Source organism: Epinephelus fuscoguttatus, linkage group LG2, assembly GCF_011397635.1.
Source record: "Epinephelus fuscoguttatus linkage group LG2, E.fuscoguttatus.final_Chr_v1".
NCBI classification, from domain to species: Eukaryota; Metazoa; Chordata; class Actinopteri; order Perciformes; family Serranidae; genus Epinephelus; species Epinephelus fuscoguttatus.
In genome coordinates, this window is record NC_064753.1 from 41,544,359 (window position 1) to 41,688,537 (window position 144,179).

At 41.4% G+C, this 144,179-nt stretch overlaps 1 protein-coding gene across 3 annotated transcripts; it reads left to right on the forward strand.

Annotated features, from left to right (window-relative positions):
• The first annotated feature begins 15,584 nt into the window (after window positions 1-15,584).
• Window positions 15,585-103,212, forward strand: mpped2a (metallophosphoesterase domain containing 2a). Of its 3 annotated transcripts, none has more exons than XM_049595471.1 (8): window positions 15,585-16,018; window positions 17,211-17,429; window positions 18,405-18,695; window positions 42,523-42,704; window positions 56,711-56,936; window positions 97,526-97,641; window positions 99,589-99,702; window positions 101,080-103,212. In XM_049595471.1, the coding sequence occupies exons 3-8, from the start codon at window positions 18,583-18,585 to the stop codon at window positions 101,196-101,198; spliced, it is 870 nt and encodes a 289-aa protein (XP_049451428.1). In that variant the 5' UTR covers window positions 15,585-16,018; window positions 17,211-17,429; window positions 18,405-18,582; the 3' UTR covers window positions 101,199-103,212. The 3 variants fall into 3 exon arrangements, with proteins under 3 accessions (XP_049451428.1, XP_049451420.1, XP_049451411.1); XM_049595463.1 differs by having other exon boundaries at window positions 17,318-17,429; XM_049595454.1 differs by lacking the exon at window positions 17,211-17,429.
• Window positions 103,213-144,179: the final 40,967 nt, after the last annotated feature.

Genomic DNA, 144,179 nt, shown 5'->3' on the forward strand with positions numbered 1-144,179 from the left:
ATTAATAAATAATGATGGAATATTAAAAGTGAAGACAAGACTTTATTGAGTGAGAAGGGACATATTGGTAAAAAAAAAAAAAAAAGACGCTGAAATTTACTAACTTTGACATCAAAGTGATAATATTTTTAATATTTTGAAATGGACTATTTTGCATAATACTTTTGCTTGTGGTACAATCAGTATATGTTGCATATATTAGGTCAGTGTTTCATAATTAGATTTGATTTCTAGTTGTCGTGACAGGGTGTGTAACTGGTGAACCAGGTTAGAGTGGACTCAAACGCAAGACTCTGGAGACAGTCCGGATAAAAGAACTCAGTCTTTACTGGTCAAAAGGTGGGTTCAGTACACAGAGGGACTATCAGTGAAGGCAAGCAAGTAGGGATGAGGAAGAGTCAGAGTTAATCAAGAGGCTAAATCCAAAAACTAAGAAAAGGACACTGGGAAACAAAAGGCTGGAATGCTACACACAAGGAGCTAAGAGGAACTGGCACTGAGAGGAAACAAGACACACACTAAATACTGTGGTGAGGGGAAGGATAAAGATCAGGGCGGGACAGACAATCAGACACAGGTGAGGTCATCAGAAGGGAGGGAAAACACACAGGAGGTTTCAAAGTAAATCAGGAAACAACATGAATGAATGAAATAAAAAAAACATACAAACCTACCAAATGAAAAAATTGGAATTCTGATGTTATCTATCTGGCTGCTGCCCAACTACAGCCTACATACTGTCAGGCTGAACCCGGGGTTATACTTAAGTTAACTTTTTAATGCATGATCTTTATTTGTGCTCTATAGAATTACTCTTTTACTTAAGCGCTTCTTTCACCACTAAAGGATGAGTTTGGTGACAGGCACACAAAACACAGGGCTTTGACTCCACGTACCGAAGTTAGCTTCCTCTGTCCTCGCTGTGGTTAGGTCAAAGCAATGAAGCGCTTTCGTTCAAAAAGATCAAGGTTCCTGTTAAATGTTTATAATCACTTTGTGTTTTGTGATTCAAGTCGCTTTGTCTGTATCAAAGAAAGACCGTGATCTTTCCCTGACCTCAGCCCAGCACTGCAACTACGTTAAAAGTTAAGCAATACTGAAGTCACTGTGAGTGGATATTGTATTGGTACTCTGGCAAATAACAAATGAAATACATTGTGAATGAAGCTTTCACTGATTCATTGAGTTTCAACATTTTTGCTGCATGTCATATACTGTATGTTAACTGACAGCATTTCTTCATTATACGTTACAGTGGCTTTTGTGTCAGTCAGGGCCGTCAGTGGAGAAAACAGGATAAATCAAAGTGGGGAAAGTGAAAACACTCTGCTGGTCCCTCCCTCATTAACACTGCTGAGGTGCTTTTGACCAAAGCACTTATCCCCCAGCTGCTTCGACGGATCTGCTCAGTGGTGAACAGGTTTGTATAAATGTGTGAGTGTAAACAGATTGATCCTGACAAAGAACACACTGCTCTCAATGAAACTTTCCTGAACACACAAAGGTTTGGATGAACGTCTTGGTGGATGAAATCTCAATCTCTTATTTGCTACATCGCGCACTAAATCGACTTCACTTTAAGTACCACTTCTTTGTGATGCTGATGCACAACACGTAACCTTCAAAAATTCTCACATCAAATGAAAGACTCCATAGAACGCACATTAACTTTTGCTCAAAACCCCACCCTGCAACATTTTGCCTTTGTCGGATATAAAAATTAAAGTTATAATGTCCGAGGTCTCGATTCATTATAGAGCAAACTATTGAGTATTTATCATGCAGGGGTGAATGAGTAACCATGGGGCTGATTTGAGACACAGTACATCATACATCCACGCTCCAAACACAACTCTTTAGTGATCTCAAGGCTGTATTACATTCATCTTTGGGGAAAAACAGCAAAATGGAAGCTGTGAATGTTTGGTGGCAGTGACACCGAAATGTGATCTTTACTGTTGAAAAGAGCACTGAAGATGATGCTGCTATCAAAGTCTGCAGCAGCTGCACAAAAGATTGTTTGCATTTCATTTATCCACGAAAAACACACCAAACAACAACAACAACAAGTGAAATGCACAGGGCATGCCACCATCTGGTTTAACAGTGTGTCAGGGTGTGTTTATCTTTATCCTTTATCTATCCAGTCTGTTATTTATCCGCTTCTGCCTTTTTTTCTTTTCTCCCCTCTCCTCTCTCTGCTCTTGTTGGGTTCATTGTTTTTTATCCGATGTCTCTGCCCTCTTTCTGTCGCTCTGTTTTCTGGGTGAGTCTCAGTGTTTGGAAGTTCAGCCCTCACGGCGTGACCAGCTGACCTCCTGACATGCTTTTATCCTGTAGTTATCCTCTGCTCTTCCTTCGCACTCTTACTGCCTGACTATCAGAAACACCTGTAACACTGAACCAAGACCCCCCCCCACACACACTCACACACACACACAGACACACACACTCACACACAGGGCCATACTTTGAAAGACAGCATTCTACTGAGAGGCATTTTTAATATTTTGTTCACCTCATACCTCAATACATAAAACAAACAGAACATTATACAGTTATAGAACGTTATACAGTTCAAGAATAACAACCAAAAAATTTTTATTCAAGGTCCAGTGTGTAGGGTTTAGGGGGATATATTGGCAGAAATGTGATATACTGTAATATGTATGCTTTCTTTAGTGTATAATCACCTGAAATAAGAGTCCTTGTGTTTTCATTACCTTAGAATGAGCTGTTTATATCTGCATAGGGAGGAGGTCCTCGTGTATGGAGATCGTCATGTTGCACCACCATGTTTCTACAGTAGCCCGGAACAAACAAACTAAACACTGCCTCTTGATAGCGACATTTGTGATTAAGCATCCCACTAAAAACCTCCTGAATGTCTGGATCAGAAAAATGATGACAGCACATTAAACACATCAAAGGTAAGCACACATTGGCAGGTGCTTGATGCAGACAGGCCAAACAACACTGAAACAACTGGGCCATTTGTTTTAAAGAGGAGGAGGCCTCTGCGGATAATTCAGCTCCAGTGCAAACCTGAACAATGAATACTGAAGGAATTATAAGAGGGAGAAGATTCAGCTGGGTGTAATCTGCAGACCTCATAGCCTGATGCCACAAAATCCCCCTTAATTTTACAAACTGCTCCTTTATGTACTATTATCAGATTTTAACATTATGCCTTCATGGAGTATTATTGAACATGTGACCATTAAGGTCCATATATAGATGTTAAACTCAGAGATATTAGTTCCATAATAATCACGGGGGCATAATCAAAGGTTTAAAATAAAGTTTTGATGTCATGTTAATAATACACATGATATGGTAAATATTCTGGCCCTTCATCTTTCTTTCCATTCTCGCGTGTAATTGATCTGTAATTAATGTTAATTGTAATTAATTTTTGTACACTTTTGTACAGATACAGTTACAGAATCTCACTCCATCTCCATACACTTGTATTTTCAGTGAAAATAATTTGCCAAAAAGAGAAAAGGTGCACAGTTAACAAAGTAAAGATGAATTTGACTGATAGTATTGTTATTGTGAACTTTTTTAACTATGATAATCATATAGTAAAAATCAGATACATTGCCATCTGAATATAGTGGGGAAGTAATCCTACACATCCTGTAGATCTCAGACTACTGTATACTGAGTCAAATATTCTCCTCTAAAACGTGAACAAATCCCCGCGGATACTTGGGATGTATTTGTGCATTTTTGGGGGGATGAATCTGCCCAAGTGTAACCAGTTCTGGATATTTGTGTGTGTGCAGCAAGAATGTGGATGAGCTGTATTTTCATTTTAAAAGAAGGGGAACTCGTCAGCACACTGAATGAATGTTGAAATGCAGTATAAGTACTATGGGAATTCATTTGTCGTGTATGCTGTCCCCACCTGGATTGGAAGTGCAAACAGTATCATTTGAATATAACCAGTTCCTCTGAACTATACTCTCTGCTGTAGAAATTAAGCACCTAGCTCATATGTGTGTGCATACAAATACTATAAGTATACTATATATTTTTTATGCTTTTTAAGCCAGTCAGCAACCAACCTTTATTCAGTCCCTGGTGCTCTTTTTAATGTAGATTAGTGTCTTTATATAGATGCGTTTTAATGCGTCCTGTCCGGATGTGATATGATGTGTTTTAAAGTACCTTTTTAAATAGCAGATATAGCACATAAACACAAAAAATACAATCTACAGCATTTTGCATGTACAAAAGAAGACCATTAAGTATTTTCTCCTGTATACCCGTGATACTCAACTTATGGCCCACGGGCCAAGTCTGGCCTGCGACTGGTTGGCGGATGGCCCACCAACCATTTTCTAATTCACGATGAAACTGGGACTGTACTTTGGATGTAAATAAGGTTCCAGAGTGCATAAAAAGGCATCCAAAATAAAGCTTACCATGGGAGGATCCCCCAAACCCCTTGACAGATGTCCAGGCTAAGCCCCAAATATCCTCAAATCCTCAAAATGCCCCAGCATACACCTGAGCTGTTTGGGGCTAATGCGACTGGATTTGCCTCTTGTCACATCAGAAGGTTGAAAACAGGCAATTCATTTGTGATTTGTGCTGTTAATGTTATTAATGTTTGGCCCCTGGCCTCCTGTCATTTTGCAGTAGTGGCCTCTAAGTAAAGCACGCTAAGCATCACTCCTGTTTACGAATCTTCATAGTGCAGTTTTTGCGGGTAGTATATAAGAAATGAGCACACTCTTTGAATTGAAGGAAATGTGCCAATATACATCAGTACAATGCCCTGATGAAGGCCAGTGAGCATGGCCAAAACGTGTTGGTGATTTTAATGTTCATCATGAACTAGCCATTTAATAAAGGCCTTTTAACTTTTGCACCAGAGAAGAGTCACCTTGGATTTTGTTTTTTCAAGACATCTGTAACTGTTTTGCTTTGTGAACATTTGATAATGCTTGCTGCCGAAACATGGTCCACAATTTATTAATTTTACATCAAAAGCACATTAAAAAATCAAGCACATTTAGCCAACTATGCTGACATCCTCTGTGTACACCTAACAAAACTTTACTGTGGAATTGGGATACAGCATTAATATACATTTAGGCTGTGAGCAGCACAGGGGGGTTCTTGGCAAACACAAGCAGAGCATGGAGACAGTTACCACTGTGATAAAATGCATCAACGGTGGATTAATTGCGAGTGTAGGTGTTCAGGTCGTCACCTGAAAAGAGAAGGAGCCACTTCAACGGAGCAGCTGAGGACTGAGTGCAATCCAGTGTTGTCCTCCTCTGAACTTCAGCTAATCAATTAGCGTGATTTAATACACAGTCACTCCACATGGAAGCCAGCGTGGCTCAGTGTTCTCCTAATTTATACTGTATCGACCGTTTCACACACATGCAGAGGGAGAGGGAGACAGAGAAAGAAGGAGAAGCGGAGGCAGGCAGATTGTGTTGAATGGTTGCGGGTAAATCTGGATCTCAGGGGAAACTTAAATGATTGTTTTATTTGTACAGTTTCACATTGCTGAAGTTTAAAGGGCTGGAAAGAAAGAGACGGAGAGCAAGCGAGGCAGAGAGAGAGAGAGAGAGACTGACTCAGAGAGTCCTCTCCTGTGAGCCTTCGTCTAGCCTTTGGCATAGAAAGTGAGCCTGCATATTACTCAGTCTATCACAACACAGCAGGAGAATGGGAGGAGAATTAATACACTTGGCTTTCATGCCAGTGTGCTCTCTCTTTGCCTTTCTTCTCTCCTACCCTCCTGCTCCCTCTTTCTCTTCAAGCTCCACTGGACAAAAGCACTTTGTGTGCTAATAAAATTAACTTGTATATTGCTTTGATTTTTTTTCCTAGCTGATAACAACCAGGCAGAGCAAAAAAAAGTAAGAAAAAAAACCTCCTTGAATCTTGAGATTGTATTCAATTTTCTGTTCATTTGTAAACACACGCCTGGTGCCGGTGGCAGCTCTGTCTTCAGAGTGCTGCGGAGGCTCAGGGGCAAACATTTTTGTCTGTGTGCATTTCAATGACATAAACAGTATCTAGCCTGCCATACCCTCAGCAACCATCTATCTGCCTCCCATAAATCTGAATGACATTAACATTTAAAAAACCCAACTCCTGCCTGTCTGTGAATGGGGCGCTCAGACAGACAGGCCTCCATTTTATTTATCCACATGGCGGGCAGGGAAGACAGGCACCGCCACAGACAGGCATAAATCTGTGCAGGTTAGAGCCGTTGAACCGCCTCAGCCGGCAGGTTAAGTGAATATCACCCTCTGCCTCCTGAAAAACTCACACTCCTATTTCCCATTGCCATTAAATATGTGTTTCATTTCTGCCTTATTTGGATGGAAAGTCATTTTACCCCTTTTATAGAAGGTCATAAAATATATAGTGTTTTTTTTAACACTCTGCATAACATTTACATTTTCTATTGTATGAATGTGATCGCCGCGACACGGGGCTGAATAAAACATTCATGGCAAAAGCCATTTCTTCAGTGACATTTGGTCCCCTATCTATCATCAGTTTTCTATATGCAGCCAGGAGAACAAACGCTGGTCAAATGTTTAAATGTGGCCTCTCCACATAAAATTCAAACCCTGCTTTCACATTAACACCCGCCGGCTAGTAGATGGAAAATGCTTTTTTTTTTCGCAGATAAGAGAAAAGTCAAATGGAAATGACTTGCAGGGCTGTTGTGGCAGTGGGGAGCGGGCTGATGGGCCTGGGAAATTGAAGCATGTCAGTAAAATTAGAAAAAGCCAGCCCTGCCTCAACTGGCAGACATGTAAATGTGGCAGAGCCCCTCAGATGAGTCCATTACGGACCGTCCCACGCAGCCTTTTCTCATCAGAAATCCCATCAGTATATTAAAAGGTATAGCCTCGGCACTGACAAATTAAATCTTTTTTTTTCCCTGAGTGATTTGAATCATTGCTGAACTCAGTGATGGGCAGCGATTCAATACCATCATTCATCTTCCTTTAGCAGGAAATATCCTAAAGAAAAATGGAAATTACTTATTGTTATACACCTGTGTTTTCTAAATCTGATATTAACAAATACTGAACTGATAAGATCTGAAAATAACAGAACAATATTTGAAAATATCAGTTTTATCATACTTTAGTCAGTGAGACTGGGACATGGAAGATGTGGCACAGGACTAAAACATGTTTATGCCTCTGCTCCTCACTGAGTCTTCTGTCAGCTCCTATATTATGTAAAGCACCACTATTCTTTCTTTGTGTAATGTGATTTATACCTTGTACACAGGAAATTTAATATGGCCGTTTTGAGGTAAAAACTAATTTGTTTTCCTGTTTAATCAGAAACGGTTGCATGAAGAAATATTCAGTAAAGGGGTTTTAGAGGATTAAAGGATTACAGCAGAGTGGAGTGAAATGAGCACCGCATGTATGAACTAATAAGTTTACGGCAAGTATGTGATAATCCATGATGAATTGTCCTGATATAAGAAAATAATGGGGCACGAGGAGCAGATGAAGAACGCCTGATGAGAAGAGGAGTTGTTTTCTGTATCTGGGCTGCTTGGAGTCCAACATCACACTCTGCAAAGGGGGGAAAAGGCAGCATTTGAGTTAGTATTTTCCATTATTTAACGTACAAGACAACTTGTCATACAAAGCTTAAAGGGTTGCTTACTAGTTTTCTGATCTTTCAACCTCCTTCCAACCTTTTAAGCTTCTGTGGGTCAGTGGGTCACACTGAAATATCTCAACAACAACTAAATGAATTGCTGTGAAATTTAGTCCAGAAATTCATGGTCCCCAGAGGGCGAATCCTACTGGCTATGGTGAGTCCCTGGTCTCCACCACCATGACACTAGTCTCGCTCACCAGACCATTCTCAAGAAAAGACAGGTCTGGCTGGGCCGACTCTCACTTTAAGATCGGAGAAAAAAACGCCCCGGCTGCTTGTATTTCTGTCAACCAATCACAATCGTTGTTGGTGGTGCCACAGCAACGGTGCGCTTGCAAAAATATTGCCGGGGGGGAAACAGGTTTTGGTGTAACACGCCCACAAAAATATCGCCTACAGGACGCGAACCATGGCAGAAAAATGGCTATATCCCCGCAAGATCAAACACCGCAAAAGTTAGTAAAGGACGTGTTGAAAACTGCAACTGGAGGTGGTAGGGCGGGACTTTCAGCGGGTGGCTCGTTCCGCCCAATGAGAGGCTGATCTTTGCAGCGAACTTCCCACCCACTCAGGCTACCATGACACTGACATTATTGGGTGTCGTGAATGTATTGACATCTCTTAGATGGACTGCTGTGAGATTTGGTATAGATATGCATGGTTCCCAGATGATGAATCCTGATGACTTTGGTGAATTGCTGACTTTTCATTTAGCATCACCAAGGTTTTCTCTTATTTAGCGAAATATCTCAAAATCTACAAGATATTCATGTTTCCGAAAAGATAATTCACAGTGACTTTATAGATCACTATACTCTCCTTACATGAGGTTCACATTTGTGATCCAAAGCAAGAAGTCTTGACAACTCTTGGACTGGTTATGATGCAGTTTGGAGCAGACGTTCATGGTCTGATGATGTTGCTTTTCATGTAGCGATATCATCAAGTCTAAATTTGTCCAGTACTTTGGTTTATTCACAGGGGTGTAACAATACATCGATCCACATCGATACATCGATTCATTGATTAACGATCCAATTACATCGATGCAAAATGAAAACATCGATCCATATCGTCATCTTAAAGATACACCTTTATTTTGAAATTCACATAGCGCGTCTGTGTCACCATTTTAGTGAACAGGTCTATTTTTATTATTTTTTTGTTACAGAAGAATACTGTTTTTCATTTAAATGCCTGATACCTGGAAGAGCTCAGAAATAAAATGGTCAAATCATATTCTAGTTGTTTTTGTGGGTTGATGTAAATGATGATGTTTGATGGGCATATGATATTACATCATATCGATCGCAGGCTCATGAACTGAACTGAATCGAAATCGAATCGTGACAGACTTTGTGATATCGGCAAACATCGTATCGTCATCCAAACAAATTGATATAATATCGTATCGTGATGAAGCTGGTGATTTACACCCCTATTTATTCATACAACAGTTAACATTGCAGCCTCACATAGGCGCTAGCATGTCCGTAGACTCATGGGGTCTCATTCATGAAACGTGAGCAGAAGGAATTTGTGTGTCCACATTCATCAATATTTTAGTAGCTCCAATCTTTTCGTAGCTACTAACAAAATCTACTCCTGCCTGTGTAAATTTAGTAAAGCACATAAATATTGCTTTTCACTATTGGAAATTACAATTTTAATTCGTATTGCGCTCTGTTATGTACACAATACACAGATGCCTTTGAAACACGTAATCTAAACATGACAAAATATTAGAAATATAACACATTTAGTTAAATTAGTTGGCAGTTAGCAGGTTTAAGATCCAGATTAGATTCATGATTGTGAATTATCTATGTAAATCGACTCAGTAGATGACACGTTCTTTCTACATGTCGAATGTTAATAATAATAATAAAATTTTCCATAAGGACAGCCGGATCACAGCCTCTTCGGCCTCGGTGCCTGGGTTCAGCATGGGCAGCAGGAGCAGCAGGTGGTGGAGCCACGAAGGAGCACGCGCCAGCTGAAAGAATTATTTGAGACAACACGTTTTCTTTTTTTTTCTTTTTTTTGTGGCTTTTTGATCATTTGAATGAATAAATCTGATTTGAAAAATGTTTAATTTACGTTATAAAACAGAGCTTTAGGCTATTAAGATTCAAATAATTTGAAGACGATGCATACAGACTGCTGCAGGCTATATGTTATCCGTATCATTTGCTAAAATAAATGTTAAATAGCTCTACATTCCGACAGCAATCACTGATTTAGAGTTTATCCATTACGCACAAAACATCTCTGGTTTCCCGTTCCCACTTCATTCAAAACCCCACAAATGAATCTTCTGTTTGTTTGGTGACCGCTGTATTTTTTTGTGTGTGTGCTTATGCGTTTCTTTGCCTCCAGTTTCATATCAAACCATTTACATTTCACCTCTGACATGGTTCTTTGTACTATGGAGACAACATTAACAGCATCTGTTACCTCCCTCCAGGCCTTCGCTTTGCCTGTCCCTCTCACACCACTACTAACTGAAGAAAATAAAATGTTTTTTCTTAAGTCCACTTCACCCAAAATTATTTCGATCTCCGCTTCGGAAAAATTCTTTTTTCTTTCTCTCTCTTTCTTTCTTTGCGCCATGACTGACAGGTCGACTGGATGCACCTACACCTCCTTATATGGTGGTCATTGGCTATTCATGGGCAGGAATTTATGCTAATTGCTGATTACCGGGAGCGCGCTGTCACTTTAGGATGGATTGACATTCATGATCATACACACGTGTTAACGATCAAATCTGAGTTTCCCGCGGCGTTCCTGAATCCAGAGTAGGTTTTTAGTAGCGTAGGCTTTTATGTGCAAATCTACACACAGATTTACTCACTTTTCATGAATGAGACCCTAGGTCTTGTACCATCTAAGGTGTCGACTCCAAACTACTTTCAAACATTACGCCCTACTTCTTCCTACTTAGACTGTTGGTGCCGTGATCATCCATACCTATCATGGGTTCACTGTCTTAGTGACTATTTTCATGCTGTTCACCTGCCTGATCACTAACTCTCCTGCCATTGCAGATCCTGCCACACCCATCTGCCCTGCAATCACCTCATTCCCCTCACCTGAATTTTCCCCGCCCATCTCCTCACCTGGATCCCATTATGCTCATCAGTCACTCCTCATATACTGGCCCAGATTGTCTCGTGTGTTTGCCTAGCTTTCCAGCATTCTTTGTCGATCTGTCAGCTCGCCTGTTACCTGTTACCTTGCCTGTTTCCCGGTCTGAAGATTTTGGCCTAGTCCCTTGGTTTTGTCTGCCTGATCTGCCTGCCTGGTTTGTGATCCCTGCTTGTTTTTGGACTTATTAAAGAATATTGGACTCTGCTCCTGTCTCTGAGTTCGTGCTTTTGGGTTCCTTGGTTCTGAGTCATTACAATACCATTACAGTAAATAAGGCAACATATCTACAAGACATTGACAACTGTACTCCATCAAGCAGCAAATGAAGCAAATGAGAAAGTGCCAAAAACTGCAGTTCATCGACTGGCCACTTGACGCTGGCTCCAAAACAGAGTAAATCCTCGTAGACACCCATGTTAACATGCCCAGCTTTACAACTGAAATAAACATGTTTAGAGCCTGGTACAAAAAGATTTTGGTTTCTTTTGTTAATTTCAACATTCAAGACAACTGTTCAGAGGGTAAATTATTTTGTAACTCACCCGTTTAAATTTGATCAAGGTCCAAATTCACGCATGTTAAAGGGCGAGGCCGCTTGACTGACAGGCTGTCTGTGAGGCGTCACTGCACTTTGTGAGTAAGAACCACTCCTCGCTTCTCCACAGCTCCACCTTCTCACCCAAATAGTTCACTTCTGGCTCCAAAAAAACAAGATGGCAAGGGCTTAAAAGCTGAAATCGAGGCTTCAAAATGGCAGGTCACAAACCAATGGGTGACGTCATAGTAGCTACATCCATTATTTAAACAGTGTATGTGCTCCACATGTGCATCTCATATGCATAGAAATAAGACAAACGGCTTTGAATTTATGGACACACTGTACATGATGACAGAACAAAAGTTGGCTTTCTCAGGAGCTAATATTCATGCCCTTGATGTTTATACTGGTGAGCTATCATACATGATGTCCAACTCTCATTGTCCATTAATTCGTGGTGATCAAACATGATGTTATTATGTTAGCTTCAGGTCAATTGATGCCTTCATTTAGCTATTGTCCTTCACTACTATGAGCCCTGGAGTACAGTTCTCAGTGCCTTAAGTGCATCTATCTTTGTGAGGAAAAAAGTCTGGTAGCAGTTTTAAGTAACACTAAAGTGCTAAAGAAAAAAAGAGAGTAAAATTGGATGATTCGAGGAACTATTTATAAATAATTCAGTAGAGAAATCAATTTAATCGTAGATTAAAGCAGCTACAGACAAACTTTAATACAGGATTTTGAGTTGGAGCTCTGATAACGCTGCAAACTGTGAGAAGGAAACATTTCGAAAAGACTCTAAGATCAATAGTTATATATGATGAGTTCCAGTAGGTTTGTTCATCTGGGCAAATACTATACATTTCTACACATGTGTAACAAAATCAAGACCAACTTTCTCCCAGACTTCATTTATAATTTAGTGAATTGATAATCAAGGAGTTAGACCCTGATGATCAGGATGCTGTTTTTACACCCAGTCATCCGAGTTGCAGTTTTTTTTTCCCCAGTTTGGAAAGTGTGTTGCCCCATTTCAGGTTGTGTGAAGGACTCCCACAGGTACTCATTAGTATTGTTTACTTGTGAACCCAAAGGGGCCGTGTTGTCTTCTAATCATAGATTTTACAACACCTTCTACTCTCTGGCACCGTTTCCTTACACATCTGTGATCTTATGAAGAAATATTCCAGGTCAACATTTGCACTAAATTAATGTACAGTGTCACAGTATGAGAACTTGTATGTTAGCTGATGCTCAAATAAACAGTAGGTTCAAGTCTGCGGTGTGTGCAGATGCTCCGATTATTTCAATGAGTCCAATTTAAAAATGCATCTATCTATTTATTGTATCAGGATTTTTACCATTAGTGTCCATCATGACCAAGACAATCAATTAGCTTCAGCGTGTGTGCTGCTTTACAAACAAGGCAGTGCATGCTGAGTTCAAGGTGCAGCAACCACAATATTGAATACTGCATAAGATTTCATGGGAGAAAATCAATAACCTTCTTATTATGCCATGTCATGAAGCCTGAAGTAAACATACCACCGTAAAACCTTTCTTCAGGGCAACAGAAGACACACAAAGATGGAAGACACTGATGGTAAACAGTCAGTGTGGAAGCCTGGGTGGATGTTTTTGTTCTCAGTGTCTCCTATGTGTTGAAAGCAATCAAGAGGATGGATGCTAAAGGGGTTGTTGGGGGTTGTTATCTGATTTGATAACTCAAAATTCATATGCACCTAATTTTTTAATCAAAGAGGAAGTGCAAGTAAGGCTGGTTGAAGGTGTTTTTGCTGATTTGGTACCTGTTTCTACAATGGCACAGATTAATAAGTTGTTACTAAAGGTTTATTATCCCTCCATCCATTTTCATCCACTTATCCAGGGCCAGGTCCCAGGGCAGCAGGCCAAGCAAAGCACCCCAGACGTCCCTCTCCCCAGCGATGCTTTCCAGCTCCTCCTGGGGGACCCCAAGGTGTTCCCAGGCCAGATGGGATATGTAATCCCTCCAGCATGATCTAGGTCTGCCCCGGGGCCTCCTACCAGTGGGACGTGGTTTATTAATCATTAGTAAATATCTACTAATGCTTTATGGATCAGCAATAATCCATTAAAAGAGAGCCTTCAGGTTGCCAGGTTTTAGAAAACCTTCCCATGGATGTATAAAGAGACCTGGATACAGTGTTGGAGGCGGACTCCTGTTTATTCCTATGAAGGTTAGTGGCACATGAAGCCAAAATGGTTCAACTGCTGAGTGTAAAATTCTGTGTCACTGGGCCCATATACAGAGCAAGCACACTTGAGACTTTTGCCAGTCAAGCCTAGCCTGAGTGTCAGACTGAAGCTCCCAGAACCTTCAGTCTGACATCGCCTCCATTGAAGGCGATTTACAAGGGGGAGGGAATTTGATTTTTCCCTAACCAATCAGTAGAGATCAACGACTCACCCAGAATCTGACGTCATTAGTATCCATGCCTCGGGGGTGCCGAAAACAAGCGAGCATTGCCCGTTTAAAATGTCTCCGTCGTCGTGCACGCCCAGCTGCATCGCCGTTAAATTCAGTTTAGCAGCTTCCTTAATTTGGTCCTCCATTAACGCGAGTAGTGGCGAAATACCTCGATAGCATCGTTAATGCGGTCTGTAGGATCTGCAGCGGTCGCCATTAGCGTGGCGCTGATTGGCTAATCGCTAGACCCGCCCCCACCCCCGGCATTCATTGGTCTGTCCATCGTTCATTCATTGCAGTATGCCAGACCAGAGATGCAAGCCTACTCAGTTGGTTGGGCGGAGTCTGTGGTCTGGAACCAGGCTAAGTCAAGCCAGCTGATCCGCTAACTTGAACTGGAATAAAATGATTTAATCTTGTGGCTCCCCTCGACTTTCCAAATATTATCAGACCGAATGGATCCAATCCTGATAGTAAAACAAGGTATTGCGTGCGAGTTGTGATGCTCAAAAAAATGTATGCACTGATTTACAGACAAAACTGATTTGATCAGTTACCCTACAGCTTCAGCTTAGCACAACGCCAGAGTGGGGGGAAAGTTAGTTTTTATGGAAAGCAGTTTTATTATCTATTACACATTGCACATAATTCATTAACTCATTCATTCATTTTCCGTGACCCCTTATCCTGTTGGGGGTCACAGCGGGGCTGGAGTCTATCTCAGCTGACACTGGGCAAGAGGCGGGGTACACCCAGGACATGTCGCCAGACTATCACAGGGCTGACAAATAGAGGCAGACAACCATTCATGCTCACACGCACACCTACAGGCAATTTAGAGTCACCAATTAACCTGCATGTCTTTGGACTGTGGGAAGAAGCTGGAGTACCTGGAGAAAACCCACACTGACACGGCGAGAACATGCAAACTCTGCAGAGAGGGACTGCAACACCCTCGCGTCACTCCAAATTTTGTCTGGATTCTGGTTCCGGTCTAGAGAGCGGATGCCGAATTCACCAAATTCACCAAAGTAAAAGTGTTCACCAAAGTAAAACTTTAAATTCTTGTGAACCATCGATTTGGGGTGATGAGGGGTGTAACAAAATCAATTAACTTAATGGCTTGGGGCTTTTCTTGTAAATTATATTCTTTAAATTAAAGTTTCACCGCATTTTTATTAGCTTGGTGCTTTTATTTTGACGGAAAGGCGCATCCATCAAATTCCGGATCCTGTCTCACTCGCCCTGGTTCCGGTTCCTTACCAAAACGGCCACTAACGGCCCCAGACTAGCAACACCCCGGGTTCAAACCAGGACCCCTCTTGCTGTGAGGCGACAGTGCTAACAACTGCACCACCATGCCGCATAACAAAAATAATTTTATCAGTTAGCCTACAGCTTTAGCTTAGCACAAAGCCAGCATGGAGAAAAAAAAACAGTTTTAATTTACATTCATTACACATTGCACATGATTTATTAACTAATTTTTATAATTCTTATTTTTATGTATTTAAATATTCCCTTAGCTTTTTGTTGAGATGTTGTATGTTTATGCTTTTGTTCTTCTAGTGTTCAATTAAACAAAAAAAAGAGAGATCACTGCTGCGTTCGTGCCTCTGAAAGGGAGTGTGTAATTTCCGACAGCAAGTGAATGCAACACAGAGGTAGCGCGGGACTGCGCGAGCGCCCTCCTCCTCCTCCTCCCCCCCTACTCCTCCCTCCCTCCCTCCCTCCCTCTCGCGCCTCGCCGCGCGTGTGCCCGCCGGTGAGGGCGCGCGCACGGGAGGTGGCGGGGGGTTGTGCTCGCTCCTGCTCTCTCTGCTCTCTGACCCCAGTGGCAGCTCCGACTCACTGCACTCCGGCTCCCCCTCCGTCGGACCGAGGCTGCTCTCTCTCTCCTGTTGTCTGTCAGTGTCTCTCTCCTGCTCTCCGGCTCTCTCCCCCTCCGCTCTCTTGTCTGGTTTCTTTCCACAGGAGCCAGCCGAGGTCCCGCCGGGTCGAAGGTTCTGCCCTATCCGCCCGGACTGCCGCAACCCCCGGACGGCCGCGTACGAACCTACCCGCTCTCCTGCTGCTGCCGCATGGACCCGCGTCCCTCCGCCGCCGCCGCTGCTGCTGCTGCTGCCGCCGCGTAGAGGGCGACCCCGACCCGACACTCTTTCTCCGGCCAGATAAAAACGCACAAAAAGCCCCACACGACGAAGGTAGAGCAACCTTTCCGCTTTGCTTTAAGCACCGAGCAGGGAGGGAGGGGGGAGAGAAGGGGGAGACGGGGAGGGAGAAAAAGAAATTCCTGACACAAAGCCGTCGGTTAAAAGGTGGCTTGTCATTTACGAGGACGAGCAAGAGGTTAGCGCGGCGGTGCCGTGACACTGACCACCTTTGGGTGTTTTTTATTATTCCAGGAGCAGAGTTCAGGATTGCACGGACCTCCTTTTCTTTTTGTGTACATTTCTGCAAGCGGTGAACAGCGAGAGGCGCATAGCACACATCGTGTACATGCATGGTATCAGAAAGGGTCAATTTATTCGCCTTTTACCCTCTCTGCTCACCGGAGTGGTTTCCACTCGTGAAGTTAGCTATACGGTGTGTGTCGGGGGGGCTCTCTGCTCTGTGTATTTCAAAGGCAGGGGCTGACAATGTGTGTGTGCGCGTGTGTGTGTGCACCGCCGTTATAGAAAAGCAGCTCAGTGTGAAGCTACAGCCTGCATAATAAAAAATCCACTGCCAGGGCAGGTTTAGCAGGCTAAGCTACAGAGCTAGTTGCTGCTACTGTAGCCACAAGGTAGAGACAGACAGGCGAGCAAGGCGAGTTACACACATACATAGACACACACACACACACACACACACTGAATGCACACGGCGAGGAGACCGTGAAGCATGCTGCACACAAATCGGCCTGCATTTGCAAAAAAAAAAAAAAAGAGCACATTTTCCGAGAAGCAGCAGCAGCACTAGTTCAGGTTTTGGAGTTTGCCTTGGGAGAAATGACTGCTGAGGTGACGCGTGTGCAAGGCGTCTGACAGGGCAGCTTTTAATTTGGGTGAAATTATTATTTTTGAAGGCCCTGGAAGATCTGCAAACTTATTATTGGATGCACAGGAGTTATATTTTCATTATTATAACTCAAAGGCTTGCGTTAGCTTTTTGTTTCTTGCAGGACCTGAGGTTACTAACCTTTATTTTCTAGGCTGCTGGCATACATTTGTCTGACTTAAAAACACATATCACAGAAAGTAGAATCCAGCTGACCCAGAAAATATAAATCAATGCTTTTGTGAAAATAGGACAGTTTTTTTCTACTTTCAATAGGGAGGCTGTTTGCTTTGAGATATTCAACAACTGGAGGTCACAGCTTCTTTTTTTTTTCTGTTACTCACCACTGCATCACAGGATTTAACCAACAAATGAACTCCGGAGCTGCTGATTACCCTCCAAAAAAGATGTTAAATTGAGGGCATTTTTTCTTCTTCTTCTTCTTGTGCTGGTGGCTGCATCAGGAGGTCTGGTATAAAAAGCCTGTCAAGCCCACAGTGGCCACTTTGCTATCAGTCAGGGAGGTCAGGCAGGAGGGAGAACTCAGGGCTGCAAGGAGACACACAGCGGAGCCCGGTGAGTGAGCTCCGGAGCTGCAGAAAACTCACCTTTTTTTTTTTGCAGCAATTTACCTCCAGATTTTAATGTGTTTTTACCTAATTTAGCCTTTATTGCGTGGTTATGCCAGAGCAGCTCAGATGGCAGATTAATTGCTACTGGTTAATTTCAGAATTAGAGCACCAGGCCAGGAATAACAAAAGCAGAACTTTATTTTTGTGTGTTTATGTGTAATTGTCAGACCTGTTCTGTGCATGCATTTTGAAGAATTACTGAAGGCGTTGCAGTGTATTTGATCACCAGCAGAGCATTATAACTTGCTGCTTTCTTTTTTCTTGGTTAAATTTCAAGGGGCTAATGCCTCAGAGGCCATGCCTGCAGTATTTTTTTTTCATTTGAATATATTAGTTTGCATTAAAACCAGCTGAGCAGCAGAGCAGCAATTAAAAAACGTGCCTTGCAGATTGTAAATTGTCGCCTTAAGAGTCCAGTGTTTAGTTTTTGAAAGAATTTCTGTTCACTTAATGAGAATGCCATGTTGTTTTTAAAAGGTAGAATAAATCTGCTAATTACATTTAAGTTGCCTCGCTGCGTTTTTCTAATTAGGATTTCATTTTAATGGAGAGTAGTTCAGGAATTCGCTTCTTTCTTTCAAAATTAAATTGTGACAGTAAAAAAAGAATGCTGTTTTTATTTGTGGTGTCTGAAACCAAGCAAGAACACTATAATTGCAGCATAAAGTATTGATCACATTGTGATTTGACATGATTAGAAACAGATCAGCTCCTTCCATGATGTGTGCTCAGTCATTTAATCTCTTCAAGCCTTCTGTTTTTTGTTGAGTATTTTAATTTTGGAACAGGAAAAACATCTAAATGTTTTCACAGAGGTTTTAAGACCCTCCAACCAGTGTGCTCAGAAGAGGGTGCATGTCGTGTGGTCCTGTTTCAAGCAGCTGACGTGTGTGTGTCTCTTTGCTCCCTGTCGGTGCAGACTGCAGTGTGTCGTGGTCGTGTTGGTCGGCCGGGTCGCTGCTGCTGCTGCTCCTGCTGCCACTGCTGCTGCTGGGAGACTTCCTGGGCTTCTTGAGCGGCTCTGAAGGATGACCGCTGCACGGCTCGCTGCTGAATCCCGGTGAACGAACGGCGTCTCATGTCCAAACGGCGGAAGGATGGCTCATGGCAAAGTGACCATCACGGTGGACGAGTACAGCTCCAACCCCACACAGGCCTTCACACACTACAACATCAACCAGAGCCGCTTCCAACCTCCTCATGTCCACATGTAAGTGTCACACACACTCTCACACACATATAGAAGTGAATCACCTGCCACGTAACCTAAAATCAGAATTAAAAACTATCATTACCTGCCAAAATAAATTCAGACCTGCAACTTTTAAGCACACACTCATCCAGGTTTTTTTTGTCTTGATTTGTTTTATTTCATTTTATATTTTGAGGCTGGTTTTGTATGAAGTGTTCAGAAGATGCAATAATCCAGACTGTGGAGAAGACACTTAGACATTTTGAGTTGCAACAGGAAGCCAATCAGGAGTCTGTTTGATGCAGAGTCTTTGTTTATACTTTGATTTAATTGGCTCAAGCTCAGAGAATGTACGGTGGCCATCGAGGACAAACTCTGACAGCAGGCAGACACCAAAAACTGCACTGTGTAACATTTAAGGAAATTAAATACCACTGGTTAAAATAAAGTTTGCAGCGTGTGTGGCAGGTGAACCACAGAAGTCCCATTTTAAAAACATGCAGCATTTACACAATGAAACCCAAATGCTCTCCATGCTTCACGCAGATTTAGAAAAGCTTTTCTGACTCAGATGTTTTTACTCCCTGTCGTGCGTCGCGGACGGCTCACCACGGTTCCCTATGAGACTGTTATCGTTTTTGCCATGTTGTCATTGCAGTGCATGAGCGCTTTGTCCGCATTAGGGTGCTCTTTTTATTTATTTATCAGACCAGTTACTTAGCGTGGCTCTTGTCTGATGTGGTTACGCTCTGCCTCTCATTAGTGGGTCAGAGTGCTGTGACCCGTCAGCCCCTCGCCACGCACACACTCATCGGAGCACTGTGTGTGTTTTATCTGTGGACAGATATTAACACACAGCTGCATGTGTTTGCATGCTTTGTGCCTTCTCCCAGTTACAGCAGTGTTGAGGTTTTATGAAAGATTTGCGAGTGATTGTTGGTCACATGCACAGTGTGCTTGTTGAGATATTATGTATTCACTGAGAGTGTTGTGTAAAGAGTTAAGCTGCAGCAGGGACAGGAAGTGACTGAAGGAGAGCGCCACAGTGCTGTCCGTCTGCTGTTTTCAGAGTGGATTTGTGGATTTTATTTTGCTCTCTGAGTGAACTTTATTCTTTGTCGGGTAATTTTGGTTTGATTTGGCTGTTTTAGATGCACGATTAGAGCTCAGCAAAAAGCTGACACACGTTCCTTCTGCTTTTCTTAATTTCTAGTTGCCATTTTCTATATTAAAAGTCAGTGTTGTCACGATAATGGAATTTCTGAATCCAATACAATACCTTGAAAAATATTGATAATTGATACAATACTACGGGGAAAAACTGTCAGTGAGGGCATGCAAGTTACATTTTTTATTAAAAGATAAATATGACAAGAGACTATAACAAGACAAAGACGACTTTTCTTTTGTTTGTTAATAGCAGAGAAAAGCAGACTGTCGTTAAACATTAACAATAAGAGAGCTGAGCAATAAGACAGCTGGTACCAATGTATTGATACTGCGGAAAATGAATACTGAAACAGTTTGAAATATTCAAAATTGCTCTGTATTGATAAATCGGTATTTTTGACAGCACTATTTCAGGTGCAACAAATAAGAAAAAAATAAATATTCGGCCAAAAAAGTTAAATATTATGCACCCTGGTGGTGATTTAAAACTTGTCGCTAATTTAAGTTTTAGAAAGTCACACATCTATCAGGCATAAATGTCAGAAAATAGATCCTGTGCGAACATCATGCGCTAATTACATAAGTGCAGCTGTTTGTCTTGTTATAGACAGATTTGACAGTTTTGTAAATACAGCAAATCTTGAAATATAATTAAATTCTTGAAGGTAAAAACACAAAGCTTAAAGCATGTTTTCATTACTGTCCGTAAAGGCGAAAAGCCACAGATTGTCAAGTCAAGACTGATACGATTGACTGTTAAATTTAAAACTCCTCTGTGTTAGTTCCCTCAGAGACCTTGAAACACTGTACGAGAAAACAGCTGCAGTTTGTAAAAAATATATTTTTGCCTCTAAATCTAAAAGGAGTTACAATGTTGAGCTGATGCGTCTCTTGTTGCATAATTATGGCAATCTGGGATCAGACTGAAATTAAAGTAAGCAGACTCATACTTGGAGTAAAACACAGCACAGCACCGTAAAGTCCTTTCACTTGGTCAGTCCCTCGTCCTGGACGGGGATCAGGTTGCACATGTGCTCAGATCATCCTGTTACGTTGAGGTGTAAGGGAAGTGGCATCATGTTGAGCCAATGGTGGCCGGCGGGGTTGACACACAGAACAGGGGTTTATGTTACATGATGTGCGGGACGTGGTGCTCATGCAGATATATAAACATCATAAAGGAGACGTTTTTAGACAAACGTCAGATAAAAAAGGGAGAGGAAGATTCGGGCAGCAGTGTGAGATCTGTGCAGACTGAAGAGCTGGAAACTGAACCAGCCGTGCTCTCTCACTTTGGGGAGCAACAACATCTGGCAAACAAGTTTTTTTTTTTTTTTTTTTGTTTTTGTTTTTTTTTGTTTACCTCAAACACTCAGATTCCCACAGTTCTGTCTGGATAATCATGTTCATGTAAACAGGATTATTTTGGGGAGATGGTCAAATTATGGAGTCGTGTAAACAGCTGAACGGGGACTCTTACCTTCCTCCCGGTGTTGGCAGTGCTGGCGTTATTGTGCCACTGTGTTGTTTTGGGATTCCTCAGCTGTGAGCAAGGCTGCCAGCACAGTGAGCTTTGGTGCCTCGAATGTGGAAACGGAGACGAGGTCACCTCGCAGTTTGTGTTACGTCAGTCCATTTTAACGGTTGACAAAGACGGCAATAAATCAGGCCAAATGCTTCAATATGAATCAAGGTTAACACATGCCAGACAGCACAGGATTCACCAGAAAGGATTCCAGTTTGATGCTTGAAGAGGCTCCCTCAATTTCTTCTTTTTATTGACAAGGCAAATAATAAATAGTATAAACAATTTTTTCTCCAGTTGTAAAACATGACAGAACAGCCTCTGCAAGGTTCCATTTTTTCTGAAATTTCACAGCTTATTTTTGGATGTATTACTATTTTATGCCTCTGTGATTGACAGGTTTTTTTATCAGTTCCCTGGAAAGTCTTGGTGTGGTTCGTACCAGCCTTTTATTCTGCAGTGATGCAGCAGTTGACCCTTACTGAAGTTCAGTCGGAGAGGCAGCCGAGAAACCTAACATGAAACCTCTTTGTAGGAAAATAGAAAAACAAGCAAAGTGGGAAAAGAGTTGACCTGCCTGGTGTTCAGGAGGAAAATCCTGAGTTTCTAAAAGTGTACAGTCATGTGGAGCTTATTAAGGGCTACACAATTAATCGAAGTATTATCGAAATGGCAACGTGGCCAATTGCGATATTCAAATCCAGGAGCTGCAATTTTTTGATAAAGGTAAAATATGTCACAACATTATAAATGAAGCATTGTGTTGCTACAAAGATGCCTCGGCCTACAAATCATGTTTCAGATGTAAGGGAACATAGTTGTTTCATACAGACCCTAGCAAAAATCACATCATCATCATTTTTATATTTTGTTTTCAGTTAAAATGAAATGCAAAAATGACCATTCCCACTAAAATTGCGGCTCATATTGCAATCATAATGTCTCTCTACTTAGTTTTATTCCAGATGATGACAAACAAGAGCAGATTGTGGATGATATTGTACAAAATTATTATTTATATTTTGTTTAAATGATATTAAGAGTCAGACAGCACGAGTGAAAACAAGTTCTTCCAGCTTTTGCTGCTCGGGGCGATGAAAAATGAAACAGCGACAGCATGTTTAAGGTGCAGGCATGCAGTCAAAATTCCTGAAACTCGGAACAAATAATCACAACGTTCATCTAAATAATCAGTTTAATCGTTTTTTTGCCGATATTGCGCCGTCCTGCTTTTTCCCTCCATTTTCGCTGTGATAGTTTCTGGAGGTGAAGCCGCTGTAGGAAGGGGATGTGTTGAAGCCGTGGGGCCTCTCAGCAGATATGTGTTTGGATAAATACATTAGGCTGTTTCCTGGCTTCCACAGAGCCTGCAGTGTTTTACTCTGCCATTCTTAAACTCAGACTGGGAACCCTGGGATCACACACACACACACGCATACACACACACACACACACACACACTTCTATGAGCCCATCCCCCCGCTATGTTTAAGTGCTTATAGAATACACGCTCTGTTCTGGGAAAGTAAAGGCTTGTTTAGATTTGAGAGATAATGATCCGACTTTCTTGGGGGTTCTCGCTAACTGCATCCACAGTATTTGGACATAAATAAAGTTGTTGCTTCTCTGACAGCAAAGACAGAGAGAGTAGAAAAAAGCTCAAGCGAGGGGGTTGCCCGCCATTTGAAATACAATCCCTGCTCTAATGTTTTTGCCCCCCTAGACAGAATATTTAGATTTCTGTGATGGAGCACAGCAGTGCCTTTTGTGTGGTGTGGAAGGTATCGCTCTCTCAGCCGCATATGAAAACATGCACACACACACACACGCACAAACACACAGACAAACACACAGTGGCAGTTACAGACTAATGCTCAGGAACGTGACCTCTAAGTCAAAGTGGGCTTTCTTCGGCGCATGGGACGTCTCTGTCTGTCTGTAAGTGAACGACAGACTCAGTCCAGCCCTGTTTGTGTCTGGTTTATTTTTCTGCGCCGTCTGTGTTTTCTTTTTTTTTTTTTCTTTTTTTTTCCCTCCTTTTCTCAGCCCCCTCATCGTCGTCTCGTGAAATGAAATGCTCAGCAACTTGGAACATATGCTTCGAGTTGGGACACTAATGGCTTCAAATCCAATTTGAGCAGGATCTGGGCCAGACTGCGGGAAGGCCCGACACACAGACGCAGACAGACAAACTGACAGAGAGTTGAAACTAAAGAACTCTACACTGCAGATCTGGGAGTGTTTCAAGACTTTTCTGTGACCCTTATAATAGTCTTAAATAGTCTTGCTGTTAACATTTAATATCCTAGGGCTGTATCAAATGAGTTATTATGTTTTCTAAGAATTTCCTGTTGGAATTGAATCCTCGTTTGGCTTTAATTGAAGATTATTTGCATTAGCCATCACTGTTTTTCAATTAGTATTTTTAAAATGTTCGAATATTGTTCAGAAATTCCAATCACAATTTGTCAAACCCCGAAATGAAGTCTGTTTTGTCTTGCCAACAGTCCAAAACTTAAGATATTCAACTCACAAAGACAGGAACAGAGAAAAGCGTCACGTCTAAGAAGCTAGAAATATTAAACATTGTGCATATCGGCTTCATAAATGATCAATCAATCATCAAAATTGAATGCAATTTATGACTGATTGACTCATTGTTTTTGCACAAATCTCAGTAAATATAAAAAGTTAGTATTTTTTGACAACTGTTTGGTTAGAAATAAACAAATGTCTGCATACAGCAGCCGAGGGAGAAACATGATCCAAACCTAAATCCTCCTAAATAACACAGAGTTAATCATGTGCACCACATTAGATCGCGTTGGGACGATGTTGTTTGTGGTTTATCTTGATCGCAGATGTGTTGGCATTTCTCACTCAATGACTTAACGGCATTACGCCATTAACGCCTTTAGAGTGTTAATTTATTTAATTCTCACTGGACCTGCGCACCATGCAAGCCAACACAACTGTGTCAGTGGAGACAGCCGACTTCCCCGGTGCTGCCAGGGTCAGTGATGCGAGGTTTACTCTGATTCAACAACTCTGTTTATCTAGTGTCTCTGTACAGGGTGTGGACGGTTACGTTGTACTGAATATGTATAAAACACGTTCTTTTCTATTGACACAATCCGTAACCCTGTTAAAGTATTTTGTGGTTGTGTTTTCTTGTGTGGCTTCAGAATCATTTTAAAAAGAAGCATGCTGGGACCAGTGACAGTGCCTCAGAGAGAGCAGCCTGGTCCGCCAAGTTGTTGTCCATTCCTCGCTCCAAGTTTTCCTAAGTAGCACTTATAATGGGGACTCTGCTGAGTTAAGAGCTGTCAGAGCATTTTGGAAACATTGTGAATATGGACCCTGGTGGGGTTTTTTTTTCTGTCCTGCTTTACTCCACAGTCTGTGTGTCTTTGCCCCGAGCTTTGTTTTTTTATTTCAGGTTTTACATCGGCCTCAAGTTTAATTCCACGTTTTATGAACAGTGTTGAAAGGCAGTAAATCCGTCTTTGTATAACCTGCAGATATATTCAAAAGTTCCAGTGCTAATACAATACCTCAGTTTAGGTGCCAACACCTCGCTCTCCTCCTTACAACTCTTTACTTTGAGAAATATAGAAATGTTTTTCTGCAAAACTTTTCCAGTAAGATACATCGTCTAATTTTGTTGTAGCACAAAGTAATTGCACAAGATTTGAAATGCAGTACAACTAAAAAACAGTTCATTTAAATCTGACAAAATAAGCGAATGACACTGGATAATTTTGGTCATTTTATTTTGCTAATTTAACGAAGAGCAAGTGCAAGCTGCTGCTCTGCGGGAAGAGAGACAGTGAGAGAAACCGCATGTAGAGGCCAGCATATTTTCATACTTGATGAAATAAAGGTTTATTAATTGATTGTTGGAACAGTGGAACGATAAATAAGGTTTCTGTCGAGTTGAAATAGAGTGTATGGTCATTTTTTTCTGTTTAATAAACAAAATAGATGTCAGAATATTTTCTTTCTTGGCATTTGTGACTTCATTTTGTTTATTTATTAGACTAAAAAAGCAAAGACAGCTTGTGGAACATAGTGATCTCGACACTGGTCTCCTAGCTGACAATATGGGAAGGGACAGGGACTGACACTGTACACACACACACACACCTGCATGAATATATCACTATCACTAGTTGTCATTGTCTGTATCAAGGAAGAATTGGCTGCATTGACTCAAAATCTTTAATCACATGGATTTAATATTTATGTACAACCTGAATGTTTTGTGAATGACAGAATGGTGGCGTTTTGTTATGAAAAAGTACACAAATGTTTTCTCTGCCTACTCTATTGTTTTCTATATCGGGATACCTCAGATTTGTCGTCAGGTTGACCCATATTTAGGTTCGTTTTGCAGCAGTTGGGGTGAAGTGGTAACGTTGCACACAGAAGGAGTATCGTTGTTGTGATTTTCTGATTTAGTAAAAACTTGACCGGAACATTCAGCAGCCCATCAGTGTTTTCTGTGGCATAGAAACATATCTTGTAAACACAGAGGACATGCTGCATCCTTTTCCCTCTTTTTGGGCAGTTACTCACTTTATATAAAACATCATTCACTCACCACACCTGAGCTCAAAACATAAATTTTAATGCTCTGAAACTGAAATTCTTTAAACCCCTCTCACAAACATGGGAAAAAAATATTCCACATTTAACAAACTCCTTCTCCTCCAGATGCTTTGTTAATTATTCCCGCCCTCTGAATAATTGAGGAGCTCGTAAGTATGAATCATTTAATGACGCCGCCGCCTGCATCCATACACGTGGAGATTCTGACACGAGCTGGCGAGGAAACAGCACCAGAAGAACACGGCCTTCACACATTCATTTTAACACTGTCCTAGTTTTTATTAATGAACTCCTTGAGATTTTTTTTTTTTTTTTTTTTTTAATTTTATTTTATGGGCCGGATTTCCTTTTCTTAATATAATGGAAGAGCGCTGTAAATGCGGTCGAGGAAAGTGTTTTTTTTATAGCATGTGTTTCTGCAGAGTGAGAGGAGCAGCCCCAGTTTCACAGCTGATGTCGTTATGTATGTACACAATGAAAATCAACTTCTTTTTTTTAATTGATGAGTCTGTGTGTTGAGAGCCGGTCGAGGTGGTCGGATGATAATTAAACAGGACATTTCCATCTCTGTGTTGATAAATGTGGCTTTGCAGCTCATGTGACACAACATAAAATGGACTGTTGAAGAAGGGACCCTGTGTCTTGCATCATGTCATGGATGAACAAGTTAGACCTTGTTTACTTCAGCAGCGGGGAATGCTTTGAAGATGAAAATACTTGGCATAATTGGCAATTTAACAGTGGAAAGATGTGTGACTTTCAAACAGAAATGTCGACATTTCAGAACTCGCCATGTTGTCTAATTTGCCGTTGAACACATCACAGTTTTTTCACCCTCTCCTCCAGTGTTAATAGATTTTAGATAGAAACTAGAAAAGTGCACTCAGTAGAGTGCAGATCTCCGCCAGGCAGCCGGCTGGGCTGATCGCGGCCAGTCTTGACAATTCCTGTAATTTCAGCAAACAGTGCAGCACGTCTCAGAAGCGTTCCAGGAGCTAATAAAAATACACACCTCGTCTGTTGTTCTCGGAGCCACGGCACAAAGCAGACAGAGTTTTCTTGCTAACAGGTACTGCATGTGAAATATTAATATGGTATAATTATGAGGATGAATGTATTTTTAATAACTAAAACACAACCAGAAATCTTTTATCCCTGTCATTCTTAACTGGAGTATAAATGGTATGAATTTTGTCTGTTGGCTACAGCACAACAAAGAAGGAAATAACGAAAAAGAAACCATTTACTGAGCCTTTTTACCTGCTTGTGGTAGAAGGACAAATTCTGAAATTGAAGCAGGCAAAACTACCGCTTCTGAAACACGCCCACTGAGGTGTGACGCTGTGTGGTGGATAAAACAAAATCTGGTCACAACTGTGTCCAGTGGAATTGTCCTTTTAGGCTCCCTCAGTCAAGATGGCGGCAAGCTAACAAAAACAGGGACTAAATCATTTTGTATGGTGCCTAACTTTAGTGGATCATAACATATCGAGCATGGAATTAATCCTCAGATGCTCCAGTTCAAAATAAGACCAACGTTTTTTATGGATGTGAGTTTTGAGCATTAACAAAGACCAAAATTGGACCAAAATTTTAGCCTAGTCGACTTCTGCAAGACTTGCGCCCCCTACTGGTCACTCAAAATTTGTGAGAAGTCAGCAGTTAATGACGACACAAGACAGTCACTTTGACTATGTGACGTCTTTGAGCGTACACTAGCGCAGGGCTGTACCCAAATATTTGGATATTCGAATATTTGTTTCTATGGGTAGGTATTAGTTATGAAAATTTGGTATTCAATATTGTTTTTTTTTTGTTTTTTTTTTTTAACATATTTTTTGGTGCTAAATGTAGTCTTTTTGTTGTTGGTAAATGTAGGTTATCAATAAAAATCTAAACTTTAAATTGCATTGTTAAAAATGTGAAAATATAGTATCGCCTACCAACGTAGCTTGTGCGCACGGTACGCTTGAGCGCATCTGTCTGGGGCTGTGGATCAATGCCAAGTTTTACCACTTTATCACAATTCACTCTAACTTGTAGCTGTTTTTTCGTTATCTTTTGAATTTAATATGAATTATGGAACCGTTTTTGTCAATGTTTGTTTCCCCCGTTTTGTACAATAAATTATTGTTTAAAGTTTCAACAAGTTTCTTTTGGAGTGCGTGACACAAGTGTGTTTTGAAAACGACCGCGGACTGTCGCCTGCTCAACACATCAGTACCTTCGGATGCCATGACAGTAATAGCCAATAATGTCAAAATGTCATTTACAGACCGATTTAACAGACGATCACTGCTGCCCGACCCGCAGGTCCATTTGCGGTCCGGCGGGTTACGGGTCGACCCGCGCATCACTACTCAGCTCAGTCTATAAAGGCTGTACACAACAGTAGACATTATATTCTATTCAGGCCAGCAGAACCAGCAGCGCATCGGCTCTACAGTGCACGGCACTGCTGATTAACCATTTTATTGCAGCACAGAGTGTCTGCCAGCAGCCAATTACTTGCAGAGGCTTCCTACAACTTGTTTCAGTGGTTCTGATTTAATCAGAAGACAAATTAAACAGGATGACTAGCCAATGTGAAAATCAGAAGAAAGCATAGAATAATGTACTGAAGGAGACTGTTGTGCCATCACATTTTTTTGTGGTTTGAGAGCAAAGATCCGGTCGCTGCTGTGCAAAACTCCGCAATACAATTAGGTCCGAGAGACCCCCCCCGGCCACCTGTGAACGAATATTCATTATGTTAAAAAATGGTATTCAGGACAGCCCTACACTAGTGTACACAAAATATTACACCGACGAGTCCGGCAGTTTACACAGAGCAATGATCGTCCGGCAGCGAGATTAGCTATGGAGATTCGCACACACACACACACACACACACACACACAAGTGGGCTAGTGTTTGCGTCATGTTTTTTGTTTCTCTTTTTCCACTTATGTTCTCATTTAGCTAAATACGGTCATCACAACTATAAATAACTTATTTGTCTCGGTTTTGCGAAACCCAACTATTGAGCCCAAACATTTGTTTTTACTTTATCTCAAAGTCCAAAGGTTTTCAATGTTACTGCTGTGCTGTAATTGTTATAGTACAGTTATTTTATTAGTTTGTGGTGCAGCTACAACCTGAAGGTAAACTCCATCTGACGTCTGTTCGTGTTTGCGGTTGTCTGGGTTAAAACAAAAAGTGTCTCTAGATGACAGATGATGATTCACTTTTAGGAGCTAAAATGTGTTCAGGATTTTGTTCTCTAAACTTTTGTCTGATCTGTTGTGTGTGTGTTTTTTTTTTCTGTATTGGTTGTTGCTCTGATTCGCTGCAGATCCTTTGTCTGAGGTTTGTTTGGGTCACATGGTTCTGATTGGTCACTTGTAATGCAAACACTTGTTCTCCCAGCCTGATTCCAGACCTCTGAGTCTCGACACATTTTTTTTATTGATCAGAAACAAGCAAGACCTTCAGCTTTTTAGGCGGGATTCAGACAATGTCATCTTCCTCTTCTCCTGACAGATTATGGTCCATAGATGGAGATGAGAAAGATGAGTTATACAGGTTGTTATAGGTCGACTTGCAGATAAAATGACTCTTAAATGAACATTTTCTTTGATCAACATAGCAAATGTTAACCTAGCAACTGCTTTCGTGTGGACTGAAAATGACGTTGGGATGGATATGTCAGACCCCCCCTCCCTTGTCCCAGACAGAAAATGGCTAACATGAACACAGTGTCTGACTGAATAATGGAGTGAAAATGAAATTCAGTCTGCTTATCAGGCTACTGATGTACCACAAAAGAACTTTTCTGGAATTGAAAATGCCTCTGTGGCGTGGAAATCTATAATTATTAATCAAAGACGAGAGTTTCCAATTAATAGTGCAGCCTCATGTTTACGTCTCACCTTGCCATCCCTTGCTCTTTTTCCTCCTAAACAGTCTGTGGAGAAGCAGCAGTCGGGCTTCAGGTCTCCAGAGAACAAAGAGCCAGTCCCATTTTGCGGCCTTTTGTTTCTGTCAGCCTGCCACTGCTCACGGCCAAGAGTGGAGGGGCTTTTGTAACTGGAGAACCCTTGATTAAGTTCCCTCTCCACCCCTGACCTGCTGCTGGAGCCCGGCGGGACGGTGCTGGTGGTGGAATCAATGGTGGTTGGGGAGGGGGGCGTTAAGTGACAGTTGACATAGGACAGGTCTGCTGTTTTTGAGATTTGAAGCCCTTTTGATGTCTTTGAGATTTTGGCCTCCGAGCCCCCCGAGCCTGGCATCACAGGGCACGATCTCCCGATGATGTCACTTCCCTCTTGACATGAAATGGAGGCAAAGCTGCCCGAGCCTGCAACTTCTCAGCATGACAGGTCCTCCATTTATTCAGTTTAGAGTGTGTTTAGTTTGCCTTTACTGGTAATCAGTGTTTTGTTTATAATACACGGGACTCATTTCACTTCATGGGAGCTTGAACACTCTTTTTGTATTTCTCTGTAAGGTGTAAAGAAATTGGTGAATACATGCTGCCTTTAGAAATGGAGATAAGTCATTAAATTAGTCCTGAAAATGATCTGGGAGACAGGGTAGTGTTTAAGTTGTTTTCAGTCTCGGGATGCGATCACTTCCATCTTGTGTTTTAACAGGAGCAGCAACTGTAATGCTTTAATTGTAGGTGTTATACTGACACTAAAGCATTTGTTTATTTTGTACAGAGGCCTGTTACTGTCGGGTACGTGCAGCATGTAGGCATACACAAGTGCAGGTATTTGTGGATGTTACAAAGGGGAACATTTCCTTAATTACTAACGATCATTGCTCTACGTGTATTTTACTTTTAGCTGTATAAACAGGCTTTTCTACAAACCCTTTCTTTCATTAAACAAAAGAAACCACAAGTGTTGTTTAAATAAGGCAGCTGTGCAATTTTTCCTTCAGATGATGAGTAAAGAATCATGAATCTGATTAGATGTTTGTCGCGAGATTAAACAGTTTCCAGTAAATTCTGAGAGGTACAAAAGCAGTATTGAGATATAAGGCACTTGATCCTAATTATTTGATAATATTTTTAAAAAAGCAGCATTATTTTTAAGTTCTTAACTGCATCTTTACATAAGCTGGATATACCTGGGTACAGAAAATATGTCTTGAAAGAGCTACATTTGAATGAACTCTTACAAAACATGGTAGCTGAAGGGTCGGAGAGTGATAATCGCTGCTTGACACAGTGCCGTCAAATGAAGCTGGCGTGCTTTTCTTTAATCTGTACCTTCTTCTGTGAGCCATGTTGTCTGTTGAAACTACTCCACTAGTTTATTCTCCCAGCAGTCTGCTGGTTGGTGTTTGGCCCCGGGGGCCACGTCGTGCCCGTCTCCTCAGCCTTCCTCCCATCAGCCCTGCAGCCAGGCGGACTGTCAGCAGCACAATTAAGGGCTGTGCCGTAATGAAAGGGGCATTAGCAGAAGCAATTTATTTCCCAGCGCAGTGCCGGAAGGTTTCTCCGGTGCTGATATTCCAACGCAGGCTTTGTGTGCCATACTTGGCCATTATGGGAGGGATGAGGAGGACGCACCCTGCCTGAACAAATGGAGTTTAGGGGGAGAGAGGAAGAAGAGGGGGGCTTGCATTAAGGTCATCATTCACCGTTCTTTAAAATCAATTCTCATTTGAATATTTTTTATAGTGCGCTCATGTTCATTCTTTTTTTCCTCCTCTCTTGTGAATATCCATCATTCCACATGTTCTGTTTGTGCTTCTGCCCCTTTTCTTCCTGTTGGGTTTTCTTGTTTGCTTGTTTCTCTCTCCCACCTTTGCCTCTTTCTCCGCTCCCTTGAGCACCCCCCCCCCCCCAAACCACCACCACAACCATCTCCACCACCCTCACCACCCCCCTCTCCGTTATTCCTGTGTTCATTTTGTTCCTCTGAAGTTTATTGAATTAGCGCAGACAGCTGAAATGCAGAAGATAAGAGAGGCGCTCTCTCTGCTCCTCTCAGAGAAATGGTATTGCACCGTGGATGAGTGAACGGTGTGTGTGTGTGTGTGTGTGTGTGTGTGTGTGTGTGTGTGTGTGTGTGTGTGTGTGTGTACAGCAGGGGGAGGGGAACTGATGCAGAGGTTATAGAGGGAGGAAATGGGGAGCATTGTGTTTTGATGTTCCTCCTGAAAGAGCGATAAAGACGGTGTGAGTTTAGTGGAAGAGCAGTGACTGTTTGGTCTCCAGCTCAGCTGTGATTATCTTTTTAAATTCATTATTAATGTAACGTCGTGGACAAATGTTCTTTTATAGATTTTGTTGTGAAGCTCAACAGGGCCGTGGTGAAGTACGAATGTCCATTTCCAGTCTGCTGTGGTTTAAGTGCCGATCATTGAGGCTGCGTATTGTTTAGAAATAGTTTTGTTTCTGTTGGCACACCCTGTTCAGCTCAATAAGACAGATTGACAGTTAAACACATGAAAAGTACATATTATTTTCTCCTTTTTGTATCACAGTTCAAATAGTTTTACATCCTGGAAATCATCAGGGGCTGCAACAAATTATTTTATCATTATGGATTCCTCTCTCAGGTCAGAAATAGTGAAAAATGCTGATATAAAAAATACTTAACGTGTGACACAAAAATATCTGCAAAACCTCACATTTAAGCAACTGGATAAATGACTTAAACAATTTGATTGTTTTTTAAACTTCTGTTAGTCAACTGTTTGATTAATTTTTATACCGTTTCAAGCATTAAAACATATTTTTAGTGGTGACATCATGCTACCAGAAGCAACTTTTCTGACCCTGTTTGATAGAGAATTTAAATTTAAGAAGCAAGTTGTCATGGAAATACTGTATGCGAATGATTTTAATTTTTATGACCTGCAGCTCACATCGTCATCACAAAATTACCAGGAATTCTGCTGCATGTGTTGTGCTCGTTTTATGATGAGTGAATTATAAAGTTATATTGCAGTTGCGTGTGTGCGCGCAACTGCACGCACACACACACACACACACACACACACACACACAATCACTGCCTGTAGAGCTGGCTAGATTAGAGCTTTGTCTTTCTGCTACCCTCTAAACTAGATAGAGTGCGAGTCTCGATTCTGTTTGTCGCGTATTAACAGGTCAGCTTTAGTTGATTAGCAGTCAATCCACATTTCCCCTTTGACCCCTGGAGGTTTCAGGTGGCTGTGTCCCCGCTGGTGGCCTTGTATTGATGAGAAATCATTAGGAGGACAACTCCATTAACAGTGACGAGAGAGGCAGGAACTGGAGGTTAATCCTGTGGCAGCAGGTGGCAGCAGGTATAAAATGGACAGAGACCCAGACCGGACTGTGATTGACATGTGTTTCTGTCTGAGACAAGTGGGCAGCTCAGAGGTCGTTGACCCCATTAACCTTGCCAGGACTTGGAGGGGGGCGTTGCTGCCAGGAAAAAAAAATTGATTCATCAAAGTAGTGCATTTTTAAAATTGATTTTAATTCTTTAATACCTGAATCGATGTAATTCAAATGCTATTGTTCATTTTAGTCTGAGTGGAAGTAAAATAAGTGAGGACTTTTATTGTTGTCATCTATGATTAAAGTGAGGTCATATTCATTCAAGAAAAACAAAGCCAGACCTTCAGTTATCAGCTGTTGCAACTCAGATTCAGGTCATGCAAACCCCAGCGCTGGGGGTCTGATGCAGGACAGCCCCGACTTCACGCCAAATCAGTGTAGTTTCTGTTGCTGCTGTTACATGAGCTGCAGTGAACCCTGGTGCCGGGGTTTGCGATGGCTGAATTCAAGTTGCTACAGCTGCTGCAGGTACACCTCTAGAGCTGCAGCCCACTCTCCTCCTAGCGAAATAGTCTCGTCGGCAGGGAGCAAGGTAGAGAGACCGCAGGTTGCGCTAGCTAAATTCGTATCTCATTTGGGTCCTGATATACAAAGAGAGCGCAGGGGAAGGGGCTGAGCGAAATCAATGCACTGCACACAGCTCAACGATGAAATAATAAATAAGATTTAGCTAATTTTATGTTTAATGTTTTTCTTTATTCTGTTGTACATGTGCATTTTATACACCCCTTTTCTATATATGATGCTGCTGATACAAAAGTCAAAGACACTGACTGACGTAAGATGTGCATTGGTTTTGAAAACATGCCTTATGATGAACACTCTCCAAACGTGTATGATTTAACTTTTTCCCACGGTCTAATGATTAAAAAAGGAAACAAAAATTGCAATAATTTCTAATAATGAATTGCAATACTTGAAGCAAAATCACAGTTCATATCGAATCAGCACCCAAGTGTTGTGATAGCATCGATTTGGGAGATAAGCATGTCCCCACCTTATGGTGCACTACAAGTATGAAGGTTTGTGGACACCCCTGTCCACGTACTTGTTAACTTTTGATTGTTTATTATGATCTACACAAGGCTTGTTTTGTTCCAGTTAAGAGGAATCTTAATCCAACATTGTAGGATCAGCGTGGGGAAAGCCCTGTCTTGTTTTAACATGTCAATGTCCCTGTGCACAAAGTCAGCATCAGAAAGAAATGCTTGTCCCAGTTTGATGTAGAAGAACTTGACTGGTCTGCAGAGTCCTGACCACAACCCACATTTGGTATAAACTGGAATGCTGAATGAGAGCCAGACCTTATCACCCAACATCAGTGTTTGACCAGCGAGGTTCCAACATCTCTCAGAGGAGTGGAGGCTGTTATAGCAGCATAGGTCTTCACCTTCTTCAGATTGTTCACATACTTTTGGCCATGAATTGTACGTAAAAATTCTGAAGAGATTCTTGTTATGTTAAGTATATTCTTTATATATAATTTAAAGCACTTATACAGTATAAGTGAGTGCTGAATAACAGTTTCTATAGATTAAAACGATTCCTCTCTTCCCTAAACATAATAAGAGAAACAATTGTTGCTGCTCGTTTCTGCAGATCAGTCACAGCAATCGTATTTGATCATGAGTCTCTCAAATGAATACGATTAATATAAAGTAATTTACAGCAGAGTAAATAAATCTAAAAATGGCTTTATGTGAACGTGCAGGAGGTCTGTCTGGGGAGCATTTGGGGTTGTGTTTTTATTAAGTTCAGTGCATTTTTTGTTTGTACACAAAAGTCCTTTAATACAGATTAATAGAGAAGTTGAAGTGTTAAGGTCAGTTTTTTAACACCTCAGATCTTTCATGTTTTGTCTCTCTGCTGAAAATCCATCTTTCATTTCAATATTATCAAAATCCTCCTTATTGTTTGTAGATGATCGAGAGGGAGAGGATGGGTTATAGTTGGAAAGCATTCACCTGCCTTGTGTCTCTGTTTTGTCCTTTTACCTCCTTTCTTTGATAAAAAAGGTGGATTTCACAGTTGAAATCATTGGGTGATTGCAGATCTGCAGCAATCCCTTTGGCCGGCACTTATTTATACATTAGAGCTATATGTGAAGTTATCTCTTGTAGTGATGGATAGCGGGTTTAAATGTAACTAATACTAAAGCGCATGATAAGCTCTTTAGGCGGACAGTTTTTTGGCCGCGCAGCAAACCGCCACGTCTGTTTTGGACGACGTGAAGACTCAGGAGGAAGTGTTGCAATCAATCACAATGATTATGTGACGTCCTTAAAGAGCTGGACGAGTTGGAGATTGACACAGACCGCGACCTTCTTATCTGCTGCGAGTTAAGTGTCACGTTTGAAGAAGCAAGCTCGGGCTGAACTTTGACCCTGTTTGCTTGTGTGTTTTTCTAAAAGGCCATGGAGCCAAGTGCGCTCAGTCAAATTGAATATCCTCCCACAGACATCAGAGAGCACTCCTTCTTCCCTCCTTCTGTCTCTCCCATGTTGATTTATACTTCGCTTGCTGTTCTTCTCCTCCATATGACACATGTAACCAATAACTGTGTCCGGGTTCAGTCTGCTTTTCCAGGATTTAGTTGTGTTTCGCATTTACCTTTTATCGTTTTATGATCTGCAAACATTTGTAAGCCAAAGCAGTTTTCTTTCAGTTTACACCGATATTATAAATGGGCTTTTTATGTGATTTATGGAGGCAACTTTATTTTTATTTTTCTGTTTTACTGCCAGCTGTAATGTTAATAATCAAATTGAAGTGTTTAATTTTCAATTCACATGAAAGTCCTTGTTGGATTTGCATAGTAACATTTCCATCTGAGGCAGTATGTGATGTGAATAAATTACAACGTTAGATGTGAAAGTAGCAAAGAAACCTGACTTGGGCAAGGCAAAATAAATTGGTTTGATGTTTAAGAGGAAAAATGTTTTAGCTCCCAAATGTAAAACATCTTCTGTCAGTGTTAATTTTGTATTTAAGAACACAACAAAGGCATCACAGTAAGAATAAAACCAGGATTGTCTGGCTGCTGTTAGCTCAAAAAAAACAAACAAAAAAAAAAAAAAGAAAGCTGCACTGAAGTGAAAATTAATGTTGCAAAAGTGCAATTGTATAATGTTGTTTCCTAAAATGGAGATGGATAAATGTTGCAGCTGTAGGTGACTAGAAGTTAATGCCCTGAGGTTTTTCTACTGGGGGATCACAGACGTTTCTTCATCCAGCAGATATTTCTGCAGCCACAGACCTCGGTTTTGTGTCAGTTCCAGTGTCATGGCGGATTTGAGAGTGTGCTCCTGCCTTCCTCAAGTGCATTAGCATTTCTCTTTCTCCCCCCGCTCTTTTCCCTCCGCAGTCTTCCCTCTGATGTCACGCCGAAGCTCAGACATGTTAACACGAACCTTCATGCTAACACAGTTCAGTCTGTCACTGGAGAATATTCTTTTACCTGCTGCCGGAGCGCAAGAGGACTTTTTCATTTTCACTGTCTCCGTTTACAATAGATCAGAGGCCTTTGCTGCACTGCTGAACTCCTGAACTCCTGTATACATTACTAATGAACCTCTGGATTGTTATACAGTCATATGTTAACAGGAAAGACAGAGGCCCTCTCTCTTTGTGTGTGCATATATGTGTGTGTGTGTGTGTGTGTGTGTGTGTGTGTGTGTGTGTGTATGAGACCTATGCAGCACTATCATGAAGGTTTCTTGGCCCGGGCCTGCTCTTAATTGATAGGGGCTGCTGGTATTTACTTACATTCTCAGGGTGGATTAAATCTCAAAGGAAAGGGGAGGAGATGGAGGTTGTTTTTCTCCTGGCTTTGTTTTAATATGCACGTCTGTGTGGGTGCATATATACATGTACGAATGTGTGTGTTTTGTCATCCCATGTGGTTCTGCGTTCGTCCTTCCTCCATGACGAGAACTGTCGAATCCTGTAAAGCTGCATGACGTCCAGGCACCACAGAGCACCAAATCTAATCACCAGCTACACTGCAATGTATGTGCTGCTCCGCTGGTTCAAGTTAATGTGTTTGTGTGTGTATATAGGAGCAGTATTTACTGCACATGCTCAATGGTAAATATCATTATGTCCATAGCTAGTTTTTCATTTTGTCCAGTAAGTCCAGGCCTGCATGGGTGACTGAGAAGCTTGCTCTGCTCCTGTGTATCTGAAGGTTTAAAGGAGCAACAGGACCAGCGGCTACCAAATACTGACGACTGACTGAGTGCAGGCTGCAAACAAGAAAATAGAATTAGCAGACTCAATCCTAGATTCAGGTAAAACAATAAGATATGATCTAGGATGTCAAATTTGAGTAACTGATCCATGGCTTCGAAGACTTATCAGATGCTAAAACAATGCACAGCAGTTAATAATATGTAGAAGGACTTGCTCTGGAAACTTACCACGGTGACAGAGATTGTATCTTTCAGTTGAAGGTAAACAGTAGACATGTGGTGTTCACATTAAAGAGGCTGTTCAGTGCTTAATCAAAAACACATCATCACATGTTTATCAATCTATCAATCGAGCGTAGAGATGTCTGCCTTTTCTCCAGTGTAATGGAACTAGATGGCGCTCGGCTCATGGTGCTCAAACCGCCAAAAAACTAAATGATTTGAAAACTTAACAGCAATGTCTCTTTCCAGAAATCATGACCTGGTTATTCAAGATAATCCACAGACTTTGTTGTGAGCAGTTTCATGTAGGAACTGTTTTCTTTCTACCTTACTTCATCCACCAATCGTACCACTACATAGAATGAAGGGTGCATCTACACATGGACAGGAGGGTCATGCATGAGACAGCAAGCTGAGCTGTAACGTTAGCTAGCTCAGTGGTGCGAGGTGAGCTAGCAGTAGATGCACGTTGGTCGATAGAAAGAAAAAATTTCCTACGTGAAACTGCTCGCGATAAAGTCTGTGGATTATCTTAAATAACCAGGTCATAATTTCTGCCACAATCAGAGTGCCATTTATTTCCGTTATATTTTAGAGAAAGCAGACATCTCTACTGTCGATATCGCCAACACTCTGCAACTCACCCCAAAACAGTGTAGACTGATAAATTGCACTACAGGTAAGAAGAAAAATATCTATTTTTGATTTTGGGGTGAACTGTCCCTTTAAGTGATTTACCAGTATCTTGCAGTTGCATATATGTGATGATGTATGACGTCACAATGTGTGTTTAATTGTCCAGCCGGCATGTTTTTACCCGAACCCTCCGCGCTGGCACCCCCACTGCATCAACACAGTCTCCTCACTCAAATGTATGGGGGTGCTGAATTTCAGGCACTGCTGTTGTCTTTGTCAGAGTAAAGATTCTGAGCAGCCTCCTCTTCCCCAAAGCTTCCAGTTCATTCAGTTTTGCTGAGGCAGAAAAAACACACTCGTGGGGGGACTCGAGACGCAGCAAGTATGCAGCTGCTGGTGCAGACAGTGGCCACTGATCACAGATGGTGATTACAAATGGTGGCTAGACCACAGGCAGTGGCAGTGGACGAGATTTGTGCGATAAGGTGACATGTTCAGTGACACAACAGTAATTTGACGTTGCCATGCTGTTACTACGAAGGTATATATCTCTTTAATATCTGTGGTTGTATTGGGTCTGTCTAGTCAGTCTTGTGAATCAGAACAGCAATGTGTGTGAAGTATATTATTTATTTATTATAGGTCTATCTTAAAATGTTATTTATTCTTTACGTTGTTGAACCTGGGTAACGAATTTAGCTCCCTCATGTTTTTAACACATTTGAATGACGATATACTGAACCTTGAACCTTGGACCTTGACAGATGAAGTTTCAGGTTTTTTACGTAACTGGATTAGACAATGAAATTCACACCTATAGCTTGTCAGATTCCAAATTCTTTTTCAGAAAATTGAGTCTTAAATGAATCTTTTAAAAGACTTAAAAATGCTAAGATATGGGAAGTAGGATTTTATGAAGAACTTTTTTCTGACGCTGCATTTTAAAAACTCAACATAATTGATAACATCAATTTTTCTGGCATAATTTGCATAAGTTCTCTTGGTTGTCAAAACTCAGGATGGTAGAGCTAGCAGACACTGAAGTTTTGTTTCCTGCAGGGATGCTCAGAGCAGAGGATCTGCTGTCTGCCAGCTAGTTGTCACTACATGGAGGAGTGCAAATTCAACAAAAATTGACTATTTTAAAAAGATAATGTAGTGTGGCTGAAACTGGTACAAGGCAATGCATACAAGGCTCGGTGTACTTCACGCAAAAAAGTTTTTAAACTTGGCGCGATGGGAAACGAGTTAAAAACACAAAATTCACGAAGAAAACTCTCCAGCAAACACCAGGTATTTTCCGGTTCTGTTTTACCTTCGTCTCCACCACGAGACAAAAAAGTTCTAAGTATCAGTTTACAGGATTTTTTCTTAAATTTCATTTCAAGAGTCATTAAAAAAGTCTAACCTCTGACTTACCTTAAAGTGTTGTCTGGAGGTTTTGGAGCAACATGTTAAGACATTGCTCTCCAAATGAGGGACTATCTTGTGCAAGAGTGGTGTTAAACCCTCGACTAGAGTTCAGAGAGTTGACAAGGAGCACTGAAGCTGCTCTGTAGGTTCATGGTACATCACAACCTTTCAGAGACACCTGAAATTTGTATATCAGAATAGAAAATTTTATCCAAACTACATTCGGTGGCTGCACATCACAGATGGTGACCAGGGTGTCCTACGTTGTGCCACCATTAATATGAACTAGCTAACTGTTTCAACTCAAAACCAGAACAACAGATTCGACACTGTTTGTGAACCTTTTCTACGTCTAATATTCTTCTCAATATGCCGCAGAAAAAAGGAAAATTGCTTCCCAAATGAGACTCCTCAAATGCAATGTTACCCCCCTCCCCAACAAGATTTTCCTTTGTGCCAAGGTGCCTATTTTCTCCTTCTCTGGTAATGACATCTTCTCCAGTCTGAAACCTTTTGATTTCATCTGCTTCTCTGGCTGTTTTCATGCCATGTTTGTGCACACACGCGAGTTAACTCTGTGTGTGCGTGTGCTTGTCAGGTTGGAGATTGCAGCGTTGATTATGTGTCTGATGTTTTCGACAGAGTGACATCCCTTCTAATGAAATAATGGTCTAGTGGCAGAGTGCTGGAGGATTGCACATTGTAGACTTCAATTACAGACAAGATGATTTTTTTTTTCCTCTTTTCCTTTCAGTCAGGGAAAAAGTACAGGTTTTTCTTCCTTTTTAACAGACGTACTTACATCGAACAAAAAAAGCTGAATAAAAGGTTTTTTCCAGCCAGACTTGGGTCTAAGTGTTTTTTCTTTAGATAATGGATAGAAAGGACATGGCATGCCTTAATTCACCGTCTCTTTAGCCAATCTGATGCCACAAAACAGCCATTGGCCTCCTTGTGTGTACAAATCAACTTGGGCACTGGTTGTTTTCTGGCCCGAACCACACATCTTGTACACCGTTGTAATGTCTGGTCTTTTCTTTGAGATGCATTTGGCTCTGATGCATGCGTTATTCTGTAGAATATATAATTTATTTTGCACAACAAATGGTCTTTTAAAGGGTGCAGTTTTCAGCCGTGCCCCTTCCACTGTCTGGTCTGAAATTAGCATCCTAAAAATATGCCTCTGGTTAGAGTACACCTTTATTAATTATCACAAAGAGGAGAAAGGGCATGTTCTTTGAATTGCAGCTCTTTTTAAAGATAATAATGTTCAGGATTATGAAATAAAACCAAAGGCAGATGTCTCATAAATAACAGGGAAAATCCATTCTTTGGAAAATCGGTCAGGTTTGGTCTTTTTGTTGGTGACAGCATGGAATCAAACATAATTGAATGTTGACAGTGTCTTTTGACCTGTTAGAAATCAGTTTCTTAAAATTTGTGCAACACTTGTCAGACTGAAAACATTATGAAAATCACAGCCAAGGTGCTAAAGACATTTTTTAAAGTCAGTAAAATGTCTGCAAACATCAAGGACTGAAAATATTCACAAACTGTTGAGGGTGAACACCTGCAATTCCTGCACTTCAGCAATTATAAACCTGTCTACACGATCATGACTCATCGAAAAGGAGAACATAATTGTTTACAGTTACAGATTGTTTAACTCTGTCATCATTTTCACAGTATCATTTTTATATTATTTAATCACTAACATTACTCAGTTACAACTTGAAACAGTTTGTAAGGCAGCGTGTTAAAGGAATATTTCCCCTTTTTGTAGGGTCAGGTGATTGACAGATCAGAGTATAAGAAAGTGTAGCAAAGATATGATAATTCTTGATTTACCACAATAACAGAGGTGTAAGTCATTGAGTATCTTGGTATGTGGAAACTGCACAAAGAATGAATGACAGCAGCTCCTTGGTCTCACAGTCTGCATCACTGCAGGGCTGAAATACAAACTGAATTGAGTTCAGTGAAACAGAGTCACTGGCATTATAAAACTTGACCCAGTGATGCAGAATTTACTGTTTTATTCCAGGTTTTTTTTCCCAGTATATGTTTAGCAACCTTTATTCAAAACAGCATCACGTAAGAGAGGAGGGATGTAATGCAACAAAGTTCCCGTATGGACTCAAACCACTCGATATGATGTCCATCCTAACTACAAGGCTACTAGAATGCCCCATATTATAGTACTCTATAAATAAATGGTCAGAATTCCACATATTTAAATATGCACTATGTAGGATTTGATGCAAGACAATGTAATCCCTCTCAGTCATCACTTTTGATCCACTAGAAGTCTGTGGCTGTGTATTTTTCTGCATAGGGCGTGTTCCCCACAGCGCTCAGGTGAGGTCCGGGCTTTATTAAAAGGTAGCGACCAGGTGCCAAACCGTAAACAGCAGGCATCCAAGAGACACAGTGCCAAAAAAAGAAATGCAAATACAGCGAGGTGAAACACCAGATGAATGAATTGGGGTTGACTTTTACTTTCACTTTTGCTGGCGAGTGTGTTTACAAAGAGTAGCCAACAATTCTTCATACTGTACCTTAAATAGTGACATCTAACTAGAAGTTCAACCAACCAGTTAGCACACAGAAGACTAGAATCTACAACTTGTCAGACTATAATCAATCCAAATAAAATATAAGGATTGAGAAGCCTCCATACTTTTGTTACTGAATCATTATTTTATCATGACATTGAGTCAAGAGCTTAAATTCGTTTTCTGTCTGTCTTTTCAGGGTGGACCCTATTCCTTATGACACTCCCAAGCCAGCAGGACACACCAGGTTTGTGTGTGTGTCAGACACACATTCGCGTACAGACGGCATCCAGATGCCCTACGGCGATGTGCTGCTGCACATGGGTGACTTCACCGAGCTGGGCCTGCCCTCCGAGGTTAAGAAGTTCAACGACTGGCTAGGTATTAAGCTGCTTAAGATGCACATTCATACACACGCTGCCAGACGCACGCACAGTTTTTTCGCGCTCACACAAAGCCAACATGCACAAGCCCTCTCGTGAGCAGGGGGGACAGGCGAAGGCACGAGACATGTTGCACGCACAACCAGTAACTGGACCACACAATGCCTCCACTCTCCTCCCCTGCTGACCCCACAACTGCTGTGCTAAAGTGTCCAGTTTAACCCTTCTGACCTAACACCCTGGCTCAGTTAACCTTTGACCTCTCCCTCTGGCCCCATGCTGTGGGTGGGACCGCTGGTCTGTGTGTGTGTGTGTGTGTGTGTGTGTGTGTGTGTGTGTGTGTGTGGTGTCTATCCCAGCAGCAAGTGTTTCATCTGTAGACCCTCCAGGGGAGAGCTGCATTTTTGTCCCTCTAATGTAGTCATGTTTCACACACAAAAAAACCACACATACTATCTTGACATTCCCTCTCACCAAGTGCATGAATCAATAAGTGCCACACTGGACTGTATCGTTTTGAGACACTTGAGATCTTTTGTCGAAATCATTTGTATTTGCCTGTTGATCAGCCGTCAGCAGGTCAGAACAGACAAAAAGTATCTAAAAGACTGAACGCAAAGTAAATTTTAGCAGCATCATGATTGCGTATTAAGAAAATGGAAAGACGCAAGTTGACAAATGTACCGTAGAATGCACGAATCAAGGTGAAGACATGTCTGCATGAGTTGAAAATGTTTAATCTTAAAGAGACAGTTTGCGAATTCTGAAGCCTGAAAATAAGAAGGAGAGACAGGAAATTATGAGAAGAACTGGAATTCTTTGTACCAAGCTGTCACGCAAACACAGACAAGACACCCTCCCAACACAATATTCGTGTGCATGAAGCCACCTACTTACACCTTATGTCTCTCATTGGCTGTTAGGAGAGAATAAACATCCAAATGATCCAGTGGCCAAAAAGAAAATTGGCTTTGTGTTCTATCTGGACAGACTTGTGCACTTTTCGCTCAATAGTTCGGCCTATGCACAAAAATATGGACAGGAGAATGAGACACAACAAGAAAAAGGAAGTGGTTTGATGTTGGAAAAGCTTATTATCCAGACTCATGATAGTCTCTGCTGGGAGGGAAGTATAATTTTTGTTCAGTGAAAATGTTTCTCATTAACCACGGTGAAACTTTTCGACTTAACACTGAATAATCACAACAATATTGTGTCAAAAGGGTTCAAGAAAGACTGTTGAAAGACTCAGAGGTATTTTCCTTGTTTCAGATTTAAATCCTTCGCACATCAAGTCCGTATTTTTCATCCAAAATTGTTGCACATTCAAAGGCAAGGCCAGTTTATTTATATTATACATTTCAGCAAGAAGTCAATTTAAAGTGCTTTACATAAAACAATCCAAAAAATACATCGCTTAATTTAATCATTCCTCCTTGGCTCCAAACACATTCATCTCATTTAAAAACAAAAACTTTTATAATCATGTTGCATCAATCATATTTACACACAGACTCCAAACTTTCCTCCGACATTATGGTTTTTGGATCAGGTTTGATTGCCTGCTTTGTTTCACAACCATCAAGGTAACTCAGAGTGCTTAACATAAAACATGAAAAGCATCAAGGCAGAGTGCTAAAAAAAAAAGTGATAATCGGACATTTAAAATGCCATTAAAGTGCAAGAGAAAAGAAAATATAAACTCGTTAAAATATACTAAGACAGGTTTAAAATACATTGATTTAATAAAAGGCAGTGGCAAACCGAAAAAGTCTTCAGCCTAGATTTAAAAGAACTGAGAGATGCGTTCTCTGCCAGACAGGAAGTCAGTGTGAAGACCTCAGAACTGGAGTGATGTGATCCACTCTCTTGTTCTTAGTGAGGACTCGAGCAGCAGCGTTCTGAATCAGCTGCAGCTGTCTGATCGATTTTTAGGGAGACCCTTAAAGACACCGTTACAGTAGTCGTGTCCACTGAAGATAAATGCATGGACAAGTTTATCCAGATCCTGCTGAGACTCAAGTCCTTTTATCCTTGATATGTTCTGGTAATAGTAGGCTGACTTTGTAATTGTCTAAATGTGGAAATTCAGGTCTGCGTAAACGCCTGCACCAAGATTTCTGGCTTGGTCTGCGGTTTTTGACATTGCCAACTGAAGCTGAGTACTGTCCTCCTTGACTCCAAAAACAATGACCTCATTTACAAATAAATACCTCATGGTGTGTCAGTCGTGTTTACAAACCGTCTCTGATACTTTGCCCTTCATCAAAGTTTTTGTAAGAGCAAGTTTTCGATTGTCTCCATTTGTTTCACATCCAGTAAAACATCTTGAGGGAGTCGTCTGACCAAGAATTAGTCAACACATCCGCAGCAAGAGAGAGGAGCAGAACAGAAGTGGACAGGGGGCCAGCAAGACAATGAAGTGGAAATAGATGGAAGCAATGTCCTTCTTGAGATCTTCCACAACAGAAACTGTAGCATAAGCCTATCCAGAATTGCACAACAGCGATGATGATGCTTACAGCAGAGCAGTTTAGCAGCCATACAGTATCATTTCATGACTCAGGTGGCTGCAGTGTCAAATGCAAGAAGCAGGCAGAGAGTGTCGACAGCCAGTAAGGTAACGCCAGCAGAGTGAAACAAGAGAGCAAATGTGTCCGTGAATTTTGCAGCGAATAGAATAATAAAATGCATCAGACTTAGTGTGCAAGGTCTCTGTGTAACAATCTTTATCAGATTTAAGATTGAAAAAAATGCATAAAGAAAAATATGGACTTGATGTGCAAAGGCTTTAAGAACCTCTGGCTTTAAAAACAAGTAAACCCCTTAGTTGAAAGAGGTACTCCTCTTAAAATCTATGTTTGGAACATCAGACACTCACCCCCTGTAGAGTTGAAAGGTAGCTGTCAAAGTTTAGCCTCTCTAAAGGCGACAGCGGCTGCAGTCAGTCTGGATTCACAGTAGTTACAGTGGATTCTGACACTGACCCAGTTTTTACAGCAAAAACAAGAAAAAAGAAATCCAGACGTCTGCAGAGACTTCTCAAACCGCTCCTGCAGCATAATCCACTTCTCCACTGTCCGTCGGCGTGCTCTGCGTGTTCAAACAATCATACTTTGGACATAATTTACCTAAAACATAGTTTCCATCTCAATCCTGTCAAACTCACCAACACGGAATTCGTGCTTGTGAACTTTGGTTCTACATTATGTGCATCCGTGTATGTGTTGTGTATTCTGCGTGTGGCTGCATGCACCAGACCGTGACCTCCATACTGTGATGATTCTGTAGGAATACACAGACTGTTACAGCCCTGCGAGGTACAGTCACACTCACAACTCTCAATATTAAAGCTAAAATTCAGAGGCTTTTGAATGTCGTTGAACGGCTGCATGCTGTTAAGGTTTACAGTGATTTGCAATGTTACCATTTTTGTTAAATCATCAAACTCAAAATCCATTTTTACGTCGTTTGAAACATACTTTCAACCCTTAAAATCTTAATTTTTATTTGTATAAATGTGAATGTGCCACTGCAGTGCACCCACTTTACCAGGCTGACTCTTACTGCCAGGTGCGGTGCCCTAATTCCCCTGAAACAGACGCACACACATACGTATACAAAGGGTGAACACACACGAACACACACCGCTGTTTTTCTGCTGTGTCACCGCTAACACAGCACCTGGCACCACCAGCAGGGCACAGTGGTTGGCTTTTCTATCAAACTCCTCCATCCATCACCACAGACAGCTATGTCAGGTGTGTGTATATCCATGTGTGCGTGTGTGTCTGTACTTTGTTAAGCCTCTGTGAAAAGAGCGATATTGCCATAATGGGGAATCAATGCAGGGCAAAGTGGAAAATTGCTCAGTATGCTGGGGAGCGCCATGCCTGGTTTCTGAGCTTGGAGCTGCACACCTGGTCATCAAACACGCGGGGTTGGAGGGCAGAAAATTACAACAAAACTATTATAGCCACTTGTTGAAAATGAAAAAAGTTAGTTCACTTCAGTCTGTTGTAATATTTATAGAAAAATGTGTATTATTATAAGAAGACAGCTGGGATTTCATAATAAAAAGCAACAATATTAAAAGAATCAAAGCAAAATTAGAGAAATAATCAAACATAATGTGATTTAATGTATTTTAAGTTATGAATTGGAGGGGAAAAGTCATAAAAATGGAGATTAAAGCTGTGATATCACCAGAAAAGTCATAACAGTATGAGAATAAAGTCAGAATATAGAGGTTAAATGCATTTATTATATTACAGATATTGGCCACATTTAAAGATAATCGTCACCTTCACAAAAATTGGTCCGTCTTTTCCTCAAATACTCAAAGTTAGTCTTTGTTTCAGGAATGTAAAAGCTTTCTAGCCAGTGGAAACATTTCGATCATGTTGTTAAAGTTGGTATCTCTTGTTTCTGCCGTTTGGAGGACAGGCGGCTCTCAGCAGTCAGCAGGCTGTGAAAATGTAATTTATTTATGTTTTGGCTTTTACAGTGCTGGGGTGAGCTTTACATTGAAGGGGTTCTAGTAAAGAAAACTCAAGTGTATGTCAAAGGTTCGATATTCCCTCCAAGGCCGGGTTTTGTCCTTGTTGACGAAGGCAGAGAGCGTGTGAGAGAGGAGGAGAACAGAGTCAGACATGGAGGTCGAAAGATGGCAGCTCGTGGTGAAAGTCACAAGGAAAAACAGCAGTTTGAAGGCATATTGGTTCAATAGATTGATTTCTGGATGAAAGGAAAGGGTTGACTGCTCAGACATGCTCAGAACTTACTGGATTTAACATATCAACAATACAATTCCAGCATTTCACGATGTTTTGGTCATTAAATGTTAGTTACATGAGGATACAGAGAACTGGCTGTTGTTATTCCATTGTGTCTCATATGACACTCTGGTGTAACAATTAGGGATTTTTCTAAGAAACATGCTGTAATTTTCCTCTTGCATTTCCTGAAAGCAAAACATGGACTTTTTGAGCGTGTTCACCCGTTAAGCATGCAGCAATGCACGTCTGTAAGGTTTGTAATATGGCTTACAAAGCAATCTGTAATCCCAGTGCAGAGGTGCTTTCATGCAGGGAGGAAGTGTAACATTATGCAGCAGGTATAAGCTAATAGAATTGGAGTTGCAGTCAGAATTGATAAAACTAAAACCAAATAATCAACAACTTCCAAACACATTCCAAACTTTGGGCTGGTTGAGGCTGTTTTTGTAGATTTAAAGCTCCTGTAAACCGAGCAGTGTGTTTGTTTGTGCTGCCTCTCCTCTCCCTCTCAGCCTCCTCTCTGAAGGCTCTGGAAGAGGCAGTGGTTTGTTCGGGCCATCGACTGCAGTTTGGCCTGCTGAAGTAGATCATTGGAGATCGATGCAGAGGAACGAGCGTTCCCTGACCCATGCTGTCTGGTGGAGCACCGGCTCTGATCTGCTGCTTTAAGCTGCTCCCACAAGCCTCTGTAGTTTGTGTGTGGGTTTGTGTCTATGCTCAGATGTGTTTTAATACAGGAGTTTATCATATGTGTTAATAGAACAAGGAGGTTTTGATCACTCCTGTGTGTGTGTCAGTTGACAGTATTTGCAATTCTTCATTCATTTAAAGTCTTATTTTAAGAGGCAAATCACAAATCACAGCTAATCACAAACAACTCTTTCACTTTAGATACAGAACCAAAATGATACAAATAGGTGTCTTTATAGTGCTAACAATTTACAAAGTGAAAATATGTGACCTCACTTATTTCTTTAAAACCATAACCAACCTGATGTTAATATTGTCACATTACTTGGTGAATAGAAGATTAGTCTTTTTGTGTAAAGTTTACCTGTAGACAAATGTGGGGCAGCACTGGAAGTAAACAAGTTGCCATTACTGCAGTGGCATCTTTCTTCCATAAACGTGCATTTGAATGCAATCACATGCATCACAAACAGATCGCAACCGCGACCGTGACTCAAGTGAATGTGTTGCCCGTAGTGACGGCAGCTGTTAAAACATGAACAGAACATGACGGTGTCTCTCTCAAAGCCCTCAGTTTTAATGGAATCAATTTTAAATACATACTTATCTACGCAAACTATTTGCACAAGTTACTACAAACAGCCATGGACGCATTTGGCTAAAAGTCGCCAGTTTCCACAGTTGTTAAACCAAGCTCTGGCAGCTCTAAGTGAAGTCGGAGTAATTCTCTTTTTTATACAATGAAAAACTTAAATGAAACTTGGCAGGCGGTCAATGATGTTTACATTTTATGCCAAAGTTGGTCATCAATTAGCTGAGTTAATTTAGACAATTTACAACTTTTGCTGAACCCTTCTTTTTACTGCAAACCACTCTACATTTTTTTAGTTGAGTGTAGAATGTGTGCAATGTTGGCCACATACCATCTGAAAGTGAATGAGTCACCTTCACTTTTTAGAATGTACAAAAAAATATAGATAAATAGAAAAAAAATAGTAAGCGACAGACGTGCTGCAGTAAAAGCTTTAGAAAGTGCTGCCAGTGATCAACAAAACAAAAATCAAACATGACCTTTGGATCCAAATGTGTAAAAATGAAATGTACAAATACAGTAAAAAAAGGTACAGAACAGAAAAAAACAACACAATGGACAGTTTCAGACCAGAGGTCAACCGATTGTGGATTTTTAAAGACTGATACAATAACGATAGTTTGAAAGTGGAAAAGGCTGATAGCTGATTGATTGGTCGATATCCAAAATGGTGGCCTTTATTGCTAGAGTTTAAATGATAAGTCAATTTTCAGAAAGATGATTGGCAACTATTTTGATAATCGTCATATAATGCCAAAAATTAGCCCTTAGTTGTGAGGATTTCCCTTGTCATATTTCACAGTAAGCTGCATGTTGTTGAGTATTGTACTGTTGGTTTGACATAACAAGACATTTGATGACTTCATCTTAATTTTGTCTTTTAAATTGTTGGGCACATTTTACTATTTTCCATGATTTTATGGACTGAAAAAATCTAGAATGAAAAACAAAATGTCAGATTAGTTGACAAAGAAAATACTCACTTGGCAACATTAGAATTTATTTAAAGTTGTGTTTCTGTTCAGCTGATTATTGTAATTTCAATATTCACGAGGGCTGTACTGGTTCGTACATAAAACCGGTATTTATTGTTGTTATAATATGAATTTTTCATGTACCGGAATACTAGTGAATAGCACAAACAACGTCCGGAACGTGCACGGCAGGAAAGTGTTTCAGCAGGGACCCATTTCACCGCTACACACCACAGGCGTGCTAGAGCCGGCGAGAGTGAGAGCATAGAGGAAAGTTTAGAGGCGAGAATGGCTGCCGGAGAGAGTCCTGAAAGTGAAGCAACTGTACACGTTGCTGAAGAAGAACATGATAACCCAGAAGAACTCATACCAAAAAGAGCAGTGTTTCCTCCATATGCAACTAGCATATTTATTTATTTATTTATTTTTTTTTTTTTTTCTCGTCTTAGCTCTTTAGAAACAACCGTTATATTATTTGGCACTACTGACGATTCATATCCAGGCCTATAGAACAGGTCTATACCTTGTCATGACATGGTTGCACGTTTACAATTCTCCTCTGCTCTCTGTATCATGCACGGCAGAGTTTCACCCCGATGTGTGTGTGTGTGTGTGCGCGCACACACACACACACACACACAGGTGAGCACACTAGAGCGCGGTTTGGGCCACATTTTCCTGACTGAAGCCGACCCGAGTCTGAGACAATTATAACCGAGCACGGTACTAATGGAGCGGGGCCTGTGTTGCGTTCAGATATTGTCATGTAAATAACAAACTCCGGCACTTGAATGGGCCATAGCACAGCACAGCAGCATGTCAAGTGGGCCGAACCCGAGCAAAATACCGTCAAATACCGTGAAACCAATATGACTCTTTAAAAAATCGTGATATGAAAATTTTGTCATACCGCCCAGCCATAATATTCGCTCTACTTCTAGCTTTGTTATCGTCCCCACCAACTACTGAAGGAAATATCTTTCTCTTTAGCTGCTAAATGCTCTGTTCACCAGCTAGTCTCTAACTTGGTCTGCCTGCTGTTTGGTGCGGCGCAGATAGTGCACAGTGAGTTCATCAGAGCTTGATCCCTGTGAACAGCTGAAGAGTTGCAGATTGTTAAATCAGAACAGAAACCCGAAAGGTGCTAAAACAAGCTAAGCGTCTCCGGGTGTTTTCAACATCATCCACATAAGAAAAAAGGCTTGTTTTACAAAACTAATGCGTATTCGTAGTGTCTGCTCTAATTGGAAAATGTGTTGATCCAGTTTCATCATTTTCCCCTCCAGGATTAATTTGAGGAGACGAGAGGAGATGAGACAGGGAAGACAGGTTAATAGATATTCACCTCTTTAATTTAGGAAATATAACATTGAATGTGTTTGGAAAGAGTGTATTTTTAGTATTGCGCTGTGAAAAATACTTTCTAATTGAAATGTTTTCAGATGTATTTGTCTTCTTCAATTGTTATACAAACGTAAGTCTGCCTGCTTGAGAGATAAAACATTTCTCTGCACACATAGTTCTTTACAGAGTTTTGATTTTCTCTTTCGTTTGTGGGCGAAAAAAATAAGAAATAAATCTAGGTGTATCACTCCACCAGCCCTCTGTAAGATGTATCACGGTGGCAATAAAAAGCAGTAGAAATTCCCAGTAGAGTAATGGAGATGGAGTTGTTTGATGGTAATTATGTTTTCCCCACCTTTTCCCTGCCTGGTGGTGGTGGTGGTTGAGAGGATGATTCGCTTTGGGTATAATGTGTGTGTGTGTGTGTGTGTGTGTGTGTGTGTGTGTGTGTGCGCGCGCGCGCGCGTGTCTGTGTGTAAATGGATGTGTGATCCAGTTAGAGTGCTGGGGGACTGAGAGACGGCGCTCTCATATAAGGTTAGACTGGAATTTATGATCCTGAGACGCGACAAGAGCTAATTTAGAGTAGCGGGAATGAAACCTGTGGACCGGGGAACCATGATTCTTTCATTTTCAGCATTAGAGAACACACTCTCTCTTTCTCTCCCACACACACTCACACACACTGACACACACACAGAGACGGATGCAGTGGAATTTTTTATCTACCTGCACTGAGCCAGCATATCCTGATTGAATTTGTATTCTATTCAGTTTCTATTATTTTTATTTCCAATTGTGAACTTGACCGCTGCAAAATTGAGCAGTGAGCTTCCATCTTTTCTTTCACTTACTGTCATGAATCCAAAGCTTTTTTATTCAGCAAATAAGTTTTATTGGATTCTTTATTCAACATTTTATTCAATTCAGTCATAACCGTCTGATATCACTGGCCAGAGCAATATGGAGCAGAGGACAAAAACGTTTTACAATAGAGCGGTATCAGCTAATGTTGCCAGAGCGAATACCTTCCTGTCAATCAAACTCTGTGTTGCTGGTGGATGTTGGCATCTCACTGTAAATCTATAATAATCATGTAGTGTATGTTAAGGATTTCTCTGTTGAATAGTGTTTTTGTAGTTTTTTGTTATTGATGAATGTCTAGGAGATCCTGTGAAACCTGTCAAACATTGAAATATAGCTTCTGAAATGCAGTTGCAAAGGATATATGCAAACAATATGTGTAATCTCGACCTCTAATCTGTATGTAATTTTCCACCTAAATGCAGCTCAATTACTGCATATAAAGATGGACAGCATGACAGCTCCCCAAAATCGAAGCCAAAACCTTTTGTTCGCCCCCTGGTGGCTGGCAGCAGTATAGGTCATAAACCCCGCCCTTCCATGTTAGCAAATGCTAACTAAAAAAATCTAAGTACACATAAAATAAATTTTTTCCTAAAGATGGTTTCTGTCATTTTATATAGTTCTTATCACAGTGAAGTTTGTTTAAGTGTTTGTGTTTCTGAGTTTGGTCTCAGTTAGTTATTTGATGCCATTAAAGGGGGTGTGACATCATATTGACAGTTGTGTGTGCCAATCAGTGAGCTTGGGATCAATGGTGCTGTTCACGATTGGGTCAGGTGGGTGCATGGGTGGAAACTCAATACTGCAGCTTCACTTCCTGATTGCTACGGTGCTGATTGTGGCTCCTAATGACATCACCAGTGCAAGATGGCAGTGCTGGTATGCAGGAATTTTTGGCTTCATTTTTGTATGGTGAGAAAAGTGGAGACAATGGATGTACAAAGAGATCTTGATACAGTGTAGGAGGCAGGCCCTACTTCATTCCTGTGAAGGTTGCTCAGTGCCACATGAAGCCAAAAACGTGGTACTAAATTACAGACATCTTCCGCATTGTGAGGCCCATAGATAAAGCAAGCTAGAGGCTTACAGCAGCCGAGTGCAGCCAAGCAGCTAACTTCCAGTTCAGTCTTTCACTATCTTGAAAAGAAATAATGATTAGATTGTGTGGCTCTCCTAGAAATCTGAAATGCTAACAGACTAAATGGGTTAAATTCTGATTGTGAAAGGAGTCATTTTGCGGGGTTGTGGTGCTCAAGTAAATGTATTCACTGATTTACAGACATCTCCTTCACAATGTAAGTCTAATGGACTCCATGACATTATGTGACTGATTTGGAAGTTGTAATTCCATGTTTGGCCACGATATAAAATTGGCTTCAAAGCCCGCTGCTGTTTCTGGGGTCTTGATGGAGACATGTAATCAATCAGTATATGGACGCATTCACATTGGCGCTATTTGGTCTGCTTTAAGTGAACCCTGGTCCGCTTCCACAGATAGTTTGGTTTGTTTGGAGTGGTGTGAACGTTCATTCAAACTCTGATGCGGACCCAACGAGCGATCCCTGGTCCCTGAAAACTGGGGGTCTCGGTTCACTTGCAAGTGAACCCTGGTGCGGTTCGGTAACAGTGTGAAATGCAAACAGACTATCCAAGAGGAAGTGACGTAGAACGCAATGCATTTTGGTGACCAAGCTGGCTGAAGGGGATGGATTTCCGTTTTCGGTCCTGGCCAATCAATGAGCCGGGTTTTCTTCTTCCTCATGCTTTTTTTCTTCCTGGTCAGTGGTCGTTTCGGGCAATACTGCCTCCAAACCAGCAGCCATTGTAACTGACGTCGTCCAGGCAGTTTGGTCCGCTTTAAAAAGTGCAGTGTGAAAGTGAACTGAACCAAATGAAATTTTTTGGCATTCCCCGCCCAATCAAACCGAGTCCCCTGGACTATCCTGGTGTGAATGTGCCCTAAGATTCCGCTCCATAGAATCAGACGCCCCAACGTCTTTACACCTGCAAATCACAGTGGTATTATCAGCTGCTTCAGCTGCAGTATTCACAAGACTACATAAAGTCATTGGCCATACAGATAAAGATTTTTATTGCAATTTTGCAATTTTATCCAATGCAAAAAAGGTGGATTGCATAATTATAAGCAGCTAAAGTAACTCTGGTTACCCAGCACTGCACATTCATCCTGCTAAGGTCAGACGGTGGTACGTATTACTTTGGTTCTCACACTTTGGGCAAATAAACCCCTGTCCTACAAGTGTTTACAGACGGAGTACAAAATATGAGTTGCAAAATATATTAATAAATCACAGCTTGAAAGCACTACATGACGTTACGTCAGCCAAACAATATGACAGTATGTACTTTAGTAGTCACGATGAATTCATTAGCATAGCACAGAGTCATCACTCATGTCAAACGCTTTTAAAGTGCTGCTGTTGGTTGAAAATAAAGCATTTGAGTATTTGTGTAAATTCTGGCCAAAACCTTTCAGCCACAGCAGATAAACACGGACAAAAAATTATGGGAAACTACATAAAGTATTACTTAGCGCTCAATTAAATTGATTAATCAATTTATCACTCGACAGAAAAATAATTGAATAGTATTTTAATTGTTGATCCATCATTTAAGTCATTTTTCAAGTTAATGTGCCAGTTGTTCCCAAGTTTCAAACTCTCATTTGTGAGTCTTGTTATTTTTCTTTGCCTTATTTGATAAAGAATAAAAGATCTCTGCGTTTTGGCTCGTTGGTTGGACAAAACAAGCACTTTAGGCTACCCTGTTGTCTAACATTTTATAAACCAAACAATTAATAAGTCAATCAAGAAAGTATTCAGCAGATTAATCGGTTGTTGTAACAATTAGGTGCAGCCTTACTATAAATTTCATCACCTGGGTTTGGGTGCTGCAACTGGGGCATGCTGTGGTTAAGTTTACTCTACACATAGGGTAGATCAGTTAATACAGAAGCTACAGAGCAGGCTAAAAAAGGATGGAAAGAGGACTGAAAGCCTGAAAAAAAGAAACAATGAAGGGGAGAAATACAGAGAAAGAATGGAGGGTGATGAATCCCAGAGCCATTCGTTGAGTGCTCAATCTGCTGGAATAAAGTAGTAAGTCAGTTTCTTGATGGCAAAGGGGAAACCGGGACAAATCACCCCGACAGAGGAGAGAGAAAAGGGCACAGCCGAAGTTGAAAGATGAGGGGATGAGAATTGTAATAGATGTTCTTCTTTATTTAGTTCAGGTTCATGCTTTTTCCTGCTGCCTGGTGTCTGCAGAGACAGACCGTGGTCTGTCGGGGTCAAGCAGAGCCGTCAGCTGTGGTAGTAACCTCTCTGACTGTCTGAATTGAGGGTATTTTTCCCCTCCACTTATCTGAGTTTTCTATCCAGTCCTGATCTGTGCTCCAGGTTAGGTATACAGGGAGCTGCTGAGGAGTGTTTGCTCCGTGTACAAAACATTAGGACAACCTGCTGTTTCTGTAGAAATAGACCAACCGGGTGGGAAGTACAACCCCTTTGTGATTTTATAAAATACTGTTGTGCTTCGAAGGAGAGCAGAGCTGCAAGATCTGGACAAAACATGCAGTGTGTGAAGAATTTATTCGGCGTAAAGAATCACTTGAAATAAATCAAATTTGAAATGAAATTTTGTTAATCAAATTTAACAACCTCAGAAGCAAATATTCTGCAGATACGATGCACAGTCAATAATGTCCTTTACTTAGTTGCTGACAAATTGCAGTAACATATGTACAAATATAGATTCAGAAATACTTTTAATAAGCAACAAATTTATATCCTGTTTCTGTCAAACAATTGTAAGTAAAAGCATGTATTTTTAAGGAATGCTAAGTTGGTCGAAATGTTTATTTGTCCTTTTTTCAACAAAAGGAACAGATTTTAACTTTCTCAATATGAATGAACTAAATGCTTATATTTCAAAAGCAATACACGCAATAATGATAAATAGGCAGTAAATAGGTGAGTACAGTCACCTTCTGGTTTTTCACTTCTGTTTTTTATTTGGCTCATTAGCATTGTCCACAGCTTATTCATCTGCACCTATGTTGGTTTGTGCAACTTTGATACTGCAGATGATATCCAGTTTATAATGATGTCACTCATATGTAAAATGCTGTGTTAATGGTTTCACCAGCTGACTAACTCTGAAAAAAAAAAACATTTTTAGGAAAAATGTGTTGCTCAAAAAGTTTGATACTGGTCATTAGGCTTGGGTGATATCGACTTTTACATACCTTCATACCTTCTGGAAATTTCACAGGTGTATATGATATATGGCGGTATTGATGAACAACATGACATCCTCATTACAGCCTCTCCAGTATGAGGATATTAGAGAGATGAGCATCTGTATTTTTGACAGTATTGAAAATCATACCATCTGGATTTCTTAATACCGTGGTATACTGTGATACTGCCCAAGCCTATTCATCATCCTGGGAGTCCAGACTCGTGCCATGTAACTGCAGCATCCTCAGTTCAGTTCTATTTGTCACGTCAGTCAGCTTGTGCACAGAAAATGTTATCAGCTACATATTGGTGGAGTGGTTGTTCCTGATATGCCATAAACTCACATATACAACAAATGGTTTCTTTCAGGTCAGAGATATTAGAGAATGTTAGAGAGGAGGACATTTCTTCGTCTAAAAAGAAAGTGATGCAGACTATAGCTTAACATGTGGATATGACTTCAGCTCACCACCCTCTCCCCATCTTGTCTCTTCTAGGTGGCCTCCCGTACGAGTTTAAGGTGGTGATCGCTGGAAACCACGAGCTGACCTTTGATAAGGACTTTATGGCCGAGCTGGTCAAGCAGGATTACTACCGATTCCCCTCAGTCTCCAAACTGAAACCAGAGGACTTTGACAATGTCCAGTCGCTCCTCACAAACTGTGTGTACCTGCAGGACTCGGACGTCACCATAAAGGGATTCCGGATATATGGGGCGCCATGGTAAGAGCACCAACCTTCCTTTTGTCCTCCATCCCAAAACGACTCTCATCACTTTCTGTCTTCCATAACCGCTGAGTCACATTTCTGTCAGGTTGTGTTGTGGTTCCCTGAGGTGAAGGTGTGCCTTCCCCTCTGTCAGTGTCTGGCTGTTTTCCAGCTCCCCTCCCTGCAGTAACTCTGTACTCTGCTCTCAGCGAGGGGCCTCTCTTACATGCAGGGTGCTATTCCCAGCTCGCACATTCCTTTATGAGCTCAGGACCTTCGCCTGCTCCCTGGGCTTACGTTACACCTGTGTTTTGACACGGGGTTAAGTGATACGCGTGGTACCGGGACACTCTGTCAATAGGCTCTCAGGTGTGGAAGGAACGCGGGGGGGTCGAGGAATGGTGTAAGCAGCGTGTATTCAGCAAACAGAGGCAGGTGGGAGTGAGAAGTGTTTGTGCAGGGAAGGTACTTGTTGTCATTATGGAAGGGAACTCTCCTGAGATCACTGCTGGACGTGCAAGTTCTGATGCAGTCAAAGTTTCATACACTATAATGTTAGGAATGGTAACTGTGTTTATGAATTAGTGCCATTTCAAATTTGATTTCTGGGGTAAACTATAGGTTTTATATCTTAGAGTACTTAAAAATAGTTTTGTGGCTTTTTTTACTCTTTGGGAGACAGTGTTTCATATACATATGCTTATATGTTTAAAAGCAATACCAGCATACAGTATTTTACACCTTTATCACAAGAAATTGCTGTACTTTTTTCCCCCACAGATGAACAGCAGTTGAGGGTTTTACAGCTGCCTATTTTCCGCAAGATAAATGTTTCTGTTTAAAGGAAACTATGATTTTTCTCCTAGTTTTACTAATTAACTTTTAACTTTAACTTAAATTTCCCTGGAGGGAAATTGATCGTGCAGGCAGGTAAAACAAAAAACACACAGACTTGAACATGAGATACACAAAACATAAAATGAGTGAGATAAATAAGTCATGCTATTGTTAAAATTTACCACTTAACTCATCTAAAGTACAGTGTACATTGTCCTCACAGCATTACATGAAACCTGGAGTACATCCAGCCGTCTTCATTTTGCCCAGGTTCCTACATTTTTTACAATTTGTATTACAGGAAGTAGAGCTGGAAAAGTTACTTCCATCCAGGAATTAATTTCACTATTGTTTTAGTATTTAAAACACTCAGAAATATTGTCTCAGGACTGTAAGATATTGTCTTAAGATCGCTCACTTTATGTCTTTAGGCTGTCTTTGTCCTTTTATTGGTGTCAAAACATCTTGCCAAAGGACTGCAGTTGAAACTTAGCCAGCTGGCTAACACGGGGACATTCACAGAAATGTTGATTAATGTACTTTGTCCTATAAATAAAATAAATCTAAACTTATTCTGACTGAGGCTTTCTGGCTGTTCTGGCCAAAATAAATCAATGCTCATATTCAAAATTGCTGATTTGACACTCTAATGCCTATTTAATTGATTAATTGACTAATTGTTTCTCTGCAGCAGAAGTCATCAAAGACTGCAGCTGGTAGTTTGCCAAAACATAATTAGTGTGGCCAGAAATATTGATTTATCATTACATATCTATTCTGAATATTTGAAACAGTTTCAATGCTGATTTTCTGCAGTATTAATAATAACAATAGCACGTTTTATTTGTATAGCACTTTTCAAAACACGGTTACGAAGTGCTTTATGAGATAAAAAAAAATAGTGTACACCATCAATACAATAATAGCAATAAAAACATTGAATATAGGCTAAGACCAGATAAATCAGAGCGTGTAATAAAAATAAAACATTAAAATTGACAAAAGAAGGATAGAAACTAGACACACAACAGATTTACTGTAAAAATGCCTTCCTGTAAAAGTATGTTTTGAGGAGTTTGCCAACATAAGTTCCTCGGGTAAGGAGTTTCACAGCTGTCGGGCTGTAATGGAAAATGCGCTGTTTCGTCCGATGCTCAGATACCAGCTGTACTTTCTTACTCTCTTTTATTGTTAGTGTTCTGCTGTTCTCTGCTACTAACCAAGAAATAGGAAAGTTGTGATATTTATCTGTTAATACAAATTTAAATTTTATGCCCTCGCTGTCAGTTTTTCCCTGTGGCATCAAAAGTGGTACTGAATATCGAGTTTCGTAAGAAAGTTAGAAATTACAGTATGACAACATTAGTTCTTAATGATCCTTTATTCTCATCTGCATGATGCCCTCACTTCACTCAATTCATATTTGCTGTAGTCCAGTAGAAAGAAAGCGGGGTAGTTCAGACTAAACTACTGTTGTCTTACAGTATCTGAACAGTCTTGCAGTCTGACCTCGGCTTGCCTGCTCTGCAGCTGCATGTTTTTTTGTGTGACGGTCGAGGTTAGAACTTCCTCTGTCCTGCTGTGGCTCTCTCTCCTCCCTCTCTTTCTCTCTGAGCTGTGATTCTCACAAGTCTGCTCCAGACTTAAAATAACTATTTAGGTCACACCTTCATCCTTTAGTGGCTATAATTAGCAGGTTTGCAGGCTGGCTTTAGAAGCGGCAGGGGGACAGTGGCGGGGGCAGATCCCAGCGTTCCTCAGACATCACAGCAGCAGGAAGGAGAGATTACCTTCTCTCTTTGCCCCTCCATCCTTCCTCTTTTCCATCCTTCTGTTTGAAAGAGGAAGGATGCTGCCCCCCCTCTCCCTGGTGGGTGTTTAGTGTGAGGGCTGGTAAGTGTCTGTTGTGACAGCTGGGGGTCTCGTGAGAGGCCGAGTGGACAGCTTGGCCACCCCCACACCCCGCGCCCCCTCCTCAGCTTCCTCACCTCCTTCACACCCATATGCCACCGTGGCCCGAGGTCTGGCCTGCTTGTCCAGTGTGAGGTCTCACTTAGCCTCGCAGTGACCCCTCACTTCATCAACAGCTCACCAGCTTGCCGCCTGGGTGGCCGAGCTCTTCCGAGCCCTCAGCGGTCTGCCACTGCAGGCCGGGACGCGACAGCATCACTCAGGAAATGTAGCGTGTAACTACCACCTGATAAACGCTGCAGTGGCCTGCTCTGCTGCTGCTGCTGCTTTAAAACACAATAATATGGTAGTGTTCAGCTCGCTGGTCAGTTCAACTTCTGCTCTCAGTGGTGGACTTCAGCGAGACAGGGTCCTTAAAGAGTCTTAAAATGTCTTGAATTCAATTTTAATAAATAGTAAGCCTTGAAAGACATTAAATAGTCTTAAGTTTGAATTTGTGAGATCTTAATTGCCACATACATCTTATCTTATTTAATTAACTGTCTTTTAATTTCTTTTTGTCAAACAGGGTGCATTAAAGTCCACATTTCATTCATCACAAATCTTTAAAACTGTTGGCAAAATGAAGATGAACCAAGCTCGCTTCATAAAACCTACCCTCTGCACGGGACTACATACATAAAACTGTCAGTGCTTGATTAAGAAAAAGATTTTTTTTATATAAAATCAGTCTTAAATTATAAAAATATCTTTAAAAGGTCTTAAAAACATTAGATTTTTACGAGTTTTATGACAAAATGCCATTTTTCATACAAAATTAGTATTCTTGGTTATGACGGTGTGTACAGGAAAATATCAACCAGTAGTCACTTGTTGTTTTTTCAAGCTCTAATGCCTCACATTTTAAAACTGAACATTTCAGAACACGTTACGTCCCACTCCCATCTAACTCAAACTGAAAAATGTCAATGACAGAAACAAAATGCCATCAAAAGGATGTTTCCTTGGTTCTTTTCTCTTTGACAAGAAATCAACTTCTAAAAGGCTTTTTCTGCTTTTTGAATCACTCTGCTTGTGAAATTAAAAAAAAAAAAAAAAAAAGATTGTTCCGACGTTGAATGAAAACACATTCCAGCGTACTTTATGTCCAAAGACGGCAACACAAAGTACAATTGTTAGATTATCACCAGCGTGATGGAAAACACAACTTTAATATTCTCTTTACAGCTCCTCTGTTGTGCTTCAAGAAATCCACTAAAATAATTAATGATTTGTGTTTTTCAAAACACATTAACTGCTGGATCGATCAGTCAGATTTTATACTCTAAGAGCAGGCAGGACTCTGAAGTTTCCTTTAGTAAATTATAGAGAAGCAGCAGGTTACAGCCGTTTACACACAATGACCCTGCAGGTTTTCATCGTACGAGATGGAAGGAAACATTCTGCTCTGATTGACTGATTAGCAACATTACAGCCTCCTTTCGCTCGCTGCTCCCACCATTTCTTTTTATCCATCCATCACTTAAATGTCTGTTTTTAAAGGTCTTATGGATAAAAATGACATTCCGCTGCAGCGCTTTTCAAACATAATCCATTTTATAATTATCTGCAGCAGGTTGTCAGTTCAGCATGTGGCCATTTACAGCCGAAAGATTTGGATATACCACTGAGGAACACTTCATTCACTACGCTGTTTTTCATAAATGTTTTTTTGGACACATACAAGTCTGCTGTCGTCACATTAGGTCTAAAGGAGCACACACAAAGGAAACATGCTTTCACATCATATCAGTAAAAAAAATCTGCACTTTCCCACGCTGATAGTTTCAAGTTTTCATCTTATGAAACTGATGAAGTAAAGCCTGCTCTGAACTCCACTCTTCAGGGACTGAGGTGGATTTGAACGAGGCCAAGCCTTCTCACACACACATAGATTTTTGGTTACTTAAATATGTGTTCAACACATTGCCTCAGTTAATTAATCTCACCAGAGCACCAGAGAAAAACAGTTATCTATTAAAAAAATCTTTCGTGTTGAGGGAGAAATCGCCCCAGATGTTGTAAATCTGAGCGCTCCTCTGGCTGTGGGTTTATTACCGGAAATGTATTCAGAGATGAGATTTATTTTAAAGCAGGAGACTCTAGGATGGTGATAGGAATTACAATTCCTTTAATTACTTGGATTTTATGATGTTGATGTCAATAGAGGGTTATAAATTCCTTACCTTCATGACACCATTTCAGTAAAGTAAAAAATGACCCGGCCGTCAGGAGGTTGTATTAGGTAAAAATGAAACTCTTGTCATTTCCCCTTCAAATAAAACTCCACTTCAGTTTGCCACATACTGCTTTTATGCGAGATGTGAGCTGAGCTGAAAAAGCTGCGAGGAAATGTAATTTCATTTATGTAATGTGGACTATTTCCACTTCCAGCTGAATTGAGAGTCGGCACAGTCTGCTTTCATTCAGATGCTTGAAAACTACAGAATTCAGCTTCTGCAACAGGAACGTAAACATGTTGAATAAATTAGGCACTTAGAAAATATCCTTGAGCTTCCATTAGCAGAACAAATAAGTGATATGAATGATAAGCAAATGTGGAGGATTACATTTTTCCAAGGCTGCAACTAAAGATTATTTTCATAATGAATTAAACTGCTGATTATTTTTTCGATTGGTCGTCTTTGAAATTAAAATTCTCGTCGTATCTCCAATGTGATGTTTCTGTGTTGCGTGTTTTGTCCGACAAAAACTTAAAAGCCAAAGAGATTAAATTTACAATTATATAGAACACAGAAAAGCAACAAACATTTTTGTCTCTGTGACCTTAAGCGTCAAAATGTTTTTGACAGATGCCCGGATGTTCATTTCTTCTGCTCTCTTTATTGAACAAATCATTTTATGAGACATTTTTGAAAATACCTTTATAAAACTGTGTTTTGAAACATTTTGAGTCAAACTCCGCTCTGACCTTTTTCACTCCTGCTCGGAGAAAAAGCAGCGTACCATGAAAGACACACAACACACACTATTTAATGACAGATGCTTAACAGACCGAATACCTAAACCTCCTCTTCTCATACTCACACACTCCTACACACTCACACACACACACACACACGCTGTGGAAAGACGAGCAGGCTTCTGCACCGTGTCAATCAAACCTCTTTAGGAGAAGCTGAAGGTCTCTCGGAGCTTTACAGTTTTAGATTTGATTCACATCGTTAACTCTCTCTGCTCCAGGCAACAAGATTTTGGAGCAAAGTAAAACTCTGAGTCCTTTTCTTTGAACTTTAAACCCCATTCAGTGTATTTATTAATCTTTTTAATCTTCTGTCTTTAATCTAGCGCTTTAATGCAGGATATGAATGTCTTTTTTTGCCCTTTGTGAAATGGTAGAAAGTTGAGAGCTGCTCCAGCCTGACAGCTTTAGGTTAAACACTTAAAACACTTCAGATCTGTGCTGAACTCTTAGATGATTACAACCCAATCTGTGATCCATCTGTGAACTTTAATTGAGTCATTTATCAGTTAAAAAAATCTGGTCAAAGCTTCTGGAACATGAAGACTTTTGCCTCTGTCTCTGTTTGGTATCTCTGTACAGTGTATGCAAGCAGGTGAGGTGAATTAAACAATTTAATGACATCATTTGTGTTCTGGAAAATTAAAGGGAGCACACAGCTTTATCTTTGTCATCTGACTTTCTGCAGACCACATGATTAGGCAGTTCTTTGAAAATGTGATCTTCAAAGTAGTGACATGAATGTTATCTGCATCTTATTTTAAGAAGCACTATTAATTTAAGTGTTTTTAAGCCTATTTGCATAGTTGGTAAAGTACTGCAGCAGGCGAGCTGCAAGATGTCTTGCTGTTATTCAGCAATACACCAGTGCTAGCATCTCTGCTCTTGCTGCCTATCAATTACAGGATTTTATTTGTTTTGAGAGCCAGTATATTGCTGAACGTCTCTGCCCCTACTCCCGACCTTTAGATCCTCAGAACAATGTCTTTTAATTGTCTCGCGAACGAGGCTGGTGGGTAAGGGAGATTGTACCTTTGCGGTAGCTGCTCCAAAACTTTGGATTTGCTCTCCACTCTTAATCAAATCCTCCCCCTCCATTGACACTTTTAAGATAAATCTTAAAACGTACATGTTTTCAGTGGCCTTTGGTTTTTTGTAGTGGTTTTAATATTTTAGTATTTTAGAATCTTTGTATATAATCATTTCCTAGCAGTTTGATTCTGTTTTATATTTGTGTGTCATTATTTTATTTCGTGCAGCACTTTGGTCACTTTGTGGTTGATTCTAAGGCCATGTTTACACAAAAACGATCCACTGAAAACATAATCGGTTCTCATTTTCGCTTTGAAAAACGTTCCGCGTTTAGACGACAACGTTTTGATAACAATCGCCGTGCACATGGATCAGCAAAAATGACCAAAAACGCTCCAGTATACATCCCAGGCCAGTAGTTGGCGGTGTGACGCTTACGCTTCCTTCTACAGAGCGGCGATGTATAAACAAACAAAATGGCAACCGCACAAATGTTTGTCTGGACGGACAACGAGGTGGAGTTGCTACAGTAAATCTACACTATGATGGGGAAGCGTTGATAAATTCAGTAGGGTGAGCAGCACAAGCAGAGCTCGGGAGTCCGCCATTGTTGTTGTGATGGTTGACTTTCTCTGCATGCCTAGTGACTGGAAGCGTAATGCGCGTGTGCAAAAAGTCTCCGTTTTCAGAGGAACTGCATATTGCAAGTTTACATGACAATGGAGACGGTGCTGTTTCCAAAAAAATGCACTCTGGAACCCGTTTTCAAAACGTTACATTTTCAGGCACCCAAAACGCTGATGACGTGTAAACGATTGGCCAAAAAGCAACTAAAGTTTACCGTTTTCAGTTGAAATCATTGTCGTATAAACGGGACCTAAATGTGCTATATAAATAAACTTGATATGATTTAGTTTGATTTACTTTGCCCCTGTGTGCAAATCCATTGATCTCAATAATTCTATGGAATTTAATTGATTTAATTACAAAATTTTCTTTTAAATTTTGTTGCTAACAGCTCTTTACGCATACTTCACACTAATGCATCGATTATCTGTCCTGTATACTCCCAATCATTTGCTTTATCCAGCTTCTCCAAAGGCAAATATTTGCAGCTTTTGTTTGCCTCTTATCATTGTAAACAGAATCCTTTTTTTATTTTTGGACTCTTGGTCTGACTAAATTTGCCTCCTGAAGACATCTGTTTGAGCTCTGGAAAGCTGTGATGAACGTTGGTTGTTATTTTACAAACTAAATTATGAATCAGTTAAAAGAAATCGTGAAAATAATCACTGCAGCACACACACGGGCACACAGACACACTCAGCTCAGACAGCAGCAATAGAAGGAGTGAGCGGTCAGGCTGGTCACAGATATGTGAGGAATCCTGCTGGTTTTGCCGACTCCGATAAGCTCTGCTGACTGATTCAGAACAGAGAAGCACAAGCAGGGAAAAGAGACCGTCTGTAGGGATTAACCTGTTTTGTGATTCTGGACTTGACCGCAACTTAACTCCCGGGTCGAAGGTCAAACTGTTGCTGCTGCCTCTGTGGCCTCCTCCCCGATCCTCCCAGCTGAAGCTCTCCTCTGCTGCCTTGTCCACTGGGGAGTCTCTTCCATCTCCTCCCTTCTTCACACTTCCTCTCCTGTCATAATTTTTTTCTCTCCTCCTCCCCATCTCCTCCTTTCATTTCTTCCTTCCATTCTCTCGTCCTTTTGACACAGTACCTTTTCCCCTGCTTCTCCTCTTTCTTCACAGTACTTACTTTGGTTCCTGTTAACGAATGAAATGGCAATCGATGCTTGGTTGTTTTTTTCAATAGCAAATCAGTCTGCTGGCTTGCTTGTGTGTGTGTGTGTGTGTGTGTGTGTGTGTGTGTTTGCCTCCCAGAGGCGGCAGATTAAATCCAACTGCCCTCATTTGACTCTCTGAAACTCACCTCGGGGGAAACCTGGAGGGCCAAATGCAGATTTGTCATTTGCAGATTTTAGTTTTATTCATGTATTCATTTCTCACTGTAAAGGTCAGCCATGTGTGTGTGTGTGTGTGTGTGTGTGTGTGTGTGTGAGATGAAGGGAGAGGGAAAGAGGGAGCAGGAGAGGCAGTGATACACAGTGCTGATGTTTAAATATTGGTATGCCTTGGTTGTTTTCATTATGCAGAGGGCAGAGATCTGTTTCCCTCTGCACTCTCTTTACCCTCCCTTCACCATCTATCTGTCTTTATCTCTGTCTACACTATATTGCCAAATGTCTATGGACCCCCCCTGCCCACATACCTTTGTGTTCTGTTGGTCCAGAGCTTAGACCCCGTTCAGGAAATCTTAATTTGTAAGTGTACGGTTATATTTTATATAACAGCGTGCTTCATTTAGTGGAAGATCCTTTCCCACTTTAACATGACAGTACCCCGGAGCACAAAGCTAGGTCAGTTTGGTGCTGAAGAGTCCTGATGTCAGCCCCCATCCAACATTTCTGGGAGTGTTGGATCTTCCTAATGCTCTCGTGGCTGAATGGGAGCAAGTCCCTGCAGCCAGGCTCCAAACCGTGGTGGAAAGACTGGAGCCAGACTTTTAGTGGAGACTGTAAATTTCCCAGACGTTCAAACCATGACTAGTTCAAGATCAAAACGTAGATGATAGATTTATATAAGTCCTCTCAGAAATTCGTACTGTATGCTGTACAGCAATTATTAGATACAGAAACAGACAGCTACAATAACACAGACAAAAACAACAGGGCATCTTCTCCATATTATAGACCTACTGTAATCACCACATATCATAAAGTGCAGTGCTTCATACACAGAGGTTGAATTATTTTTCTGTTTCAACACTGCAATACTGGTGTAATTATCTGCGTGCCCGACTGGTTCCGAGGGCTGGCACTCTGTACCCTCTGCCTGATGGAAGCAGCTTGTATTCACTAAGTAGGAGGTGTGAAACTTCTCTAGTAATCGCCTGCCCTTCTCTCACCACTTGCGACTCACAGGTCATCGTCATGCTGTTTTTCTGGTGTCCAGCAATCTTCCTGGACACATTGATTATCTTAGCAGTTTGGTTTTTTTTTTTATGTTCACCAACAATGAAAAATACTAGCTAATAGAACAGAAGGTAAGAATGCTCTCTACGAATGAATGATAGAAGAGCGGGCGACCAAATTAACAGTCACAATTTAGCACAATTTAATCTGTAAGGTCAATAAACATTTGCTGAAAAAGCATTGTGTGTATTACAAAAGCCATTTGAAATCGCTATTCACGTTTTTCAGTAAGAAAATTGTATTTTAAATGCCACTGACATGCCTTGACCTGTCTTGACCGTTAGATATCATCCTGTAAACCGTGACAACTCACTATAGAGAAAGTAACAAATTCGATAATATACTATGTATTTAACGTTCTGACTCGTCTCCATTCAAAAACCCACACTGTCACACAGCTCATGCATGGTTGTGCACACAAATTGACACACATGTACATGCACCAGGCTATTTAAACAGCTGCAGACTTGTAATGTTCGCAGGCACGTGGTTTCATCCCTTAAAGTATGAAGGCACGTGCGTGTTCGTGTGTGTGTATGTATGAAAGAAACAGAGGTGGCAATCAGAGCAGCTCGTCAGTTTCAACATCCTGTCCATCTCCTCCTACCTTAATAAGTTTAACTGACTAGTATTTCTGGTGCTGACTAGCAAGGTTAGCAATGTTTAATCAACTAATAGTGCACATCCATAGTTGTAGCAGCAGGTAAATGCCCATGCTTTTCAGTAAGATGTTCAACAAGCGCACATGGGTGTCATCATGTCCACATACTTTTGGCTCTATAGTGTATGACAGGATTAAATAAAAAAGCCTGTTCCTTCTCACTGTCTCTCTTATTTTCTCTATCAGGAAGTGGCTTTTTGTTGCAAGAGCGTCCTGGTGTTGTAAAATAAGAACCACCCCTGACCCTCAACGCATACATACAGGTTTAATCTCCATCAGGGAAAATGCAGTTTAAAAAATATTCTTTTAATTAACAGTTTATTAAATGTTTCATCTGACAATAACAAGTCGTGTCTTCATGATCAACTACATGGCAAACCTGTAGAATAAATTTGATGCAAGTCACAAAGAAACAAACATTTTTTTTTAAATGTATTAACTTAGTTTGGACCTTTTGATGTGACGGTCCTCCACATTACACGACAGTGTGTAGCCCTCCAGTCTGTTCAACACTGTAAAGGCAAGTTTTTGTAACAACTGCCTTCTTATGTAACTGGACATAACAAATATTCACAGAACTGTATGTGAAGGATGTGTGCAGGTCCGAAACATCTTTTATTAATATGATTAATTGATATAATTTCTACAAAATTAAGAGAATGAACTTAAAAAAAAAATACATGTATTTAATTATGTGTTTCTTTCAAACCTGTAGTATATCTGGACAACTCTATAACTCATGTGAAAGTGAACACAAACATTTTAACTCTATGTTGTTTTCATTCGTCTCTGTCATTGAGATCTGATATTTGTGCCGGCTGCTTTTAGCTTAATCACCCCTAAGTCACCTCTTTGCCGGCGCCAGCCTCTGTCTTGGCAGTCTGCCCACCACACACACACTCACCCACACACACACACGTGCAGAGTGACATACACTGTTTTCTCTGTCTGAGTGTGAGCACATGGCAGCGTTACCTCCGATGAGGCAATGGGCCCTGACAAATGTCCGTCACCGAGAAGTCAAGGGCTTCATGGTCGCTCTGCCCTCGTCTCTTTCTCTCTTCAGGGAATTCGTGTGGTGAAAGTTCCTCTGAACACAAAAACATGTAGTGAATGAAGAGTTTTCTTTTTTATAACACACATTTGCCACCCCAGTTTTACAAGAAAATTATGACTTATGAAATTGTAAAATTAAGAGAAAATGCTTTTTTTTCTTAAATACTGCAGGGACATTTGTTTTATTTATTGAAATAGTTAGAAGTTGTGGATGAACAATGTGTTGTCATTGGCAGTTAGAGACTACCTGGATAATAACTTTTCCTGTCTGACTTTTTTAGGAAAGTTTTACACTCTCTGTCTCTGGATTTAAACACAGCCATTTTCTATGACTGTCAGTTGCTGTTTCCGAGCTTTGCATAGCTTATTATTTTTGCAGAAATCATGATATGTTACTGAACCATAAAATGCGACTGAAACAAATGATGACTGAAGCAAATAGTCGATCAACAGACATTTATCTGCAGCTGTTCTGATAATATGTTATTCTTCATTTTTCAAGCACAAAGGACAAACGTTCCCTTTTCAAATAGGAGCATTTTTAGAGAATGTAAATGTGAACTGAAAATATTTTGGGCTTTTATGCTGATGCATGTATTCTGAACAAATTAACTAAATCTCTGGGATATTTTGTAACGAAAAAAAAAAAAACAGTTTATCAATAGATAATCATTAGTTGCAGCCCAAATGTGACCAACGTAAAACTGACATTAACAAATAGTGACAAGTATTGGTATTTAAAAGGCATTTTATCTCTAAATCTAGTGTTAAACCTGACGCACCTCAATACAACAGCATGTTTGTGTTTTAGGATTTAAAGCAATCCATTAGATTTCACTAGTTTTCTCAGGTAAGATAGAGCAGAATTAATTTACCAATAATCAATATATCTTTCTAAAAGGATAGAGTTGGTAAAACACTGTTAGTGCCAAGGCAAACAGTAATTGTTTGTCTTAAACATACCAATTATAAATGTTGATTCAGTATTTATTGTGTAGATAAGAAATAAAGATAAGAAAATTCAGATTTGTAACTGAATCAGTATTTTCTTATCCCTTGCAGATGATTACACGCTGATGTGCTTCCACTTTTCGTTCCGAATGAAACTCTTTCATAATGTCATCAGATAAGCAAATAAAAAAGGTTGCCAAGATAAAAATAAAGCAGCTTTTCTTTTTTAGTTTTCCTAAAATTTGGAAATGAACTGTCTTCAGTTGACAGCAGTCTCACAGTAATTACAGTAATGTTTCAGAATTAATGAGATAATGATTTATTGATGTTCGAATGTGACACCTTTACTTAATGGAGCGTAAAATAGAAATCGTCAAGCATCTGTTAACGGGGCCTGGAATGTGGCGTGTGCTCCTGCTGGGTGTGTATTAGCGTGTGTATAGCTCCTGCTGCTGTTGTTGTTGGCACCGCTTGGTGCACCCATGGGTGCTGGTGCAGCTGCAGGTGGTCGTCAGGTTACAGATGCGGGAAGGTTCAGACTGTACGGAGCCTCCTGCAGCTGGTGATGAAGGCTGCGTGGAGGAGGAGGAGGAGGGGTGTGTTGGCGGTTTGTTCTTTCAGGCTGTCAAGGTCTGCAGATGTAGCGTGTGTGTGTGTGTGTGTTTGTTTGTGTATGTGTGTGTGAAGTTTCTCAGTGTGTGTCAAAGGAGTGAATGAGAGGGTTAAGTGATGGATTTGTCAACGCGCCCTCGCTCTCCACAGTATGCCGGCTCACAGTGTTCCCTGCTGAATGACTCACTACACACACACACACACACACTCAGGGGCACATATGCACAATCACACACATTATGCAACAAAAATATGAAACGCAGTCAAAACTCAAAAGTGCAACATCCTGGAAACCAACAAACACTGTACGTTATCACAGAGGTGGGTTAATACAGACAGATTAAATGTTTCACGTCTCCATTGACTCCTCTTGGTGCAGCCCCTCCGTCCACACCCCCACCCCCAAGGTGAGCCCCCAATATGTCACAGGGAGAGTGATGGGTCCTCGCCATCGTTTAATAAAGCTCTCCTCCGTGGCCCCGTGTGCATCAGTCACCGGCCGGGCAGCCAGAGGTCTGCCATACGACGGCCAGCAGCTCCATCAAACACTGTCGGGCCTGGAAAAGGGCTGACACAGCCAAAATCCTGCTCTGGATCCAGGCCCTGTGTGAGATTCACTGCGAAAAAATTAAAGGCAAATGATCCAGTTTAGTCGGGTAGCCTGGTGGTCCCTCTTTAGTGGGAGGACACACTATCATGATGCAAATGAACGTGAATGTAACTTAAAAGTGCTTTTAAAAAATAAGGAATCATCTCACTCAGTTGGGAGACTAGGGCTGCAACTATTGATTAGTTTTATTGTTGATTGATTTGTGGTTCGTTTTCTTGAATAATAGATAAGTTGCTTTGTCAATGAAATGTCAGAGAATATTAAATAATGTTGATCATTGTTTTCTAGGAAGATACAAGAGTCATGAGTAAAGAAGACAGGAAATATTCTTATTTAAGAAGCTGGAATCAAACAATTTTCTGTTAAAAAATTACTCAAACTGATTAATTGATTATCAAATTAGTTTGCGATTAATTTAATAATTGACAACTGCAGCTCTGTGGGAGACTTGATGACCCTGTCCTTTATTCTGATATCATGTCCAAATTCTCCAATATCCAGGTTTCCTACACAAGACAAAAAAAGAAATCTTTCAACAGTGTAAAATTCTTTGTTTGTTGTTGGTTTTTCTCCATTTTCAATTCCTTTTTTCTTCATTGCAAATCAAGGCACCTTTGTAATTGTGTTGACATTGTCTTGACACTTGTGGTGGATCCAGTAAAAGAAAGAGTCATCATTTTAGTTCAGTATTGATTTGGAAACATCTCTAAATGTCAGGATTTTGGACTGTATTGATATTTTGGATTGGAAGGGTGCAGCATATCTTCTGTGGTAGCCATTAGTCTTTTTTCTTTGCAACATCTTTTTTTTTTTTTTTTTTTTGTGAAAGAACGTAAAGAACTTAATAGAGAAAAATCACCTTTGTGGGTAATTTGACCTCCTTCTCCTCTTGTCTTTCAGCATTATCAGAAAACGATGAGCAATTTTAAGTCTTTAATCTGATTACGTCAGCAGCACAGTCTCCTGCGAGGTTTCCCACCTTTACTGTGGTGTAAGCCAAAAATTGAGCGCACTGTGAATAATGGAGAGACCACTGGTGTGTGTCTGTGCTCTCGTTGTGTGGCAGACTGTTGGTGCTGCTCTGAGGTCAGATCGGTGTTTGTCCCTGGCAGTGTGGACAGACTGTGGTTACAATACACACAGAGCCTCTGGCTGGAAGGTAATCGCTCCTGTCGGTTTGCAGGTCTGTGCTTGTGTGTGTGTGTGTGTGTGTGTGTGTGTGTGTGTGTGTGTGTGTGTGTGTGTGTGTTTTTGAGCAAAAGAGCTCAATTGACTCTGTCTGAGTCGTCCACAACCTCGTTCCTTTGATGAGGACACAGAGAGACGTATATGGAACGCTGTCTCTCCTCTTCCTCTACTTGTCTGACTAAACTTGTGGAGACTAATGGATGTTAAATGTGCTTAAGATAACAGGATGTTATTTTCTGTCCTAATAGTGTTTTTTCTCTTTGTCTGCATGCTGTGACTTAACTGTGCAGAACTGGCAGCCCGATGAGTCTCCTGACTTTTCACCTAATATGGTTTCCATATTTTATCTCGAAGCCCTTGATTTCCTTCACAAGTGTGAGAAACACACATCCATCTGTGGCAGCGAGACACTTAACGCCAGGCTTAACGGAAATGCATCTCACCCTTAGCTAATTTTGGTTCCAGTGTGAATAGAGATGTGTTGATGTGTTTCTTGCTTTGAATTTTCATTTTGTCAGTTTCCAAGGTTTTCGTCTTTTTCCTGATCTTATACAAAAAAAAAGTATTCTGCAAAAATCTGACGGAATGTCTGCTCAGATTAGGAATCTTATTTTACTTATTCTTTGATCAGATGATTCCTGATTTAAATCTCTCTTTTTTTTTTATTTTTACTGTATTTTATTCAGAAAAGATCTTGTGTTTACATAATATGGAATATATGAGAACTTTGGCTCATTTTTGTGAAATGAAAAAAGGGTTTTGCAGAATAAGGCGTCATTCAGTACGTTTACATGGACAGTTTAATTCCACTTTAATTCAGAATGAAAGGCCATTTTGATTAAAAGTGGTCATGTAAACGGTCATTCCAATTGAAAATTAAATCTGATTAAAGGGGGTGGTTTATTCCATTTGTCATTCCGAATTAAAGAATTTTGTGTGCAACGCTCATTCCTCTTTAAGTTCATTCCGGTCTTTCTGCGCATGCTCGTTTCCTTGCCCTTCTGGCGCGATGACGTATATAGCGCGCATAGCAACGGGCTGAGATAGAGCAATCGGACTCGTTGCACTCACCAGTTTCCATTCGCCAAAGCACAGTCTTCTATCTCCCTTCTTCGACCTTCTACCTCCCTTCTCCTCCTCAACAGACGAAGAATTAGCAAAACAAGGTTGTTGTCGTACTGCTGCTTCAAGAATATAAGCAAAACAAGCCTGAAAAAGGCACTAAGAACGGCGGCGTCAAGCATCTTGTTATCCGGAGCGAGGACTACAGTGTTTTCTTCCGGTAAACGTAAACACGTAACATCCGCCCCGCCCCCTATCCAATCAGAAACCTTCCCTGTCCCAAACCTTGCGCAGACCTGAATAAAAGCAATTAAACTGATCTCCCATGTAAACCCTCATTCGGAAAAACTTTAATTCCGAATGATTTCATTCAGATTTATTTCATTCTGAATGAGAAGCCATCATGTAACCGCACCCATTGTCATTTCCTCAAATGATACCCAGCCCTAACGCCTCGTTTCCACTTGCATGTTGTGTGCAGACACGAAGCAATTGGAAGTCTATTAATTCCAATGGGAATCTCCATGATAGCTGATGTGCCTGCGAAACTCTTCTCCTTCATAATATTTTGGTCAGGAATTTGCAGCGAATACATTTAAAAAACACATGGTGGATTTTGGAGTGACCGTAAGGCAGTGTGCTAGCTCAGCTAACAGGCTTTTTTCTTGAATTCAGTTGCCTGTTGATTGTCAGGTGAGTTTGTTTGATTAAAAAGAACTTGTTTATCTAGTTTTAACACATTGTGAATCTGAAGAATGTCATTCTGTTAAAATATGATTATACATTATATACACTCAGATTGTCATTATGACTCAGCCATTCATTTGTCTTTTTCATTAGATGTTTCACAAAACATGCCACGTACCTGGCAGGTCCTGTTTTTGTCCCGGGTAGTTTCTGTCAGGTTTCTTTCCATCTGAAAAGAAATGAATTCCCTTGCGTTGGACACTAGAGGCATCATCAAAATATTTTCGAATCTATGGACGCCTGTCACATACGCAAGCGGAAACAAGGGGTAACAACCAACACCTGTACATTTGAGGTTTATCGTCTTCACAAATGTTCACTACTTCTCATGGTTTTACACTCATTAATTATTTGTGGCAGCCTACAAAGATATCAGTATTCGCTGACACATTGATTTTCTAATTTTGGACCTGGACTGGTAATTCAGAGCACTGTTGGAATATGTGTGAATCTTTTGGTTATTGAGAGCACCACATTCTCAGAGTCCACATTGTGGACACCGACAGAGCAGCAAAGCACCAGGTGCAGTAACAGTGAAACTTAGCTGTTTATTAATTCATACAGCTGTAGAATACTCTGTCTCTTAGACCATTTCCCTCATGTTAGTGTTGTTTATCGTTGTTCCTATAGACTTTGAGATGTAAACAGCTGTGTTCCAATGGAAACTGTGCCTCCTGCAGTCCAGCACTGGGTCTAAAGTTTACTTTCATTTGCCTCTGCAGCAGCTGCTCCTTTAATCCATCAATCTGATCTGATCGGCTCTGATCGATCAAACCACAAACTGACTGACTGATCAATTTTCCACCCCGCAAGTCAAACTCAACACACTGCTGCTGAGGGGAAAAAGATTTCTGTCTGCGCTGTGTTTACTAACATTCAAAAACCTCCAAATTCAGAGAAGGGGCACAGAATGATTACACAGAGACACACACACTAAACACAAAGTTTGCTGATCCACACCCCCCCACCCCCACCCCCACCCCCTTCGTCAGCTACCACCACACTCACACCAGTCCTGTGGGAAACACTGCTTGTAGTGTGTTTTATGTATTTATGCTGATATAAAAGCTTTACAACGGATGTGTGTTTCCAATTAACATAAGCATCACGTCTGATACAATACATTGTAAATGTGTGTGTTGTGTGTGTGTGTCCATCTCAAATAAACCACAAGAAGAAGAGCAGCAGTACAGTTTGTTTGGAGAGAGCATGTAAACCTAATCAACTCCCAGAAAAAACCTTGAAGCAGGAGGGTTTCTGGGCAGCAGCAAGAGATGGTGGATGTTGACATCTGACAGCAAGCACTTCCTTGTGTTCGGAAAGCTGAGCGGCACAAAATAATGCCTGAAAATGCTGTCGATGAAGCTGCAATGACCACACTGTTGACTCGCCTCCTCTGCAGCTGGCAGTGTCTGACCCCCGGGGTCAACGTGCTGCTACCACTCTGACCTGTAAACAAGAGACCTCTCAGTCCATGTGACTTCTGTTTACAAGCTCAGGTTCACTTGTACTTGACCAAATCAATCAAGGGACTCTTTTGCGCTGTGGCTGAGATCTGTTTTTTCTTTTATTTGAGCATGATGAATGGCTTTCTTCAGCATACTTACTCCTTCTACCTCAACACAAACGTCCTTGAAGACCTCTTTTTTCTTGACTGTATCTCCAAGAAAACTGAAAGGTCCGGTTCCACTTTGCTTTAAAAGAATGGACATACAAAGGTCAACAGCGTGCCTTTGTTCTGGTGAATAGATAGGATCATTCATATGAGAGGTACACAGGGAAGTTCACATCTCCACATAGTATTTATTTTTCCAGTGACATGTTTGGCCCTCCGATGATGGCCTTGGCCTTGCGACGTCTCCGCTCTTTCATCGTGCTGAAAGGGCTCTGAAGTGCGAGTTTCCTATAGATGTTCTGCTGCCACTATTTGAAAGCCTTTCCTGCTCCTCCCCTCGCTCTTTCCTCCTTTTCTATTCTGTCTCTATTCTTTCTCTCCCATGTCATTGAGTGGATAAATGTGTGGAGGCGGATGTTTTTTTTCTCGGAGAGGAGAGGTGCAAGGAACTGGGAGGAAGAGAAGGAGAAGCAGGGACTAGTGGGGGAGGAGGACAGGTTGAGGAGGTGGAGGAGGGGGAAGCTAGCGGTGGCAGCTTGCCTTTTAACCCGTTTCACAGTGGCTGGCTACCTGCTTGTGTCAGTGGTTGTGTGGTGACCTTTGACCCGGGAGCTGGCGGGCTTCAGTGGCAGCGTCATCTCTAATTAGAGAGCCACATGACTGGATGCTCTGCAGAGCCTCTGATCCTTCACTGCAAACGCTCAGATTCAGGTCGGACTGGGCAGAAGGGACAGCAGATGCATGTAATGACAGACAGACACACACACACACACACACACACACACACAGAGGGTGAGATCGTCTGGTTCTTGAAGAGAGTATAATTAATCAATTTTATCAGTGCTGGTCCCAATTCTGCTCTTCACCTCTGGTTTGAATCCTGGTTCTTGTCAAAGAAACGCAAATATGTTGAACAAAAACCACACAAGAAACATCATTTCCATAAGGTACGTGTGTTACTTTTATCTGTTTAGCTCTTCTGTTTTTATTATAATCTTTCTTGCATTTTTAGCCTTTAATGACCACAAATTAAGGACATAGGCAGGAGACATTTGAGAGGAAGAGAATGACGTTCAGCTGGGGAGATGGAGAATAAATGTTAGGACATGCTATCAGGAAGCTTCATGTTTTAACATGCTAATGCTAGCTGGTTATCATCACATTCATGTTTTTTAGTTGCTTGCTGGTTCGCACTTAGAGCTTTTTTTGTCTTTGTCTTTTTTGGTTGACATTTAAAGACTTTGTTTCTGTGCATCTGATGAATGCCGAACTAGGCTCAGTGAGAGCTAAAACATTACAGTTGTTGTCCTCGGATTTGCAGATGCTTCACTCTTAACTTGATCGTAATGGATGGATGATTCCTGAAGCAGTCAAATAGACTAGAACTGTGCCCAACTCAGAAATGTCAGTAAAATTAGATTTGGTTGTTCAGTAAGAATTAAAGATGTACTGATACCACTTTTTCCTTCCCGATACCGATTCCAGTCCCTGAATACCAATCTGATACCATCGCGTAAAATAAAAATGGATGGGATATGAATTGTTGTATGTCTCAACTCCTAAAGCTCTGTGTAAAATATTAAGAAATAGATACATAATAATAGAATGAATGCCATAAAGCTTTTTTATTTTTATTATCCAATGTTGACACAGATCAAGACACAGGTTAAAGTGCAGCCACACAATTTGGTAAAAAAGACATTTTAAAGGCTACAGTAGAATGCTTTTTAAACTCCGCTCCGTTTCCGTTTCGTTTGCCTGTAGCGTGCATATGTGTAATGACGTGATCGGTATTGGTACAACTCTAGTAAGAATATTTGACTATTCGTTCCTTTTTCTTCCATGTAGAGTTTAACAGTTTAAATGTGGCCAAATGGTACATTCAGGGTCGCAGCAAGTTTTACATAATAGACTTACATGCCAAGTTAGCCCTATGAGCTAATGCACAATAACTATGCTAATGACAGACAGAAATGTGCAATAGCCTCTTTTGCGGACACTAGATATCAAACAAGAATCAGAGGCTGTGTTGTATGAAGATGCTGTTAGCTGTAAATTCACCACCTTTGAGCAGAAAGCAGAAGATAACATACTCTCAGAGCCTGTCCGGTCATAGCCTCCTCTCTTCGTCCGGACAGCCGCTTATACTGAAGAGCAGTGTTAAAGCAAGGAGTGCTCAACCCGTGGCTAAATCTGGGGATCGAAACATCCCCAGAAGTAGACTGCACACTGATTGACAAGGAAAAAAAAGAACAACTACTTGACTTGAAGAATCTTAGTCGACTGAGGGGTCTCTGACTGATAATTCGAGTCTTCAACTTTCAGTGGACAGCCCTAGGGTAGACCATTATATAGTATATAGTATATAGTAATGTTGCATTTAATGCACTTACTTCTGCAGATGAGGGACACAGGGTTTCCCACACTTTTTTTTTTTTTTTTGTGGCAGTGCGCTACAATATCTTCGCCACATTTTGATTTTCTATTTTTGAAGCTGGTCCATTAATTTGAAGCGCCGTTGTAATTTATATACTACTTGGTTATTCAGAGCACCACACTCCCAGAGCACAGAGCGACTCTGGGCACAGACAAAGCAGCAGAACACCAGGCCCAGTAAAAGTAAAACTTAACCATTCGTTAATTCATATAGAAATTGTGTGCTCTATTTCCTATAACTCTCATTTTAGTCTTGTCTATTGCTTTTCCAACCTACTGTAGATGAAACTGCACACTCCGCGGTCCAGCGCTAGGTCTAAACTGTGTAACTGCTGCAACTCACCTCTGCAGCAGCTCCGCCTCTAATCCATTGATCTGATCAGCTCTGATCGATCAATTCTCCACCCTAAGAGTCAAAGTCAAAACACTGCTGCCCCCTGTCATCAGCTAATGCCACACATAGATTCCAATTCTGTGGGAAACACTGGGATATGAGGTTCAGGTGACGTTTTTTGAGTTCTTGCCAAAGGTTTTCTCGGCCGCATGGCACACGCAGCCAAGAAACATGTACAATCGCAGTATAGACACATATAATTAATTGAAGGTTGACTGTCTTGCATTAGGTAATACAGTGCTTTCATATTTTTGTTTTGTGACAAATGAATGTTCGAATATTTTTTCAGAAAGGGTTTTGAATATGCAAACCCTGTAAAAAGGTGTTGTAGTCTGCTGTGTGTTTTCTTAATTAGCAGATTTTTGTGTTCTTCAGATGTGAGCCTAAGCTTTAATCTGCATCTGTTTCATTCTTGGATTCTTGATATGATGTTAGTTTGGGAATGTAGGTCCTGTGGGTGTAAGCGGTGGAGAGCATTGTCAGCTCACTTTCTGACCCACAAAACTTTGTCCTATAAGGAATCATTTCTGTTTTCCTCTGCGGTTCAGCTGCTGTTGGTTTCCTCCAGCGGCTCTACAGTCAGCCTTCAAAGTGCGCTACATTTCCAAGAGGATTAATTAGATTAAACAGAGTGTTTGCTCGCTCCTTAAAGTGTTTGTGTTTTCTCCTGCAGGACTGTGTGGCAGTGTTTTTTCTAAAGAGAATAATCAGTCGCATTAAGGAATAATGAAGGGATTGGTGGGCGGTTGGAGCCTGTGGGACCAGGCTGCTGTTTGTGGCTGCAACGTGAATTCACGCAGTGTTGCTTTACAGTGTGTGTGCTTGTTAAACGTGCCCCCCCACCTGGTCTGCACATTGAATCTGCTCTCACCCCTGCTGTGTTTTGCTGCTTTTGCTTTATCAGTCAATCAAACTTTGGTTATAATGCACCTTTCAGACGAAATCAATGCGCTTCAAAGTGCTTCACATGCAATTGACAAAAATTCAGGATGTTAAAAAGAAAAACTGAGGATGTTAAAGAAAATGATGGCTGTATGCTCTTGTTTTTGAGGTGTGGGATGGTGATGTTTTTTCTGCTGAAGCACCTGATGAGGGGCAAACAATAAGTGCTCAAATTAAGAGTAGAGTAAAGATGTACAAGATAGAGAGGGTTAATGAGTTTTAAGAAAATAATGATGAAAACCTCTTCTTCATGTTTCCCATTTAGCTTTTATAAACCCCTGCTGTTTGTCAGTCTCGTCGTTTCTGCAAAATCCTTGTAAAACCCCTTAATGATTTTTCACATTGTGTGTGTCTTTTGTCTATCATTTTGACCTCCAGCCTCTGTTAGCTTGCAGCACGGTGACTTTGGGTTGTTCACAGTGGAAGTGGAATTACCAGCCGTTAAGCCTGAGCAGGGATCAGCTTCCTCTTGCCAGCATCGCCTACGAAGGTGAAACTGGCAAAACTGGCCTCACAGCAGCAGCTTTGTGCAGCAGCCACAGCATTCACAAGTGGCAGAAATGTGCTTTAGATGGGTGTAGAACACTTCTTCCACACCAGAATATTTGTCCAGACATTCGTTTGAGATTATACCTTTTGCCTGTGTGAGGTGGTTGAATAATTTAGTCTGAACAGGGAAGGAAAAAAAACACAAGGAACCTGGAAACACTGGCACAATTCTTTTAATTAAACCAGGAAAAATTGTTGTGAAGCAAATGGACTGAGATGTGAGAGAGGGAGAATGAGCGAGGGATGAAAAGAAAGCCGGTGTTAGGAATACAGCGGGGGATTAAAGACAGTGAGCGAGTGTTACAGACCCCTGGCCAGTTTGCTGCTGTAATGAACATTAGGGCTGCGGCATAAATTTAATGACCTGTGAAACAAACAGCGTGGCTGAGACCAGTGCCTCTGAATGCTAAGTGGCTCTATTATTAATACCAGCTCAGAGATGCCACTGTGTAAACACACTGTAAGTCTCTTTCCCCTATGAGGCCCGTTAAACACACGGCAGCCGTGTGTTGGCAGTGCACCGGCTCACCACAGCTCTCTGAAACGGGGTCACGTTTTCCTTTGTACGTGCAGAATTAATGGCACGTTGCCCGTTAACAGCATACCTGCGCTAACTAACAAGAAATGAATAGCATCGCAGCTAATAGCTGTGCAGGTTAGTCACCTTGATAATGAATAGCTTAGTGATGGGGCAGGTGAGCAAGTGGTAATAAATAGGTTCCATGCTGCTCAGAATTTAACAGGCAAGCGAGTACGAATGAATAACACGAGTTCATCCTACGTTGTTTGGTGACATGTCATCAATTTGTGCATGATGAATAGTAAAAGAATAGTGATTCTACCAGCAGGCAAACATAATGTATTTATGCAAGTTGTAATCCAACAAATGGGAAGAAATAATAAGAAAATAAATGGCAAATGAGGCATGCAGGGAGATGGAAAACAGCTCAAGAATGGTTAATTCATTACCTTTACCTTCATCTCTATGAATGCAGAATCTGTTGGCAGATTTCGGTATCTGCAAAGCACTCTGGTTTTCGTTTGTAGTCTGAGTAGTATTGACCAATCACATATAAGATAGCTTTGGTCTCCTGCAGGTTAACAGTCCACATGGAGAGCAAAAAAGGTGGAACACATTTGCCGTAAGGCATTCAACTATCTAGTTTTTTATTTGTTTTTATTCAAGACTTTGGAAGAGGAAGTCTTGGCCCAGATATCTTGTTATCCGGATATCCGCAGGCTACACAGGAACCCCTAAAACATTGGTTTGTTGCCCCCTGATGCTATTTCATCATCAGACCGAGCCAATGGGTTCCAAGATTCCCTTTACCTAAATGATATAATGTATTCATAATAATTTAAACTAAACCATATACATGAAAAACCCTTGTCACCTTTCCTTTTTAGCCTGAGTGTCAGACTGAAGCTCCCAGAACCTTCAGTCTGACATGGCTTCCATTGAAGGCGATTTACAAGGGGGAGGGAATTTGATTTTTCCCTGACCAATCAGTAGAGATCAACGACTCACCCAGAATCTGACGTCATTAGTATCCATGCCTCGGGGGTGCCGAAAACAAGCGAGCATTGCCTGTTTAAAATGTCTCCGTCGTCGTGCACGCCCAGCTGCATCGCCGTTAAATCCAGTTTAGCAGCTTCCTTAATTTGGTCCTCCATTAACGCGAGTAGTGGCGAAATACCTCGATAGCATCGTTAATGTGGTCTGTAGGATCTGTAGCGGTCGCCATTGTTGCTATCCTCACCAGTTACCCACCGGCGTACAGCTTGACATCAGCGTGGCGCTGATTGGCTAATCGCTAGACCCCCGGCGTTCATTGGTCCATCCATTGTTTGGACGAGATAAATCGCAAATTCATTGAAGTATGCCAGACCAGAGATGCAAGCCTACTCAGTTGAGTGGGCGGGGTCTGTGGTCTGGAACCAGGCTATTTCCTTTTCTGAACACACCACAGTAGTTCCTTGTGGCTGTTTTGAGTTGCCTCATGTCTCACCGAAACTTGCTTTTTGAACTAATAATGTGTCAAATTAAAGAAGCAAAGACTCAAAATGCAGTCGTCATGGGACTCTGAGGCAGTTAGGGAGCAGGTTTGTAGGTATGGGGGGAGGAAGGAGCTCTGAGTATGATTACGAACAATGCAGGCTTAATCAAACGATCCAGCACAGCAGGGAGCACAGGGGAGACTAGAAGAGCCCAGAGCTAACCAGATGTCTGCGACATGAGGAGGGATATATGACATGAGGAGGCTGCTCAAGGCTATAAAATGCAATCACAATCCCCTGGAAGGGTGCCCAAGATGGCTCAGCAACCAGCCAGGGAGTAAAGGCGATCTGTCAGCAGACGGTCCCCTGCTCTTCCCCTGAACCCGACCTCAGGCTACCTGCTCAGTCAACAGAGATGATGCTAAAAACTCCATGCTGCTGTTTCAGCAGGCACGCAGCAGTGGGTTTCCATCATTATCAACACTTTGGTCTTGGTTACAAAGGGCGGGCACGTGTATGTCTCTGACATCTGAATCTTCCCATCTGTTTGTTTTTTCTTTGCTGTGTTTGTCCTGGTGTGTATGTGTGTACACTGGCAGATCCTGGACTCAGCAGGACTCCATCTTGTTTTCCGTCCCATGCTGTGTCTCGCGCTATGGGGGGATAAATATTTGAAAAGCAGAGGAAGCCCTGTGTCCCCAGCTCCTGTGGCCTGAGGTTTGGCAGCCCTGCATTAGCTGCACCTTTTACCATGGTGACTGTTTTTTCTCTACCTAAACATAGATTTCAGCTCAGAGTGTACCGTACTGTCCTGGCCATTATTCTCCGCAGAGTTTGGTGTGAAAGGTCACCAACCTAAGTGCTGCCGCAGCTGAAGCTCAGATGAATAAGTAATACCATCAATGACAACAAGTTTGAATACGACAGCAGAGATGCTAAGTGCTGAAAGGTTTTTGATAGAAAGAAAATAGGTGCAAGCTCCACAGAATTTTCTTGCAAGTTTTAGAAGGAGGAAAACATTAATGATTTAAGAAGGAGTGAAATGGAAAAAGATGAGAATAAATCAGACTGTTCAAGGTGTTACTTTTTGCAGTTGGGTTATCCTCTAAAAGCAGTCCTCACATACAGTGTATCACTGTGTGTGAGGGTTTTACTATTGTATTCTCACTGCAGATGGCTACACAATGCGCTGCCCTTAAACATTTATATACTCTGAGTCTAGGACTATTCGTCATGGTTTTGGCCATCCAGCAGCATATAATTATATTTTAGACATTAGCGTGCAACTTTGTGTCAACAGCTTAGGGAGGCCATTTCTGTTTCAGCATGACAGAATTTGGGTTTCCAAATGTAGAGAAAATTTTAACCAGATTTTTGAAAATCTGCAAAAGAAAATGCAAATCTAAGCGCCTTTCCATCCACTATTGTTTTGCAGATACCAGGAGTTGGTTCATTGAGATGAATGTGTGGCATTGACTCTCTAGTCGGGCGCCACTGCATTTCTTTTTGTTTTTTTGTTTGTTTTTTCCCTGCTTTGCTGAAAATGAAGAATGATCCTCAAGCCGAGGTCTACACTGAACTGCGAATTTTGTTGCCTCTAGTGATAAGTAGTCAATTAAAGTTCACCTGACTTGAAACGTATCCAGTGACAAAGAGGTAATGATGTAATGTGAGTTAATATTTAATGAATTTATAATTAAACTGGTCATGAGATGGGAGGACATTTCATAGCAGATCTCCTCCAAAAGTGAACTTAACATTCACAACAGCTGGAACTGTTTTTCCAAATTGTTTTTTTCTCCCACTCACAAAAACACATTCTCACACACTTCTGCTTCTCCCACTTGGTCTCCCACCACACTATGAGGCCCGTGAGGGAGATGTGGATTGTCTGCGGCGAGCCATCAATCACGGCGGTAACGACAGCTCCATAAACAGAAGGGCAGCCTACCTACTGGTTTCTGCTCGGCGGTGATAGCATTCACGTCGTCCCCGCAGCACTTCCCTTCCTTCCTGCTGACCTCTGCACAGCTTCAGTGGCAAGGACGAGACTCTGCTTATCTGCACTCGCTGACTTTAGACACCCGATGTGGGTGGTAGGAACACCCAGGTGCCTGCGGGGATGTGGTGTCGTAAATAAAAAAGGTGGGCAAACTGTGACCTCCATTCTGTGATCGCTGTCAGGCAAACAACAGACAATAGAAACAAAAGTCAGTCATATTTAGGAATTGTAATTAAAGGAATATGCCAGATTTATGCTGAAGTGGACGTGTTGGACAGCTGAAGGGCTGCGATCAGAGACTGTTCATGAAGATGGACAGCATGATAGCTTGGTCACTCCCTGGTGGCTCGCTGCAGTATAGGTTGCAAATGCCACCTCCTCCATGTAAGCAGATGGGACATGGGTCAAACTAAAACATCAAAATACACGTCAAATAAATTTTCCCAAAAAGGGTTTCTGTCATTTAAGGTGGTTCTTATCACGCCGATGTATGTTCAAGTGTTCATATTTTTGATAATTTTGGTTTGATTAGTTATTTGATCTAATAAAAAGGGGGTGTGACATCATGTTGACAGCTGTGTGTGCCAGTTAGTGTGGTCATAATCAGTGGTGCTGCTTGCAATTGGGTTGGATGGGTGAATGTGCGACAACTTGACACTGTTGAGATCACAGCTGCACAGACTCTGGCTCCAAATGACATCACCAGCGCAAGATGGCAGCGGCCATGTCCGGGATATTTTGGCTTCATTTTTGGAAGTGAAGACGTGTTTCATCTTTGTCTACAGTCGTTGGCTGTAAGCACCCAATCTTACGTTTCCATCAATTAACCTATTGATTATATTCTAGATTAATCACCTTATCTATAAAATTGCCATCACAATTTCCCTGAAGTTGACATTCTTATAAGAAAAGCAACAAATCCTCACATTTTATGAAGCTCAAGTCGTCGGAGCATTTTAGCTTTATACATGATTTAAACAATATCAAAATTGTTGTGGATTAATTGTTTGTCCATCGACTTATTGATCACCAGCACTAGGCAGCAGCCAGGTTTACTGTGCTGCTGGATATTTCGTAAACATCTTTTGTCCCTTAAAAGAATAGCATCTCCAATTAACAGTATTTTTAGGTTTATATTTTATGGGTGCGTCTCTCCTTTGTACAGGCTGCCTCCTCATTCAGCTTTGTGTGTTTTGTTTTGTCTGTGTTCCGGCTCTTTGTATACAAACTCACAAGACTAACAATGCCAGTTTGTGTGCTTTCCTGTGCCTATTGTTGCCACTGTGTCTCCGTGCCCCGGCTAGCATCCACTCGTTGTAAGGTCGAGACAATAACCGCAAACAGAGTGCCATGTATCTGCACTGGCTTGACCCCGCGGCCCTTCCTGTTGCCTTTAACACCCTCTCCTCATCCTCCCCCCTTGACCTTCGACCCCTCCAGCAAAGACTGGTCGGCCTGTCATGTCAGGACAAGGCAGGGTCCGCTCCCAGCCTTTTGACAGGAATCTGTGAGAACCTGCTGCTTTCTTTCAAATAATCCCCAGGAGGAGAGTAATTCCACACCAAGAAAAACCAATATAGTTAAAGCAGCGGTGTCATTTTAACAGCTTGCAGAGTGCTTTATTAATGATGTTAGTTCCCTCTTTATGTGACTTCAACAAGAAAAGTCAACTAGTGTTAAAGCTGTGAAGAGAAACAAAGCCAGGGCACCCTTATGTCAGAAAATATTTATATAATAAGACTATTTTAGTAGCTAGTAGAACATAAGGCGCACCAATGCTGAGTGCCATTTTACAGGTGTAAAGTATTTGTAATTTTTCATCTTTAACATAAAGATACTGTGTTCATTCTTGTGTCGGTTCCTCCTCCTGTCAACTCTGATAGCATGATGGTGGCCCCATTAGTGACTTTATTTGTTCACTACTTTTGTGACTGCATTGTGGGACACATGGAGACTTCTGTATATGGTGTAATAATCCTTTCTACCTGATCCTCACTCCTCTTGACTGTACGTTCATATTTATGTCAAATTTGAGTTTCACACATTTCTTCAGACCTTCACCAGACATCAAACAATATGCTCATACCAAAGCCACAGGCTGCAACAACCAATCCAAAAGAAGTCCAACCACAAATACCTGAAAACACATGTGTGCCTTCCTGTGCACTTTCCATTGAGCACTCCCTATAACATCGTAGAGTACTGACGACTGCTGCATTTTAATGGTCTTCGATTACTCCCAAAAGTAGTCTACTAGTCAATTAATTGCGAGAGATTCATTTTTTCACCCAGTTGCAATTATCAGTTCTCGTCACAAATGTCTGAAAGGTGGGACCCACCTGCAGTAGCTGGAATAGCAGAGTCCTCAAGTGACTTTGAGAGGCTGTTTACACATGAGCCCTAATGTGATTGGACTAAACCCAACAGCAGGATTGTCTGAGCAGTAGTGTTTGACTGCAATAACAACATGCCTGCTTTCTTAAGGAGTAGCAAGACTGGTTTTACAGATGTAAGAGTAGTGTAGGTCATTTGGAGAAGAGCAGAGCCAGTATGTAGAGTCTGTGTGTGCATAAGGAGTGTGTAGTAGCGCAAATGAGAGTGACAGCAAATGGTATGAAAGCAGACAACAGTAAGCGAACAGTGAGGAGTTAAAGTTTAGCTGTGAAGATATCAAGTAAATGTGCAGTAGAGTTTACTAACAAATGCTGCTGCTCCTGAAGACCAGCAGAGGTTTCTCATGCCTTGTCTATCCACAGCACACCCACCTGCATCTGAAACCACAGATCAAAGATTAGTCGACAACTAAGCACAGTGCTGACTAGTGATTTTGATAGTTGACTATTCTGTGAAACCACTATAACAGCTTGTAAATAAAAAAAAGCAAAAAGATGGGCAACAGAGGGAGGTAATGTAACGGTAACCTAAATACCGTCTGCATTTTAAAACATTGCAAGAAGAAGAAAAAGATGACAGCAGCTGTGCATGCAATAAGGCACATGTATGGTAGCCTGAACATAGGGGCTTAAAACTGCTGCTTATTAAAAGACAGCAGTGATACAGCTGCCCATGTGATGTCATTTGAGTCAGCGTTGATTGGGTCTGAAAACTGCAAGTTTTAAAATGAAAATATTCTGGGGGTGTGACCTGTGAGAAAAGTGAGCTTACCAGACCTCTGTAGTCTGTTCATCTCTGCTGCAGGCTACATTGACTTGTTAGTGGTGGAGTTGTATTATGGGAAATATTGGCGCCAGGTTTTGACATTTTGACAAAGGAGATGACTGTGTGGAATAAAAAAGGGGATATGTCTGGTTTCTGCTGCATTGATTTTGTTTTTTTGTTTATGTTTATGGTGAGTCTGACAATGTTCCAGCAGTGAAATGTGAAGGCTAACATGACAAAGCATTTCCTGCACAAGAATGCAGTGTGCGAGAGTGAAATAATGGACTGTGTTTTGAATGGTAAATGATTTTGGACACGTCTGGCTTTTTGTTAAAGTAAGAAAGAAGGGAAGTCTGAATGCCCCAACTCTAATGTCAACCCCGCCGGCTAATTTATGTCAAAGCTTCTCGATTTGTTCTGGGTTTTCTTTTTTGTCTTTCTGTTAAATTCCTGTTTGTGTCTGAAAAGTAGCAGACCTTCAGCATTTGGCCTGAATTGGCACAAAGACTGGCAGAGGCCAAAACACACAGTGGTCCTTTTTTAATAATTTTCTTTCATCTCTTTTCTGCTCTCAGTATTGTGTGTCATAAATGAAAGTTTGAGATGTTCAAACAGCTTTTTCAATTTTTTTTCAATTTTTTTTTTTTTTTCAATTAACTTGCAGACCCGGAGCTGTAGTCTTTGTGTTGAGGAAGAAAAGCAGTAAGAGGTTGTAGCTTTGAAATGGCCTGGAAGACGCACCTGTGTAACCGAGTGCGTTCTTTCGATTTTCAGATCACCTTGTCCTGTTTGAAATCCAAAGAAGGAAAAAAAAAAGGGTTTCCGCCCCGATCTTCGGAGCAGAGCTGGGAAATGAAACCTTGCCTGTCAGTTATTGTCACTGAGGAAAGCTCACTTATTTCCCAGAGATATTATCCTCCCCTGCCTTGCTTCACTCCCCCCTCCCCCCTCTTACATTGTTCTCCAGGATCAAGTTCATGGAGGTCGGGGCTGGTGGAGAGTAATGGGACCCTTGTCCCTATGTCTCAGAGCAGGTTGAATGGGTCTTGGCCCCTGCCCCCAGCCCCCATACAGGTTCTCTGAATAGGACCCCTCTTTTTATTCCTCAGATCTCCAGTTTCTTCAGACCTGCCCAGCTTCCTGTCAGTATATATCCATATTTCAAAGTGTTTTGAGTCCATGTTCACGTGTAGACACATCAGTGTTCTTATAACATCAAACCCCATCTGGTACATCCACAGGCAGCTTTGTACCAGCGTAACTGCAACAAACACTAGTATATTTGTGATAAACATCAGTGGATATATCAGTCAGTGTCTGGTGGGTTCTATAAATGACTGTCAAGCCTTAAAACAATGACAACAGATATACCAGGAAAAGAAACACACAGTACTTCAGGTATTGTGAGCTCATTTCCACCACCTGTGGTTTTTGCTAATTTGGTGACAAACTTCATTTGTTTAGAAGTGTTTTTTATTCAGAACCAAAGCTGTCCCAAGGCACCAATTTTAGTTTAAATGACTTGCATGACACTTTTTTTCTATATGAATTGTATTCTTCAATTTGTTTGTTTTCGGGAGGTAGAAATTTAACAAACATGATGATAGTTACTGCAGTCTGTGTGATGCTTTCAGGCCAATCAGCTCAGGGTCAGATTTGTCAGAGCACAACCAGGAATGGTTGCCTGAAAACGCCAGACCAATTTGCAAGTGCAAGTTAGTCTGGAACCTCTCTGTTTATTTTTGATTTCCAAGGGGCATCATCAAGGGTCATAAATCAGTCTGCCTCTGGACACACATGGACAGACCTACAGCCAATCAGAGCAACAAAATGTGACGTAAACTTGTCTGACGGACAAACATAAACAGACAACATCAGCAGAGATGAGCTGTGGTGTAGCGTTACCATGTCTGTGAACAAGTGTTGTCATTTTTGCCATCAGAATTTGAAAAGAGTACTTCAACAGAAGGTTCCATATCAGCTGCAGCCATCTTGGTTGTATTTAAAAAATCCGATGCAAGCTTAGTTTATGTTCACTAGAGCAGCGGTTTGTTTTCTTACAAACTTGACACATTCGCGAGTCACTTGCGGTCCATTCAGAATGGACCCCCGACCCACTTTTGGACCGCAACCCACCAGTCAGGAACCACTGCACTGGAGTGTTGCCGGTGCATGGGTGTGCCAGCCAAAATGACATCATCATGTATTTTGCGTAAAGCGTAAAGGCTCTGCAAGTACTCAGTCATCATATCAAGCCTTCCTTATATTAGACAAACAGTTGTAACTGGCCCGTGCCTGACTACAGGATTGGTGCTTCTAGAGGTTTAGGGTTTTTGCATATTTCAGAAAATTCTTTTGGTAAATCTGGTTTACCAAAATGATCACAAAGTGTAATTAAATGTTGGCAGGCGGGAGTCCTGTACAGCAACCTTAACCTGTCAGATGCAGAGGCATCTTGCCCATGGGTGTCTAGTAATATGTCCGGTGGTAATGAGGGGGTAAATGTGCAAAAAAAATCAATTAACCTTGTTCACACCACGGTCTGTTAAGATTTTGCTACATGTAAATAGTTTTCTCCACTTGGTGCCACAGTATGCTCACTATGCTACAGACACACAATTTATTATGTTTTTAAAAAATTCACACTTTGTCAGTATTGATTGCCCTCACCCCATGACAGGACTTGGGACAGATGAGATGCATGCACACTGAGTCACTGAGTCACACTTCCAGACAGTCACAGTTACTGTAGTCTTTGATGGCTTTGATGTCTGTGCTAATCCAGTGTATCTCCGGCTGCACAGAGAGACAGAGTGTGTGTGTGTGTGTGTGTGTCTGTGTGTCTGTGCGTGCGTGCATGTGTGCGTGTGATGAAGGAAGGGGGGTTGTTAGGGAGGAAGTCTCTTAGATGTAATGATGGCAAGGGATACACTCTGACCATCTCTGCTCTCATTTGATTTCCTGCTACAATGTTGGGCACTTGCCCTTTTCTCTTCCTTTTTTTTCTCTTTCTTTGACTCACCGTGTCTCTCCGTCTTCACATGCACTCAGACCTGCATGTAACGGATTGCTGGAAGCTGCCGGGTCGTCGAGAGCAGCTGTGTTTGCTGCGAAGCGTCTGCTGGCTGATGCAGCGGTTGTTTTACATTAGCGGCCTGCAGGTCAAACTGCAGCTGGCTGCATCTCAGCGTGGAGACGAACCCTGGGGAGGGAGAGAGTGTATGTATGTGTATGTGTGTGTGTGTGTGTGTGTGTGTGTGAGAGTGAAACAACCCGTCCCCATGGTTGTAGCCTTTCCTAAGCGGGCTAAGTCTGGTGGCTAACCCTTAGCGCCTCTGCGTTTGGCAGCATGACTGCAGCGAGATTAATCCATTCCACACTCCATCAGTCACTAGGCACAGGTTATTAGTGCTGGGGCGAAGCCGAGCACACAAACACACATACATACACACACACTCTCTAACATACACGGCCCCTTCACCCTTGTGACTTCGCCTTCTACCTCGTCCCCAAAGTTTGCAAAGGTGGCCTTGGTGTTGAGAGGCCATTTGTCAAAACCCAGCCAGAGTCTCCACTTGGCTCCTTTTAATAAGGCTACCTGGGCTCTGGGATTACACACACACATGTACACACACACAGGGCATGCACTCTGCTTTGCACATACTCATACAGCTCTGAGTGTCAGGTGGTGCGTCCCGCGAGGCTTATAAAAGTCCCATTAACATGGCCCTCCTCATTGGTTCTGACAGGTTGATCAATTAGACCCCTCCCTCCACTGACCCTGGGGCCGCTCTGACTCAGAGGTCAGACACGATGGATCGCTGGACCTGCACACACATTCTCTCTTAACTCCCTCTCTCTCTCTTTCCTGTTATCTCTGGGCTGGTCACCGTGCAGCTTGTTCGTCCTGTCGTGTATTCGGCGCCAGGCTGGTATCCCTGGGTGCAGCTGTTCTGCGGCTTTTAGGTGGAGGATCATACTTTACCTGAGACATGTTTCGATCTTATCTCTGCTCTCGACACAACCAAAACACATGCACAGTGCTGTGAGGAGTCAGCCTTTTTCACTTGTTAAGGGTTGAGTTTTTGAGCTTTTTCCTGTTTCTTCTTTTTATTTAACACTGACATAGCTTTTGTACGTCACATTCATGTGTTTTTTATGCTCTGCTTCTACACTGTGTTCAGACTGGGAGATAATAAAACAGTTGTGTTGACACTGGAAAATCTGAAACCTGAAAACTGATCGGGAATCAACATGAAATTTGTTTTTGTTTTTTTTAATCAGACTGATAAGCAGAATCATCATTGCATTGGTAGCAGTAAAATCTTATCAATTCCCATGTCTATTGTGCAGACTTTTAAATGTTTAACAATGCAGCCTGTAGAGGATGCAATCAGACATTTTAAGACCTTTGTTGGACAGATTTTAAAGCTTGTTGCAAAGTCTGAGGGGGAAATCCTCATTCAGTATTTGGCCTCAAGAAATAAATACCGTGAGGCTCTTACAGGTGTAGACAGACAGACAGACAGTATTGGCCTCATCTTTCCCGCCTGAGTGTTTGTTGTGAGGTCTGTACTGCTGGGTCTCAGGTGTATGTTGAATGAGGCACAACCAGAGGTGGCTGAGAGAGTCTGCACCATGTTTGGTAAACAGTCTGCTCTGCACAGGGTAAATGAAGGTACCTGTGTGTGTTTGTGTAGTTCAGGAACAGGGTAAAAAAACAGGCTGACCTGAGTGTGTTAAACAGGAAGAGGACAAAAAAGCATTTGTAGCGACAGCCGGTGAATAAACAGGTTAGAGGGAGGAGAAAGAGAAGGATTGAGCAAAACGATCAGTGGTTCGAGATCTTTACTGTATTATTTAATTCAGAATAGGTCCAAAGAGTAGATCAAACCAAGTCACACAGTTCATGAATGCCAAAGAAGCAACACAAACATATTAATTTAGCAAATGGGGGTCATGTAAATGCCAGGTATAAGACAAGACCATGTTCAGCAAAATGCAGCACAGATGTACCCACATACTGCTTTGAAATATGGAAGATTATAAAGACCTGTGTAGAGGTGTTCAGTGGAAACAATCTGCCCTTGTGCAGCTTCAAATATGGACCAGCAATTATTATGTTGTCATATGGCTGAAGTTAATATTGATAAGAATGTTCTGATATCAGTCGGTTTTTATTAAAGAAAAAAGTCAGAATTCTCTGATTTTTGCATCTTATTTTAATATTTTCTGGTTTCTTTACTCCTGCATGACAGTAAACACAATATCGTTTGGTTGTGGACAAAACAAGACATTTGAGGACATTGGCTTTGGGAAACACTTCTCAATTTTTTTTTATTATTTTCTGTCATTTTATAGGCCAAACAACTGATCAATTAATAGAGAAAATAATCAACAGATTAATTAACAAGGAACAAAATTATTAGTTGCAGCCCTGCAATGTGGTGGTAAGGGTCGGCACAATCAAACATAAAATAATCAAATTGACATTCAGCTCTTTCACATGTAAAACTTTAACAGCTTATTTTGTTGTAAATTACAGTTTGCTTGGAATCACTGATGTAAACGTGAGCATATAGCGATATGGCATGACCGTAAGATTCGATCAATATAATAAGAGTCAACTGTAAATTGGTAAATGATAGTCATGACTGTCTTGTGAAGCTCTCAATTAATTTTACGTACTCTGTGAATTATGTGGTCTTTAAAATAACTGTGAAAAACATGCATCAGTCTGCAGGGTCTTCAGTGTGTTAAGATCTGAGATTTGACAATTATGATACGCTTCCACTAGAAGATGATAAAATACACCAAATTACGGCCTGACCCTTTTAGATTTTGAGATGATTTCGGGGTCAGTGACACAAAAACGTCAGAGAACCTTTCGCCTTCAAACAGCTGAATCAGTGAGGTGTAAGAAAATTGTTAAAATGATCCATTAAGTGAGGGAGGAGTCGGATTAAAAGGCGTAATGAGATGAATAAAGCATTCAGTTTGTGTGTCTGTGTGTGTGTGGTGTCTTGGGGGGGTATCATAGCCTGTCTAGGGAACCAGAGAGAGCAGTTCGGGGGAGCAGAGGGGTTAAGAGCGGTGTCACGCCCAGAGAGACACTGCGCCGCCGCCGTCCTAATGATGTCCACCGGCCTAATTGAATATTGACGTTCTGCACACGAGGGCTAAATGGCTTCTGTCTGCTTCACCTCCGCTGCCGGCCAGGGCTGCAGTTTTTGAACCTGTTTCCACTGTTTGATTCCCAGAGGGGGGTTGGAGGGGTGATTGTTAAACGTCCCTGTTACCATGGTTACGGTCTTTTCGTCCTTTTTTTTTTATCCAGTGTTTTGTTTTTGTGCCGCTGTTTGAGTCAAAGAACGTTTATTTTTTTTTATACTTTCTTACAAATTACAGAGTTTTCTCAGAGCTTTGATGTTGTTCTTCCTCAACTTAAACACCTCCTTCCGCTGGCGTGAGCACAAACGCACCGCAAACACGTGACGACATCTTTCCACGTCTTCCCTTGTTGTTTACTCCTCCTCCTCCTCTTTTTATCCTTCTCTCTGATCCTCACCTCCTTCAGCCTTTTTCTTTTTCTCTCACTTCTGCTTCTATTTCTGTGATGGTGTTTTACTTCCCACTGTGCCTGCCTCCAGACGCTTCTCCTTTGTTGCCACGGCGACGCACTCCAGGTGGCGAGTGTCAAGGCAAGACTGGGCTCCAAATGTAGTCTGATCACAACACACACACACACACGCATGTACGCACACTCACACACATGCTGGTCTGCATATACGCACTCTGAGAACAGACTGAGACACTGGCAGCGTACATTCTGTTCAACACTCACATCCTACTCAGATGCTGGTGGACGTGCACTCTGCCCACTACACACACACACACACACACACACATACACTGAGCAGTACAGTATAATAAAACCTGTGTCACAGCCACACAGGAAACAATCTCTCCTTTATGTGACCGGGATGTCATTAATCTTGGCGGAGGTTAACAAATGCACTTGCATGGAAGGTATATTTCATAGGCAGACAGCCGACAATGGGGCCATTGTGGCGTCGAGCTGCAGCGCCTCGCTCTGCATTCAGTCAGGACCTTTTGGTTGGCTCGGGATCCTCGGCTCATGTCCGGGGTTATGTTTCATCTCCCAGATGAATGTGTTTATGCGGGAGAAAACATGTGAAACATGGAGCGAAATCAACGCTCCAGCTATTTATTTATTTTTTGCTGCCTGCGACCACGATTTATTTTTCTGAATCGGGGGAAAATAAATGTGTTCGGCCATTTTTCAAAGTTTGGCCTTGTTGCTATTAGTCAAAACTAGAGCCAGACAAATATCCTGCCCATGCTTTCTGTGTGCAGCCGGCCGACCAGGCCAGCTCGGCTCTGATTCACTGCTTTCTAAGTTTCTCCGCAGCAGCAGCAGCAGCAGCAGCAGCAGCAGCAGCGCTATTTCCATCCATGAAGTGGCGAGTCTTCCCAGTAATCCATTAGACTTCCATTAACTCCGATTTGTGTGATTAGTTCTAATTAATCAGTTCAGTCTGTGGCCTTCACTCCCCTGTGCGCTCCTCACATTTCATTTTTAACCTCATTTCTCAGCTCTCCACCGAGCGAGAGAACGAGGCAACGACTGAGCGAGCAAATCAAAGAGCGAGCTTCAGGTCTGCCGCTGCCGCCGCCCCGCACAAACACTCGATACTGCTCAAGCACCAGACCCCAAACTGGCTGAGCCGGTGCTTAGACTGCATTATAATGCTCTTTTCTCTCGACACGCTGAATTGATGGGATTTTTTTTGGTGTCTTATTTTGAGCAGAGATACTCGAGGAGCTTGGTTGTGTTTTAAAACAAACCAGGAGGGATTGAGATCTCATGTTTTACACATCTTGAGTCTGCTCAGCTCTGGTTAGCCCCACTCGGCCCTCCCGTGGAACAGTAAGTATTGATTAGAGCCGGAGCGTCCATCCCTCACTGTAACAAAGCCTATTGATGTTTGTGGAGCACTGATTTCCCTTCGGTCAGATACCATCCGCAGCACCATCGCTAAGTGACTGGAAGCTGCTCCAAAGTCTGCGGTCTGTCCCAAAGTAACCTGGTGTAACAGAAAATCATCTTTTCATCAGCGATTTTGTGCTGCAACACTCAGATAAAAATTAAAAGATTTTTTCTGGGCTTGTTGCAGTAGGTCAGCTTATATACTGAGGTATTATGTGGTGATAATCTATCTTCCTTTCCTCTGTTGTCGGCCTTCTTCTGCCATTACAACTATTGTGATAAATGAAGGCTCAATTTATCAACCAGCCTCTACTCGATTTCTTTTTCTCCCCTCGGTTTCCCCGCCCCCGCTCCTATATCTAACCTCCGCACGGTTCGCTTTATTTCTTCATCTGTTTTCGCCCCCCCTGCATCCATCCACCCACCCATCCATCCATCCATCCCTCATTCCCACTCAGCCAGATCGAGGCTTTCTTTGTGTCTGCTGGGGAAGGCTGAGATGCTGCCTGTCACCCCGGAGCCGCAGACTCCCATCCAGGCTGCCGGAGGTGGCCCGGCTGCTGTCAATCAATCTGCAGGCTGTGTAGCAGAGGGGATGGGGGTTGACACATGATGTGGCTCCCTGCTGTTTAGAAATTCACTTTTTTTTATTTTCTAGAAGGCCTGCGCAGTCAGTCGTATAGTTTGGGCTTCTTAGATTAATTAATCTTGATGTGGCTCTTTAAACTTGAAGCTCTCGCACTCAAACATCAAACACTCTATCATGGGCAAACACTCTGACCAATCGCAGGTGTTTGTTTCAGGTTTAAACATTTCATGCATTCCACTACTGTGGGCACTCTGCAAGTATACAGCAATATACTGGAATTGAGCATCCTTTTTTTCCATGCATCCTGCATCGTCATTACGCTGGGTTCCATGTGTAAAAAACCTGTTTTGGTTTCAAGATTTGTGCTTTCAGATATTGTTTTGGCCAATTTAAAACATTCCTACTCTGGTAGACTACATTATGTGTCATTATTTTACCACGTTACCCTGTTTGCAGCACAATCAACTGTAGAAATACAGTATTTGTATATCGTGATTGTTTTTGACTGTCATTTATTTGGATTACTAAGCATTACACAAGCTGACTTAAGGGGCCGTACACATGCTTTGTCTTTTACCTTCTGGAAAAGATGAGGTCTTGCCCTGAGTGCCCACTCTCAAGAGTGCAGGGGCAGGCTGCGTCTAAGGTCGCTAAGCAACTTTAACAAGCACGGTATCATAGCCAGTTTACCTGAAATCCTGAGTGCAGAGCTGATCTTCTTCCAGGTGCTGTTCGTAAGTTCGTAGGCCTAAAATATATTCGTGGATCAGATGTAAAAGTCTGGATAGCCCCGCACTAAAATAATTAACTATTTCTCCATATTTGCCACACACTGATATTTACGGACGATGGGAAAGATATCTGTCTGGTCTCGTCACATGGTATGCGGTGAGCACTGCTGCTTTCTAAAAGTGAAATGCTGTTGAACGTTGTTCATCAAATAGGCGCTCAGGAATGCGTACAGCATTGCTCTGGCTTTTGAGCAGGCCCACCGCGCTTCTACATTTAAAACAAGAGATTTTAGTTTGCGAAAAACGCATCATGTGTATGTCTCCTAAGACTTCCTGCAGCTGCTTCACAATAAGAACCACAAGCAGTTCTATTCTCTCGAAACTTTTACAGTGAAGCAGCAGCAAGTGTTACATATTTCTATTTGTATGTTCTCTACATTTATTACTTGTACATTTATTTAGCTATTTCTATGTTCTGCATGTTTGTTATTTGTATATTTATTATTTGCTACTGTACTGTTCTTATGTTTTCTGTTATTTACTTGTAAGGCGACCTTGAGTGCCTTGAAAGGCGCCAAACAAATAAAATGTATTATTATTATTGTTGTTGTTGTTGTTGTTATATTTTACATATTTAGTTCGGTAGACAGAAAATAGTTCCTACATGAAACTGCTCACAGCAAGGTCTGTGGATTAAAGATGAGAGAGAGGTGGAGTGCTGCACTTTGGGTCGGACCAGTTTAAAAAAAATATATTAAAAATCAGGTGCTCTTCAGTACAGGATGACAAAATGAATAAACAGAGAGAAAGGCGTTCAAAAAAGAAGATGTCAAGTAAGCCACAAAGAGGCAGACTGAGGCACTCTGACGGTGATAGGAATAAAAATCCTTTATTGTAAGGGATACCAACGCGTTTCAACCGGCATGGTCTTCTTCAGGGTAGTGCTGAAGGTCTGTGGATTATCTTGAGTAACCGGGTCGTGATTTCTGGCAAGAAACATTGTTGTTGAGTTTTTTAAATGTATTTTTATGCGTGCTTTGAGTACCACAAGCCGAGTGCCACCTAGTTCCTTACATATTGGAGAGAACGCAGACATCTCTACAGCCGATATCTCCAACACTCAGTCTAGACTGATAAACAGCACTACAGCTAAGAGGAAAAATATATGTTTTTGATTTCAGGGTGAACTGTCCCTTTAAAAACAGATTCTGGAGAAAGTTGTAAAACTGTTTATGTAGAGACTTGAGTAAATAAGGACACAGGAGCGAGATAAGCATTAAAACAAGGCTCTCTTGCTGCTACTAAGAAACAGCCTGCTGAAGTAAAGGTGCATAAATCCAGTAATATATTTTTGCTTCCAGATATCAATTTAGCTTTATGCTATAATCATGGTGGAGTTGGTCTCCCGAGCAATGTTAATGTGCTCTCTCTCCCTCTGTCTCTGCAGGACTCCGTGGTTTAACGGCTGGGGGTTCAACCTGCCTCGGGGTCAGTCTCTGCTGGATAAATGGAACCTCGTCCCTGAAGGCATCGACATCCTGATGACCCACGGACCTCCGCTCGGTGAGTCCAATTAACCAATCACAGCCCCTCATCACCATATCTAATGAGGTTGTGCCTCATTATTCAAAATCTGTATGAAGCCACTGGAGGCGCCGCAGCAGGCGGTGTGTGTAGATGTGTTTGTACGTACACTATAGTCACAACTGTTTCATCTAAATCCAATCCTGAACACGGTCTGATTCAATATTTGGGTTTGACTTTATGAAAAAGAAAATACATATTGCTTGGATTTTTTTTTACTCCACTACAGACTGATTCAGTTTTCCTTCTAGTTGTTTGGGTTGTTTTTTGTTTTTGTTTTTTTCCTTTGCGCTCTCCATCTGGCTTTATTGAGTGATTTCCTTCCCTCTCGCCTACGGAGGGTTGCTGCTGTTGCTGCTGTGGCAGCCGCTGTGGCCGTTTGATTGCATGGAAACTCGATTTTGCACCAGTGTGACAGACGCTGCAAACGATTGGAGAGAGACCATGGGAGGGGAGAGCCGAGCTGGGGGGGAGGGAGGCATTGAAGATGTAGGGTGGCTCTCCAAAACTGGAAAACACAAAATGGGAAGAAAAAAAATCTGGGTTACACGACCACGCTGATAATATGAAGAACGGGTTTCATCTGCCAGAATGTGTTTAGATTGCTGTTAAATTCAGATGAAAAGGCAGTGAATGAACAGTGTTCAGTAATTTACAGAGCTGAGTATCAAGAGGTGGTTCTGAACTAGAAAAGGCTGCCAATATATAAGAACGGGGGATTTGTAAAAGATGTACTTGTATCTGACCACAGTGAGAGATCACCAGTTCAGACAAGCTTCACACAAGTCAGCAGTGATATTGTAATAAATGAAGTCCAATATGACGAAGCATCTCCTGCAGCCGGAAGCTGTGTTCTTTCAGGTTGTGCATAGCAAGACATGAGAGAATATCCATCCCTTATTTGCACCTTTTTCACAAAAGAATCACAACCTACTTCAGCATTTATGACAAATGACGGCATATGGAAGTTGAATTCTGCTAAAAACTTAAAAATGATTTTTGATTTCAGTAAAAAATGGCTCTTTTTCTTTGTCAAACTTGTTGTCACAATACTGGCATTACTAACTTTGATGTATTGCCTTAAAAAATATTGATATTTGATACCATTTTTGATACCATGAGGAAATTGACATAGATGGCATAGAATTTTAGATTTTAATTTAAAGATAAATATAACAAGGCTATACCATGATGACTTTTATTTTCTTGGTTAGCAGCAGAGAACAGCAGAATGACTGTAGGAAGCATTCACAATAAGACAGTGATAAAAGTACAGAAGGTACAGGAGTATTGATACTGCTGTAAATTAGTATTGAAACCTTCCAAATGTTCAGGATTGATAGGCGTCAATACATCAATTTTATTTTTTTATTTATTTTTTTTTTTACATCATTAAGTCAAATTATGCCACAGGAGTCAGAACCAGAATTTCATAACAATCAGATTCAATTGGAATCAGTGTCTCTAAAACTTAAAAGGTAGCTAGCGGTCTGTGTACTAAACTGTATCAGTACACGGCTTTGTTGAATACGTCATTCTGATTCTGGTCAGTTGAGATATTCAACAGTCTGTTATCACTTAATAGCAGACGAGTGCTTTGAATTACAGACCGTTGTCATGGATGCAAGATCATCTTTAAATCAATATTTTGCATCAAATTATTGATTTCCTTTTTAAGTGGCCTTGTAATAAGCGAGATAATGTTCAGTGAGCTGCTCATTATTGAGTCATGAACCCCTTCAGGGTGATTCAGGACCTGCATTACCCCGTCACTTTCTTGTAGCTCACCTACATGACTCATTGCAGGAAATGAAGGGTTATGGGTTAGGTCATGTGTTACATTTCTGGACATCCATTGCTGACGACTGGTCAACTACACCAGGACTGTGCAGTGAACTGAGAATTTTAACGCGTCTGTTTGTGTAGGTTTCCGAGACTGGGTCCCCAAGGAGCTGCAGCGGGTCGGCTGTGTGGAGCTGCTCAACACGGTGCAGAAGAGGGTGCGACCCAAACTTCATGCCTTTGGAGGCATTCACGAAGGTACTGAGAATAAGATTAATTAAGGTCAGAGGTCGGGAGGGTCTGAGCTTTAAACTGACATACAGAGGAATCACCTCAGATCTCTCTCTCTCTTACTTAAGCTTTTTGCTTTGGTTCAGTGATGAGCTCCGTCAGACATGATGGACACCGTGTTGTCCAACTCTATATCAACAAAGGACCAGCGTACAGTCTGCTGGAGAGTAAAAATACGTTTTGTTTTATTCCTTCAAAGAACTCGTCACCTACCTAAAATTAGTCCCTTCAGCAAATTACGAATTCATGCACTCAGTAAACATTTTCCTTTCCCCTAATCCTACAACTACTTAGTTACTTAAAGCAATAGTTTGGATTATTTTGAAGTGGGGTTGTATGGGATACTTATCAGTTTATTACATAAAGAAGATGGCGGTCAGCAATTTCAATATCAGTTTAAGCATACGTTATATTTAGAATATTTTTACCGGTTTACCTTACTGTCAGACAGAGTTTTCTGACAGGGAACTGAAGCCATTACATCACTCTCTTCAAAACCAGACTCTGTTGAGAAAAACAGTGATTTTACACCACTGCCCCTATCAGTTAGGTTGTTTGTGTTTATTATATGATTATATGATTTTACTGGTTTTGTTAATGGAGTCTGGTGGCTTTGACAAGAGCATACAGTAGATGGGAAACCACAACAGTTAACGACTTTCCAGAACAGGCTATCTGACAGAAAGGTAATGCAGTAAAAAAATTCTCAATCTAGGGTACATTTAAACTGTTATTGATATATATATATATATATATATATATATATATATATATATATATATATATTTAGGTGGTTCTTTTTAGAAGTGTTTTGTTGCTGCCTCCTGTCCACAGCAGTACATTGCTTAGCTTTCATGTCGGCACATGCACTGCCTGCTTCTCCAAACAGTCCGGTGTGCCGACTGACATCTACTGAATGTAATACACTGAGTATGGTTAAGTATTCCACACAACCCCACTTCAAAAAATCCGAAATATGCCTTTAACATTAATAGAATGATTGTTGATAATCTGCACTTTGCACTAAGTCATTACATCGAAGCAAACTCACATCCTGTAAAACTCTTTTAAGGGAAATCAAAGATAACATGACATCTTGTCAAGTAGCCAAAACCCTGTATTAAATCAAAGCTATTCAAGCAGTTATTGCCCAGACAAAAAAGTGGAATAAATGTGATAAATGAAGACAAGAGAACAAATTGCTGAACCTGTGGAAAAAATAGGTATATAAAGCACACAAATTTGAGATTTTTGGGAACAGTTCATCAGAAACTTCCTCCCTGATTGTAAAAATTTGGGGGTGACTGAATGTTGCCTGTTACTGACGCCTGTTTCCCTCCTCAGGCTACGGGATCATGACAGACGGCTTCACGACGTTCATCAACGCGTCGACCTGCACCGTCAGCTTCCAGCCCACCAACCCCCCCATCGTGTTCGACCTGCCCAACCCCTCCAGCTCCTGAGACCAGAGGACGGGGGTGGGGGACAGTCACAGGCTCGATAAACTACTTTTTTTCTATAAATATGTCAAGTTTAAAAAAAAAAAAAAATTCTAAGTGTTTCTTTGCAAACTTTTGGTCTTCTCCAAGCTGTTGTTGAGATTGAGAAGATTTGGAGACGTGGGGCGGGGTGGGGAGTTTGTCGGGGAGGGTTAAAGGAGAATACCGGTGTTTTCTGTTTTTTTCTTCTAATCGTGCCAACAGTGCTGGTTTCCCTCTGAGGTTTTTGTTTTCAACACAGTCAGCGTAGTTGCAGATATCAGGGTTTGTTTTCCTCCAGAAGGAGAAGAGTGTTTTTCAATCTCGTCTGTCTGAAAAAACAACTGCCACATTGCAAGGTAATCCATGAAGAAACTTTGTCTTTTGTCCTGATTTCATCCTTCAGAGTTCAGCATTTTTATATCAACGCTTCTCAGTGCTCTGCTTCCTGTTAATCGCCTGTGGCCACGGAAAGAAATGGAAACTTCATCCAGAAAATAATCCTTTAAAAATCCGTTGCCTTGATGATTTAAGTTGATGATGTCTGATGACGCAGTTGGAGTTATTTTCAACATAACAAGCTTGTTTTCTTGAGATCACAAATCAATGTGTTTTTGGGTTGCAGGAAAATACTTTGTATTTTTTTTACATTCCTAAAATATCTCTTGAATTTTTTTTTTCATGGTCACAAAAAATATAATTTCAGCATCACAAGAAAACATCAGGCTGAATCCAAATGTCCACCCTCTGATCATGTGGACTTCAGTTGTACGTACTGTGATGTGTTCACTGTCATCATGTAAAGACTGCAAGCAGCTGATCGACAGCCCTTGAGTCCTCTTCAGCCTTTTGTACTTTAGTACTCTTACATTTGCATGTCCTTGATCATTTGGAAAGTTTTTATTTAAAGAAAGAAAAAAACAAGTGTTAGTCAAACTAATTATGCAATGTGAGATGAATTTGGGTGGCATGTTAAACTGAGCTATGAGTGACGCCGGTATTCTCCTTTTGTCAGAGGGATTTTGTGGTTAAACAATCTTGCTCTTGATAAATATTGGTCAGATCTGTAAGATAAATGATGCTTTGTGAATTTGTACAATTTCTTTGTGTTTGGTTTGCATTGGCCGGACAATGGATGCCATTGTTTTATGTTGTATCATCTGATATTTTGTGTTTAGGTCTTTTTTTTTTTTTTTTTTCTCGTCAGTTCGTCTTTTCTTATTGGCTGACAGGGACGCTGCCTTAAACTAGCTTTAATGTTCTCAGCTAGAGCCCCACTCTCTGCGAGCTCAGAGAAAAGTCCTTATTTATTACCCCGCAGAACAACACCTGACTAACGCAGGGACAGAAAGCTATCAAATTACAGCCCGAAAAATTAACTTTGTAACATCCCGTTATGGATTTCTGATCTAATTTGGAAAATGTATGTATAAAATATATAAATATATATATTATATATTCATGTTGTAAAACATCTGTACTAAAAGTTGTGTTTGACAAAAAAAAGAAAATCTGGTGCATTTTTTTCTGTATGCACCTGTATAATTGACCTGTTTCTTTAATGCTCCCATCAGACGCTCTTTCTTTCATGTTTTTTGTATTGACTCTCCCGGTAGGGTAGACATTCATTTTTGGATGAGAGAGGAAAATTTGTCAGAGTCACAATCTAACAGGTGCTGGTTGTTCCCAACAACGCGCCTGCCTAAACCTGGTAAAGTTGTCCTTTAAAGTGTAAATCTGATAGTATTTGTGTTTTATTGCTTTCTTTTTTCTAATTTTGCACTGTGTGTAAATGCAATCTTGCTAGCACAAAAAAAAATGTTGCCAATAGTTGTCTCAACTTTGCCGCTGTAAATGCTCTTTCTGTGCTCTGTTCCTCTCTCGCTCTTTCTCTGATTGTATCCCTCTTCATGGAAATGTTAGTTCTCTCTTTCAGTTCATTGTGATATATTTAGCTGCCTTTATATGCAAATAAAATTGCAAGATTTTTACTTATCAAGCTCTGTCTTGGTGTTTATTTTTTAAGATGTGACCAGTCTTCCAGTTTCAGGTTTGATCCTGAAAGTTTAAAACAACTTTGAGTTTCAGATCGGCGGCATGGTGGTGCAGTGGTTAGCACTGTCACCTCACAGCAAGAGGGTTCTTGGTTTGAACCCCAGGGTGGGGCAGCCCTTCTGTGCAGAGTTTGCATGTTCTCCCCATGTCAGCGTGGGTACTCCGGCTTCCTCCCACAGTCCAAAGACATGCAGGTTAACTGGTGACTCTAAATTGTCCGTAGGTGTGAATGTGAGTGTGAATGGTTGTCTGTCTCTATGTGTCAGCCCTGTGATAGTCTGGTGACCTGTCCAGGGTGTACCCTAACGTTAACTGGAATAGGCTCCAGCCCCTCCGCGACCCTCAACAGAATAAGCGGTTACGGAAAATAAATGAGTTTCGGATCCTCAATCTAGTTCATACTTAACCACAGAAAATGGAGTATTTTAAAAATCTTAAAAGATGATGAATTTGTTAATAATGTCATATTGCCTGTATGGTGCAAAACACAACAGTATTTCAAAACAACAAATCAAAATCATGTGTTTTGTACTGTTTCTTCTGCCGACTGGGCCGACCCTTGAGGCCAACATAAATCAAGGAAGGAGTGCAATTCACCAGTAAATAAATTGTTGGTAAATTTTATGTCTTTGCGATGACGTTGAAGTCATTTTTGTCCTCCACCAAATCTAATTCCATGTTTAATTTTTTTAAACCATAACCTCCAGAAATAATAAATGTTTTTTTAAAATGTGTTTCCATTAGTTTTACAGTTTACAACATTTAAAAGCACAATGTTCAGGTGTGCTTTGACATTTCTGCATGTTGGGCATTTTGCCTTCCTCCTTTTTGTAGACTGCTACAGAGTCATTAGTCCAAACACATCTTTCCCTCCTGCTTGCACATTGTAATAGGATACTGTGACATTTGTTCAAACAGACAACATATTTTTTCATGCTTGGGCTCAGGTTAAAAGTCTAGAGTCAAAATGATGTCAAAATTATTGGCATTTAAGTCAGTATCAAGTCAGTTACAAGTATTTTTAGATTTAGTCATCCCATCCATGACTCGATTCCAAGTCACATGATTGCAGTCCACACGTCTAGGAAATATTGTTTGTCATGTGACAAGATTTATCATAAATCTGGCTGATACATTGTCATGTAGTTAAGATGTAGTAGATAAGATGCAAAATTAATTGATTGCTAACAGCCAAACCTGCATTACAGGTTTTCTCATTGGCTTGTTGGTAGTTTCTGTTGTCTGATCACTGCTAATATAATAATAAAAAATTATTAATTTGACTTCTAACCACCACATTTACATATTGCTCTTATGACATTATTAAATTTGTATACATGCGCGCTGTGTAAATATTGTTGTTGCTCATGTTTGGACCAAGCCGACACAGCTGCAGGCTTGGCCTACTTCTGAGAGCCATTTGTTTACTTTAGTCTAAAGTATATAAATGTATACTTATCTACACAGCCTAATATCACAGCAGGTGTTTTGCCTCTACAGGCAGAACACCTGCTGGTCCTGATTGTGCCGAGGCCACAAGAGCAACATGCTTAAATGTCCTGACCCACAGATGAGTATGAAGGCAGTTCATCAGCAGCAGCTTCTTCCTGCTGTGTGACTGTACAGAGAGAAACAGGAAAAACTAAAGTCATGTAAAGCTTAATGTACTCTGTTGACCTCTCCAGCTGTGAGGGTTATTTAACAAGATAGATAGATAGATAGATAGATAGATAGATAGATAGATAGATTTACTTCCTGTCTTTGTGTGTTTTCTGTCACACCTGTCTCGTTAGTCCTTCCCTACTCCACCAGTCTTCCCTTCACACCTGCTCTGTATCAGTCTTGTTTGCTCCACCCTTCCACACCCTTGTTGTTAGCCAATCCCCATTTCCCTCCTTTTGCCCGTGTCCACCAACTCCAGCTGTGTGTCGTTCTTGTGATTAGTTTTCTGTGTATATACACCTGTGTGTTTCCCTTTGTTCCTTGTTAGTTTGTCCCATATTGAGGTTTTGCAAATGCGCAGGTTCAAGTTTGCAAAAAAATTATCAGACATGTCTATGAAAAACAATGTTTGTTGAACAAGAAATACATGCACAGAAACTTTGAACTGACATCTATAGGATGTTTCTAATATGCAAAAAAGGGGCGTGGCCTTGACATTTTGTGAAGTGTAATATAAAGCAGGCCTACCCATTTTAAACTACTTTTAAAATCAGTCATGAAATGGGGTTAAATATTATGGAAAAGTTTTGAAAATCCAATGGTGAAAATGTGATGGAACTATATCAGGGGCATAAATATAGACAGTGCAGGCAGTGTGGTTGGACTGGGGCCTGTGAGGTGGGGGGCCCATAGAGAGAGTGGGCCCTCCAGCAATGTGTTGGGCGGAGAATGGGCCCTCATGAGTGATTGCTACCTCAGAAATATCCTTATTAAATTTAAAAAGGTTCCATTTGCTGTATATGTCCTTGACAAATGCAGAACAATCTATTGTGTTTTTTGAAAAATTCAAAAATATAGAATAGAATAGACTTTATTGTCATTGCGGAAGGAGTATGACAGAATTTCCTGTGCCATGCCTGAAATATGAAAAATAGAAAACAGACAGTAATAAATACACAAACACAATCATCCCAAATCAATAAATATATTTAAAAAATTAAAATAGATGTGTTGATGTCTAGTGTTGAGTCTCTGTTTGATCACGTGACGAGATGATATGTGCACAATAGCGTACACAAGGGCCCACTGTAACTACCTTATGTCACTGAACTATATATAAAGCAACCTGTTACATGACACTATTTCAGCACCTGAACCACTGCACTATTGTCAGTCTGTTCACAAGTTTCATTGTGTTTTTGTTTTATATGGATATTTTTTACATCATATAAATTTGTACCTATAGTCGAATTTTAATGTTAACCTTATTCAGCTATCCTTGTTTTAAGTGTATCTCTATGTCTGTGTGCACCTTAAGAGCAACAAAAAAATTCAGTCCTTGTATGTGTCCACGCACTTATTCTGATACTGCTAAATTAAAGATGCAGCAGCAACTCATCCTATTACTTTATTTGTATTGTCAACCACGGACCCACCTAAGAAGGTGACCAGTAATTCTAGATATGAAGGGCTTTTTTCAGCCACATTAAATACGCTGATCAATTATTGATTGAAAAACGATGATCAGTTCTGGATTTAAAGAGCCTTTAACAGATCTCACCCAAACTCAGATCAACAGATGACTCAACATGCTTCACTCAGCAGGAGAGAATAAAAATGTGGCCTGTCTCTCTCCCGTACTTGTTATCTGAATATTCACAATGTTTCGGCTCCAGATCTGCATCCTTTCTCATTGGTTTCATCAGGTTTCATTCCTTTTCAACACTGGCCAGCACAGATCCTTCGTAGGCCAAAAATAAAATGGGCTTGAGTTGTGGGGCGCCTTTGCCAGCCTTTCCCACCAACCCCCTTCTCTCATCACCACGACATCAAAGAAACCCAACCAATTAACTATTCCCCGAAACGAGAGCAGCAAAGCATCGCCCCACACCCACCAGATCCCCCTGCACATTACCATAATCCAGTCTAATCATATTAACATAGGCCACAGATGAGCAGGAGGAGACACGGCTGCTCCGGCTCTGCTGCGTTCGTTCAACCTCTTAGTGTGGGTGTGAATGCATACGGGCACTTTAATGCTGCACATGTTGTGTCTCTGCAGTCCCTTTAATATAGGCACGAATATACTGCACGACTTGGTCCTTCTATACTCCCCAACATGCTAGATGTTAGATATGCTAAACATGTCCCTGTCAACATGCTAACACTTCACATGTTAACATGCTAGTGTGTCAACATTACATGCTTATCATTAGAATGTTAATTGCAGACATTAAATGCTGGTTTAACACCATGCATGCTAATGACGAGCTAATACTCTAATGTTACATGTTCCCAAAGTAAATGTCAGAATCTTAAAGGTACAGTGTCGGATTTAGAGGGATATACTGGCAGATACGGAATATAATATGATAAGCATGTTTTCTTTGGTGTATCATCGCCTGAAAATAAGAATCGTAGTGTTTTTCTTACCTTAGAATGATCCGCTTATATCTACATAGAGCGCTTGTCTTTGTCCACGGATATCACCATATTGTACCATGTTTCTACAGTAGCCCAGAACAGACAAACCAAACACTGGCCCCCAAAATTAGCAGCTCCTTTGCAACAAGAGCGTTGGAAAAAGAAATATTTTTAAGATGAAACTGCTTTAGTCAGTGTTTTACCCATTTAAATCACCATGTCTGTATGTTTTGGGGATGAAGAGATCTCTGTGGATAATTTGGCTCCTGGTAAAAACTTCCTAAATGTCTGGAGCCAGTTGCACAAAACACCTTAAGTTTTCTGTTTAAAGGAGCAATAAGTGAAATCGTTTCACCGCTAGGTTCGCTGTTGCGCACTGCCTGTAGAGCAAAACAAAGTGTGTCATGAGCCACTCCACCCTCTACCTCTGCTCTCCTCTGCTAACGTCCCCACGCTTCTCCGCCAGGCTCAGTGAGCCAGAGCCGAGAAGCGTGGGGACGTTAGCATTAGCAGTAGTCGGCTGCCATGCTAACGTTCTAGGAGCCTGCTTAAGCGTGGGGACGTTAGCGTTAGCACTAGTCGGCTGCCATGCTAACATTCCAACTCTTCTCACGGAGAAGAGTTGGAATGTTAGCATTAGCTCCCAGAGTTAGCACTAGAGCTACTATGGCTACTGGAGTAGCTTGCAGCTATGGAGCGCTTCTACCAGCTCTTCTAGTCACTGAGCCTCGCCTCCATTTCAGCAAATATATTGCATTTATTACAGGTACCATCATCATTGAAGTAGGCAGGGGAATAGCTAAACACAGCTGCCAGGCTGCCCGCCGGGCTACATTTTACAATGCTAATTGCAAATGTTAGCTGGGCTGCCGGGCTACTGACCTAACACAACCGAAACGCCTGACCCATTGCTGGGACCCAGCCGCTAATAACTCAAGCTCCGGACATTAACCCATGCTACGATTGTAACATTAAATTTAATTGAATCGACATAGCGACATGTGCTTAACGTTACTGTAACACTAATTAAAACAGACATTTGATTTTGTGTTGTACCTGTCCAGAAGAAGAGCTAGCTCCGAGTCAGATTGTAGCCCCTTTAGCTCTCGCAGTGCTCTCCACCTTGGAAATTTGGAAATGCAAGGCCAATGTTAATCCGAGTTCTGTCCCTTTCTTTATCCGACAACTTCTTCGCCAACAACCATTGTTTCTTTAGAGGTAATGTCAGATCCTGGTCGTTTTCAGGTAGACATTCCACTCTCTGCCATTTCATTTCGAAAATACTCGCTGCCATTGCTCACTGGCCGTAGCCTTTTATAGGGAGGGAGGGCCAAGGGCTCCGAGAGGAGGAGGAAGGGGGGGGATTCACATGAACGTACATGAACACGCAGCCGGACCGGCTTGTAAACAATGGGCTGGAGATCAACACAGAGAGAGGGTGTGTGAGGTCATGCTATACTCCAGATGAAATTACACCTCTAGTTCTTCACATAGCAGTTTTTTAATTCCTTCAATCTAGAAATGATTAATTTCACTTATTGCTCCTTTAAGTATTACACTTAAGGCTTCATTTTTCCTAAGCTGAGGGACTTACGCAAGGGGGCTGCACAGAATCCCTTGGGAGGTTTCCTTAGTTGTAGAAAACTTCCTGTTATCCTTTAAGAACTCCATTTCCCAGCAGCCCTAGCTTGATCATGTGCCACTTCATTATTGGCAGTACAGTGCAGTTGCATTAGGCTATTCTGACCTCCAAAGCGGCAAGCCACATGTCCACTTCTCGGTTTAGTTCAGTTCCCCTGTTCCCTTTGTGAAGACTGGTGTGTGTCGATATCAATAAACACACACATGTCCTGTTAAGACATATGTGTGACGTGTGTGTGTGTACGGACCTATTCTAAAGACTGCTGTTCCTTCCAGGTTGTGATAAATAAAAAACATTGTTGAGCGTAGTCTCTAGATTGCCAGGTGCTGCACATTTCCACCAGCTACTAGACGCACACTGTGCTTTACATTAGTTCAGAAAAAATGTAAAGGCATTTACCGCATCGAAAGCAATTTCACAGTGGTAAAACATTACAGTTTCCATGATAACCATTTGCTTGCAAGTCTTTTGTGCAACAGTTCAGCTAACTTTAAGGGATTCATTAAGTACAGGACCAGATAAAGAGAACTGATTTTATTGCAACTGATTTTATTTTAAGAAAGACTTTACATGGACTTAAGGAAAATCTTAGTTTAAGGTGTTTTGTGCAACCGGCCCCTGGATTCTAGGTCATCAGGGGGAAAAAAGGTGAGCACACATCAGCAGGTGCTAGGCTAGCGTCTGAGAAACACTGACATGTAACAAGAAACAGTTTTATTCAGTGTTTTACTGGTTTAAATCATCAGGTCTGTTATTTTGTAGAGGAGAAGACCTCTGCATTTAATTTGGCCCCTGAATCTCCTGAAAACTGGATTAGAAATGAGTTGAGCACACATTAGAAGGTGCTGGGCTAGTAGGTCATCTGCAACATGCTGAACAGTGTAGGAGAAGCACTAGTCTCTTTTACACTGCCTGTTGAAGGCGGGAATATTGTGCTGTTCTGCCTCGCAGCTCTGTGTAAAAGGTACAATCACAGACTGGGGTTATCTCACCTCCGAGCCCGGTATGAAGGTAGAAAAGGGCTGAAACATTGTTTGCATACACTGGAGAGCCGGCAGAACAGGATCACAGGCAGCATGGGTGTGACGTTGTGATGCGTGTGACCCACTGTGTGTGATTTAAAAAGTAGCTTTACTCGAAGCCGATCAGCAGCCGAAAATGTCCACAAACTGGGAAAAAAGCTCCTCACCCTCCAAGCAGAGGACTAGATCAGCCGCCATGTAAGTGAGACAGTAAATGATTGTTATTGCCACATTATGGCATTGTAGTCTTTTAGACAGTGATGCTGATGCATATGGTATATGTCACACTAGAGGCTGACGCTGATGTGTTACATGTCACGCCCTCCACTCCTCTTTTGCTTCTGCAATGCCGACATGCTGTCTGTAATCACTCACTGGAGCCGCATGATGCTGCCGTTGTCTGGTTCTGTGTAAAAATTGCTCTATAGCGCAATCTCTGTGTAAAAGGGCGACTGATCTGTGACGTGAATCTGCTTTATTCAGTGGCTTTACCAGCTTAAATCACCTGGTCCGAGACCTCTGCAGATAATTTGGCTCCCGGTAAAAACCTGAAGGAATTCTCACCAAGAGGAGTTTTGCAATCATCATTCCTCACCACTAGATACCACTTAATCCCCCTCAATCTCACACCCTGGACCTTTAAATTAAAGATCTGAGGACTTTTTTCACCTCTGGGTGGTTAAGATTATTGTTGGGCAGTAATCTGATTACTGTTTTCAGCCACAAGTAGTGTCAGGGATTACAGTTTACCATTCAATAATTACAGCTACTAATCCCAGTGACACTCTGTTACTCTGTCAGATTTAGGGGTTAATTTATTCACTGTCTTACTGGGAGGTAGGTAGGCTAAAGGGTTGATTTTTCGTTTGGTCGAGGCTGTTAACCTTCAGATATTACATTTCACAGTCGGGGTCATCCTGAACAGAATCACATTGAACATTTATGCAATCCTCAGAATGTTTCAACATGAGGACAATTTCTTTTTGTTACAGTGTATTTTTATCACAGCTCAAGTTTCTAAGGTTACGTTTTTTATTTTATTCATTCATGTTGTTTCCTGTTTCACACTGAAACTCACATCTCTTGTTTCAGATCACTTCACTTCCTGTCCCTGTGTGTTTTCCCTCCCTTCTGATGACCTCACCTGTGTCTGATCGTCTGTCCCGCCCTGATTAGCCTCACCTGTGTCTCGTTATCCTTCCCCTCACCACAGTATTTAGTGTGTGTCTTGTTTTCTCTCAGTGCCAGTTTGTCTTAGCTCCTTGTGTGTCTAATGTTCCAGCCTTTTGTTTCCCTGTGTCCTATTCTTTGTTTTTTTGGATTTAGTCTGTTGATTGACTCTGACTCTGACTATATCCATACTGGATTTGTTTGAGGACATTTTCAATGTGTTGCAACATCATTTGAACCGACTTTCCCTGCGCAATAATTTAAAACTTCTTCAGATGCTATATGATCATTGCGAGGAACATTTTGAGCAGAAATGTGGTGCACTTCTCTCTAAAACACACACAGACGCACACACACCGCATGTAGCTCAGTTCCAATGAGCTTGGGGGAGCAGACAAATTTAAAGATCTGGTCCAAGGCAAATGTCTTAATGCAAGAATTGGAACAAACTACCGACTGTATAAATAAGTGACATAGCTACAATGGTGTGACCCATTGGTTTTTGGACTCCAGTTTTGAAGCTTTGAATTGGCATTTTGGCCGTTGCCATTTTGGGGGTTTTTTTGTTTGTTTTTTCTGGTGCCAGAAGTGATATTATTTAGACAAGAGGCTGGAGCTGTGAAGCAGCGAGAGGGGATCTGACCGATAGACTACAGCAACCACTAGTGATGTCTCACAGACAGCCTGTCAATCAAACGCCTATCCCTTAAATATGTGTAACTTTTGGCCTTAACAGAATGTAAACCAGTGAGTTAATTAAAAAAAAAAATCAACCCCACACAGTTGTCATGAATGATGTAATTAGCCACAGAGACCAAAACTGTTTTTTTTTTTTGTTATCAGGCTGTATACTTGTTTAATTCTTCTGTAAAGTTGGGCATTTTAACCAACCCAGTCTCGCTCTGGTGCTTTGGTGGTGACCTGTGGTGTTAGATGATGAAAAAACTGTCCTTTATAGTTTAATGGCGCTTGGCAGCATCAGGAAACACGTTGGGACAAGAACAAAAGTTAAGGTGGCTAAAGTCCAAGTTGGGCAGATGGGAGGGGTGGTGGATTGGTCAGACAAACACAAGCCATGTTTCCATCAGCCTGTTTAGATGCGCATCTAGAAGTTTCGCATCTGAAAATTATGATGGAAACGCCAAAATTCGAATTAAAATCCACTGATTAGCACAAACTAAAATATGCTCGCTTTAGCCGGGTTTTGGTTGATTCGAAAAAATGTTGATTCGCAAAACTAGGGATGGAAACAGTTATGTTCGAATTAAGTCTGAGGTTGCGCACCTCTCTCCTTGGTGATATCCACACTCCGGGTCGGGAAGGCGGTAATGTATTTACAAGCTGGTTGCCAACCGCCAGAAAACGTAGAAGAAGAAGAATGCAAGACTTGTTTTGTTTCCGGTTCTGCGGAAAACTCGTGCGAGTTCGTAGTTTTCACCAAAGTCCGTACATTTAATGGAAACACACAGGATTCGTATTTCTTTTAATGCGCATTTCCCAATGATTCAAATCACTTTTGGATGGAAACATAGCTACAGACTTTCACCCCAGAGAGTGGTGTTTGTGTCCCGTAAAATTATAAAGTCAAACTCTGTTCGTGTTTCCTAAACCTTACCACGTGTTTTTGTTGCCAGCTTTTACCCACGAGTGCGGTGTCCGAGCCCTGTAAAATTATAAAGCCAAAAAACATCAATTGGCATTGTGGTACTGTCATAGTGTGTTTATTTTGAAAAAGACTGTATGTAAATGTTAAATTTCCTGTGAAAACACAAGTGTATCTTGAAAGAAGACATTGCATGTCACAGCGGAACTTGACACGGTGTCCCAGAATGTCAACAACCAGTGCCCCCAGGGTACCTTTCACGTCATATCTGGGCGTGGAAAGTCCATGACCAAACGTCAATATGTGACAAGATGCACTGTTTTAACATGGGAGTCTGTGAGTATTTCACTGTCTTTGAGCCAGCCTCAAGTGGCCATTTGATGAACTGCAGTTTCTAGCACCTCCACATTAGCTTAATTTCTCAGTCTCGGAGGTTGCTGCTTAGAACAAATTCAGAGCTCTTACTTCTTTATTCTTTTTTATTTTAAAAAAAGGTTGTTTATTTATTTATTTAACACTGATAGGCTTATTAGCTCTAAATATTTTCTTTAATTGGAAGTGCAGCCCCGACAGTGTCTGTTTAGAAATATTCTGGCCCTTGGACAAATGGAGTTGATGACCTCTGCTCTAAATATTATGATACTCATTAGTCTCAGCTGGCGTTACCATGGAGAAGAAGACAGTCAGAGGTGTGAATAAATTAGTGTTTCTTATTGAAATGTTTTTATGTACACTGACTCGTTTTCTTTTTAGCAAAGAATCAGATATTTGCTAAAACAGATGATTTAACCAGGAGAGTTTTGTGTCCAGACACGACAAGCCTTGGAAGTGCTCCAGTCATGTTTCATTGTCTGAGCAGAGAATAAAGTGAGGATCTTTACAGCGGATTTTTCCTTTGACAGAAGCAATTAAATCTGTGTTATTAGCGTCCGTGTGTCTGTCAGAGAAATCTGTTATGTTTCCTGGATTATCAGTGCTTCTCTGCCTCTCTCTCTGTCACCAGTCATCCTTTCATGTCTCAGCGTCAGGACGTTTATAGCTCTGCCAAATTGCTGGCTGTATTAATTATCCTCTCGCAGGCAGCTGCTGGTGGTATTGGGTGTTTGTCAGGTTAGCCTTCGTCTGCTGCTGATGGATACGGGGCAAGACACGGTGAAGGCTGACAGAGTCTGAGCACCGTATCAACCTGTGTGTGTATGTGTGTGTGTGTTTGTGTGTGTGTGTGTGTGTGTGTGTGTGGCTTACTCTGGTGCCAGCACTCTGCATGCAGTGTTTATATGGACTTAATTGCCCGCCAGTGGTATTATTGTAATCTGGAGCTCATTTGGCACGAGTGGAGTTGGTATGAAATAATTCTCTAAATCGGAGTCATGCAGGCTCATGCTTTCCATGCGCTCATCTTTCCCATGTGGTCTTACTTAACATCTCTTTAGACTAAATATTTTATTATTATGGTTTATATTATTTGGGGTTTATTTTAGGAAGATATTTGGAAGCGTAGATAAATAAGCTCCTCAGAGCATTTACAAAATCAAAATGGACACACGGTAAAAATTTGTATTTTCTGACAGATGTGTGAGTATACTAAGACTATACAGCCACATACAAACCAGGCATTGGTTCAGTTTCAATTTAAAGTTCTAAATGTAAAACTTGATCAAATTAAAGTGAAAGTTATGTGGCTAATTGTAAAGCTCTCCTAATTATGTTTCAAGTTAATTATTTCCCCTGCAGAGTGGACTGATGCTGACATTTCTCTTTTAAGTTCTGAGTTTTAAAAGAATCTCAGAGAGCTGATTGAACTGGAGGAGAATTGACCCTCCAACCCCGCTAACAATACATGATTATCACAAGTGGATCAGCTGAATGGCGGGAGATGATTAGTACCTCCGCCGTTTCTTTACATCACCACAGAGACAAAAGCTACATTTGTCTAATGGTATATAATTTACCTCCTTCCTGATTTTCGCTCTCCTGTCTCTCTCTTTTCTTGCCGCCGTTTTGTAAGCACCTCATTGATTAGTTTGCGTGGAGTTTAGAAAATTACCGTAATTACATTTGTTGGGCGCCATTGTTCCATTATTCACTAATCAAGATCATTGCTGAACGGACAATCAAAATCCTCCACAATCGGATACGTCAGCAGCGCTTTTCCTCTGATTGGAAAATTTCTGCATTAACAAGTTATAAATTTCTGAGCACCATTAATATGTTAATTCAGTCTGACAGATAATTAGACAGACACACATAGGTTTTAAACCTTTTATTATTCCAGATTTTACAGAAAATTTTGAATAAAATGTTATTTTACATATGAATGTAGCATTCAACAAGATTACCTTGTACAGAAGCTGGATTATTACAACACTGTGAGATCACACAAAAAAAACATCTTGTCAGGCTTTAAGTTTTGTGTCTGCACGGCCTGGGTGTCAAATATGCTGCTTGTGCAGTGTCCCTGGCGTCACTATAATGATATCGGGCACTGTTAAGCATATTCGAGAGACGCACCAGTCTTTCCACCAACTCCAGTGTAAACCCATCTGCGTCATTAGATGCTCAGAGTAGCGGACATAGTTTAAAGAGCATGAAAGTCAGTTCAGGGTGCAGGAGGGGACATGTATGGGTCCAACAAACATATGAAGCTCAGCACAAGTTCAATCAGGAAGACTTTCTTTATTCTATATCCATTCACAATTCTCTCTCTATCCCACTCCCACCACTTCCACCAATCAGCTGACTATGGGTGTTCCCTCTCCCTGTTAGCCAATCAAACTTTGCCATGATCTCCTTCAGCCATGTTGCTGCTGCCAGACTTTAAATCTGTTCTCCTCTCTGCTCCTATCAGCTGCCATTTTAGGCAGTATTGTTGAGCCCTCCTCCGCCCCATTCACCTCCAGTGACCTTATCCAGAGCCAAAGCTCAGAAGCCCACTCCTCTTCACATTCAGATCCTTAGCTTCATCTCATCACCACCACCAGCTCTAGACTCCACGGGGGTCCCTAATCTACGACGTCTTTACCACCCTGGAATAGATGACATCACAATGGGATCTAATCACCAAAGACTTCACATTTCTCATATGTGCACATTTAGATAAATATTTTTTCCAGGACAAGTCCCTCCTGCTTGAACTGACTTCGACCCTGGAGGCAGGTGTTCAAGACCAAAAAAACGACAGCAGTTTCAGCATGTGCGCCACTGTCTTGTAGCAACATTGATCAAAAACTGTATGTACCATAAGTTAAGATCTCTCAGAGTTACATGTTGCTGCTGATTGGGTAACAAAACGAGAGAAAACACACACACCATTTTGAGGAAACATGTCGTTCCACCCAGAAACCGCAGCAGCAAGGAGCACGCTGTTTTCACAGTGAACGAACCCCTGATCTTCCCCGCCCCACCTGCTCACCTGTTGTGCATTCCCTCATGAGTCTAATCAGTCGATACCCTTTTCGATCTACAGCAACCCTGGAGGCTAGTTATCTGGAAATGGCACCTTCCTGTCTGTCTGCACCCTTTTCCCTGCTTCATTCCTGTTTCTGGTGGACCCTCATAATTCTGCTTGGACTTACCACCCATGCCAGTAAGCCTTTTTATTTTAGTCAGTGAATCAAAGATGTTTTCATGTCTGCCCGGACAATCTGAATTTGGGTCCATTCCCTGCAGTCTCACACTCACATTTGCAACAACATTAAAATATCTTACTTTGAAAAGCATCTACAGTCGACAGATTCACCACTGATGTAGGTTTACAAATTCAGAGAATTCAAGTGATATACAATTTAAATGATATCAAGGTGGAGGGGTTTTTTTGCTATCTGACAACATACATGAAGAATTCTGGTTATACAAAAGCATAAAATACTAAAATGGTGAGGCAGCTGCACAGAAACAGGTGCACCACATTTGACAAAACAAATCTTACCTCAAGGTCCACTTACTAGCTTGTTTTAGGGCTTTAAGCTTCATTTCAGGTTAGACAAAAAGCTCAGGAAAAAAATAGTAAGTGGACCTTGTACAAAGAATATTTTGTCAAATGACTATACCTAAGGTCAAAAATGAACGTTCATAAATATTGATATATTTGCGATGATAGTGTCTGTTTTTTTATTTAGATTTTCTTTTCTTCTGCACACCTTCGTCTGCTTCCTGAAAGCCACTGGCTCATTGTACAGAAAACTCTGCAGCTTTCATGTCAGTTTAGTGAAAAGCAGGAGATTCTCAATGAAAAACCTTCCAAGAAACGGAGCAGCAGGTCGATACGACTCTAGACGTAAACAGGCAGGCAGACACCGTGAACAGCAGTGCGGTGCAGAGGTCAATACTTCATTAATGTCTGATTAATGTCTTCAAGCTGATTAATTCAATTGAGCCCTTTATTACACTGTGTGTATTAATAGGAGTGAAGGAGTCCCTCAGCAGGAGATGCTGTCTGCCATATGGGGGAGTATTATGGCTGTGTTGGCTGGGAGGGTGCAGCCAGAGCCTGAGGATGCCAACCACAGCACTGGGAGGGTCAAGAGGGCATGCTGGGAGAGGTTTGGCAAAAACTGGATGTAAAAAACACAAAGCAAGTGTTCCCCAGCCTGCACCATGAACTGGCTCAGCAGCTGAGGCCCAGCTGGATGCTCACAGTCACCCCGAATAAACCATGGAGCCTAAGGTACATTCAGTCTGTGTGGTCTGCAGCAAATAAATGTAATCAGTTCTGGTTTTGGTTCTGCTAACAATGTATTTTTAAACAATGTTATGGTTATACAGAAGAAAAATGGAAAGAGCGTCCAACAAAGTCATTAAACAAACTAATACTTCCTAGTGCTGGAAAGGGTCGTTACATACAACATTTTTTCTTCATTTTTCATCCAAATGTCCCGTTAATTCTGAAAATAAATTCTGACCAGTTCAGACTTTTACGTCTCTTAGATATGTTTTAAATAAACACCAGACTTAATGGCAATTACATAATAAAATCAAGCAGCGATGATGATGTCACTGGCTTTTCAAGGAGCACATTGTTATTCTGTTTCACTTGAATGTTCCAAATGTAGAATATGTGTTATCACTTATTTGTTCATTTCCATGATATGATAATCAATCATCCATCAAAGTGGAAACACTCTGGATGTACAAAAAGAACTGGATACAGCATTGGAGGAGGGGCCCCGCTCATTCCTATGAAAGTTACTCAGTGGCACATGAAGCCAGAAATGTTTGACATTTTAAATTTCTGTAGATCTGAAACACTAAAAGGTTTAAAAACCTTCTAAGACTGTGAGAAAAAGTGATGGACCCGAGTGTTGTAATTTTATGGCCACTGTGTCAAATTGACTTCAAAGCCTGGCGTTGTTCCTGTTCCTGGGAGTCTTGGGAAGCACAGAGTTCTAATTCTACATCCACAGAAGCAGAAAATAAACCAGAATGTCGTGCAGCAGCAAGTCGAGCCAGATTTGAGTAATTGGTGGGACTTTTATTGTTTCTGGACTGAAAAACTCTTCCTCTCTTATTTGTGCTAAAGGCTGTATACTCAGAGGTGGAAAGTAGCATGGCACATTTATTTAAGTACAGTACTTAAAGGAGCAACACATGACATTCATAGCTCTCAAATCTAATCAAAGCCCTGTGCAGGGGAGCAAACATGGAAGTGGTTGAGCCCAGTTGGTAGTGGATAGTGCTAATAACCAGCCGTAACCGCTGTATGACCCAACACATTCTCACATTCACATTTGGTTATGGGCTTTCTATGTCCAGAAACAATGTGCAAGGTACCCTGGGTGTGTTGGTTGTTCAAGTTCTGGGACGCCATGTCAAGTTCTGCCTGTTACATGCATTGTCTTCTTTCAAAATACACTTCTGTTCTCACAGGAAATGTGCCGTTTGCAGGCAGTATCTTTCAAAATAAATGCACGTTGGTAAAACACCGCAAATTGACTGTTTTTTTTTCTCCAATAACACACACATGTGGTTGGGTTTAGGAGAAAAGAACAGGGTTTGGCTTTACTATCATATGGGACACAAACACTGCTTACCAGGGTGAAAGTCAGTGTTTTCCCCTGAAGCCACCTTGCGTCATTAAACTATAATGGCGACCGGGCACGTATCATGCCAACATGAAAGGACAGTTTTGTTCGTCTGTGTCTGATGCCGCTGCCCAAGCGCCAGATTTCAATGACTTCAGAATAAGACTAGGTTGTATGAGCACAGTGCAGAGTGGTGGCAATTAGCTAGCAGTGTTGGGTAAGGGTTACTTTAAAAGTAATCAAAGTACGTTACTGCGTTACTTTTTAAAAAAGTAACCAGTTACTTTACTGCGTTACTCCCTGAGTAAAGTAACTCAATTACTTTAAAAGTACTTCCAACATTACTCACTGAGAAAAGTAACTCAAGCACTTTTAAAGTACTTTTGAGTATTCTACATTTCCTATTGGGCAATGGACCACAGGGCGCTAAGCCCACTATTTTCAGCTTCATTTGAAACAGACTACATTATAGACGGTCCGTTATTTATTATTCCCTCTGTGTGTTTATATATTTACTTTTTATCCGCTTCGTTGTCTTTGTAAAGTTAACATATCGCACCGTCATTTCAAACTCAACACTTGTTTCAAATTAAAAGCCCCTTATAACCTCGGCTGAGAGAATCCCTCCATTTTCTAAATAGGCTTTTATTCTGAAACATTTGTCAGAACTTCCTGTGGAAGATACAGTAGCTTGATTGTTTTACGTATGGCGCTTCAAATGTAGCTCCTGCCATCTGCTGATGCTTTTAGGTGACTACAACAACATGTCGGCTGGCACATGAACACACAGTGACTCAAATAATAGTAAAATAAAAACAGGACAAGAATAACCCGATGACATCACACACGCCGTGAAAGACGACCGGGGATAATTGGTGAGTACCAGCGTGTAGCGTGTACCAGGCATAATGCAAGTCCTGAGTCTGAAATATGTCTGTCAGCGAGTCCTACTCCACCTATTTAGACTCCACCATAGACAACGGCAGCATTTCTCCGACCACGTAGCGAGCCACAAGCTCCGTGGCTTCTTTCAGACTGATAGGTTTTACATTATCTCCGTTATTAGAACCAAACAACAGCCGTTGCTGTTTCAAAGCTGAAGAACCAGCGTTCTAAAAGTAACGGAAGTAACTGATGTCTTGTTTGAAAATGTACTCAAGTATTTGATTACTCAAACAGCAAACTAACGCGTTAGGTTACTCGTTACTGCAAAAAGTAATCAAAGTACTCTAACGCGTTACTTTGTAACGTGTTATACCCAACTCTGTTAGCTAGCCAGTGGGTTCATACATGTACACAACCAGTTCCTCACTGGTTAACACCATTACCTCTGTCAGCACTGTTGCCGATGTTAGCACTGTTTGTGGAGTTAGCACAGATAGCTGTTAGCTGCTGGGTCAGTCACCTCCATGTTGAGAATTGTGTCCAGACAACTCATACACTCTGAACATCTCATTAAGGCTCCTAAAAGGATCTGACTACGTCTTGCACCACTGTGGATAATGTAGCCTATGTTTCATCAGCTAAGTTTGAACTTTCATTCTTTAGGGGTTCCTTAAATGCAATTAATGGAGGCAAAGTGATGGCAAAGTGGCAAAAAAACAATAGGAACTTTATTGACAATAGGATAGGAGCAATTGGAACTTTGGTTTTATTGTGGTGAGTTCAAGTCAAAATTTACATTTTTCATAAGACCTCTCTTTATTGTTGAGTTATTTAGTTATTTAAATTTCAGGGTCATGTTGAGAAAGAAGAAAAATAACTGAGGTGACAAACTTCCAAGGGCTTTTAGGGCATTTTGACAAACCCAACGTACTTTTTAACCAGCAACCTCGGAACTATGAAAAAAAAATCCACTTATTAAATCTGCAGTAACACAGCAGCAGCTCAGTCACACAAAAACAAGGTAAACACATCCTAATTTCATCCACCGCACAACATTTCCTCACAGAAAAACTGCCTCAAACAAAATCAAAAATCGATGAGGTCAGACAGCGTAAGAGTATCTGAGGAGGATTTCTCCTTTAATCCTGTGGAATTTCTCCTTCTGTCCTGTGAAACAGTCAGTCGGCGCCAGTGTTTCTTCCTTTACACCAATGACGCAAACCCCTGGCACACACTCACACTCACACACACACAGATATACACACTCAGGCTCACTCAGACGCACTACAGCTGTTATAGTTGGCACACAGTGTCAATTGTGTTTGCCCTGGGAGTTAACAGCAGCCACTCGACATGAGACGCCGCCTCGCCCTCGGCCCCTCTGCCTTCACATGACAAAAGATCTGTTTCTATCTCGGCGATGGCCGTTTAATTGAGTATGATAACCTCTGTGTCACAGTTGTTTATCCAGCCGCTCTCCCTTCTCCACCACGCACAGTGAATTTCAATATGTCTTGACCAGAGAATGTGAAAGTATTTGAAGCCTCCATTAGGTTATTCTTGAGTAGCTCCTCACTTTGCACACACACCAGGACGTGAAAGATGAAACACAACATTATCACCAGACTTTATTAAAACAAAAAACTTAGTGGAAACATTTTCTCACACACATGTTTCTGACTTAATGAGAAATTTAATTCCACAGCAAAGCAGTGACAAATGAGATAAAATGTTCTGTAAAGTTACATCAGTCATTTCTTTACACTCGTTTCATTTAGATTGGGGATGGACTTCCTCTCTCTGTCTGTGTAAGCTTATAAAAGAAGTTTAACAGTATCAAACCTGGAACTTCTCATGACTTGAATCAATGTACATTAGACACAGAGCTATAGGAGGGGGTGCTCATGTTTTCTCAACAACTGACCTCTCGTGGTCGTGTTAATAAAGAGACTAAAGGAGCGTGACGTTCTTGTACACAACACCAGCGACCTTAGTTCATGTCCCATCTCACACCAAATTAACACTGGATCAAATGACTGCATGTAACATGACAGAGGTCGCTGTCAGTGACGAACTCAAAGATAATTATCACCTCATTCTGCTAGTTGCCCTCAGCACAATGCACAGAGCAAATCATCATCTTTCAGCTCATTGTGCTGGTTCTCCAGACAGTTCCTATTTACTGGTTTCGTCAGCATCATTTCTGTCCACTGCAGGTAGATGTTCTCGCAGCCTGTCCAGCACCAAGCTAGAAATTACATTTTTACATAACTGAATAGGTTTCTAATTATGTTGTGATGACTTATGTAATCACTGCCTGAGTTATGTTCACAGACAACCTTGTTTCAAGTGAATGAAGTGCTACATTTTTCCACTGAGTCACAGATGAATGGTGGCCATACAGACTTTTACTCCAGAGGCGAAATTTAGGGGGTTTTTTGAGTCTCATTTGTGGTTTGGCAGCAGATGCACTTTAGTTAAGGTTAAACCTTGTCTCGTGCTTCAAGTCATTGCAAACTCCAATCCCTCTCTACCCTTAAAGGACATTCAGAAAATTAGAATAGCAGCAAATCACTATTTGCTATGTGAGTTTATAGTGAAGTAATGGCGTCCTGAGCAGAGACTGAAGCACACTCCCTCTGTGTGTGTTGTAATCTGAGCTTCTCTGTTCTTTGTTTTGGTAGACGGCCTGGCTGCGCATGGATGTTAGTGCACGTTAGTATCTGTGTGCGTATCCTGCTGGCTAGCTAAACACTGCTGCTCTGCACTATGCTCATATGGCTGGTGCTGCAGATATCGGATCTCTTCCCACCACTCGACACCATTAGCTCTGCCAGCACTGTTGCCATTGTACGGACTGTTCCTACTGTCAACCTAAGCTGATAGCTGCCAGTGCAGCCACCTAGAGTTTGGGAGCCATCTGCAGACAACCTCTGGAATCATGGATGCACTCTGAATATCAAATAGTTTCTTTAATAAAAGTGCACTTTGTTTGCTAAACATAAACATGTATTAAGTAATGGTTATTCAATTACAAATTAAGTTTGGCCAGATTTTAAAACCAGAAAATGCCAATGGGTCAGACATTTTCAGCAGCCTTTTCAAAACCTTTTTTTTTTTAGATTTTTGGTAGTGACAAAATTTAAACAATTGCAAATTATTCTAGTAAAACCATAGCAATGTTTATCGTCTCACTTTTCAAATTAAAAAAATAAATATATTTTGGACATATATCTGATCCAGGCACGTCACAAAGTGCAGAAACGAACTATAAGAGAGCTATCTAGCTAGCTTATTAATTCACTCAATCACACATTTACACACGCCTCACGTCATGACGTTTTCCATTGAGGTCAAGTAAAGAAAGGTAGCAAAAGAGAGAGGATGTATTTTTTGACCGTTTGACCCCAGTCCAGATGTTGAAAAGCTGCTTAGCGTGGTCGTAATTGTGTCAAATGAGAAAAAAATGTCTGTGAAAGATATGATTGGCGGTATCGCTACACTGATCCGTATCCTGCTCAATCAGTACTGCGTATGTGTCCCAACAGAGATGAGAAGGACGCAAGATGGCTCACTTGTTAGCTACTTCCAGACGCCATGTGTAGATTATATGTACCTGTATATCGTTTATATATGCTGGCCCCCACATGGCAGTAAAACCACTCGTTGCAAGTTTAATCAAGTAGTGTTACTTGAATAAATCTAAACTATAGATGTGTTAGATGAGAAAAACTCCTGCACCTGTACCTGTCATACAGGTCATTTTACTATGACCGTTATCAGGATCATATTCATCCACCTGCGGCGCCAACAGGTCTGTTAGCCCTTTTGAATATGCCACATGATGTAGGTGATATCAAACTCACAGCACAGCGTTCTGAGCACAACAAGTCTAAAAACTATTAATTGCTTTTTTTGTGCGTTGCGTCTCTCAGGTGCTGATCAGAGTATTCAGCTGAAGGTTGGATCTCACCCGGAGCGTCTCCCCTCCTCTGTGTCTCGGCACTGTGGCCTCGAGTCCAGGTTTTAATCATTTAATTAGCCATGATTCTTTTTTTTTCTTTTTTTGTGACAAGCCATGTAGGTGCACGGCCTCCTTTAATTGAATGGCCTTCTGTGTAATTACTGTCTTTGTGAGCACAGGGGAGATAGCAAGGATATCTCCCAGGCTCCTCTGAGATGGAGGTGAACAAAAAAGTTGCTCATCCTGGCGTAAACATGGTAAATAACTCAGATATGAGTTTGCATTGAGGTATTTGATCTATGTCTGTGGTTTTAAGATATGAAGTTAGTGAGTTTATTTGAGAAAAAAACACGAGCTGGTGGAAAATATTAAACATCTGCTTACTGTCTGTATGATGTACACAACTATCCTCAACCTGCAGAGAAGGTCAAGTTGCCTTTGTTCTCCGACTAATTAAATCTCCAGTAATTATGGCGCTGCAGAGGTTGTCAGGAATGAAATAGATGAAGAGAGATTCAGGAGCCGCGTAGATCTATATGAATGCAGACAACATTCATCACATATTTCATACAGCCACGGGGTTATGGCGAGACAGAGTAATGACCATCGTGATGGCTGTGATTTGATCGGAGGGTGTTTTTTTCTGCCTTATTCACAAAGCTCAGCTGTGAGGTTCACTAGCAACAGAGAGAGCAGGAGCTCAAAGGGTTGAGGGAGCGTTCATCATTGTTCTTGTTGCTATGCAACTCACTAATTAGCTTTAGCTAGCTAACCTGATGAAACAAAGGGGATCAGGTTGTTAAAGGAGCTATATGTAAGAAATCTAAAGCAAATAGTCATAAAATCCTCCTAATATGTCACAGAGACTAAAGAATAATGTTCATATAACATACTGATCTCACCGACAGCAATGGTACAGCCAGAATATTTGCATCTAAAAAATTTTTTTACAGTCTGCAAATCAGTTTATGTTTTGAATTTGTGTTTTGGCCTGTTGCGCCACCCACCGCCGTCTACCAGTCACGCAGTCAGTAGAGTCTCAGCATCAGTTACAGTTACGACTGAGCTACAGCAGCACGGCAAGCAGCATTAGCAGTGTCCCGGTACATAGCATTAGCAGCCGGCTCCTCCTCAACTGTATCCCGGGAGCAGCGTTAGCAGTGTCCCGGTACATAGCATTAGCAGCCGGCTCCTCCTCAACTGTATCCCGGGAGCAGCGTTAGCAGTGTCCCGGTACATAGCATTAGCAGCCGGCACCTCCTCAACTGTATCCCGGGAGCAGCGTTAGCAGTGTCCCGGTACATAGCATTAGCAGCCGGCTCCTCCTCAACTGTATCCCGGGAGCAGCGTTAGCAGTGTCCCGGTACATAGCATTAGCAGCCGGCTCCTCCTCAGCTGTATCCCGGGAGCAGCATTAGCAGTGTCCCGGTACATAGCATTAGCAGCTGGCTCCTCCTCAGCTGTATCCCGGCAGCAGCGTTAGCAGCAGAGAAGCCGGACTTGCTCAAACGGTCCGCTGGAAAACCGAAGATCAAGGATGCGGCGACGTGGCCCTGCCACGGCAGCCGCCCGTGGGCAAACAAATCAGTCTCCAGCGTGCCGCTGTCCAGCAACCTCGAATCTGTAGGGGAGGGGGGGCGGACATGACTTGCGGCAGTATTTTGAATTTGAGTGCAGTAACCATTTTGGCCACATTCTTACATACAGCGCCTTTAAAAATAAAAATGGATAAGAGGTAGTGAAGTAATTGGCCTTCTTGCTCCTGGAGTAAATGTTGAAGTTGTTGAAATGGTGTCCTACTGACCCCACAGGACAAGTCTGAGGTCATTGTTGGGATTTTGCTGCATCTGCATTAAATGTGACCTCCTGAAAATGTGACTTCTTTTATTAGGATTTTTTTGTTGTTGTTGTTGTTGTTGTTGTTTTCTAATACAGTCTCTTTTTTCTTATGAGTACAGCCCTACTTTTGATGGGTCAGATGACTGTCTATATTTTCCCAGTTTCTTTTCCTGTCAGACAAAACCTGCTGCATGTAATGAATAAAAGTTTGCTTGTACACCCTTGAGACAGTCACTCTCTCCACCTGGCAAACTGACTTCCACATTCAACTCAATACTCAAACGTCCAAATATTAAAGGGTAACTTTGGAACTTTTCAACCTGGACCCTGGTGTCCCTAGTTTTTGTGTCTTGTACAACAGCCAAAAATGGCATGTGCCAAAAAGTATTTGACAGTTTCTCCAATCAGGCTTCCACCTCGACATCTGCGTCACCAATTTCCCATCTCCAAAATGTTGGTAGGCATGGGTCAAAGTTTCTCCCATTAAGTCTGTTCTTATGGATCACAACTTTTCCATGGGAAATGCCATACACCTCTTTCACGTCACGTTTGACATCACAGACGCACTGGAAAAGGGGTTAGTAAACGGTAGAATAGAAAGTAGAATGGAGGCCAGTAAAAATGTTAAGGTGGTTATAATTTTAAATCTCTTGCTCATTTAGTCTCTCTTTCAAACTTAGTAACAATGTTCGAGTACTGCTTGGATCGAGATGGATGGTATTTTATGGCGGCTCATCAATGCATTGTGCCAGCAAAGGGGCTAAAATTAGCACATCTCCCCAGGTGTCGTATTGCCATCAATGCCTGTGACTATTTCAGAATCATTTGCCCCAGGAGTGAATGCCAATTTTAACCTTTTCCATTAAATACAAAAACATGTTAGTGGGTGTTAGTGGGAATGGAGCTTAACAACAATTTTTGAAATTGGTCAAGTATTGACAGAGACCGCTGAGTCCAGCAACCGTAAAACAGGCTGCGATATGACCATTCAGCTGGGAACAATGCTGATAGAGTGCATGTGCACCAAAACTTTATGTCTTCTACAGGTGCTTATTTTTGCCAGTGACAGACTCAGTGACTCAGCTCTTTGCTTTTGCTTTTATCCATTTATATAAATGTATATATTTTTACATCTCGCTGATTTCAACCAAACCAGAGTTGGTGATTATTGGAATAGTGGAGAGAGGAACCGAGGAACTGTTTTTTTGTGCATTTTATTTTGTTTCTGTCAGCTTTGAATGAAGTGTGTTTTTTCTGGTGATAAAATTACCGTTTATTTAAAGGACTGTGATTGGTTTGGTGGCATTTTAACACTGTTTCTGGTTGAACAAAAAGGATCTTACTCTTTATCAAAAAGTTCTGTCTCTTTAGGGATCCTTTACATTATGTTGTCAGACACTTAATATTATAATTTGAGCCTGTGCGTATCCAAAAATAAACACTTTTAGTGGATGTAAATTGACGTTGCCATATGCCCCAAGTTTTTACACTGCAGCCTGTTTCACCGCTGCCAGCTGCAGCCCTCTCACTCAGTACAGGATCTGTTTCAAATATCGTTGTTCCCATTAGTCACTTAAACACAGAAACATAAGGTCCAGGTTGAAAAACGTACAGCCCATAATTTGTCTGTTAAAAAACATTGGTTTTGGAGGCAGTAATCTGACTTCAGAAGTTAATTTCCCTCTCCTGGGGAACAGACGACAAACAAACCCTCTAAAAGATTCTAAGTTGATACCATAATATAGATGACAGATGGTATTGATATATTACATCGACTTCATAATGATAAATAATGTTCACCTGTAAGACAAGCTCCATTTATCTTCATCTTACTTAATCTGCAGTTTAAACCTCTGAGGGCGGCCGACAGCAACGTCAACCCTCTGATGAACGAAGGCGTAGTGGGAGACCAGAGGAGGAGCAGCGGGATGAAAACCTGGGACAAGCAAATGAGTCGGGCCACTCTGCACTTTACCTTCAGTGCGACTGGTTGCAGGTCTGTCTCCAGCGACAGATGGGGAGGAAGGACGAGTCCACAAAGATCTCTCTGACACACAGATACTTCACTGAACTCCGCCTACTCTGCATTTACTGCACCTAGCAACCCATCTGCACACTCCCAGGCCTATTTCCATCTATGTTAATTCTCTCTCTCTCTTGACTGCAGTAGTGTTCATTTTCTGTTCCACTGGATCAGTATAATCACAAAGACACTCACTCACACAGCAACACATATTAAATATGTACGCACAAAACATTTCTGCCCCTTGTCAGAATTCCTCAGCATTACACAGCAACCCATAAACCCAGAGAGCGGATCTGGAGTTCCTAATCCTGTTGGACGAGCAGACATTGAAAACCTTTTTTACCACATTCACATTTTTAATGTCTAACTATGTATGCTTAAAGAACTCTTGCAGAGGAGCGGCTGGAGCCTATCCCCACTGACACTGGGTGAGAGGCGGGGTACACCCTGGACAGGTCACCAGACTATCACAGGGCTGACACATAGAGACAGACAACCATTCACACTCACATTCACACCTACGGACAATTTAGAGTCACTAATTAACCTGCATGTCTTTGGACTGTGGGAGGAAGCTGGAGCACCTGGAGAAAACCCACAGTGACATGGGGGAACATGCAAACTCCACACAGAGGGGCTCCCCCAACCCAGGGTTTGAACCCCCACCCCGGGTTGCTGTGAGGCGATAATACTAACCATTGCACCACCGTGCCTCCCATAAAATGCAGGTTGATATGCAAAACTAAAATGATTACGAATTATTACTTTACATACCTGGCTGCCACCCTTCACTGATGTTTTGCTCCTGTAATCCCAGAACATCTCTAGGTGGTGGAGCAGCAGCAGGGAGGTCTCTCTACCGCCCCCTGCAGCCAGCCCTAGGATCCTTGCTTTCCCCTCACCCTGTCCTTCGGAGCCAGAGCCAGAAGCTACTTGTTCTGCCTCCTCAGCCAGGCCTCCCTCAGCTTGGAGCCTGTGATCCCGAGAGTCTTCAGGAACCACTGGGTGGATGTTCCAGTGTAGCCTCTGCAGCCAGCCTCCACTGGATAGATGAACGATAGGTGAATAACAGAAGAACTCCTTCCCTGTTCTCCAGCCGCTTCTCAACTCCCCAGGCCCCTGCGCTCTCCATCTGTCCACCGGATGGTCTCAGACCTTCCCACCTGTCCCAGTCACCTGACTCTTCACCTGCTCACCTGTTTCCTCTTTCCCTCATCAGCCCTGCAGCATATAAACCCAGCTCTGAGAGTCTGATGAGAAGACTGATGCCACTGTCATTTTTGGGTGGTTTATGTTAAATTGCAGCCAGCAGCTGGTCAGCTTAGCATAGCACAAAGACTGATAACAATGGCAAGCAGCTAGCCTGCTGTCCAAAGATCACAAATTCTCCTGCTGACGGCAGCTTCCTGTTATCCATGCAGACATGGTAGTGGTATTAATCTTGTCACCTAACTCTCAGGAAGAGAGCACATTCAAGTGCATGTTTCCAAAATGTCAAACTATTCCTTTAATCCTCTTCTCGCTCTCACAACCACCCACAGGTCGTCCACTGATCTTTGAACCCCAGGTCCTCCAGTCCTCATGTCGAAGTATCCTTGGGCAAAATACCGAACTCCAAATTGCTCCAGATGACTGTTCCATTGGTGTGTGAGCGCGGGAAAATGGAAACTGAGTAGCAAGTGGCACCTTGTATGATAGTCCCCGCCACCAGTGTGTGAATGGGTGAATATAACGTGGTGTAAAAGCGCTTTGCGAGGTCGGAGAACTAGAAAGGCGCTGTACAAGTGCAGTCCATTTACCATTTTACCATTTACAGGCATGATTCTACAAACATGTGAGACAGCTTTGGTTTGTACAGACCTCTTTGGTATTGTCAACATTTAGCAAGCTGCTACCCAGAGCAAAGATACAGGAAGTCCAGTTGTAAGTATGCCAGTCATAACATCTAGAAAATGGAAACTCAACTTATTCTGCCCATGGGCCATTTAATAAACAAACTGCAGTCCCACGCAGTTCCAGTTTAAGCAGGGTGTTTCCAGAATTTGAGGGCATTTGGAGATGCTTCGCCAGCATTTTGAATTTACAAAAAGAAGGCTGCTTTTAAAAATGTATTCTGATACCTTATTTATTCAGTGTACCAAAAAAATCCCACATATTTTCATTGTGAATTAGAAAATGGTTTACAGGCCACCAGACACCCTATCATGGGCCTGATTTGGCCTGCGGGCTATAAGTTCAGTATCATGGATCTAGAAGGTGAAGATGGTGCGGTAAATTAATAACAAAATAAAATGGATTTTAGCTTCAAAGTAAGAGTTGGGAGGCATATTTGCATGTGAGTACATGTGAGGAGTTATCACCAGCTACCCAAAAAATCCATTTCAGGCTTTCTCATGTCATTAAGAATGAGGCTCACATACCCAAGGCCACTCAGACTGATCTGTGATTGGTTGGCGGTCTTTGTTACCCGCAGCGGTCCTTTGCAAGGGCACAAAGGTCAGGCTTGAAAGCTCTCATTGGAAGAGAAAAAAAAGTGAAATGATGAAAGAAGGGCAACAGGGAGAGGCTACAGATTGATGGTCTCCAGTAAGCAGACAGAAAAGAGGAATCGTGTCCTGGGGGAGAAAGAGACAAATGTTGAAAGAGTTGTTTTGTTGCACTGATTGAAAGGATTGCGGAGTTGACAGAACATTTGGTGCACGAGGTCTGTCTGCTGCTTCTGCCGCCTGCAACTGGTTAGTCGCTTTAATGCCTCCTTCCTGTGTGTATTGATTTAAATTATGTGCAAACACAAGAATATACACACACGCTGGCACACACAGACACACAAAGATGAACGCAGCAGCTCGTCTCCCTGAATTTGACATGTGTTTTTATTAAAGTAAGCAGCTGCTCGATAGTGCTAAGGAGTAATGGGGATTGACTCTGGCATAATTATACAAACCCCTGCATGAATTTGGTCCAAATGGAAGCTGAACACTTAACCCAGACTAAATGCAGAAGGGCAGATCAATGCTGAGGGGCTTTTTTTTCCTCTCTTGAGCAGCAGCCAGCTCTCTCCAAAACAGGACATTTACATATGCAATGCATCTCCTTTAAGATAATCACAGGAAGGCAAGAGCCCCGGCGCCTCGGGACCAGTCAGGTGGTGATACCTTACAGGGCTTAAAAAATGAAGATGCATGTCTGAAAAACCCTCTTGTGAGCGAAATATACTCAGGCGTGCAAGCGTACTCAGATGCATGCAAACACACACTCTTGCATGCATGAACAGAGGCTATTTTTATGATAAAGACTCTATGGAACTAATTGAAGTCACACATCGTGAGGCCAGAAGCAGCCTCTTTCATGTTTAAGGTGCAAGGACACAGCTCACCAGCCCCCTCTCATCTTCAACCAGCAATCTATAACTTTAATCCCTGTCTCGCCACACATAACCCATATCAGGTGAAATGGATTGGAACATAATTTATTCAGCTTTATACTTCTTCTTTTATTGCACATGCTGTAAATGTCACTGTTTTTGACTCATCCTTTTTCTTCTCTCCAGTTTGGGATGATTTAATCCTCCACTGTAGGGTCACAGACAAACATAATCATACAGTGTCTCCAGATGTTTTTTTCATATACCAGCAGTGAGCTTTACCATGGAGGTACGCCAGATTCACCCATGTGACAATAAGGACTTGATACCTTACTGGCTTTCCACCTGTAACCATACATGCATGACCAAACCAAGGGGAGTCCTAAAGGTTCAGACACACCAAACCGACCTCGGAAAACCAGTGGGAACAAAAGCCCCCTGCTGCTTCACCTCTCACTGCGTGTTGTTGCACATGAGCACATCAAACCAATGGCCAACAAGCATGTACATTCTGTGCCTGCATGAGAGGACATACACCTCTATACCAGCAGGCGGCGGTTGTCTGTAATCATCAAAGGAAAACCGGAAGACTGTCTTGATGCTAGTTAGCCAGTTAGCATAGTAACAACACAAGCCGATGTTGATAGCGCAAAGGATATTTACTGTGCGCCAAGTAACGATAACACAAACCATCATGAAATATTTTTACTAAAGAGTTTTATGGCTAAAGAAAAACAGTCTTACTTCATATAAGTTTGTTCGATCTCACTTTCTCTTGACTTTAACTCTTTGTTTACTTTCCTCACTTCCGTTTCTCTTCTCATGCGCTGAGCTGAACTGCCATTGAGTGATTTCATTTTCCGATGGCCTCTGCTGTGCTAACACCGATTCAACATGCTGAAAAAAAAAAACAGCGGGAAAAAAGCCAACTAGCACCAACGAGGGGCAGCAGTGCAGGACACACCTCAGTTGACTGAGATTCTTCGAGTTGAGCAGTTTTTTTTTTCTGTTAATTAGTTACTCTTTTAGGTATCTAGGTGTGACAAGAACACCCATGACATCACAACTATTTAGAACTAATTATGAAAAATTTATTACAGAAATAAGTTACCATTGACATTAATTGGCAGAGTGGAAACTATACGTATGAATATTCTACCGCGCTTGCTCTTTATGTTTCAATCACTCCCATTAATCATTCCAAAGTCTTCTTTTATAGCTTTGGATAAAATGACTTTAAATTTTGTTTGGCAAAATAAAAGGGGAAGAGTAAGCTATAAAAGGCTACAAAGTTCTAAAAAGGATGGGAGCTTAAATTTACCAGACTTGCAAAAATATTATTGGGCAACACAACTCAAAACAATAATGTCATGGATAACAGAAGACAAAGATACATTATGGGTGGAAATGGAACAGAACTCTTGCCCAGTACCACTAGGCTACTTACCATTTATGAGTTTGAAAGAATGGAAAAAACTTAAATTAACAAATGAATAGGCTGAGAAAACATGGAAAATATGGTCTAAAATAAGGAACAAGCTGGGCATGGGTGCAGATCCCGGGGGGGGGACGGGGGGGACATGCCCCCCCCAAATTCTGAAAAACACAAATTGTCCCCCCCAATTCTAAATAGCTTAAATGATTGAAATTGAACAAATGTATACAGTAGTCCTATATACTGGGAGAAAGGGAAGATGATGAGGAGAAATGGGAATCCGTGAGAGGCGAGAGATGAGAACGTGAGTGGACATAACATGCCTGAGACCCTGAAACTAGAAGTAGCATTTACTAACAGCAAAGCAGTGAAAAGGAGGGTGATGGCTGGCTCCATGTACTATTGGCTGTTTAAGAGAAATAAACAGCAAAGGTAAGCATATGATTCTCTGTGTAGTGCTTTTTGAATGACTTGGTGATGGTGATGAGCCTCTACGAAATCGTGAAATATGCTGGCAATCTCAAGTGCTCTGTGGGCATGATTTGCACGCGTGCAATTAAAAAAAAATCACAACTGATTGTGTCCCCCCCAAACTTGTCATCAGATCTGCACCCATGAAGCTGGGAGTTTCAAACTCAGTATCAAGAGTCAAGAGTTTCACCCATCTAAAACTGACAATGGATTTAAGAAATGGATGAACAAGGGGCTGGTGTACATTGATCAACTATTTGATGGACAAGTACTAAAATCATTTCAACAACTCATTCAAGAATTTAATTTACAAGTTCAAGACCACTACAGATTCCTACAAATTAGACACTATCTTCAGAAAAACAAAGAATGGGAAAGTATATTAAAGGAACCCTCTAAGACAGAACAGCTCTTGATAAAATGTGAAGGAGAAAAAATGAAGAAAGGAATTATCTCAAGGTTTTACAGAGCTTTGCAACAAGATCTTAAAAACAAAGATTTAGAGAATAAAAAAAGTGGGAAATTGAACTGAACATACTAATTAGTGAAAATAAATGGGATGAAACTTGTTTGTCTGGTCAAAAATTAACAAATCATCCAAATTGGAGGGAATTTGACTGGAAGATTAAAAACAGATATTTCAGAACTCCAATTATAACAGCAAAATATGGCATTTCATCAGCACTATGCTGGAAGGGTTGTGGCCACCAAGGGGACCTCTCACATATAATGTGGGCCTGTCTAAAATTGCAGGAGTACTGGGACGATGTTAAAAGGATAATAGAGCAAATTTTGGATATAAAAATAAAACTTGACCCAAAGTTATTTATTTTGGGCATCCCTTCAGGACTCCAAATGGGGATAAAGAAAACATATTTACTGAGGACCCTGCTTTTAATAGCCAAAAAAACCTATTACGGTATTATGGTTGCAGCCACATCCCCCCAACATAAAACAATGGCAACAAAAGGTGAATGAGGTCTATATTATGGAAAAGATTACAGCTAAAATTCAGCTGAAAACTGACTTTTTTATGGAAATATGGTCACCTTGGATGTCAATGCAGAGCTCAAGATTCTCACTAATTTGATGGCATTTGCCACCAAAACTCTGTTTACTGGCAATAATAGGAAAGAAAAGAAGGAAAAGGATGGAAGAGAAAAGAGAAAAATATGTATATAATATGTGGTGTTGAGCCAATTCATTTTTGTTGTTTTTTTTCTCTCTGTTTTTCTTTGTTGCACAACTAAACGATGTGCTATGCTACTAATTTAAAATTCTATGGCAGTAATGCTATCACTGTAAAATATTACTTTTGAGCCCTGTAACTAAAGTAAGGGAAGGAGAAAAAAAAATGAAATTGTACAAAACACATAAAATTGTTATATCTTTATCGCTTGCACACTTACTGTATATTTAGTTGTTTTGGAGTGGGTTTTTTTGTTGTTGTTTTTTTTTTTACCTTTTGTTTGTGCGTTTGTTTTTTTAGTACTGGGTATTTGATTTGTTGTATCAGTTTTTTTTCTTTACTTAAATCCATACAAAGTTAAAGAGAAATGCGAAATGCTTATTTGTGAAAAGACAAATGTATGAACTGCACAGCATAAATAAAAAGTAAAAAAAAAATGAGTTACTTTTTGTATGATGATTTTTTATTTATTTTTTTTTTTTTATGACATATACTACAAAGGTTTTATATTTGTAAAGACCCAAGACTTGATAATCAGTTGAAACATTGGTGCAAATACTTGACTTTTTTATTTAATTGTTCCTTTCTTGTCTGGGTCATTGCTAAAGGCTGAGTTATCTTATCTTAGAGAAGGAGATGCAGTGATCGTTAAATATTGGGATAACACTGAACCTTTTCAGACAGTCCTCCCTGGAAGGCATTAATGGTGTTGCACTCAGTTGTTCACATGAACAGTGACGGAAATGGTTGTGTGATGATGAACAAAAAGAGAATTCGCTGTCTCACCTACACAGCTGGCCAATCACTGAGGTGGGCGTGAATGATTTTTTTTTTTTCGGTTACAGAAATGTGGGAACCCCCATGTGTTACCCTAAGCAACCAGTGGGAGCTAGCATAGCAAGAAGAACATGATCCTGCACTGGCTTCCCATCCACAAGCTCATTAACAAAAGGTGGCTGAACAGTGTCTCCTTAATACTGAGGTTTTGATTTCATTCTTAATTTACGTTTATTAAAAGCTGTTTTAAGGTTTGTCTGTTTGTCTAACTGTTATCATTTTTGCTAACTTATGACACAATTTATTTTGTAAAGCCACAAAGGACAAAGTGAGTAACCATCAAGAAAATGCTGACAATCCTGTTTACCTTGGTAAAGTGATGTGGCATTGTAGGCCAGTCTAAATTGTTATATATTAATAATCCATTTGCTAATAAAGATATGCAGCACACAAAGCCTCTTCGTCACTGCAGAAGCCACAAATTCAGTGTTACAGCCACTGTGTTAAGGACACGGGAGCGGGCACACTCTGCCTCTCTTTTGTCTGGCCCATTGACATGTAAATGTCCTCCTGCTATAAGGCATCAGCAGAGAGCAGCGAGAGAAAAAACCCCACTGAATTGAAATGTCAATAGTAATTTTTGGCATGCGAGGGACATCTGAGAGTCAAGGGCTGCCTCCCGGGAGAAATGTAAAAAGGAAGAGAGTGAGGGGAGTGCTGAGAATGTGGAGGGAGGATGGCGAGTGTGTGAGAGAGAGATGGAAGATGTAATAGAGGGGGCAGATAAAGTGGAAGACAGTGTGATGGAGGAGAGGAAGAAGGGGGAGTAATAGCAGTCAGAAGGTGAGCTGTCAGAGGAGAAGCAGGGCAGGGACGTCCAAGGGGGAGGAGGGGGTGGGAGCGAAGGTGGGGAGAAAGATGCAGGAAGGACGGCAAGAGCCCCAGTCCTCCTCTGGGAATCTCTCCCCATCGTCCTCCTCCTTCCCATCCTCCTCCACTGATGGACAGCCTGAAATACCACAGGAGCCACCTCCCGTAATGACTTGATGAATGAGCTTCTCCAACCGGCCCCCTCACCCACACCACCATCCCCAATACCACCTTCACACCTCCTCCCCCCCTTCACACTCTGCCCTCTCTCCATCCCCCATCACAACATCACACACCAGGAAACCAGCAGAATCTGCATTTACACTAAAAGGTATTTACACACAGCGCTCAGTATGATGTGTTGCACCTGTGATTCTGTGCAGCGATGCACCTATTCTTGTTCACAAACATGTAAACGATGCTGTGACCAAAATATCGGTCTGATATTTTAATGTATTTATTGACACTGAAAGTCACTCAAACCAAACTGTGTTTGCTTTTCCCTGATTTGATTCCTCTTGTGATTCTGCAGCAATAACACTGTGTACTGTGCCGGGCAAAGTCATTAATAGTGGATTTTCTAATCAATGGCTCTGGCTCTGTCTTGTTTGTCAAATCAATGTTGTGCTTTGATGCTGCTTTTATTTTATCTGACATGTCCCTCTGTGTCCCTCGCTGTACTTTTCTCCTCAGACTGAGCAAAGAGAAAATGTGTCTTAATATCACTGTTTCACATTTCGAAACATGCTGAGATTTTATAAAGATAAAAAAAAGTCTAATCATTTTAGAAATATGTGTGTTGCTTTGTGAAATTATTCTGGCAGTATTAGAAAAACATGAATAATTCTGTCCTCAAAAAATCCTCCTGTATGCAAATAAATGCTTTAAGACGATCCCAGACTTCACCAGTAACCCAGAATGAGGTTCACCTGTAAGTATATAGAATATTCGATCTGCTGAGGGAATTAAATATAGAAAATACTGGCATACTTCATTATCAGAAAACTTACTGCCCTTCACTGCTACTGGCATGTAGGAAAAAAAGTGCTGTTACACTAACAGCAACAAAGTAGAAACTATTAACAGAAAAGGTTGATTTATATTCCAAACTCCAAGTATTCAAATTACACTGAGGCCTGCAGGGGTGGGAGGGTACTGTACACTAATGGGTATAACGATCTATCTGGATCCGTATATTGATTGAGTGATCCACGATCCAATATTATTAATGCAAAGTGAAAACACTGATCCATATCATCATCTTTTGTGATATTCTGTCAAGCTTATGTTCATGTGTTTGTGTCCACTTCCTGTTGTATTTTGAAATGTGTCTTATTGTGTCTAGTGTTTCATTTCACTTCCTGAGTTTTCCCGCCTTTTTTGATTACTTGTGTGTTTCACCTGTGTCTGAGTGTAGTTAGTAATCAACCCTTGTGTATTTACAGCCCAGTGTTTCTGGGCTGCCATTGTCGCCCTAGTGTGTCAATGCTTTCCAGCCTTTTCCTCGTGTTTGTTTCCTTGGTTTTTGACTCAACAGACTTTACTTTTTCTTTGATTTCCCTGAATGGAATTTTCTGCCTTTGCTGACTGCCTTCATGTGTTTGACCCCTGACCTCCTGGGTAAAGATTTGGATTTGATAAACTGTTCTTGGTGTTTTCTGTTTTCCTCTGCAAATGAGTCCCAGTTTTGTATGAGACCATTACATCTTTAATGTATGAAATGCCCATGGCATGTCTGTGTCACCATCAAATAGTGTTAGGCAGCAGCCAAGAAAAAAATAATGAGAATATTTACCTTCTTCTTGATAATAAATACAAACTACACTCAGGAAACATGATGAACCTGGCTCGGCAGCTCGCTCTGCTAAGTTGTTGCTTATGATGATGATAATAATAATAATAATAATAATACATTTTATTTATAGGGCACTTTTCAAAAACTCAAAGACACTTTACAGGGATAAAAAAGTGCAAGGAAATACAAGCAAGAGTGCAAAACAGCAGACAAAAGAGGAAAAAAAATACAGACAGGAGTGCATAGTTATAGACAAATAAGGGTGCTGACATTACAAAGTTAGGTGGTTATAAGGGAAGAGCAAGAAGGAAGTAGGATGGATTAAGTTTGTAAGTTAAATGCAGAATGGAACAGGTATGTTTTGAGCTCATTTTTGACGAGGTCTGTGCAGCCGCGGATGTGTTGTGGAAGGGAGTTCCACCTCATGTTCAGCTTCGGGAACATGAGTTGTTCTGTTTCAACCAGCAGCAGTGCTGCAGAGGTTAGCATGTTGCCTCACAGCAAGAGGGTTCCTGGCTCGAACCAGTGGTAGGGGATTCAAACCCCAAGTTAGGGGAGCCCTTCTGTGTGTCAGTGTGGGGTTTCTACAGGTACTCCAGCTTCCTCCCACAGTCCAAAGACATGCAGGTTAATTGGTGACTCTAAATTGTCCGTAGGTGTGAATGTGAGTGTGAATGGTTGTCTGTCTCTATGTGTCAGCCCTGCGATAGTCTGGTGACCTGTCCAGGGTGTACCCCACCTCTTGCCCAGTGTCAGCTGGGATAGGCTCCAGCCCCCCCACAACCCCTAACAGGATAAGCAGTTACAGAAAAAATAAGTGCATGTGCACGTGCTGGCAGTGTACAGTGCAAAAAGTGTGTTAAGTGCGCCCCCACACATTGATGGCCACAGCAGGAATAGACAGCACTGTGTTTATTAGACACAAATTATCGGAAATTGTTATGCAAGAATAAACACACAGGCCTGTGTATAATTTTTTCCAGGTATCTAAATATACAGGAAAATATGTATTTATACAGAAAAATGAACCAGTGGCACCAGAAATTCAAAAAAGAACAATCTGTGAATTTTTATGTCTATCACAGTGTACATATCATAGCCTCATTTTGTCAAAATGGTTAAAACTTAAAATCTTCATGCATTTATATTTAGATATTTGTAAGCAGAAAAACTAAATATTAAACTCACAGATTATATAATTATCATCTTGTCTTTCCTCTTTCTTAAAATATCTGAGCTGAGATGTCGGCCAAGTGGGGAAGCTCCTGAAGTCCGAGCCCTAAAGGTATCACTGACATGCTGCAAATCTGCTCTTTGACATACAAGATGGTGCAACATGAGGTGAACCCAGGCAAAGCATATTGATCTCCCCCTCTTCAATCTATAGAGAGCACAAAGCAGGAGGAGGAGGAGGAGGAGCAGGAAAAGAGAAGGACAGAAAACAGACATGTGGATGATTGTGCAAAGAGGGAAGTTTGTGACACTCTTCCTGGAAAATGCACTCCATAGTGAATGTGGCTGCAGCTCAGGAGGATTTATTATGGCTGCCATCTTCTGCCTGTTGTCTCTGCCTTTCTCAAATTAAAAGGAGACCAGAGAACAGTATTGTTTTCCTGATTACTAGAAGATGAAATTCTACACATGCTGCAAGATGACTCATTAATAACTTCTTTTTATTAAATTTTTTTAAATAGAACAGATATAAAACAATCTCAATCAAAATCTCAAATAGTGATTGTTTTTTGGGGCATTTTTTTCTCCAGTTTTGTTCTTTTATTAATTGTTGCACTGCAGTAAAATGAATGGCAGACAGATGCACCGTTTTGCTGGTGCTTTCGTCCTGTAATTGGATGTATTTGCAGGTAAAAGATGACACTGGGATGGGACTTTTAACAAATGTTTTGTTTACAAAGAAATTGCAGAATCTGTCTTGAGAGATTACAAGAGTAGTGATGCTCTTGTTTGTTTGGTGCTGCTGAAGTTTTATGACAAAAGTTAAGCTACCATTGTTTCTAGTGTAATTAGTCACACACACATCTTCCAGCTACGTTAAAGCAGCTGTAAGCAACATTCAGAGCATGTCTCTAATTCAGAGTCTGGGGCGGGATACTCTATAGGTGGTTCTCAAAATGGTTGTCTCTAGATGGTAACCCATGATTTACAAAAACTCTCACAAAATTTCATTTTTCATATTTCAAGTGATCATTTTAACCCAAATTAACTTTCCCTAACCTAACCTAACCTAACCTAACCAGACTGTAACCAAAGCGCTGTCACATCATAAAAAAGCAAGACAAGAATATTTTATAGTGGCTCGTGAGAGTTTCACAGATCTAAGTTTACCATCTATCCATGACCCCCTGAGCTGCCTGCTAGCAGCTAACTATGCTAACGCAATAAACAGTGCTAACAACAGCAACACTGACAGTGATAATCATAGACTGCATATAAAGATAGACAACATGACAGCTTCTCAAAAGTGAAGCCAAAATTAATCAGTTGCCCCCTGGTGCCTGGCTGCTGTATAGGTCATAAACCCGGCCCCCGCTATGACGCGCAATACATGTCAAATACATTTTTCCCAAAGAGGGTGTCTGTCATTTTAGAAAGTTCTTATTGTGAGTTTTCTGGTGTTTGTTCTTCTCATCAGTTTATTTGCTGCTATAAAAAGGGAGTCATGTTTGACAGCTGTGTTTATCAGGATTGTGCACCGTGATCAAAAGCACTGTTTGGGATTGGTCAGATGGGCGTGTGGGCAGGAACTTGATACCACAGAAATTGCCACAACGTAGACAATATATTTCGGCTTCATGTTTGTACAGTGGGAGGAGGAGGTCTATCTTTATAAACAGTCGCTGACCGGGGGTAATCAGAGGGTGGGTGCTATATCTCAGCGCCACTGCCGTTCTTATATCAGTGGTAACTGCCTTTTGAGCGCAGGGCAGATCAGCAGCAATTAGCTAGCCAGTGGGACACACTCACAGGGACTCACATGAACTAACATGCATTTGCAGCACTGTCGCAAATGTCTACCACAACACCGGACAGAGAAGTTACGATTACAACACACACAGAGATAGCATAACTTCTCTGCTCAGGACACCATTACGCCACTATATCTTTAAATAGCAAATGTTGGTATGCTGCTATATCAATTTTCTGAATGCCGTATACAGCGCCTTTGAACACACATACACGCTCACTCTTGGCCAGTCACTGCTCCGGACATACAAAGGCCTGAATGATCATGCAGATCTCATTACCATGTATGATTTGATGTGTTCAAAGACCAAAAAATGGGTAGAGAAAGAGTTGAAAAATAAAAGTTTTAAATTGTTCTCTCTGGACTGATTGGTTAAGAGAAAGTATCTGTAATATGAATTTCAATGTGCTGTAATTTGCTAAGTTTTATAACATTTATTAGTTTTTGGTGGGAAAATGAAACACAACACATTTTAAGAAAGGGGTTGTACATTCCTTATTAGCTGTATGGAAATAATCATTTTTCACCAAGCAAGTCAACAACAGCAGGAAGCTTCCTTTGAGGCATTTATCTGGATGCCCTCAGGCAAAAACACACACCCAGACACCCTTACAAACACACACATACACATGGCCCATGGGGTTAGCAGTCTAATCCCAGAGGCTGCACCCTGACAGAGGGCAGGGTAATCTCCAGGACAGGCCACTTCAGGAAAGACAACACACACACACACACACACACACACACACACACACACTATAACAGAGCAGACAGCATTGGTGTGGAGCAGCTGGTGCTCGGCCAGTTTGAGAAAATACTGGAGATGAGGCAGAGAGGAAATGAGGGGAAGAGAGAGGAAAAGAAAACCCAAGCAAACACCGAAGAAAATATGCAGCCAGGGATGGAGGGGAGCGCTTTAGCATGAGGGAATTACAGAAATAGATATGAATGAAGAGCGGAGGCAGGGAGGCAGGGAAAGGTAAAGAAAAGGTGAATGTGTGAGTGAGAGTGAGAGGGGCTGTGTGAGCGTATGCACGGTGTTATCTCCTGGTAAAGCAGATGTGCTTTATCTGCCAGGAAACAGGAGGCTGCTTCCACAAAAGCCTCTTTCACAGGTGAAGCCCCAGTCTTTACTTACAAGACTCTTACTGCCAGTTTGGCCTTTTTGAGATCGAACCTGAAATGGAGATTTCACACACACACACACACACACACACACACACACACACATACACACACATACAAGTCAGCTGTAAGGCATGCCAGGGAATCGGGCCTCTTCCCACTGACAGACATCATGTCTACTCTGGTTATTTTTGCACGCTGTCCCTCCAGGCCGTTGTGGGCGAGAGACTCTCTCAGTGATGCAAGGCTGGAAATTTGTCATTTTAAAACGTGGGTCAAACGGCCTCTCTGGCTATTGATTGGCTTGTCCTCCTCTATTACTCATGTGTTATGTATTGCACCCTTTATCAGAGCTGCGACAGCCACAAACACATTAAACTTGAGCAGCTTCGATCTGCCATAAAGTGCCACAGCGCAGCTGCTTGGTGCGCCTCGCTGGGTGGAGATGAGCTACCGATCAAGGACACGATGCAATGTTCTCGCCGCTCTGTTTTCTGGAGTTACGACCCAAAGTCACAGAGTCGTGGCCAGAGAGAGAATCTACAGCTCCCCTGACTCCGCACTGCCTCACCTCATCACAGAAGGTCAGTCACTTCTGCTGGAGGAGAGAAAAACTGCCGGTCTGCAGTCCACAGCAGGACAACACAACAACTGTGTTTGATGGTCAATACTTTTACCGAGTTTCTGCAGAATATATGAAACTATAATGTGTCAACAAATCGACAGAACTAAGCTGCTTTTTTTTTTTAGCATTTTATCTAGATAACACAAAAAAAATTGATACCATACTGATGGAGAGACACTCTCATTAGCAAGAGTTAGCTGAGGGAGGAAAGCAGTCAAGGAAAGCACCAAATTATTAGGGGCATGAATTTAGCATCACCAGAGGTAAGTAGTAAAAATCTATACTCAAGTAAAGGTACATTTACTCCCATAAAAATGATTAAAGTAAAAGTGAAGTGAAGTATTTGGTTAATAAATTACTCAGCGTTACAAATTACTTTCCATTTAAATTTTTTGCCAACCAATGCAAAATAATGCAGTCAAAACCATTATCTTTTTAACCTGAAGATACAGGCGGGAGGCAGTAGAGTGCAGCGTATTTTGACACCCTGAGAGTGAGACCAGGCTGCATTACGTTAGCTAGATGTGGCCGTGGATTGACACTGGAAGCTGCCTCTTATTCTGGGTTTTGCTCCGTCATCATCACATCATGGTCAAAAGACAGGTGGTGCTTCTTTTTCCTCCAGGCAGCTGACAACTTGCCATCTGCAGCAGAGGTGCTCCTTCCATGCTCTCCCACCTACACTCACTCCCTTGTGATGGCTGTCTCTGATTCGCCTCTCCCTCCAGGAGCCTGGTGGGTGGAGCTGGGTCATCAGGGAGATTCAGATCACCTGGGCGGGCTGCAAGACTATACCTGAGTGTGATCTCCCCTCCTTTGTTCAATGAACCATACTGGTAAGATGAAATCTAAGCTTTGTGTGTTTGATTTGTGTTGCTACCTCCTGTGACAATTTGGGTTTGTTAAATCCTCTGTAGGCAATTAGGGGGCTTTGGTCAAAATTGCAGACTACTCTGCAAGCCTGCCTACTCATCTAAATGTAAATTTGGGGAGTATCACACATGAGTTTTCTTATAGGGGAGAGCAATGTTCTAGTCCTCTGTCATTTTGTGCTTGATATTTTTGGCCTGAATTTGCTGTTAGTCTGTTGCATTGGTTTGGTACCAATCTCTAGAAGTTTGTTGCAGCTTGAATTTTTTAAAGTGGCAGTGTAAGTTGGTAGAGGTATATGCTTGGGATCAGCACCGTGGCTTTCTGGTGGTAAGCTGTAGGCTATGATAGATGGCTTAGGTTAGGGGACTCCAGTTTGATTGTGTGAACTACTTTTTATTTTTGTTAATGCACACTGGGATTTAACACAATGTGTGTGATGTATCAGGTTTGTTCATTGGGAAAAGTTAGTTACCTCCATCCATCCATCCATACATCCATACATCCATACAGCCAAGTCGTGGGGGCAGCAGGCTGAACAAAGTATCCCAGATGTCCCTCTCCCCAGCAACACTTTCCAGCTCCTCCTGGGGGACCCGCGGTGTTCCCAGGCTGAATGAGATATGTAATCTCTCCAGTGTGTTCTGGGTCTGCCCCGAGGCCTCCTACCAGTGGGACATGCCCGGAGCACCTCGAGGATCCTACTCAGCTTGGACCACTTCAACTGACCCCTTTCGACGTGAAGGAGCAGCAGCTCTACTCTGACCTCCCTCTGGATGTCTGAGCTCCTCACCCTATCTCTAAGGCTGAGCCCAGCCACCCCACGGAGGAAACTCATTTTGGCCGCTTGTATCCATGATCTCATTCTTTGGGTCACTACCCAGAGTTCATGACCATAGGTGAGGGTTGCGACGTAGATGGACCAGTAAATCGAAAGCTTCGCCTTCAGAGTCAGCCACAGATCCATCTCATGCTGCATTCTACCCTCACTCATGAACAAGACCCCAAGATACTTGAACTCCCTTGTTTAGGGTCAGTAACTCACTGCCTGTACCTCCCTGTTAAGTTTTAAGTTTAAGTTTATTTACTTTATTAATCCCCCTGAGGGGAAATTCAATGTTTTCACTCTTGCTTGTCAATTACACACAGG

Excerpts from the sequence above, each read along its gene's own strand:
- mpped2a (XM_049595471.1), top strand. The coding sequence starts at position 18,583 with ATGGCTCATGGCAAAGTGACCATCACGGTGGACGAGTACAGCTCCAAC. Across the intron at positions 18,696-42,522 it reads CAACCTCCTCATGTCCACAT|GGTGGACCCTATTCCTTATG; the intron begins GTAAGTGTCACA and ends CTGTCTTTTCAG. Across the intron at positions 99,703-101,079 it reads CTTTGGAGGCATTCACGAAG|GCTACGGGATCATGACAGAC; the intron begins GTACTGAGAATA and ends TTCCCTCCTCAG.